The following is a 137108-nucleotide window of genomic DNA, read 5'->3' as shown; positions in this document are numbered from 1 at the left end:
GACCGATCGTTCATCAAGTTATTGCCGTCGACCTCAAATCCTCAAGCAAAATCCGGGTTATGTGATCCTCGGCGCTGACCTTAGCGCTAAAGTATAAGGATTTTTAGACTTTAGGGTTAACCCTAACCCTAAGTCGCTTCGACCGCGAATATCCTGCCAGGAAGATAGGTTTTTAAACTTAAACGAGGACCGAACGGCGAGATCCTCAAGTAGAAAGCTAGATGGGTTGTTAAAGGATACAAACAAGAAGAGGGCTCGGACTACACCGAGACCTTCGCATTCGTTGTCAAACCAATGAGCTACAAGGCTATTTTCGCCATCGCCGCCGCGCTAGACTACGAGATCGAGGCCGGCGACGAGGAACACCTGTACGCGGTGCCGGCTACGAACCTGCGATACTATCGCAGAGCCAAGTTTCCTCAGGAGGATTGGAGAGGCCGTTAATCCCTCTTCCCTTACAACAACAATAATACGACCTGGAGGTACGCCTCCTATCGAAATACAAGCTACAACAGAACAACGGCACGATTCGAACGAACAGCCCTCTACGCTACGAACGAGAAGAAGAAAGAAGCAGTCCACTCTGCCCTATACGCGCACCTCCTCGAAATCCGAATCGAAATCGTATGTCCCTTCTCTAGAGACTTCGTCGCCCTCGAAGGAAGTATACATACACTTCAAAGAGCTAGAACTCGGTGGAATCTACAACTCTACGATTAACCTGCGTAGCTATATGCGCTAGAAGGCGGCATATAGTTCTACAAAGGCATATTGAGGACAAGAGAAGGCAGCGAGTTGGACAGCTGCTTTTTGCGCCTTTGCGCTGTTGTGCCTTTGCGCTGTTGCGCCTTTGCGCTGTTGCGCCTTTGCGCTGTTGCGCCTTTGCGCTGTTGCGCCTTTGCGCTGTTGCGCCTTTGCGCTGTTGCGCCTTTGCGCTGCATCGCCTTTGCGCTGCATCGCCTTTGCGCTGCATCGCCTTGCGCTGCATCTCTTTCGAATTCGCAGCGTGTGTGCGAAGCGGAAGGATCCGCTGAAAATTCTGCAAAAAGCTTGGCGCGAAAATTCTGCAGCCCCGGCTACACGACACTCGTTGGATTTCCTTTGTTCTGCGCTGCTTTTAAAGTCCTTTGGCATTTTGCCTTAGGCACGGGGTTTCCCCTAAGGTCAAAGAATACCGAAAGAATTTGATTGTAAATAGATCTACTGCCTTGCTTACAAGGCCGTCCTACATAGTCTTGGACTCCGAAAGGACGTAAATGGAACAAACAAACAAACAAACAAACAAAACTACGAGATCGAACAAATGGACGTCAAAACTGCTTTCCTCTATAGGCTTATTAAGGACATTGTCTACGTCGAACAGCCGCATGAATTCGCTGAGGGAGACGACGTCTGCTTACTTAATCGCGCTCTCTACGGCCTTAAACAGTCCCCTCGAACCTGGTACGAGACATTAACCGCCTACTTCGAAAAGATCGGGTTCAAGCTACTTAACGCCGACATTAGCGTCTTTATCCGAGGCAATGTCTTCATCGTAGTATACGTTAATGATCTACTTATCGTTGGGCCTTTAAAGAAGGAGATTAGCAACATTAAAGCACAACTCTCGAAGAGATTCAAAATGTCGGACCTTGGCCCTTACGCCTACTACCTCGGAATAACTGTGCGAAGAGATCGCGTCAACCGAAAGATCTACCTCGGCCAATAGGCCTACATTGAGAAGTTCCTCCGCGACCACAACATGTGGGAACAGAAAGTAAAGACTACACCTATAGATTCGTCCGCAAAGATCGAACCAGCAGAAGAAGGCTATATAGCTTCAGACGAACTACGCAAGAAATACTAATCGGCAGTAGGATTACTAATGTACGCTATGCTCGGTACACGCCTAGATATCGCCTACTTAGTATCTGTTGTCAGCCGGTTCTACGCCAACCCTACGGAAGTACACTAGAAACTCGTTGAGCGGATTATGGCCTACCTTCGTCACACTATTTAATTTGAACTCGTGTTTTAGGGAGACCTACGACTACTAAGCGGGTACACAGATGCCGACTAGGCAGGAGACATCGAGACACGCCGCTCTACGTTAGGCTAGATATTCAGCCTTGGTAGCGGAGCTATCAGCTGGTCGTCCAAACGATAGGCGAGGGTAGCGCTATCGATAGTCGAAGCGGAATACATGGGACAGACGCAGGCTGCGAAGGAAGCTATCTGGCTAAAGTCGCTGCTTAATTAACTCCTTCCCAAAGGAAATTAAGGACCGTAAGCGACGATTATACACTACGACAACTAAGGCGCGATAGCACTCGCGAAGAATCCTGCCTTCCACTCTCGATCAAAACACTTTAGCGTAGACACTCACTTCATCCGCGAACGGGTATAAGAAGGAGATGTCGAGCTAGTGTGGGTCGAGACTAAGAAGATAATAGCGGACGGCCTTACTAAACCGCTCCTAAATCGACCATTCCACGCGTTTCGAAAGGCGGTTAGACTGTCACTCCCTACTACAGCAACGACACCAAAGTGGCTAGAAGACATAAAATAAGTTAACGAACCTAGGGGAGTTGCGCCAAGACGGCGACAGCGACGTCGGTATTGTCGCTATTAATTTTCGGCGACAGCGAGGTCCGAGATAACGACATCGAGAAGCAGCATGCTAAGTTTAAAGGCACTTTCACCGATTATTTATCGTCTTGTCGCCGCCGACGCCAAATCCCTATACAAGAATCCGAGTTATATAATCCTTAGCGCTGACCTTAGCGCTAAAGAATAAGGATTTTCAGACTTTAGAACTAAACCTACTTCCTTTCTCGAACATCTAATAACGTAACTATAGAAGACTTTCCTTTCTACCGAAACCACAACTATAGAACCGAATCTGGATTCGAGCTTGTAGAGAACGAGTCTAGCCGCCCTACCTTAACAAGAATCGACTTAGACTAGTCCCTTCCGCTGTCTAATACAGCCAACTTTCTAGGCACCGCTACCGGTCGAACCCTTCGACAAAGGCTTAAACAGAGACGTCCCCTGCTACCTAAGAACCTCTCTAGCATGGATTTTAGCGTTCTTACCCCCGAAACCTTCGAAAGCATCTACCGAGATCACTTCACGTCTACCGAACAATTGAAAGACTGCCGTGAAATAGCTAGGATGCTACAAGCCTTTAACCAAGGATCTGCGGAGAAATACGGTCGTAAGAGACCATATATTCACCCTAAGCCTCTTGCCTTCTTGACCGATCAAGAACGGGTGAACTAGTCTACTATATACGACGACGCTAAAGACTCTGATCTATAGACCGCCTTTTAAACCGCCTACAAGACGAGGTGCAAGGAACTTGACCTATACACCGCGAAAACCTAGATCGCCCTAGTCAAAAGCCTATAAGCTAACTAGGTAAAAGACTCTAACTGGAGTTAACGCCCGTAGCACGTGTGGGCCTTTGCGATCGTTAGTAGCCCTACTAAGCATAGAAAGAATCTGTTCATCTACGACTGCGACGGCGGAGACCTTATGCGCCGACATAAGGAAGTCAAGCTAAGCGAAGTTCACGGAGGTATTGTCCGGTTCTATAACAAAATCAGGTCCACCTGGCGCATTAATCGAGTGTTTATAGGCAACATCCATAACAATTTCATCACCGACACTATAGACTAGGCCTAATACAGCGATACTAGCATTCAGATCGACGAGAATCACTATATCGGCCATACGATGCGTTAGGTGCACAAGATAAGCTCGATAAAAGACAACTACTTCGATCCGGAAGATAGGAAGTGCAACCTAAGAGATCCGCAGTAGGAATCGTTCGTTAAGATAGAATACCTTACTAAACATTACACCGCTAAGTAAGTAAGTTAGCACTCTTCCCTCACAGAGGGTTTAATAAGGCCAGCATAGAACAGCCAACGAGGGGGAGTGTTAGGAATGTCGGTGGCTGGCAATGGCTGGCTGGTGCAATAGTATATAAGATAGGTTCTCACTCCCTTAGTTAGTTAGTTCTTCAATTAATTACTCTATCAAACATACAACTTTAAGCGAGGTAGAGCAAAACCGGTGGCTAGGATGGGGTAATCGACCCGCGCGATTCCAACGCCGTCGTCCGTTTGTCGATCCGGCCATTGCCCGTAGAGATATCGCCGCCAACACCCTCGGGCCAACACCTACCCGGTTTTCGAAGGCGTTAGTCAGGGTCGCCCCGGGGACGATATTTAAGACGGCGAGGTAGAGCAAAACCGGTAGCTAGGATGGGGTAATCGACCCGCGCGATTCCAACGCCGTCGTCCGTTTGTCGATCCGGCCATTGCCCGGGCCCTTACCTTTACCGGATACTAGATACGACTACTAGATACTAGATACGACTACTGGATACCTGTTTATCTATTGTACGATATAAAACTACGACACCGCGCTCGCGGTGTACTAGACTCGACCCTCTTCCTTCGACAAAAGATAACAATCTCGCAAAAGATTTAAGTCTTCCCCCTCTTAAACTTGTAGTAAACTATATCGACTATGCAACGAAGCACTTAGAAGTCTGCGACTTCCCGACCGGGTGAAACCCATAAGTTCAAGAGGAGCATTACAGAATAGAGGACCTACATGTCGCAATAGCGCATATAGTGACATATAGAGCACAACCCTGCTAGCACACAGGGTCAGCCGAACTGCTTCTATGCGCGCCCTAAATAGCCAGCCGTTAGGCTACTATGTCTGTTAGCCGCTTCGTTATCGGCCTGGACGTGTCGACTAGTAGGTTGCATAAGGCGTCTTAAGAACGTGTAAATCTAAGCACATACAGATTCCTAAAAAATATATACCTAACAATTTCCCGGAGGTCAAATAGCTAAGTAGAATGGACCCTTTACCTCCGGCTTTTTATAAGCTGCAGAGCATAAGATTAGCAGGTTAGGAGGTAACGGAGCTGGATTTCCAGGAATAGGGTGGAATTTTGAGGCGGATTTAATAGTTACACCGGTTTTGCGATTAGGGGTAGTAATTTCACTCGTCTGCCTCGTCAGAACTGCCTCCTTCGCTACCCTCAGTGCCCCGTGCTATTGCACGTGCTGCTTCGTTAACCGGACTACCGAGGTCTAGATTCGCCCTAGAGAAGTACTCTAGATGGGCCCTGTACTAACGTGCGATGTGCTAGCCGTCGTAACGTAGCTTATCTCGATTTAGGTCTTTTCGCCATATACAGAGGGCTTCCTATTTCGGGGTCTTCCCCTCTTCGTAGGCTTGTTCTAGGTTAGACGGAAAAGCTGCAATCCACCTGATTAATGTCTTGTATACGACCGGTCGATAGGTCCTTAGAGGCGGTGAATCGTTGTCTGAACTTAGGCGAGGTCGGGCTAGGGCTAGGGGTTAAGTAAACGCCGGTAGTTGGCAAGTCTGGTAGAGCTTGCTGCTCTCGTATAAGGGCAGGACCCGGAGGTATCTAGTAGCGTATAACGCAAAGTTCGTCCTCCACTTTTCCGCTATCCTCGGACTGACCGGTCTGCCTGTGTAGGGTGAATTGCTAGGGATAGTCTTTAGTGCATCGTAGCAGTAGCGAGTCTATACCCGCCATAGGCAGTTGTCCTACGTACGAGGGAATCCATCGTCCTAGTTAAAGAGGAGCTAAATGCGTGTTTCCCAGGTGTTTGGCTAGGCAGAGAAGCCGCCAGTACCGGTCGCCTACCTACTACCGTCTCTAATCGGGGAGACCTAGGGATCTCGACTGGTCGCCCGATCGATAAGGTCGTAGGAAAGGCCTTCGAGTCCTATACGTTCCTATAGAGATACTTCGTCGGGGTCGTTAATATACGGCAAACGGGGCATCTTCCCTAACCGTTTAACCGGTGTAGATAGCGTCGAAAGAAGACAGTTGCAGTAGCGGAATACACATAGCCGTGCGAGTTCCCTTAGGGTTCTGTTTAACGTAGCGCGGTAGAGTTCGGCGTCGCCGGCCTGTACATGTCCGGCTAACTAACTTATTAGCGTCTGTACCTGGGTCTTAAAGGCTATATAGAGACGGCCCTGACCGGTCGACCGGAGTTTCTGCTAGAGGAAGTCGTTTGCATATGCCGTCTGTAACAGAACGCCTAATTAGAACTGTAGCTAAATCTAGTCGAACATATCGTTTGGGAGCTAGCAGAGGTTAGTGCGACGAAGGGTCTGTAGGAGAGCTAGCCTACGGCGATCTTAGGGCGTACGCACTCTACGAGACTGCTTATACCGGTCTTTCTCTAGCTAATAGTAACGCTGTATGTTGCGGCTGTTCGTAGTAAACGTAAGGATGTCGAGAAGGGCAGTTAAGAAAGCCGAGGCTAGGCTCTGTTAAACATCGATAGTGTCGCTACCGGTAGAGTGACTGGTCCGCAGGAGTGTAGATAGGACTGCACAGATTGCATACAGCTAGCGGTTAATCTGGGTCCGGATATAGCAGAGCACATCGCGCCTCTCGAGCACAAAGAAGGGCTAGTGTATCTGTCTATTCGTATACTGTACAAGAGCCGGTTAATCGAGACCAGTAGGGACTTGTGCTTTCTAAAATAAGTCCTAGGATATCCGATATTCCTCTCGGACCCCGAAGCCGTATAGACTATCCTCGCACGACCGGAGCGAGCAGTAGACTAACCGGACTTTATGCTTGAACGCTGTAAAGATGCGACGGCGCTATAGAGCCTTAGCAGCCTGCCCTCGCCGGGAGACCGCCTAGGCTTTATTAGCTACACTCTGTAAGAAGGCGAGGCTGCTATACACCGGCTAGGAGAACAGAGGTTCGGTCGACTAGTCGACTAGTACAAAGAGATCCTTAATGTTGTTGTACCCTTGTATAAAGGCGACACCGCCTAAACGCTCAGGTGATTCGCGCTTTAATTCGCCGCGAACCGTAGTACTATTAAAGGTCCTACTCTACTAGTAGAGCTCTAGCTTTATATTAAGCTAGCTAGCTTAGTATTCGTTGTAGTTCGTACGGCGGAGTAGAACGAGGGGTTCTCGATAAACCCTCGACCGGTTTGTAGGTTAGTAGGCTAGGTCCTTAAACGCAAGATCTACGAAGGCAGTGTCGAAGTCGATGTACTCTTTGTCGAATTGTCGTTTAAGGGACTAGTCGACTACTTGCCGAAGGCTGGCGACAGACGTCTTACGGAGCTCGAGCTTGCAGCCGTAGCGCACTGTAATTAGTTCCGCTTCCTACTAGTCCTCTTCGTCGTCTACTAGGCGTTTACAAATACGGGTCTAGAGACGCGCGAGCGGTAGTACCCTAGGACGCTAGGCCTGATCGCTCGGCCATATATTTAGAAGGTCGTAGAATAGCTCGCTAAACGACCGGTTGGTCGACCGAATCGACTGCCGCTGGCGAGCGTGGGACCGGTTATACGCCTGTTCGAAAGTGCGAGGATAGTGCTAGAGAATGTCGTCCGGGTAGGTATCTTCGAGGGCAGGTATAAAGATTTCGTTAATAAAATGCGCTTACTAGATCCGGTTAAGGTAGTAGCGGCGCTATTTATCGACTGCTCGTTGCCGCTTTATAGATAGCAAAGGTAGGTTTAGGAAGAAGATGTAGGTATCGAAGCTAGTAGCACCAAAGCCACGGGCGAGCCGGAAGTGCTTATATGTCGTTAGGCGGATGCCTAACCGGCCGATAGGTATATGCTAGTTGCTAGAAAGAGTCTTTGTAAACCGTAGCTAGTAACAGAACTAGATGCTATGCCGATGGGCTGCAAGTAAGGTTAGTAGTAGGAATAGGGCATTAATGTCCTACCGGCGCGTTATCGTAAAGGGCTGCTACTAGTGTGTTAGACAGGACCGCTCGAGCAATAGGACCGGTCGGTTATCGTCCGGTGCACTAGTACTACTAGCGAAGAGTCTTTCCTATGCGATGTAGCGGATCTAGTCTTAACTATAGACTAGGAGAACTCTATGCTCTGCAATATGTCGCATTATATCAGGAATCGTATATCGTTCCTCTATGTTTGTGTCTCTGTCTAGGGACCGGTCTTAACTCTCCTCATCGCTTTCTCTAGTAACCTTAAGGCTCTAGTTACGGCAGAACTAGCGGAGCGTTTAACCGGTCCCCTGCCTCTCTAGACTAGCGCTATCTCCTATTGCCTAGGAACACTTGTAGCCGCTATAGCGAAAGGCTCTTTAGAGTGTCCGAATAGTATAGGGAGTTGTAGTGTTCCTTACCTCTTCGCTCTTATCCTAATCTGTCCCTCTGCTACCTCGTACGCTCGACCGGTCGCTGCTAGCATGCGACGACGAATCGTCCTCGACGTCTCCTTCTTCTTCTTCTCCTACGTCGCTATCGGTAAGCGACCAGTCGTTAGGATCCTAAGGAACAGGCTCCTATGTCTCGGGCTCGTCGATAACCGGTGTTATAGTGTGCCTTGTCCCTACCCTCTTGTCCTCGTCGGTAGCGCTACTACCTAAAGTGACTAACTAGTCGCTACATATATCCGAAAAGTCGTCCTCGACGTAATCCTCTTCTTACTCCTCTTCTTCCTCGTCTTCTTCTGCGCAAGCAGTAAGCAACCGGTCGTCGAGGTCGGAAGGGTTAAGGTCCTAATTTGTCTCGAATTCGTCGATAACCGGTAATAGAGGGCTAAGCTCCTAGTCTAACTCGAACTCGTTGATAACTAGTAACTCGAATTCGTTAATAACCGGTGGTAGAGGGTCGGGCTCCTAGGCTGTTTTAGATTCGTCGATAACTAGTAGTAGGGGCACGGCCTACTAGTTAGCGCGGATACCTATCGCTACGATGCCTCTAACAAGGGTGTTCTAGTTAGACTCGTCGACCGGTCTATGTAGTAGCGCTGCGTACGAAGGAGGTTTAGGAGCGATTTTCCGAGGGCTCCTCCTAAGGATAGCTGTCTCTAGGGCGTCTTCTACGAGCTCGGTCGGACGGTACTGCTGCTGCTACGCCGCGCTCGCTACGACGGATGGTCCTACGACGACAGATGGTCCGGCTGCGACTAGTGCCTGCGGTTATAGGGTGTCTGTAAGAGCATCCTGTCGTCGCCGTACGCGAAGCTCTCGCTAAGTCTGCGACCGACGTTCGCAGGTAGCAGCATCGAAGGCGGCTTGCGACCGCGGAGACTGGTGAACCGCTCGCCTAGGCATCGCTCCGAGCGACCTCTCGTAGGAGGGACCTCTCGTAGGAGGGAATTAAGTAAGAACCAAAGCTGCACCGGGAGTAGGGCGGTATGTAGGTGCGTCCTCGTCGTCTCGGTGTATTAGAAAAAGTGAGGGTGTAGACCCCGCGACCGGTAGACGAATCAGCGGTCGCGAAAGGCGGCTTTAGATCGCTGGACCAATTAGCGGTGCCGAAAGCCGGCTTCAGCTTGCGGAGACCGCCCAACCCTAACCCCAAACTACCTTATGGTAGCCTCGGTTTTCCTCTACGGTGGAGACTTCGAACTATCCGTAAGTACTCTCTGCCTAGGTTGCCCTCTCCTTCGAGTGCCTCCTACTACCGATCCCGACTCGTTACTTCGCCGACCTCTCCTTCGACGTTCCTCGTAGCTTCCTCCTCCCCTCTACCCTCGGCGTTGCCCTCTCTGCCCTCTAACCCTCGGATGTTATCTAAACCGTCGACGAGCGCGGTACGGCCCTAGGAAGGTCTGACAGCCTTTGCCGACGCCCTCTAGGAGCTCTATAAGGGCGTTATCCTATGCGGCGGCGAGATCGACTACTTTGGCGTCCTAAGGAACAAGACCGGATATCCTAATACGGAAGGACGATACTACTGTACCTTCGAGTATAAGAAGTGTCGTACGAACAAAAGGCGTACCGTTAAGGCGTGGATTAAGAGCGTTACCGCGGAAATCGGCCGGTCGAGACTTACGCTTGTGGCGCAAACGATCCTGGACTAGCTTCGTAACCGTAGTAAGGATATAGCCTAGCTCGTTGCCTGGATTAAAGATCGACTAGAGGAGCCGGTAACCGCGCCGGCGAAGTAAGCACTTAAGTCCGAGTCTTCGATCGAGACGGCGTCCGCGGATTGTCGGTTAAGGAAGACGATCCGGCATAAGGAGGACGTGTTCCTAGATATTGTCTCTACGGATCTTCCTTCTACGAGCATCCCTTTAACGAAGATTCCGTCGACGAATCTTCCTTCTACAGACATTCCTTCTACGGACATTCCTTCTACGGACATTCCTTCTACGAGGCTCCCTACCGACATCCCTTTAACTAGGCTGCCTTCGATCGACATCCCCTTAACGATCCCTACTGTCCTCGTCCCGGAGACCGACCCTGCCGCGATTCTAGTCGACCCTATACCGAAGCCTATTGTACAGATACCCTTCTTTTAGAAATACGCCGAGGCCTACCTGATCCGCGCGGCGAAGGAGACGAAGCGATCGGTTAACCGCCTCCTATACACCCTAGGCGAAGGTCCTCCTTATCGCTCGGACGAAGGTCCTCCTTATTGCTCGAGTAAAGATCCTCTAGACCCTCCTAGACCTAAAGACGGCGCGAGCGAGCACTAGAAGGAATTAAGACCCACTACGAACGGAGCCCTACCGCCTAGCCGGAATAACGCGCGAGCAGAGTCGATTAAGGAGAGACGGCGGAGGAAGAGTCTTCCGCACTATTCCGTCGAGGAGAAGCGTAGAGGGAAGAGTGTTCCTCCTAAGGTACGACCCTACAACCTCTTTCCTAGTAAGGACTATAACCTTCTCTCGCCCTTTTCTACGGCATCCGTCCCTCCTCCCCTCGTACCCTCTCTAGACACGCCCTCTCCCGTAAAGGCGAAGGAGCTTACTCCCTTTCCGTTCTCTTCGTCGGGACAGTAGAGGCTATAGATCGCGGACCTAGCCGCGTATGCCGAACTAGTAACGCCCTCCCCGAAAGCAAAGACCTTCCAGATTCTCTCTACGGAGCCGAAGCTACGAACGAAACTAACCTCTCCTTTAGCGGACTATAAGCGGAAACCACTCTAACCCCGCTTTGTAAACCTTCCCGGAAGATCGTCTACGGATTAGGTCTACAAGTTCGTCGATCGCTATCGAGAAGCCGATAACAAATTTAAAAGGCAAGTAGTGCGGTAGAAGGTAAAGAGTGCCGGCGTCTTCGACAAGTTCAAAGCCGAGCTAATACAGTAGGGGCTAGAAGAGGAGCCGGCAGGACGGGAGGATAGCCTAGGCTCGAAGAGAGAGACTCGAGGAGCATCCTCTAAGAGAGAGAGTTAAGAGGCATCCGGGGGAGGCGAGTCCTCTTACGGGTCGCGAGACTAGGAGGAATGCTAGGATTGGATATATTAACATCCGGGGCTTAGGGGATAATAGGTAGCCGATCCTAGCAGCGCTAATTAACGACGACGTCCTCGACTACCTCTTTATCGTCGAGACCTAGTTCGTCGAGTATAAGAAGCGCTGAGCAGATTACCGCGTAATTACAACCACGGTAAAGCCTGATACGGTACTAAGAAAGGGTTGCTTAGGCTGTAGGATTCTAGTGATAGGGACAGTACGCGCGCGAAGTTAGCTTACTAGCGAGGCGCAGATCATTAGGACGGACGCTATAACCCTGCCGACGGACTAGGGAACGATTAGCGGAGTCTACTTTCCCCCTAAGCGGAAGCCGGATAAGGTCTAGTCTACGCTCGAGGTGGTTGCCGGCTCCGATGTTGTTCTCGGAGATATTAACGTCCGCTTTAGTAAGATGTCTCTCTAGAGCGGGAAGGCGTCGCCGCTTCCGAGACGGAAGGTCGTCTTGCAATAGATCGAGGACTCCGCGATAACCTATCTAATGCCAATCTAGGAGCCGATTACGATTGCGGACGCTATGTACGAGAAACAACTAACGACTAACTACTACTTTGTCCGCCGGACGCTGCCGCATACGACGCTAGCTCTACCGCGACCGACGGAGAAGATAAATACTAACTATGTCTACTAGCTCTACCTCTAGCTAGACCCGACTGCGGGTACTCTAGGTGGATTAGCCGTACTATATTAACTTAGATTAGCTGTACCGTATTAACTTCGATACTATGCAATAAGCCGGCTAAACGACGACGATACGGCGTAGGCGCTCTACTATAGCTAGGAGAGAAGGGCGCGGTATCGACAGTATCTATACAATATAAGCGCTAATGTAGATAAGCAGAATACGGAAATCGTATCGCTCTACTAGTAGGTAAGCGAAGCCGTATTAGGACTCGCCTCTACGCGTTATCGAAATCGTCCTCCGGGTAGACGAAAGGTAGAGGATATAAGTAACGGAGGCGGAGAGAAGAAGAATAGAGGCGGAGAGAAGAAGGATTAAGATAGAGAGAAGAAGGATCGAGACAGAGAAAAGAAGAATAGAGGCGGAGAGAAGAAGGATCGAGAGGGAGAGAAGAAGAATTAAGAAGGAGAGAAGAAGGATCGAGAGGGAGAGAAGAAGGATCGAGAGGGAGAGAAGAAGAATAGAGGTAGAGAGAAGAACAACAGACCTCGAAAGGCGATAATAGACCCGAAGCGAAAGCGAGCCGAGGATAATAATAACGCCGCTCGTAAGCTAAAGCGGCTACGCCGCCGTAGTAAGAAGAAGAAGGACTAGCGTCTTAAGGCAATAGCGAAGCCGAACCTGGACGCTAATAGTAGGACGCTCGAGACGGTCCGTCTCTATAACAGAGTATAGCGCCGCGCGAACGAGAACATACCGCTAGTGCCGACCCTGGCAGCGAAGGTAAGAGGGATAATAGTAATCGACGAGGTAACAGAGGGATTTACTAGTCGATTCGTCTCGATAGCGACCCTCCCGGTACAGGAGATATTTCCTATCGACGATCGATCCGCCTTACTCTCCTTCTCGATCGACGAGATAATATAGGAGCTTACCTACTAGGATACTACGAAGGCCTACGGAAACGATAGGGTATACATCCGTCTAATAAAAACCCTCGCGACGACGAGCTTCCTCCGGATCCTAGCCGCCCTCTATAATTCCTATCTCCGGAATAGTAAGACGCCGTAGAGCTAGAACGAAACTATCGTCTATCTAGTCGTTAAGGATAAGACCCAACAGGAGGATAGTACAATGCCGGCGAAGGATGCTAACAACGTTCGTCCGATCTCGCTAGTAATAATGTTTCGAAAGGTCTTCGAGCGCCTACTCCTCCGGCGCTTTAATAGTAGGACATAGGCGAGGATATATCCTAACTAGGCGGGATTTCGAAGTTACTACTCTACTATAACAAACGCCGCGGTCGTCTACGCCCTCCTCGAATCAAGCCGGATTATATACGCCGTATTCCTCGATTTTTAAGCTACCTTTAACGTTGTAGATTATATACTACTCGCGGACGTTCTACGCCGGCAGAGATGTCCGGAGAATATACTAGCTCTAATTACGAGCCTCTACTTTTTCGACGTCTAGTCCTTTATTATTTCGGATTGTACGGCTTCTTAGTAGTTTCCGCGGACGAGGGGAGTTCTATAGGGCTTACCCCTCTCGCCCTATCTATTTAACATCTTTATCGATAGCTTGCTCGAGGACTTAAATCGACCTAGGACACTCGCCCTAGCCGGCTCTTCCGACGTAATGCCTACGGCGCCGCCGATTCCTCGCGCGCTATTCTTCGCCGATAATAGTATTCTCCTTACTACTAACTTAGACGAGGTACGTATACTAATCCAGATCCTCGAGCGCTAGTCCTCCGCTAACCGCATCGCCCTAAATATTAAAAAATACGCCTATCTAGCGCCGGCGTCTTTATAGGAGGCGATCTACCTCTTTAGTACGGAGGTACCAAGGAGAGAGGTATATACCTACCTCGGATTTCCCGTAACGGCGCGAGGGATTAACTTAAGGAGGTACCTTAAGAGCCGGCTCGAATAGGCCGGGAAACAAAGCGACTTCCTAACCCTCGACGCGGACGGTTAGGGCTTCGCGCATCGCCTACGAGTCTATTAGTAGTATCTCGTACCGATGTTCGAGTATAGCGCGCCTCTCCTCGCGGCGTTTACCGAGGACTCTCCTAAGTTCTAGGACGAGACGACTAAGGACGTTACAAAGCTAACGAAGTAGATCTCGGGTTATGCTTCTAACCCTTACTTTACTCGCAATCTCCTAGGAATCTCCGCCCTACCCTCGCGATTTAAGGTACTAAAAACTAGCTTTTAGGTCGTAAAGAAGCACGCTCCGGAAGAAAGTCCGCTACGGAAGTTAGGATTACTAATCTAGAAACCTAAAGCGTTCTTCCGGCGCTTAACGGAGGACAAGCTCTACGAGAAGTACCGTAAGACACCCGAGTCCTAGCCTCGCGACCGAAGCCTTAGCGAAGACTGCTGTTCGGTCTAGCGGTTCCTACGCTAGGAGAGAGAGGAAGATATAGCCGAAGAGGCTAAGAAGTGGAGCCTAACCTAGATTATACCGGAAGAAAGCTGCCTAAAGCGGGACTTACGAGGAGCCGATTACTTTTTAAAGGCGCTACAGTCCTTCTAGAAGCGCTTCCTCTAGTATCGGCGTAGAACCTTCTATACCTATAGTTTCTACGTCTATATAAGCAAATTTATCTAAGGACACGAGACTTGCTACTGGGAAAATAGGACGAGCTAGCTCTCGAGGAAGGAACAATAGGTAAAGTAGAAGATATATAAGAAAATAGGTACTACGAATACGAAGTTTACCGAGGTAGACTTCCTTCTAAATATAGGATACTAGAAGCGAGCTAACGAGATCCTTAAGCGAATCTCGACGAAGATTACGAAGGAGGAAGCTACGAAGGAGGAAGTAGAGGAAGCAGCGGTATAGACCTAGTATATACTATCCTAAGTAGGATATTAAAAGGCTCGGTCTAATAAGTAGGACGTTAAAAGGCTCGGTCCGATAAGTAGGACGTTAAAAGGCTCGGTCCGATAAGTAGGATGTAAAGTAGCTCCGTCCGATAGGTAGGACGTAAAGTAGCTTAGTCCGATAGGTAGGATATAAAAAGGCTCCGTCCGATAGGTAGGACGTAAAGTAGCTCCGTCGACCTAGGACGTAAAAGTAGAGATTATCCCTCGAGGATAAATTAGGCGTTTACCCTATCGAAAAGGAGTCTCTTCCCTTAAGATAAAAGTAGGCGTCCGATCGGTAGGATATTAAAAGGCTACGCTACGACGTAGGAGACGTAGGCGACTAGTAAGGCCTGGACTAGCTCCGTACTAGACGATTAACTCTATCCGGAAGGCCTAGCGGTAGATATAAGGCGTATACCCTAGATCTATAGCTACTTCCTCTTAAAGCTAGGGAGTAGGAGGAAGAAAACTAGTACCTCTATAGAGTAGTAGGAGGCTTAGAGGAATATAAAGGCGATAGCGTAGTAGGGGAGAGGAGTAGACGACGACGATTACTAGAGGAGGAATTCTAGCCGAAGGGAAGACGGTACTCCCTAAACCGTTCGGGAAGTACTTATAGACTAGTATATAAGCGGCTCGATTAGAATCGAATATCTCCGATAGTAGATACGCCGGACGGAGGGAGGATAGAGCTCTACCGGACAGTCTTAAAGCGGGATATTCCTCCTTAACGAGACGGGGTTATAGTTTCGGGCGGATAAGGAGACGTATACCTTATCTATTACCTAGGAGGTTTAGAAACCTAAGGTATAATAGATAGTAAGCAATTACCGGAGCGATATTTTACGTTAGGATACGGATTAGCCTATCGGTAGTCTCTCTTTTTAGTAGTTTAGTTAACTCGGGAGATAGTTAAAAGGATACTATAAAACGTAGTTAGGCTAGGAGTAGCTATAGTACCGTATATCGCGAGGCGCTTTACGTAGGAGCGAAGGTCTATTTCCTCCCCTCTAAAGACGGCTAAAAGAGTCGGTAGTAAGGGCTTAGATAGGGCTTTAGTTTAGATTAGGTGCAAAGGTAGACTAGCCTATATAAATAAGTATAATAAACCCCTAACCCTAACCCTAAAACCCTTCCGCTACAGCTCCTTGTTTTAATTAATGTACTTAATCTGCATCGACATGACTCTGAAGGCCATGGAATGGTCTTCAGCGTGCGTAGATGCACGTTCCCATCATGGTGACAAGACCTCGAATCCGGGCCGGAATATAGCTCGAGGTCCTCGTGTACAGCCAGCAGCAATGGACGATTCTGTCCGTGCCTGGCATGCTTACAAAGACATCAGCATACCTGGTACATGCACAACGACTTTCCGCGCAAGTTCCATGTCTACTCGTGAGGGCAGTGCTTCGTCCGGTGCTCTGTCGGAACGTTGAACCAGCACGATGCCTTCAACACCCGTGTGTTGCGGATGGTGTATTGCAGTGCTCTTCTCCATTGCAGCAGTGACAGCACCGCCAACATTGATGAAAAAAATTGCGCCACCATGGTTTCCTCGAGAGGCTACGCAATGGCGACGACTTGACTTGCAGTCGTATCCCAACCAGCCCATGCTCTCCCTCTTGCGAGGGATGATAGACTTGAAGCGATAAAATCAAATCTGATGGAAGCGCACAAATTCCACAACCACATACTCTTCTCTTTCGAGAAACGACGAAGTTGGAGAAGGGCTTACTTTCATGTTATTGCTGTCGCTGCTGCTGCGTGCCACGCCGTCCAGCTGAAGTCCTGATTTTCCGAAGAATTTCAATGACCTCGGCGGCTGACATGACACCCGCTGCTGCTGCTGCTACAGTTCTCGAATTGTGACGGATGCGCGGGGAGGTCGAAATGCAAAGCACGTTCAAAGCTGTTGCCAGCACAGAACTGCCTCACGATTCAACTTCCATACTCACATCCACGTCAGTACCCGTGTACCGAACCGGTGCTGGCGATGGCCACATGTTCCGAGCCTTCAACGCCAGAACAAGTTCTGACGTTCCCGGCATCGGGATTTCGCCTCTCGCCTGCTGATTCATTTTGGTGGTGAATCGGCTCCTCAATGCCTTTGCGGTCAAATCGACATCAGGAAACACCTCACCCCAAGTATCCGCACCGAGCAATGTCAAAGCAGAACCCCGCACCGTGTCAAGAGTGACTTTGGCAGGGTTCGCCGCGACGGCCTCGACACGTTCTGCAGCCTTCTCACCGGTCAACCTCTGCAACAACTCCCGGCCCTGAGGATCCTGGACCATGGCGATGACATTGTCGAGACCTCGGATCTCGGCAGCCGCTTCATCTCTTCTCGCCCTCACCTCTGCCATCCTCTCCATCAAACTCGCGCCGAACGTTTTCTCTCTCCTTCTTTTCGAGCGCCGGGTCGATCCTGTAGAGCGCGTGTGCCAGCGCGCAGGGGCGTTCGAAGTGGAAGCCCTTGCAATGGAAGCACTGGTTCGTGCTGTCCTGCCACCTGTGGGCTGTTGGCGAAGCCGGCGACTCCAAACAAGTCAAACATTGCACCTTCGTTGGTGCCATCTTGCTCGCGTGCGAGGATCTCGTTCGCGTGCGTGATGGTACGGTGGTAGTGTTCGATTCGTAGCGGAGGTATCGGTGTCGTGGTAGAGAGAAGAAGGAGTTGAAGATTTGAAGACAACCTGGAAGTCAAACGTTTCGAGCGACGCGAGGTCGACAGGGATACCCCTGTCACATTCACCCGGACAACGGCGTCAAGGTAGTACGTCACGGCGAGGCTGATCGGAATCCTCATGCCTTCTCGAGCTGATGCTTGCGATGATTGATACCTGATTGATTACATACGCCCAAGACGCATAAGAGCAGTCGTCAATTATTCATTGCAACAGCGCGTTCAATTCGGCAGTGCCAAGTAACTACACTCTTCTAGCAGGCCTAGAGCTAGCCCTGCCCGGAATGCCGCATGTCCTCTCCTTAGCTGATCTGTCGCTCAACTTACACTTCTTGTATCTACGTTCCGATCCTTGCGAGCACTCCTGCCATCTTCGCTCTCTCCTCCGCTAGGTACTCTGCCTCAATCTTAGCGCTACGGTCTGCGATCCACGCCGCTTTCTTTGCCTCCGCCTTAGCATACTCCTCCCGCCTCATCTGTGCCATTACCGTCTCGTGCTTACGCCTCAACTTGGCCCTCAGCTGAGCCTCTATCTCAGGTCGTTCGATTGCCTGCCTCGCCTCTTCGCCTTCGCGTGCGATCTGTCGACGTTGTTCTTCCAGACCATCCGGAGTTGTGGCCCTCGTTCCCTGCTGATCCAGAACGTTGCTGAGCTTGAGCTTTTTGCTCGCGGGTCCTAGAGCGGCCGCCAGTCCAGTGAGCTCCTCCATCAACCCGCCTTCAGTTCGCGGAGTAGTCTCGGGCTTATGCTCCTCATCGTCTTCGTCCACGCACGGACCGTATTGCCCGGGAGAAAGCTCCGAGTAAGAGGCACCAGAGGGAAGACCAGCGTCATCCGCCGTTCGTTTCACACCGCTCGAAGGAGTGGTCGTAGCTCCTTCATCGTTCACTGTGTCGTTCCCGGTCGATCTGTCATCTAAGCTATCGCCATCGTCGGCTCTATCGATGACGGAATCTTGGCCTTCCTGTTGCGTCGGAATGTCTTGCATCCACGGCGGTACCCACTTCCCAGCGTGCTTTCCTTCGTTGATCGGACAGTCGGCGAAGGTTGCCTCGCAGCCTTGGACCCAGAAGAGATGCCAGCCGTTCGAAAAGTTGGCCTTGCCTTGATCTTTGCGACTAATCCATCCCGGGAGAAAAGCGAGGGCACGACCAACACGATTCAGAGCCTCGTCTTCTGGTGCGACATCTTGGCGGTGCGTCCACTGCGGACGAGGGAACTTCGTGTGCTGCTCCATTTGCAGGTCTTCGAATGCGGGCAAAGCATAAGGGAAGTCGTGGACCGTAGTAAACCTCCTGTACTCTGCTTCCTGCTCTTGGGAGACTAGTCCGTCGAACCGCTCCGTCTCGCGCAAGAGCCACCATAGTAAGAATGCAAAGACTCGGTCCCGCGCCTCGTGTGAACCTAGTGGCTCCAGCTGTCCCGTGTCCATCATGTCGTATGTTAGTGTGGTGATAGCTGTCTTTTTGGTACTTCGTCCTTGGATGACTTCTTTGCGAGCTTGGGTTTGATAAAGGGTGACGGGGTTGTCGGCCAAGAACGCTGTCGGCGAAGGACAGAACTCGGCGAAGTCTCGATCCCACTTCTCCTGGTATTGTGGCAGTGAGACCTCTGCCGCAGCCTGGAGAACTTTCCTGGTCGTTGGTCCACCGATTGAGCGGTAAATGAACACAGCTTCGAGCACTGGCGGTGTCATCATCCACTGGCGTCCGTGACGTACGTTGTCGAATCCGAGATACGCCAAGAAAGCGAACTCATTTCTGTTGAATTCGTATGCCGTCAAGAATGTGGTTTCCTTGTCGCTGCGCATCGCTTTGCCCTTGTCGACGTACTTCGGAGGCACCCTGTCGGTCTGTTACAATTAGCATACACGACTCAATCTATCGGACGGCGAATCCGCTTACCACGGGCTTGCGCGGCATTTTGGGAGTCTCAGAAGAAGCAACGGCTGATGATCAGGTTCGGTAATTAGTCCTCGTCTAAAGGTGCTTGTTCGTGTGCTGGTGCAGGTTTGAAGACGGTCGATTTGCCGGCAGTCGGTTCGCAGGTGATCGGTTCGAAGGTGGTCGATTGGGAGGTGGTCGGTTTCAAGGTGGTCAATCTGAAGGTGGTCGCTTCGAAGGTGGTGGAGTACGCAGAGTGCAGGACTCAAGGAGGCCGGGTATGTGGTGTAGAAGTAGGGTCGAGGATGGTCGCGGATGGTCGCGGATGGTCGCGGATGTGAAGGTGGTTGTGGAGGTGGTTGTGCCGGACACGGATCAGTAATGTTGTATTCCACCCGAGTGACACTGGATATGATGCGCACATGACATCGGCCGTGTCGTCCGCACATGCGCCCGAATTCACCTCCTGCACGTGCAAGTCGACCTGGCCCCTCCGACGCTTAGTCGTGTCGTCGGCTCACGCACACCAAGTTTCCTCCTGCACGTGCAAGTCGACCTGGCACGTGCAAGTCGACCTGCTTCCAACTTGGTCACAAGCTCCATTCACTTCACCAGCCTTGGCATTTGCATAGCAGTGAACAATGGCTCCATGCTTCCGCTCAGACTGCGCCGTCCAAGCCACCGAGCGAAACCTGTACGGTGAAAGTTGCGCGGGAAGCGGTCGAGTTGCGCATTAGGTTCGTTGCTCTCAAGATTTTGTCGGCAACATGTCTTCTCCGCTGTTATGTGGAATGCAACGCACGAGGCGGTCCTGAATGGCTTGGAGTGTGGGAGTTTGAGCGGAAGAATGCAGGTACTCGAGTGCTCTTGCGCATCTCTTCCGCCAGCGTCACGAGTCGTCAATTTCCTCCACGTCTTCTCTCCTCCGCGACACTGCACGAAGAAAGCGAGATCGATGACAGGCTCCGAGACTTTCAAAGGCCTGGCAACACCAAGGCCACGACGACGGTGAAGAACCACGAGGCGTGTTACCATTACTTGTTCCGAGGAGATAGCCACGGCGAAGGCGAGCTCCCATCTCGCCGTTGCGGAAGCGCCTGCTCCCTCAGCCTCATCCTCCTCTCTCCCCACCCAACCCATGATCTGCCTCCATCCTCTCAGTTTGCTCCCCTCCTCGTCCGAAATCTACTCCGCCCTTACCCGCGCTCAGTCATGGCAGCCATCACTGGCCTCGAGCAGCAGGTCCGAGACAAACACAACCGACCACGATGGCGTATACCCACACTTCTAACGCAGTGCTGTACTTCCCCGACGATCTTCTTTTTTGGTTCCACTTCCACTTTTCGAAATATTTACAACGCATCATTCCATACAACTGTGAAAGAGATCAGCGCAGCCGATAAGTACGAACGAACCATACATATCGAGAGATTGAGAGCAGCATACCATACTGCAACGATAAGGAGCCGATTCGACGACGCTCAGGACGGTCTTTCGACCACCCAAACCACACATCGGCTCACCTCTTGCAATACGTCCCTGGGGCCGACTGAGTGCACTCCTGCATGTCCGATCCTCTCAACTCTTTCGAATACTCTGTGGGGGACCAGGACTTTGCTGAATTGGAAGACCAACCCGATGACCCTGTGGTGGAGGAGGATGACGGGTGGAATAACGATACCGCCACGTCCATCGGAGCAAACGATCAACTACATGATCAGACTCAGCAATATCATCCTGAAGCCACACTCGAACAACATCTTCCCGAAGCGAACCCTTCATCTCCATTCCCAAACTTGTGTGCCCTCGATGACGCCTACTCCCAGGCTTGGAATGATTTCATGCAGGATCCTCCGTTGGATGGAATCGATGCGGAGCATGACGAAGCTGAAGCGCCACAAGACCCAGCTACCGGTGAAGGCGGAGGTGGGGAGCAAGCAGATGAACTGGGCGCGGAGGATACGGTGAATCGAAGCAAACGTCCGATTGAGGATGCTGCTGAGCAATCAGCTGCGAAGCGTCAGCATTGGTCTGAAACGCCGGTAGCAGAAGGGGAGGTGCATGGGCAGCAAGATGTCTCAGCTGTCGACAGCGATCATTATCTCGACGTAACCGCCGGTCGGGTAGCTGCGGCAGGCTTTGCTGTGCCCACTACCGAAAGAGGGGTGGGCGATGAAGGCTACCCGCACGATAGGATGGTTTTGTTGCAAGGCGGAGACTTGGATCTGGGGCCGTATGGCTACTCATCTTCGTCGATCTTCTCCTTCGGCTCTCAGCAAGCGACGGCAGGGCAGCAGCAGCAGCACTACCTTGAGAACGATTCGCGGCCGCTGAACGATATTGTCTTCGAAGCACAGCAACCCGTCCATGCTTTCGACACAGAGCAGCCATTACATGCTTTCAACGAACAGCAGCCAGTCCATAATTTCGACGCACAGCAGCCCGTCTATGCTTTCGATGCACAACCGCAAAGATACAACTTCAATGCAGCTCTCGAACAGCCCAATCCACACCCGGGCTTCCCAGGAGACGTAGACCCCACGCGGCAAGGCTGGGATACCCACAGCGATCCGATGGTTCCCAACGGACCTTCGGAAGCGATCGATGAAGCGTGTGCGGGTGCGGGTGCAGAAGTAGCGAGCAGCGATACTCTAGAAGCACGTATGCGAGCGGCTCTCGAAGCGGAATTGGGCATCGGAGTGGAGGCTGGATCGATCGATCCGCAGCTGCTGCAGCAGGGCTATAATCAAAGTCAACCTCAACCCGAGAATCCAGCTTACCTTTCCAATTACCACCCGTATCATTCAAGCCAACACCTCCCGTCTTCATCTTCCTATCATTCCTCATCGGCATACCCCGCCCCACCAAACCAGCCATACCATCCTCCTTTCGCACCCCACCCTCCCTTCCCACCTCACCAACCGCAAGTTCCACAACAACATCCTCCCTTCCCCTTCTCCCCTCAACAGCTACAACCTCCACGCCGTGTGAACCGCCCCACCCACACCCGGCGGTCCACCACATCTCCCACACCCACCCAGCGCGGCAACAACGAAGGAATCTGCCTCGACTGCCACAAACCCTTCCGCCTCTCCACCTCCCCAGGCCGCTGTAAACGCTGCGGTCAAAAATTCGAACGTCGGACCGCTCTGCCACCCTTTTTCGTCCTCGATCCGGAAGTTCCGACGCTGGAAGCTGCGAGAAATGTTCTCTTCCCTGTAGTGGAGGGGAGGGAGGTGGGTGAGAGCTGGGACGGTGTGTTGCGGAGTTTTGTGGATGGGGTTGAGGGGGGGGAGGGGCGGTGGGGAAGGGAGGCGGAGGAGAGGGCGATGGAGTGGGGTGTGCAGGAGTGTTTGGCGGGGGTGAATGAGGTTTGTCGCCCGCCTCTCTCGTCTGAAGAAGCGGGTTATGGTGGTGGAGATGAAGTGCAGGATCCTTCGACGACGCCTTGGGCTCTCAACCAGCAGAAGACGCTGAATCAGAAAGCGAAAATGCTGGGAGAGTCGCTTTACTCGCCTTCGCACGTCACTGCGCGGTTGAGGGCGTTGACGGCGGAGGTTGTGAATTTCCACTCTTCCAGCAACGAGGGCCAAGGAGATCAGGAGGTACAGGAGAGGAGGGTCTTCTACCCACTCGGCGGCGACACGTTGGGCTACGGGGAGGATTTGTCGCTGGGATTCAGGGAGAGGGTTGGTGTGATGAGAGAGGTGTTGAGGAGGGATAAGAGGGTTGTGATGGATGTGTTGGAGGGGAGAGGAGTGAGAGGTTTCGTGGGAGCGCCGTGGTATGTCCTCTCCCTTTTTTTCTCTTTTGCGGATCACGGAGCCATGACTGATGAGATGTGTGAAATAGGTCGTACCACAAGCGGAAAGACTCGAACAATGGGTGTAATGAGAAGAAGAAGACGATGGCGCAGATTGCGAGGGACGAGGTTGAGAGGAGGGAGGGTGAGGCTGGGGTTGAGAGGCCGGCGAGGAAGACGAGGGCGAAGGGGAAGGGCAGAGACACTAATGGGAGGAAGGAGAGTATGCTGAGTGTTGTGAGGAATGTGGAGGATGAGGATGATGCTGATGCTGAACTGGCGAGAACGACAAGGCCGACGAGAGGTGGAACACGGCGGAGGAGGGGGTTGAGGTCGAGTTTGGGTGGACGTGGCGGGATGGAAAGTGGTGGCGGTGGAGAGGAGGATGGTGATGGCGACGATGAGCTTGGAGAATATCGGAGGTTCTTTTGATAGTTGGCGGGCGAATCTGAAGGGAGGCTGATATCTGAAGCGGAGAGTGGATGTACATAGCGTTGGCAGAATATCACATGCAAATAGCGCGTACAACCGACCTTCCCAATGGAGAAATCCTTTAGCGAAGTGAAGTGAATAAATGAACATGCCGTGCCGGGGCGAAAGCGGAGGAGGCGCGGTGGATCTCTCTCTCTTTCGCCTCAGGGTCGTTCTGGTTGTAAGGGTAATGGAAGATGCGGGTACCTCCTACTGGACTGGTCGCCGGCGCTTGGACTAGTACGATATGAGAGTGGAGTGGGGATACGCTGGCCAGCATTCGAGGGCGGAGGTGGCGGTCGAGGATGGCCATACGTGGACGTCGTGTGAGGAGGAGATGCTGGTTGTGCTGGAGATGTCGGCGACAACGAGACCTTTTCGCTCGTCGGCTGTCAATCTGTAGATGATTTGACATGTATCTCTTCATCAGTCCACCAAAGTCTACGCCGAGGCGCCAGTGGTAGAATTAGCCGCACCAATTTTTCTTCGTTGTTCTCCAGACGGGAGTGAATGTCCAAGTCGATGGCGTGATTTGGAAGAATGGTCCAATCATGAGACGCCAAAAACGCATTGCGGCTTACATCAGCAGGGAATTGATCCCGAGCGAGATCGGCCAAGATGTATCCGCCTTTGATGGAGACGAAAGACTGAGAGAGACGAGACCGAGACCGACCGGGATGTTGCCACTGCGGGAGAGTGGGAGGAAGACAAAATAGTTCTACTAGACGACGACCACTTCGCCTCTTGACTTCACAACCTCCAACATTCTTTATACCTTTTTTACCACCGGACAATGCGATAACAACCCTCGAGTCCTCCTCTTCTGATCTACACCCAGTCAAGAGGCGCACGACAGTGACATCCCCCTCTCTCTTCCCCTCCACCCCACCATCATGGCCATTAACACGGCCGGCGAGGCAGGTACGTTCACAAAGTCCCCCGCCCTGCACGCGACACCACCCCTGCAACGCGATAAGCTCTACGACGACTACCATTTCGACAAGCTCACTAACAGCATCCTCTCCTCACAGTCGCCCGCATCGCCTACCTCTCCTCCGACTCGGTCATCTCCGTCCAACCCTCCCTCGCCACCGAATCGCCATTCTCCTCCTTCCTCAAGCAGTACGCCACCAACAAGGCCTCTTCAGTCGTCTGCTCCTCCACTCCCGAAGTCCTCTCCGTCCGAACGAACAACGACCCTCTCCTCGACGTCTACCACCGCGTCCGCAATGGCAAAGTCACTTCCGTCACGACATCCTCCGATGTCCTCGTCAAGAGTATTCCACATTTATACCGCCTCGCACAGCACCCCGTGGTTCTTCACGTGGCATTGAGCCCGGCAGGATACCCAGACTATGGCCACATCACTAGCATCCGCAATACCGGCTTTGCTTTCTTGCAGTCCACCACATTGCAGGAGGCGCAGGATTTGGCTTTGACGGCACATGCTTTGGCTATTCGCAGCGGACGAGGTGTCGTCCACTTCTTTGACCCTGCGAACAGCAAGCAGGATCAGCCGATTGAGCAGGAGAAGAGGGAATATGTGGCAGAGTTGTTGAATGTGGACTTGACAAGACAGTTGCAGTCAAGCAAGAGCGAGGAGCAGGGTATTTATGTTGCAGAGGGCCTCGCACGTACACAGGGCAGTCTCGCTCCCAGCAGCAATGCTGAGAAGGGTGAGCTTTCCGCTGCAGATGCCAGCGGCGCACCGACTCGCGACCCTTCCACAGCATCAGACTCATCCTCCGACCGCAAGAACAGCAGCTCTGGCGCGTCCGAGGCCGAGTCCGCCACTACTGTCGACTCTCAGCGCAAGACTGTCTCTTCCGAAGATATCGACAACCTCTGCACTGCCATTTGGGCGCAGGTCAAGAACCACACCGGGAGACAATACACCGCGTTCAACTACACCGGCCCGAAGAATGCTGAGAATGCATTGTTCCTCTTCGGCAGCGACCCAGGTCTCTTCAGCACTGAATTTGATGCCGCCACTCCCGCAGACTTCTTCGCCAAGGTCGGTCTGATCACACCCATCCTCTACCGACCATGGTTGGGCGACCGTCTCACCGAGAGCATCCCCAAGTCCATCAAGAGGATCGCAGTCCTCGAGCAGATCAAGCGCAAGACGACCAAGTGGGGTCCTATCCTGCTTGATCTCCTCATGTCGGTCAAGGCCAGCGGCGCCAACACTCCTCTGATTGTCGGCTACCAACTCGGCTACATCGAATACACCACGATTACACAAGCCCTCAGCGGCATCTTCCAGAATCTCACCTCGCAGTCACCCATTCAGAACCTCGAAATTGGCGCCCACGATGGCCCCGCACAGAAAGAGACGTTGTCACAGCCTGCATTGGAGAATGCATACATGAAGATTTTGGATCAGTTGTTTGGGGAGAGGCTACACGTGGCGAATGCACTGAAGCAGAGCAATGCTGGTGTCAGTGATAGCGTCAAGGGCACACCCGAGTACGGCTTCGGCTCTCTCATCGCGAGAAAGGAGCACCGCAAGCGTTTCGTGCAGGAAGTGCAGGCCGCGTTGAAGACTGGTGGATTCACAACCGACGCACCTCAGAACTACCTCTCCCAATGGGCGCTCGTTGCTGAGGAGGCCGACAAGGCCAACAAGCTGGCTTCGGACGTGGTTTCTCGTCTGACCACCGATGGCTCATCCACAGCATCGAAGCTGCTGAGCTCCAAGGGCCTCTTCTTCAAGGAGTCTCAATGGTTAGTCGGCAGCGACGCGTGGAGCTACGATCTCGGCAACAGCGGTGTACACCACGTCCTGGCCAGCGGCGAGAACGTCAACATGCTCATCATCGATTCCACACCATACGGCGAGCGCGCAGCGGACGACGCAGCACGGAGGAAGAAGGACATTGGCTTGTACGCGATGAACTTTGGCAATGCATACGTCGCCAGCACCGCCGTCTACTCCAGCTACACTCAGGTTCTGCAGGCAATGATGGAGGCCGAGCAATTCGACGGTCCATCAGTCGTCCTCGCATACCTCCCATACAACTCCGAAAACGACAACCCGATCCAGGTCTTGCAAGAGACGAAGAAGGCGGTTGACCTTGGATACTGGCCTCTTTACCGATGGGATCCCAAGGGTGACGAGAAGAATGAGGAGTGCTTCAAGCTTGATTCCGAGCGCATCAAGGAGGAGTTGAAGGAGTTTCTTCGCCGGGACAACCACCTCTCCCAGCTTATGCGCAGACATCCTCAATTCCATGCCAACCTGTCAGAGTCGTACGGCTCGGAGGTGCGCAAGGTGCAGAAGCGCAAGGCCAAGGATGCGTACGAGGTCTTGCTTGAGGGACTGCAGGGCGCTCCTTTGACTGTTCTCTTCGCATCAGATGGTGGCAACGCAGAGAACTTGTCCAAGCGACTGGCCAAGCGTGGTAAAGCCCGCGGTCTCAAGACCATTGCCATGGCCATGGACGACTACCCCATTGAGGACCTTTCCACCGAGGAGAACGTCGTCTTCATCTCCGCCACCGCTGGTCAGGGTGAGTTCCCACAAAACGGCCGCAACTTCTGGGAGGCCATCAAGAACTCTGTCGACATTGACCTCGCTGGTGTCAACTTCTCCGTCTTCGCTCTTGGTGACTCTCACTACTGGCCGCGCAAGGCGGACAAGCACTACTACAACAAGCCTGGTAAGGATCTCTTCGCCCGATTGGAGACTCTCGGAGGTAAGATTCTCGTCGACTGCGGTCTTGGTGATGATCAAGATCCGGATGGCTACCAGACTGGTTATGCTGAGTGGGAGCCGAAGTTGTGGGATGTTCTCGGAGTCGGCAACATTGAGGGTCTTCCTGAGGAGCCACCGCCAATGACCAACGAGGACATCAAGATCCAGTCCAACTTCCTTCGTGGTACGATCGTCGAGGGATTGGAGGATCCATCCACTGGAGCCATCAGCGCTGCAGACCAGCAGCTGACCAAGTTCCACGGCACATACATGCAGGACGACCGCGATCTGCGTGACGAGCGCAAGGCTCAGGGTCTTGAGCCAGCATACTCCTTCATGATTCGTTGCCGTCTGCCAGGTGGTGTCGCCACTCCCGATCAATGGGTGCAGATGGATGACATCTCTGATCAACTAGGAAACGAGACGATGAAGCTCACTACCCGCCAGACCTTCCAATTCCACGGAGTGGTCAAGGGCAAGCTCAAGCCAGCCATGCAGGCCATCAACCGCTCGATGATGACTTCCATCGCGGCCTGTGGTGATGTCAACCGCAATGTGATGTGCTCCTCGTTGCCTGAGCTCAGCGCCCTCCACGCGCAAGCACAGGAGGCCGCCCAGCGCATCTCCGATCATCTCCTCCCCGCCGCCGCGTCCGTCGCATACCACGAGATTTGGCTCAAGGGAATGGATGGCGAGAAGGATATGAAGATTGCCGGCGACGCCCAGCAACCTTTCATCCAGGCCATGCACCCCAAGGATGCGGCCACTATTGAGGAACCAATGTACGGTCCGGTCTACCTTCCACGCAAGTTCAAGATCACCATCGCTGTTCCGCCTCACAATGATACGGATGTCTACGCCCACGACATTGGTCTCATCGCCATTCAAGACAAGGAGGGCCAACTTGCTGGCTTCAACCTGCTCGCAGGCGGTGGCATGGGCGCGACGCACAACAACAAGAAGACCTACCCTCAACTCGGCCGCATGTTCGGCTTCGTCTCAGTCGGTGAGGTCCACCGCGCCTGCGAACACATCATGACCGTTCAGCGCGACAACGGTGATCGCAAGAACCGCAAACACGCCCGTCTGAAGTACACCATCGACGACATGGGTGTTGAGGCCTTCAAAGCGGAAGTCGAGTCCCGCTGGGGTCAAACCTTCGGCTCTCCTCGTCCCTTCAAGTTCCATTCCAACATCGACACCTTCGGCTGGATCAAGGACGAGAGAGGTCTCAACCACTTCACCATGTTCATTGAGAACGGTCGCATCGAGGACACCGCCGAGTTCCCGATGAAGACTGGCCTCCGTGCGCTGGCGAAGCTCAACCATGGCGAATTCCGCTTGACGGGTAACCAACATCTCATCCTATCGAACATCCCCGATCAAGCGATGCCGGACGTCAAGAAGATGATGAAGCAGTACAAACTCGACAACACCGACTTTTCCGCTCTCCGTCTATCATCCTCCGCTTGCGTCGCGTTCCCCACTTGTGGTCTCGCCATGGCGGAATCAGAACGCTACCTCCCTGTCCTCGTCACCAAAGTCGAGGGACTCTTGGAGGAGCTCGGTATGCGACAGGATAGCATCGTCATGCGCATGACGGGATGTCCCAACGGATGTGCGAGACCGTGGTTGGCGGAAGTCGCTTTCGTCGGTAAAGCCTTTGGAGCGTACAACATGTATCTCGGAGGTGGATACCATGGCGAGAGGTTGAACAAGCTGTACCGCAGCTCGATTATGGAGGAGGAGATTTTGGAGATCATGCGCGGACTGTTGGGGCGGTACGCGAAGGAACGGTTGGATGATGGTGGGAGGAAAGAGGGCGAGAAGGAGAGATTCGGAGACTGGTGTATCCGGGCGGGTATCATTGTTGCTACGAAGGAAGGGAGGGATTTCCATGATGATACGGCGGAGGTGGAGGAGGAGTAGATTCTAGAGACCTTGCAGGTTTGATGAAAAGTACGGCTGCTGATGAGCGATGGCGTCGGCGCAGGAGTTGGGAATGGGTGCGCGCCGGGCGGAAGGAATTGTGTTGGGATGATTTCTGGTAGTTTTTGCGTTTTGTGATCTTTTTGTTCATATAGCGGGTTGAATTCGTTTTATTGAATTCGCACCACATTTGGCTCTGTGTGCTCTTGTTCCATCTGATACTGTCGGTATGCACGCCACGTCAGTCGATTCTTGTCGTTGAGGCATGCGCTTGCATTATTGGGCCACGTCATGACAGACGAGTAGTGCTATTCGAAATAGCAAGCAAGATTGTTCTGATCTCTCCCAAAATCGAAGACTCGTTCTCCGTAGCCTTGCGATACTTTCCTTTCCCACCCCTTCATCTACTCTCGATTAACAAATGCCATGTTTACATTCCGAGTCAACGCGGATGCCCAATGGCCGATCTGTGAGTGGTAAGAAGAGTATAGATGGATGGATGATATCGTTCATGGCATGATTGGGTTGTGGAAACCCTAACCCTAACCCTAAGGTAAGGTAATCTGGCTGTATATCTCGCATTACTTGGAAGCGAGCGAGAGGGTATAGACGGGGTGAGGATTGAGGATTGAAAGCGGTACAGTGCGGCGGACGAGATAAGACTTGCTTCGGCGAAAGATTAAGCCGTGTAGAGAAAGAATGTGGTCTTGTCAATGTGATGCGAAAGAGTTGTTAGTCGCTGGAGACGAAGATCTGGACTTCATTCAAGGACCGCTGTAGATGGTGATTGCAATTTGTCTATCTTGCGGAGGGAGGAGGGCTCCATCTATTTTGTCTCCTTCTGGTACGGATAAATATACACTCCGAGCGTGGAAGATCTATTTGAGCTGCTATACTGCACCCTAGAATGTCGTTCACGAGACTCTCTCCACGGCCGCCTTCTCGAAACGGTATCACCTCGTCACTCGACACATGTACAAGACATCACCATTCCCGGGCCATCTCGCTTCGATAGCTGACAGATCGATCAATGCTAATCCCAAATTCGCATCACACCACTCAGTCCAGCGACGGTGAGGATCACATCTCTGTGCCCATCTCTGTGTCCAATTCCATGTCCGCCTCTGTGCCACCTCCCACTGAACGATAGAGAACCTAATCTCGGATCCTCCCATCATCAGCCGCATACTCACATCAGCCGCTTCTACGGACTACGAAGTAGAGATAAGATGGACCGAATTTGAGGTTCTTTGTTCTCTCCCCATCGGTGGCGTCGACGATGAAGCGTGGATCTGAAAGCCGTTTCGTGGCTTGCTGGTTGTGACCGCATCTGGCTGTTGCCAAGGCGTGTGGGGCGCATGAGACGGAGGTGGGGATCGACCATCATGGGTGTGTTTGATTACGGGCGTGGGAGTGAAGGTGGGATTTGTAATGTCGGTTGGAGCGTTGGAAGTGATGGTGAAGGGAAAGGGAGATGAGGAGAATGGTGTATGAGGGGGACGCGTCGAACAGCTGATCCGATTGTTGAAGTCAGAAGGGAAGAGATGAGCTGGGACAGCTGTGATCGAAGGTATGAGGTCAGAAGTCAGAGAAGCAAGCAACAGACATCCCCGTGGAAAGCATGTGCGTTTCGAGCAATCCCGCGTGGACATGTTTCCATCTTACCCTTGTGTCAATTGAGTAGTGCAATGCAGGGGTGAACTTCAAGATTGAGAAAAACCATGTGTTTCTTGAGGTTATCGACCTAAAGACTATATAGACGCCGTGATTCCAAATACCTAAAAGGGGTTAGGGTCTTATCGCTAATATCCTATAATATTATATAGGACACTAACCACGTAATTAGGCTGTTAGAGTTAATATCCCTAGTCTTACCCTGTTTTATGAATTAACGCTAATAGATCGACACACCCCCGAGATCCGTTTATGTTATACTAAACGATCTCAACCCTCGCTCTCCTCGCTATTAGAGTCGTCGTCCGAATCTTCGATTTCGGGGTCCTTCTTTGGCAGTGGTGGAATGTTAATGAGCGCCAGGGCGGCGGCTTGACGACGGCGTTGAAGTTTGAGAGATTCTGGCTCGAACTCGCCGGATCCGCTGGCCATAGCGTTGAAGACGGCGGCTCCTCTGCGTTGGTTCCCTGCTATCGCGGTTATAGCGTCCTCCTCGGCGTAGGCGTCTCTTATTATCTAGTCGGGAGTAGTAACGTTACTTAATTAAGGTCCTTTAGGCAGAGGCAAGGGAGTGACCTTCCTAGCGTTGCGGTTAATCTTTTTAGTCTTCGATTGCTTAGACTTAGTGTTAACGCCTATTACGTTTTCGTCTTCGTCCTTATCTTAGCGTTTGCGTTTCGTGGGCTTCTCGGCCTTAACGGCAACGCCCTTAGTAGGTTGCTTCTTTGCTAGTGCCTTTCTCTTAGTCGGCTTAGGCACAGGTATAAGCTCCTTCTCCTCTTCGTCGGAAGAGTTGTCAACAGGCTAATTGCGTTGTAGGCGAGCTAGTAGTCCGGAGTAGCTACCGTACGGAGTAAGGAAGTTTTCTAGATCGTTATCTCCTTTAGACTCTTCGTCGAGGGCGTCTAGGGTAGCCTAAGCGACCTGTCTCCTCTTTTTACGTTCCTTAGAGGCCTTAGACTTGCGATCATGTTCTTTCACCATCTGGCGCATAGTCTTAATGTCTAGGATCCGGTTGTTTCTAGCATCGGCTTTAGGCTCATTTAGGGTTTAGTCGTCCCAGGTCGGCGTAGCGTAGGCGCGAGTGTAGTTTTTTAACATCGTGGACGCAGCGATAGGGTCGATGCTTTTAATAATTCGATCCTTTCCTTTGCCCTTAAAGGTGCAGAGGGCCTCTAGGTCCTTAAGAATCTAAAGAAGTCCAGGGTAGTAGACAGTAACTCCGCTCTTAATATCGTTATAGATGCGTTTAAGCCAAGTAAGAATGTCGATATACAGGACGTTAATAATAAAGGGAGCTAACGGGTGAAGCTTTGCTGAAATTAGCGCCTTGAACTCCTTTATGCAGTCGATAGAGTTAAGGAGGGTAAGCAGGATAGACTTTAACTGCCTCTTAGGCTTTAACTTGTTTTCCGCAGCGTCGCGTTAAAGTACTCCGTCTTCTCCTTTATTCTACCAGAACGCCTACTCCTTCGTTACGCTAAAGTTGGTAAACCGCCCAAATTCTCTAGAGAAGTCGTTAAATGCATTTTAGTAAGTCTTAACGACCTAATCGGTAATTTTAGGTTGTTTGTCTAGAAGAGTTGTAGGCCTCTTAGCACTCTACTGCCTACTAGTTGTGCGTAGGGTCTTAGGAGTGCGAGTTAATTTCTTCGTTAGGGTCTGCTAAGGTTGGTTCTAACAACGTAAAGTCTCTGTTACAAAGGTTCTACGTAAGGGGCCCTAGTTAAAGTCACCCTTTCTAGCCTTCTTCGCAGAGATAGGGTCGACTTCGGATCTATCCTGCAACTCCTTCTTAACGTTAGCGGCTTCGGACTCGGCCTCTTTAGCAGCTTTGCGTTGTTTCTCTACCTTCTTCTCTGCTTTTAGGATAGCCGCTTCTCTTGCCTTTGCGTCCTAGTATGCTATTAGGTCCTCTTCGGTTGTGTAACTATTCGTTCTTAACTTTATTTCGTATAACTAAATAGCTTTAAGGTCCCTGGCTTGCTAGGCCTAAAAGGCCTTATCCGATTGTCCAGTAACTAGATCAGCTTAATAAAGTATTACAGCGTAATTCTTAAACTCCTTTTTGTCGAGGATAACTGTTTCTTAAGGAGGAGCGTTGTCCTTATTTAGGACTTCAGCTCTAGCTGCTATAGTATCCTCCTGTGTGTTCCCGTCGTTTAGGACTTGTGCGCTTTAATCCGGTATCTGCGCATTGCTTACTACGCGCTAATTAAGGTAGCGGTGTCGGAACATGTCGTCCTTATCGCTTGGTTAATCTTCGGCCGCTAACAACTCGCGGTTAACTTCAGCTTCAGCTACTGCGTCGATTACGTCTTCTTCCCTTAGATAAGGCTGCGCACCCTACTAGTTGTCCTAAACTTTATCTTACGCACGAGCGGTTGCGGTCTTAGCGGTAACTTAACGTAGCTGTTCTAGAGTAATTAGATTGGTAGGAGTGTCGACGCGCGCGTTCGGGTCGTTAGCGTCGATGCTAGACTAGTTGTCGCCTATCGTAGAGGTAGTTTTCGAGTGTTTTCTCGACTTCTTGGTTAATTTGGGGACGTTTTCGAGTGCGTTAAAGTCCAGAAGTAGTGCCTCGTTCTCGGGGTTGAGGTTGCGCCTGTTTCTAGTGTTTACCATCGTAATAGTGCTAATGTTAACACCTCTACTAATGTAAAATAAGGTAGTTGAAGAAAAGAAGAGAAAGTGGAAGTACAAACAGAAAAGATATAAGCTCTGAGAATAAGCACAGACCAGTGCTAAGGAATGCATTACGGGTTCAGAAGTACGCGTAGTTCGGCATGTAATAGCTGTTTAGGTCTTTAGTAGCTGCCAATTTCAGTTTAGCGCAAAAAGTAAAGTGAATTTGGCTTCAAAAGGGTAATCCGGTCGATAGATCCCTAGATATATACGTCCTAGACCACTTGTTAAGGTGGTAAACGTAATAATTTAAGTCCGCATGTGATGTGCATATAAGGCTATATAATAGCTCCTAATCGTTGTGCAGACTTCTTTCTAATAGTAATGTTAGGCTAGGCATTTGCCTGGCCCTTACCCCCGAGATCCGGTAGTGAAGTTCTGTCAGCGCAGTCCTTACCCCCTAGATCCGGTGGTACTGTTATTCGGAGCTGGTCTAGAAAGGCGCGATGCCGTTGTGCTAACAGCAGTTTGGTCATCCCGTCCGCGGGCATTAAGGTGGTTTTAACCTATTCGACCTTAAGGTCTCTAGCTTAGTACCTTTTACGCAGCTAGCACTACTGTATATCTACATGCCTTATCTTAGTGTCCAGCTTTTGGCCTTATGCAGTAACGACTCGAATAGTTTGCTTGTTGTTATATAACAACCTGCCCTTGCTGTTAAGGCTTAGGTCTATGTTTTTGAACACTCGTTCCTACCAAATTATCTCTGTTCCAGCATGGCTAAGTGCATACAGCTCTAACTCCGTAGATAATTTAGTAACTATAGTCTGCTTCGTAGACTTCTAGTCGACAATCCCTCTAAACAAGAAGAAAACCATACCCTCTAAGCTTCTTCGCGTCTCTAGATCGTCTGCGAACGAAGCATCTAAGGCTCCGAAGAACTCCAGCGGCTGCGACAGGTAGGTAAGCCTACTGTCGTCTTTGCTATACTAAACGCTTAATTAAGAGCTTTGTAGCAGATATCTAATGCAATAATCTGCTGCTTTAAGATAATATTCGGCTAGATTCACTAGATAACGTGCTAGCAAAGAAACTACAAAAGCGATATCCGGTCTCGTGTAGGATGCTACGAAGTTAAGAGAACCAACTTTTAACTGCATCTCCTTAATTATGTAGGGTTTCGCTTTTTCTTTTGCCGGTTCTTAATCAAAGTTCATAGGTAGAGGTGTATCCGCCCTTTTTTTAGTTAATAAGACATTGTATCTTCTAGCGACCTTCTTAATATAGGTGTCTTAGTTGAGCTACATATCCCCAGTCTCTCTGTTCCGGATGATTTTAATTCCACAGAAGTAGTCGATTAGGCCTATAACCCTTATCTCGTATTTGGCCATCAGCCTTTTCTGTATATCTTCGGCGTGAACTTTGTGTTCATAATGAAATGCTAACACAATGTTATTAACGAAGAAGAAGATTATAACTTTTCTATCGGTGTATAGGCAATTAACGACTTGCCGTAGTCTAAGCTCTTCGACACCTTTACTTAGATCTCCCTACTACAGCGCTAGGGACTCCTTAAAGCCGTAAAGGGCGCGAACGCATTTCAACAGCATGTTCGGGTCTCGAAAACCGTCTAGGGGTTAAAGGTAGATTAGCGTCGGCAACTCAGAGTTTAGAAAGGCGTTTACAGCGTCCATCTAGATTGTTTCCAGGTTAAAGTGTGCTATAATCGCTATTAACAACCTAAACAGCCTCGCTGCGAGGGTAGCTGCGTACGTGTCAAGCTCGGTTAACTACAAGTCTCCTCTTGCACAAATTCGAGCCTTAAACTTCTCTAAGTGTCCTTTTAAGTCTTGCTTATATTTAAACACCTACGTTAACGGGACGGTTAGGTTGTTTCCTGCTTAACTTTTAGGGATCTAATAGAACGTTCTAGTGTCGAGAGCCTTTTAAAACTCTGCTCTAGCAGCCTTTTCGAATTCCTCTAAGTACTTATACATAATAAGGTCTTTCTAGCGTTTTGGTTCTGGCGGTAAATCTCCGATAAGGACAGGTGCGTCTTTTGCGGATGCTCCTTCCTCTATAACCGCCTTTATCGCAGTAATAGCGTAGACTTTAGCCATCGTCGTATAAGTCGCGAACATTCCCGTAGTGTCGAATAAGGTCATTTCGCCGAAGTCAAAGTCTATAACCTTAGTGTTAAAGCTTGGAGGTGGCTAGTAGTCGATTATTCTCTGCCGTTAAGCTGATAACGTTAGTTTATCGAGCTTATCGTCCGGATCTATCTGTTCCGGTCCCCGCTTCTAAGCTTAATAGAAGGGGAAGAGTTGATTGTCTGTGTATTCGATGCCTTGGACACTAACAAACGTTTCTACGATGTCCTCTCGCATCTCTTTAGGTCTGTTGTAGGGGATTGTGTATTCGACATTACTGTCGTCTTAAATTAGAGCACCTCTTCGGAAGGATTCCGGAATTTCGACCTTATTACCTTATCTAGCGATGTAGCTTATATACATAGCCTCTTGTAGGTTATAAAATTAATATGCTTCTGCAGCGTAGTCTAGTTCGACATTAATCGCAAGATTAAGTAGTACTACTATGTTCAGATTAAAGTCGTAGAGTCCTTCGTACTTCATCTTCTCGTTAAACACTATATCTCTTGTCCTAATCACCCTGTCTAGGCTTAGAATCTAGATTCGAAATATGTTGTGTCCCTCGAACCCGACTAGGTATCCGATTCTTGCTCGCTCTATTATCTTCTCCCTTTTAGGGACGTCTTTTGGATTAGTTTTGTGTGCATACGCTCTCGACCCGAACTCATAGATGTAGGCGATATCTAGCTTCTAGTTTGTCGCTATTTCCTATAGGGATTTGTAACCTAATACTTGCGTTAGGGCCCTGTTTATAATGTAGGCTGCTATTACGCAGGCTTTATTCTAGAGATCCTTTAGGAGCCTTAATTTAATAATTAGTGTCCTTGCCATCTCGACGATAACGCCGCCGGCTCGTTCTGCTAGGTCCTGTGCTTGCGTATACGGTGCTAAGGGCTTCTACATTACTAATCCCTTGCGGAGTGCGGACTAAAACATCAATCCGTACTTGGGGTCTACGTCCGATCTAAGGGCGAATATTTCACGACCTATACTCTTTATAAAGGTCTGAAGTTCCTCGAAGCATCGTACCAGGCTCGCTTAATTAGTGTTCGGCATCGTCCAAACGAAGTGTAGGTATGTCGTTAAATCTACGGCGTAAAACATGTATTTATCTCCGTTCTTTGCTATGTTGAATTCTACGATATCGGCCGCAACGTCGGAAAAAGGTGCTAGCATCCTGATCTTAACCGGTTTTCTTCGAGAAACGATTCTTTTCGACTTGCTCTAGGCGCATAAGTAGCATTTATACATTTTAGGGGCCGCATCTCTATCTTTTAGATACTCTACGCCTTTAGCGGCTCGATAGAGTTCTAATATACAATCACCCCCAATGTGGCCTATAACTTAGTGCTATTAGGCCTGAGAGAGGACTCTAGGTCGTCTCGCAGCCCTGCTGTTCGTCGCGAAGGCGACGAGCCGTGTTTGATCAGCTAGTCAATCCCTTTTTAACGCCATCTCGACGCTTAGGGGTTAACTGTTCTCGTTAAGTAGCTAGTTAATAATTTTAATCCTTACTTTCGGCGTAGTCGCCAGGTTTAGGTATAGTAAGCCGCTATATCGCTTGATTTTAGCAACAACTGCTCCGGATTCATCTATCTAGTTGTCGGTCCTCTCGTCTAAGAAGAGGCCGAAGTCTCTGCACAGCCCAGTCGACACGATGTTAACGTGAAATCCGGGTATATATAGGACGTCCCTTAGTAATAGCGTGATCGGCTTGCCTAAGGGTAATAGGAACTGCACTTTTGCCGTGCCTCTTGCAGCAGCCTTTATCTGTTAGTTCCCGGTGTAAATCGACACGTTGTATAGTATATTAACGACCTTAAATCCCGCCACAGTTGGATTGTTTACGATATGAATGTTCGAGCTACTATCTAGAAGCTATCGATTTTTCTCGTCGTAAGCTTTAGTCGACATTACTCTGAACTAAGTTACCGCTCTAATAGCGTAACTGCTATACTACGTCTTTAGTTCGTTAGAGACGATTGTCCCACTTGAACTAGGTGTTCCGGACCTAGTCCATTCCTTTAGTACCTTAGTAATCTTATAGTAATCCTTTAGTCCTATAGCAATAGGGTCTCTGAACTTCATCTGCTAGAGGCACTTGGCCTTGTCCTTCTTAAGGACGTTCTGGTAGTTGTCGAGGAATTTCTTATCCTCTTTTGTTATGTCGGCTTTATTAGGTCGAAGACGATAGTTGACGATAGGACAATCTCCTGGTTTTAGATACGCTTTGTCGGCGTCTTTACCCGTATACGGTCGACAGGTCCTGTCCTTGTTATTAGGCCTGTTCCCTCTGTTTTAATCCCCTGAATTAGTCGTTACGTTAAATGTTACCTAACCTGTTCCGGTAATTTAAGCCTCTTTAGACCCAAACGTAGCGTTTGCACGGAACTGCTTAGCCAAGTTGCTAGGATCTCTGTTAATAAACATAGTTACGTCGTAAACGTATTAACTAAGATTATTCTTGCTCGCTAACAGTCTTCCTGTAGTAACATTAATCTTGTCTTCTACTATCCGCACGAAGTCGTCTTTTAGGATGCTAGCGGCCGGATAGTGTCCTCTAACCATCTTCTTTTTAAGCTTAATCCACTTCTGCAGGTGCATAAGGATGTTAGACGACTTAGGTCTAGACAACAGGTCGTTATGTTATTTAAAAAGCATTCTACGCCTCGTTACGTCGTCCGGCGCGAATGTCTTAGTTACGAAGTCTATCCAGCTTGCTAGTATCCTAGACTGATCGTTAAGGTCGTCTAGGTACGTTAACGGAATAGTCCGGCTAAAGTATTTTTTGAAATCTTCTTTCTTCTTCCTAAACGTCTCGTAGATAATAGATTCTCTGGTATAGTTCTTTATTTTAGAGTCGAAAATAGCTTCATTTTGTTGCTACTTTATAAAGTTCTCGCCTTCCAGAAGTTAAGTGTCTATAAGGCCCAAATCCGTCTTGTTCGGTATGTTTAGGACCTTTAGTTCTAGAGTTCGGTCTACGGCTATACCGTCTTTAACTGTTAGGGTTGTCTCTCGTATATATTGCTACACATAGTTGTTAATTGCCGCCGACTTAGTATTTAGGTACCATTTATCGTACTTAGTTTAATCGGTGCAGACGACTTCTCGACGCTTTAGTCCTATTACGGTTAGAAAACCTAACGAGTCTAGCTTAAGACCTTCTATTATTGCTTGTTAATGCGAATTTGTCTTTAATCTTGTTGTTTAAGTCGAAACCGGGCTTATAACTGTTAATTAAGTAGTGCAATGTAGGGGTGAACTTCAAGATTAAGAAAAACTATATGTTTCTTAAGGTTATCGACCTAAAGACTATATAGACGCCGTGATTCCAAATACCCAAAAGGGGTTAGGGTCTTATCGCCAATATCCTATAATATCATATAGGACACTAACTACGTAATTAGGCTGTTGGAGTCAATATCCCTGGTCTTACCCTGTTTCATAAATCAACGCTAACAGATCGACACCTTGAAGATGCAGAAACGTCATGTTTCACTTCCGAACGGCCGCCGTCGCGTCGCACATAGGAGGCTCTCTTCATCGTGACTGCATTCGCTCGAGCAGACATGGTTGTACGAAACACTGCGTGCAGTCGTGTGCGACGGTCTCACCTTGATGACTCACCTATTCTCGGATGGATGAGAGACGAATCTGGGAATACGATGAACCACGCGATGAAGGAAGAGGAGAATGGAGTGATGCCATCTCGCTTCGACTTGTCCAAGATGGTGATACGAACGGTCTTGCTTGGCTAGGGCAGGGCTTGGTGTGCTGTTGCGATTGTGAAGAGTTTCGATGGAGCGGCAACCAGTCCGGATGAGTTGTGCGTTGAATGGAGAATGCGACTTGGCCGCGTGGACTTTGAGGGCTGTGGCTTTCTCAGCAGACTCGCAGTTCCAGTTCAGCTCGCGTAAGAAGGGTTTGTCGAAGAAGAATCAGTAAACATCTCCTTGATGTCCAAAGTCATCGCCTGATCTCCCACATCCGAGCAGTGAGGGCTCGTCCGGATAAGTCGGCAGTACAAACTCGCAAGATTTCCAAGCCACGACATGTGGAGGAGATTTGAAGTTGACGGGAAGGAAGAAGGATTAATATTGAGATGAAGAAAGGAACACGCAATTCGAGGCGCAGCCGTTCTGTTCTGTCGTAATCAATATATTGTTGTGGTCCGAACCCGAAGGAGTGGAGAAGGATCTTGTGTCTTGGAAGGCGTCATGTCGGTGAGCCGCACTTTGGTGACACGGCGGCGGAGAATTTATCTGTCGATGGTGGAGCTGTGGTGCTGCGGCGCTTCGCAAGGTTGAGGAGGCACGGAGAGTATTCCGCTCTTGAGGTGATGGTGAATGCAAATGCGCTGTGATGCTTCTCCCGGATGAGGCATTTGTTGGTCTAGCCGTGTTGTGCGAACAGAAATGAGATGGTGGAAAGTGATGGACACTCGGCACGACAGATGAAGATCATCGCCTGTCGCACGTCGTACTCTCCCCAAGCCCAAGCCTCTCTTTCATCTTTCTTTGCGAGATGCGAGAAGCAGTGGAAGTGGAGTGGGTACCTCAACGTCACTCGAACGAGCGAAACGCCCGATGTCCAGTGGGTCGTTTCATGACACGGTGCCGCGCGGCTTCGTCATTGGTCGGAGGGTCCCGTTTGGGATTTGGAGGGAAGACTCTGTGATGCAGGTACGGGAGACATTGGATGGGTGAGAGTGCTGAGTGCTAAAGATCGAGGAGAGTTAACGACTTCACTTTGCTGTGATTCTGTCAAGAAATGTCTGTGTGCAAGATCGTAATCGACGGAGAATTGTCACAACGGGAAAGAGAGATCCTCAACATCGAAATGAAGAAGTTCAAGGTGGATCTCAACTCAATGTTCGGCCGGCTGTCGGCTTGCCCTGCCCTGTAAAACCAAACCCCTGTCCGTTTTGGCGCCCGCTGGTGGAATTGACCAACGTCGATCCGCGACCGACTTCTCCTGAACTACCACTCCCAAGTGGATGCGATATTGACGTGGATTCAAGGGAACATGTCGTCCATTTGATTCACGATTCGAATCAATATCGGTGTGACACGCGTTGTGCATCGTCGTTGGAGAGGATCCACTTCATCATCCATCTTGACGACCAGTGGATGCCGCTGCTCCTCCTCCTCCTGCAAACGCCATTGTCCTGCTCTGCCGTTGGTGCCGGGAGCGATGGAACTGTCTCTGTCGGTGTTTCCGCTGCTGCTGCTCTCTCTCTCTCTCTCTCTCTTCTCGGCCTGTCTTTCCGCATACATCATCCCATCTTGACGCATCCACTTCCCTCGCATCTCCTTCCCGTCTTGATTTGTTTGCTCTCCCGTCTCTCCTTCCCTCCTTCCCGCTTTCTTGTCCCTTCTTCTCGGACATCTTCTCTTCACTCAGTGAAACCACCGCTCTTTCCCTTTGCGCGGTGTGCTTTCTTTGTCCAGTCTTTCCTTCAACAAACCAAACAACCACCAACAACCATCAGCGGGCATCGACCCTGCTAGCCATTCATTGAAACAGCTTCTTCCAACGCACTTACCTCACGAGTCACCGGGATTCATACGACTCGACTTCACCTCCTCCCCGACGAGCATCAGTGCGCGCGATCATCATCGAAACCTCACCTCTATTCGAATACTCCTCGATATCGCCAGCATGCTCTTCACCACCTCCTTCGCGGCCGGCGTCACTCTCTTCGCCGCCGCCGCCAGCGCCAGCGCTTCTTCCGACTTTTCTTCTCCTTCCCCACCACACGCTTTCGCCAAACGACAGGCTGGCTCTGTCGACATCACCACCGGCGCAACTGGCGGCGTCCAACCCCGTCTCGAGATTGGCAACCTGGCCACTCGTCCCGATGAGTGGTCTCTCTACATTCAGGCCATGAGCAAGTGGCAGCAGGCCGGCGCGGATGACATGGATGGATACTACGGCGTGTCCTCCATCCATGGTGTTCCTTACGAGGATGCCAACGGTGTCAGCAAGTGCGATACCTGCAGCAACGCCATGGGTTTCGGTACTCACGACATGATCATCTTTCCCACCTGGCACAGAGTCTACCTCGCCCATTTCGAGCAAAAGTTCCTCGCCATTGCGCAGACCGTCGCCCAATCATACCCGGCCGCATCTCGTGATCGCATGGTCGCTGCTGCCGGTGTCCTTCGTCTGCCATTCTGGGACTGGGCTTCCACATCAGAGTCCAACTCGACCACCCTTCCCACATACATCACCGAGTCGCAAATCACCATCGAGGGGCCCAACGGCCAGGAGACGATTGACAACCCGCTCTACAAGTTCAGCTTCACCTCGCAGGAGGTTTCGAGCAACTATTACGAGGTCTTCACCACGTGGCTTCAAACCTACCGCTACCCGAGCACCAACGGTAACTCTGCCGAATCCAACAACGACCAAGCGGCTGCCAACATGGCCGCTCAGAGTGCCTCCCTCCGCGACCAGGTCTACCAGTTGTTGACTGCTTGTGATGATTGGATGCACTTTTCCAACGACCAGGCTGGTGCCACTGCCAAGTGCGCCAACTCGATCGAGAGCATTCACAACAACGTCCACACTCTTGCCGGTGGTGCCGGCGCGAACGGCGTTTCTGGTGGTCACTTGACTTATCTCCCATTGTCCACCTACGATCCGATTTTCTGGCTCCATCACGCCAATGTCGACCGCATCATTGCACTCTGGCAGACCATTCACGCCGACAAGTGGGGCGCTTCGCAGAAGGCTCCTCACTCCACCTGGACCATCCCAACCGGTGCTCAGCTGAACATGGATTACCCGCTCAAACCCTTCAACAAGGACGCCAACAGCTACTGGACTTCCAACGACGCCAAGGACTGGACCAACTTGGGATACGATTATCCTGAATTCACCACCTCTGATGGCTCCAAGAACAGCATTACCAAATTTGTCAATGCTCTGTATGGACGCTCTCCGTCTTTGACCGCTGGCTCGATCTCGGCGCAGATTGCCTCTCCGGCTTCCAACGAAACCACCTCCGACAGCTCCAGCAATGCCGGTCGAGGCACCGCTAGCAAGAACAACGTCGGCGACAGCAGCAACGCCGGCAGCAGCGATGCAGGTAGCAGCGATGCAGGTAGCAGTGATGCTGGCAGCAGCACTGGCGGCCCACTCGGCGGCAGCAGCAACTCTGGTAGCAGCAGCAGCAACGGTGGCCCTCTGGGTGGACTCCTCGACCCCATCACCGGCTCTTTGAACAACCTCACCCGCCCGGGCAGCAACTCTCTCCTCCCAAGCGGCACCCAAGCAGCATCTGGCATCAAGCCACCCGGCTACCCAACTTCCTCCGGCTTCTTCCCGTTGATCTCCTCTCTCGTTGGCGGTGTCGACAATCTGATGGAATCTTTCTTGGACAGCAGCGGTGCGGCGTACGAGTATGCCTGCAACATCCAAACCCCTCGCTACGCTCTCAACGGTTCGTACTACGTCTTTGTCTTCAACGGCGCGCCATCTTCGGACAACCCTTCCACCTGGGTTACCGATGACAACCTCGCCGGTATGATGGGTGTGCTCGCCAACCCTGAAGGCATGGCTGGTAACGACCTCATCGTCACTGGATCCATCCCTCTCACTCGCACCCTTCGCTCCAAGGTCACCATCGGCAACCTCCTCAACATGGCTTTTGACATCATCCTCCCATACCTCACTAAGAACGTCGAGTGGCGCATTGTCAAGGACGGTCAGGAGGTCGACGTCGACTCTGTCGAGGGCTTCAAGGCTTCCGTCTACTCTTCCCTCACATCGCAGTCCAACGACATCGGAAGCCTCCCTACTTGGTCCGACTTTACTCCTCAGCTTGATGTCACCAAGGACAAGAAGGGTGGTGCCAACGAGGCCATCTTTGGAAGTGTCGAGCAGAACCAGGCTGGAAACTCAGTCTCTGTTCCTGGCTATGGTAGCTCTCCTTCCGGTGGTGATTCTTCGGACAGTGGATCGTCTTCGGGAGGTGGCTCGTCTGACAGTGGCTCCTCGTCCGGCGGCGTCTCTTCTGACAGCGGATCTTCCTCTTCTGCTCCCAGCTATGACAGTGGCAACTCTGGCAGCTCAACCGCCAACGCAAATGCTCCAGCTTACGCAACCAAGGCTCACGGCTCCGCGCCAGCCTACGGTACTGACATTGTGCCTGGCACTGCTACCCCGTCTCCCATGGGCGCTCCTTCTGGCCCAGCCACCGCTCCTGCTGAGGTCGCTCCCACCGGCTCTGCTCCCACTGAGCAGGCTTGCGTCGCCATCACGACCACTACCACTGTGCAGGAGACCGAGACCATCTACGTCACTGCCTCTTCTACCCCAGAAGCGGCCGTCGAGACTCACCCAGCGGTTGAGACGCAGCCAGCTGCATACTCCTCTGCTCCCGCTCCTGCTCAAGAGGCGCCACCAGCTGCATACCCTTCTGCTCCCGCTCCTGCTCAAGAGGCGCCACCAGCTGCATACCCTTCTGCTCCCGCTCCTGCTCAAGAGGCGCCACCAGCTGCATACCCTTCTGCTCCCGCTCCTGCTGTCGAGACACCCCCCGCAGCCGTCGAGAGCCACCCAATCGCCTCATCACCAGCGGGAACCCAACCCATTGCCGCACCATACCCCGTTCCCAGCGCTGCTTCATCCTCCGAAGCGGACGCGATCTACCCGACTCCTTCTGCAGGCAACGGAACCGCACCGATGTATCACACAACCGGAACTGGTGGACAAGTCAACCCGACCAAGCCAGTCTCATACACCGGCGCGGCGAGCAGTGTCAAGACTGCGGGTGTGGTGATTGCAGGCATGGGTGCTATGATTGCTTTCTGCTTGTAGAGACGACGTTTTCCTTGTGACTGTTGTTCTTTTGGCATTTGTATATTTTTCCTCTTTCCTTTTTTTTTGTGGATGGGCGAGAATGAATGGCTGCGAGACAGCGCAGTCGGAGAGTGATAGAGGAGGAGGCCTGCCCAAGGGTGGCAATGGATGTCAAGTCAACGGCAGAAGGCAGATGATGTGTCATGTGTAATTTTTTTGCATAGATGCATAGTTGCATAGGAATCCGACAGAGGGAGAGAATGGACAGAAGAGTGAATGAAAGATTTTTTTCAAAGGAATAACTGCTCGCGCTCGAGTTCGATGTACTCTTTTTCCTTCTGGTGCAACGATTCCTGCTCTTCTCTGGCTTCGAGTCCTTTTTTGGATTGTGCATGATTTTGATTCTCCCCCCGGGTTTTCTTTTCTTGTTGTTGGATGTAATTTGGGCCGGTGCGCGGTGTGTCGTCTGTGCTCTCCACTTACTGCTGTAGATAACAACCTGAAACCTGCGATCACGGTCTTCCTTCGTTGAGCAGCTGTGTGAAGATTTGAAGATGTGAAGATGTGAAGATGTGATGTCTTGGTGGCTGGTAGGCGGTTTGATCGGTCTGTTGAAGATGAGAGTCGATGATGGAGGTCATTGAGCTTGTCGATGGGAAGTGGGAAGAGAGAGCGACGAGACGATGGAGTGAGAAGCCGGGCTGGGATGAGCGATTGGAGATACCAGCAGGATGGAGGACAGGGAGAAGCTGGAGAGGATAATCCGCAAGGATGTATACGAGGCGGAGAGCAAGGACGGAGAGGGACAAGAGGGATGAGAAGAGAGGAGGAAAGGACGAGCACTAGTGGTGGTGGCGTTGTACGAGGATTGTGTGAATCTGCCTTGATGCGGACCTGTTCTTTCGAACTCACCTCACCTCTTCTACATCCACCTCGCTACTTTGCTGCTCGCTCTAGGGATTGCGAGGCAGAGCTCACACTCCGTCAGCCCACCTCGCCACAATGCCGTTCTATCGCTTGACGGAGAAACAGCTGACTAGCATCGTGAACAATCATCTGCACACCACGACTACTGCTAAATCCTACTGGCCATGGATGAACCTCGACGCCATCGATCTACACATGAAATGTACCACCGACCCGCCGGCAGGATCGCAGAACCCTCCAAGCCCGCTCGTTCTGAGAGTCCACGTCGCCGCCACGAACTCCCATCTCTCCCAAGTCCACGGCGCACTCCTATCCGAAGTCGCAGCAGCTCTGTTCCATCGTCTCACCTTGCAGACCCGCGTCCGCGATGAAAAGTCTACAAAAACACTTTCACCGGCCTCCAAGCTGTCGGCATTCTCTCCTCCATCCTCCGAACGTCGGATCGAAATCTCGCATGCTTCGTCGGTCGAGCGCTAGAGGTCGAGGGGATGTTCCGCCAGGTTGAAGGTAGATGTAAGCTGATAGACAATCGGTTTGAGTTGTATCAGTTTGTTCAGGGGCCGGTGGAGGTTCATGGTGTTTGTGAGATGCTGACGAAGTGCTATTCGTCGACGTGTAGGAAGGGAGGCAAGTGTTATTCGGTGAGTTGTCCGAGGAGACCGGATCCGGAGGAGGGTAAGAGGAGAGCGTGGAGGCAGGTTGCGAGAGAGGCGGTTGAGAGGTTCAAGGAGGAGGAGGGGCGGGAACTTGAGAGGGATGGGAGGGTGCAGCTGGGCTCGCGCAAGCGGTAGAGGGGCCGGCGTGTGACCTGGCTGGTCTGTCAGATGCTGCATGCAAAATCCGGACGGCCGAAATCACTGGACAGGTGCCAGAACCGTTCATCCTCAGTGGTCCAGAAAGGTTCTTCCAGAAGTGGGCGCTGGTCTGCCTGGAACCTTTTCAGTACGAGTGGAGGGTACAGGCCGATAGATCCATGACCACGTCGTCAGTGGTTCCGAAGTGGTCGACATGATCCTGCCCATCACCAGAGCTTGAACTCCTGCGCTGCTCATTGCACGATCGCTTCGTGCGCAGAGGTTCCTCCACGAGATGGACTGGACGCGCCGATTGAGGGATGGATAGGGATGCTGTTATCGGCTGGAGCAGACTGAGTCAGAGGTCGATGGGATTCTTTCACCCTGCTTGAGGAATGTTTTTGGCCCATTAGCAGGCGGAAATGACTCTGCTATTGGCTCTTTTCTTCACGACAAGGTGTCGGTCCTTACGCAAGCGATCGGTCCCGCAGACTCGCCTGGGGCGCGATACCGTGGTCGTGCTTGGAGAGGAGGATGATGTCCGATCTTTCGACAATGTTTGCCCTTGGCTGAGAGGTGTTCGTAGAAGCGTATCGCGATGGAGGAGGAGGCGGTAAAGGAGGAACAGGACTCGCTTCGACGCTGTCACTGGGGCAAATCAAGCGATCGACCTGTCCTTCCGTGCAACGCTTGAGGTCTTTTTTTCTTTTTTCTTCAAGGAAAAGTCTCGCACAATGCCTAGCCTGCTCATTCGTCGCTGCCCATCCATGTCGCTCAGACTTTTGATCCTTGCTGCAAATCTTGCGACGCTACGGTCTCTCATCGTCTACATTTCCTCCTTCTCTTCATCGATGGTGTGCTTCATCAGCCCTTGTTTGACGACATGTTGGGAACTGGTATACTACTCGAATCACACCAAGTAGCACAAAATCCGCAGGCCGGAACCTGATTAGCACGAGCGGAACGTGGCCAGTCCGACTCCGTCCGCTTCTCCATCTTGCCATCCTGGACCGTCGAGAACTTTCGAAGAATGAGACGCTCGACCTCACCGGCTCTACCGATTACACAGACGTTCAAGAATGATGCTGTATGTCGCCAAGATGAGCATCTCCTCTCTCCAGCCATCAAAATGCTGCCTCAATACCATCGAAGCTTGCCGTTGGCAAGCAGACTCCGACAAAGACACAAGCTGTGCAGTTGTGGTTCCGTTTCCGAGCGACGCGATGGAGCTGATGCGCGCGATTCCGTCTGCATGGAAGGACCGCATTTACCTTATTACCGAAGAGTCCCTTCTTCCGTGTTTCCGATCGGCGAGCTTCACCCTCGGAGCTCTCCCGCCCTTACGCAGTACCTGTAGATCTGCTCGAAATCTTCCATTTCACGGAGCTCCCACCGAGGATCGAGCACCTCACGCTGACCTGATCATACTGCGAAGGAAGAGATGCCTCATCTTCTCAGTAATCTGTTCATCGCAAGACCTCGAAAGGTTGGCATACCATCGGGTACCGGCTATACGCCTCTGAATCCACATCGCGCCGATTTCCCCAGATTCCCCATCATCAGACCCCGCGGGCCAGTGCGAGGACTATCGACCCACACGCGAGCTGAAGGTCCGCTCGGATGCATCAAATCATGCAGAGTTAAAGCCGACCAATAGCAATGTGCCATGGCAGACTTGACGAGCAAGTAGCCGGTATTGCATATCCCGATGCCATGTACCGCGAGGGACCAGTCCCTCAAGGTTCGACGCGATCGGCTATGAAGCCATGTTTTGCTTTGGCCATGGCAAGGTCAAGCGGAACCACACCGACGCCAGTTATGATCTGGACCAGCCTCGTAGGCGGAGGTGGCTTTGGAACGGTCACGTTGTCAAGTGGATCACCGACACTCTGAAAAGAGGAGTCGATACAAAGGTCGGACGGTCTGCTGCACGATCAGGCGATTTCCGCTCTCCCCTCTCTCCATTGACCATCCACTATCCCTCTCTTCCAGCATATCCCCACCAACGGGCATCCACCATGTCAACAGGCACGCACGACGCCGTCAAAGGCGACCTTGAGAACAACGGCCACTACCCTCGAGAGAACGAGTACAGACAAGAAGACTACGCCTTCAAGACAAATAGCAACGGAGGCAGCAATGGCTACGGTCTGACCCAGGCGCCGACCAATGTCACCATCTCAAATGAGCAATTCGAGCGTCTATACTTGTCTCCGCGTAACGCACGACAGGAGGGTCATCTGCGCAACACTTTCGCCAACCCAACGCCGGTGGCAGTCATGGGCTTCTCGGTGGCCCTCACACCAATCGCAGCGGCACTGATGGGATGGAGAGGTGAGCACTCCTTTCGAGCTGGCCAACACAACTCAGAGCAACACTGACACTTCATCAATCAGGTTCCGGAGGTGCCGGCGCGGCCAATGCCACCAACACAGCATCCATCTGGTTCGGAGGCATGCTTCTCATCATCGCTGGCCTGTTGGAATTCGTCCTGGGTAATACCTTTCCCTTCGTGGTCTTCATGGGCTACGGATCTCACTTCCTGGTGTTTGCCACGTCGTTCATCCCGTGGTAAAACTCCGTCTCGGCGTACACCACGGGCAACCCCTACGAGACTGGTTCGCAGGAGCAGACTCCGGCGTTCGCTGCCAGTTATGGTAAGGAACATTCCCATCTCGGATTTCACGCATTGCTGACAACGACCCAACAGGTTTCTACCCTCTCTCCCTCTGTATCCTCTCATTCATCTTCCTCATCTGCTCCTTCCGGACCAACGCGGTCTTCGTCCTCATCTTCATCGCTGCGACCATCGGCTTCGGCTGCGCTGCCGGCGCTTTCTTTCAACTCGCGCAGGGAAACACGGTGCTCGGCACGAACTTGCTTGTCGGAGCGGGAGGAGCTTTCTGGGGTGCTGCGATGTTTGGTTGGTATTTACTGGCGGCGCTCATGTTCCAGATCATGGAGCTGCCCATTCCGTTGCTGCCAGTGTTCGATTTGAGCGAGGTGATCAAGGCGAAGAAGCCAAAGTCGAAGGCGGCGTGAGGAGGAGGTTGAGGGTTCCAAAAGAGATGCGAGGGAAGATGTGGATGTACTATACACATACAACGAAGATGAGGTTTCTTGATGATTGATGCATCGATTGCTTTTCACACTCGCGGCGGTCAATGGGTTGCACCAGCTGTCTGCCACTTGGTCGAGAACACGCTCCGTCGCACATTGTAAGCCAGTATCGATGCTCTGCCTTGACCGCATCAGCCATGAACTCAGATATAACTGAAACGTCCAATGGTCCCTTTGACAGTGAACTTTCCAGTGGCCTCCCATGCAGTCACATACGCAATGATGACCCGCGAGATAAGCTATTGCTCCTCCTTGTACGTACCCCGCAGCATGAACGGAGCCTCATGCAGTAGTGGCTAGCAGTTGCTATACCTATTCGACCTCACCTCGACCGGACATTCCCAGATACATCAAACAGCATCGATTCAACAGCAATTGGACCGATAGAGCATTTCCCTCAGCATGGCAGCTTCAATCGTAGACATCTCCACTCTCTTCTCGCTCTCTGGCAAGACCGCCATTGTCACCGGCGGCACGGGCGGTCTCGGCCTAGCCATGACCATCGCCCTCGCCTCCGGCGGCGCCGACATCATCTCCATCGAGCTGCCCTCCGACCCCGGCAGCGAAGCCTTGAAGTCCGCCGTCGGTCAAACCAGTCGCAACTTCAAGTCCTACCACTGCGACGTGCGGGATCCCAAGTCTCTGCGTGGTATCTATCAGACCATCTGGAATGATGGAGTCAAAGCGGATATTCTCCTCAATTGTGCGGGTGTGCAGAGACGGGCAGAGGCGGAGGACTTTACCGATGAGGATATTGAGTTGGTGTTGGATGTGAATTTGAAGGCGATTTTGATTTCTTGTCAGGAGTTTGCGAAGCCCTTGTTGAAGGAGGGTGAGTTTTGGTGGCGATGAGGTTTTGTTCTGGGATGTTGCTGACATGTGTGTAGGACGTCCTGGGAAGATCATCAATATTGCCAGTATCATCTCGTTCATTGGTGGAAAGAACATTACGCCGTACGCCGCCAGCAAAGGAGGTGAGGGAAAGCACAATCGTCCCCCGCGAAATAGATACTAACCTCGAATGACAGGCGTGATGCAACTCACAAAAGCATTCAGCAACGAATGGGCCGGAAGAGGAATTCAAGTCAACTCCATCCACCCCGGCTACTTCCGCACGCCTCTCACCGAGCAATACTCCACTGATCCAAAGTACAAAGACTTCAACGACTACATCATGTCTCGCACGCCGGCGAAGCGATGGGGAGAGCCGAAGGATCTGGCGGGCGCTGTGATATTCCTGGCGAGTCCAGCGAGTGACTATGTCAGCGGGACTGGTACTGTGGTCGATGGTGGATTCATGGGGTTCTAGGTCTATGGGTGACATTCTGTTGGCTCTGTCGTATGTATGTGCATTCATTTCGTCGTTCAGTCGTTCAGTTGCTCTTTTTGTTGCCATTCGCATGCATGACGTCGCCTTTGGATGCAGCCAAGTCCTGGAGGACGAGCTTTGCAGGCCAGACGAAACCGGTGCCATAGTTGGAGGTGTCTTCCGGACTGACCAGGAACTCGATCAGGGCCATGAAGGTGTACGACGAGAGAGCTGTCAGGATATGCCAGTATCCGTGGAACTCCAGGAGGATCCCAAGCGGCATTCCCAGTCGGTGCTTCCAGCCGGTCAAGGTCGAGCAGAGGTGGACGTCGATGTTCCAGAGGAAGTAGGCGAACAGAGCGTTGAAGGTGGCAAACTTCAGGAGGCCGCGCATCTTGTCTCGATGACCCTTTTCGATAATCCGCTCGCGGATGAGCTTCCGGACCTTCCATGCTACGACCCAGCACATGCAGAAGAAGAGGATCACATGAGCGATGAATTCGTCTGTGGCGCAGTCTGGGAGGGGGTCAGAATTGGTCTTTGGAAAGGAGGACATCAGTGCTCACGGTAGATGACGAACGGAACAAGGATTCCAACAATGATCGCCGTGTTTCGCAGCTGTATCCGTGGCGGCTCCTTGAAGGTGAAGACTTGCTGCAGGACGGTGCCAATGGCCAAATGCATGCTCAGTTCGTCCGCTAGACAACCATCAGTGAACAGGACCATTAGGCCGGCAACGATTCCTCCCACCTACACATCTGAGTATGATACTTGAGCGTGGTGTGATACAAGCCCGAGCAGATTCCGACTCCGATCAAGGCCCAGTAGGAGACATTGACTCCGGCAAAGATGCCGATGTCTTGTCGCTTGTAGCGTTGGATGCCGATGATGCCATATGCGACTGCAGCGAGGATCAGTCTGTATCATGGAGCTTTGACGATAAAGCGGCTTACCGTATACCAGACTCGTGAGAGCATTGAAGAACTCGCCGACATACTTCGTGATGACATAGTCCTGAGTTGTTCCTGATCAGCCGAAGCAATGCTGAATGGGGTTGCCCACGAGACGAACCTCCTCACAAAAACTACAAGTCAGAAGATCTTCTGTCAGCGGGCATTATGATTGGAGACAGTTTCTCGCGTGCATCCTCGTGGGTTGCTTGAATCGTGCATCGACCTGACTCACTTGACAGCTGCAGTCGGAGCTCCCCAATATGGCGTTTCCGAAGGCGGACCATACGGAATTGACCAGGGAAGAGACATTTCGACTGCTCTTCTGCACGATGAGACAATTGTGTAACAGTTTGGACTGTCAGAGCGAGTAAATGCAACAGCAAGGCACCCGCGAGCAACTTTTTGCGGCAAGCGCTAAGGTATGATGTCGTAGGCCGGACTTGGCCGGAGATCAGGGACGGTGGACCGCCTTCTTCTTCAGCCTCAGGTCGACACTTGCCGTTACAGTACCATCGAGCACGCGCTCCCGATACATCCACTGCCGTCTGACGGCCGGCCAGGATTGCGTAAGCAGTCTTATAAGCATCAGCTTCCTTTCATCGTTTTTCTTCAAGCTGTCCCTCGGAACGTGGTATTCGCTAGTGCCATCCAGAGCAGGCCTCCCAGGAGACAGACTGTGACGTGACACCCACAGAACATCCTGTCGACCACGAAAGTCCGAGCAGCCCATGGGTGATTGAGTGGCACTGTTGCGACGCTCGTCGAGTTCGCGACGCCAATTCCAAAGCATCAAGGTTGTTGCTCTCGAAGCGGAACAATCGTCTGCTTGCCATGAGTCTGGACGCGAAGCCAGGCTTTACCTTACGATGTCAACAACAGCTGGCCGGTGTTCTTACCATTTGACGACACTCTGTCAAGTCGGTCGTGGACGACCAAAGACAGCTGGCCGTCTGCCCGCTCCGGACCCCGGACGTGGACCCCACTTATCACAACAGGGATCGGTATGAAGCAAGTGAGGCCGAAGATCACCCCAGCCTCGTGGCAAGTATGCTGCTCGATCGCTCGCCATCAAACTCCGCGGCCACCGGCGAGACGAAAGAAATCTGCTCCGACATGAACGGTGCAATCGCATCGAAAATCACTCCCAGAGGCCGCTTTGCAACCCTCGAGCTGTCAGGCAGCGCACCAGGAGACCAATACACGACCGGCGTATGGCTTTGACCACACCTCGCTCCGGTGGGGTCCGATGTTGCTATTGACCCACTCCGACCCGGAATACGAACCTGGTCGCTGGCTCGGCGTAGTCACTTAGAGCTCCGGTGCGATGTCTGGCTAAAAGACGGGAGTCAAGTTCCTAAGCGTGTCTCTCGGATCGGCCAACCAACGGATGTGCTCCCCCGGGAAAATCACTGACCTCTTTCGTTTTTACGGCCCCACACACAACTTGTGACGAATACCCCGGAGTCGCTATCTTGCCGAAGATAATCCAGCCATCAGCACGGTCTGTAGCTTTGGGATGGAGACGGCGATATGTCTGCGAGCTCGCACGTCTTGACGAAAGGCAGTGGAATTGTACCAGCAGTGGGAAGTCAAGACGGCACATCACATCGAATCCGCCGTTAACGGCGTCGAGCTGCCAGAAATGCGACTCCAGACAAGGTACGGTGCATATCCTGCAAACCCCAAGTGATGCAGCTCACTAGGTCCCTCGGTCATTCCTTCAACCCGAACATGATACCCCCCGCTCGCTGATTACCTACTGTCTATAGGCGTTCGACCTGGTTGTCGATTACCCCACCTACATCAACCGATGCTTGCTGGTCTTGTTCATTGAGCATGGCAAGAGTGTGGCATACAGGTTGGCCCCAAAATGAGCCGCGGAAGTCCCACTATGGCGGCGATATCAATGTTCGTACAAGCAGATCTCGCTCCCAGGTTGCGACATCTGGAAACAAGAACACAAGCTTTCCACGGCGTTCTCGCAGTGACGAACATTCCTTGTCTGGTTGTCTCGTCCCCAACATCCAGGGTCAGCCAATCTCATGTGCCGGAGTGATATCGGCAGTCTTTAGATCCAACCATAAACCCCAGCATGGACTGCACGCCGGGATGATATCTGTCTGAGTGCGAACCCTTTGCTCTTTCTTTAACTCCTCGTCGTGGGGTCCGGTATTGAGTATATCTCTTTTCTCTTTGCACACTGCTCCTCTGGAAGGCCTGACGGACGAGCCATGCCGGTCATCAGTAATGACAACATCGTGAGACAAGAGTTCGTGGTGAGCGGAGGTACGGACATACTCCAAAGATGTAAGGACCTCGTCACATGTGCTGATACATTGCTCCGCAGAGATCGTCTCCATGCTCGTCTCGCTCTTGTCGCTTCCCATCATCGCAGTCCTCTTCTGGCAGCGTTTCGAAGATGCAAGAAAGAAACGATGGAACGTTGCTGGTATATCTCTACTAGCTGTACGTGATCTCGACCACTGCGGAACCGCTTCGTCTCGCTGACGTCGTTGACGACAGAGCTACTTCTGGGCCTTCATGTTCGTTTTGATCACGACAGTGTTCATTCACATACACATCGGAGACAATCAGCCCTGGTGCGATGCTACCATTACGACATGTACGCTGGACAACCAATTCGAGACTGACAGCATCCGACTGACGGCGAACGGACAGGTCTATCACTTTACGTTTTATCGAAAGCATCGGGTTTCCTCTTCCTGATTGAGAGAGTCTACATCATTTCATGGCCCAACGAACCTCGACACAAGACGCTGGAATACGTCCTCAACTGCGTCTTCATCTTCGTACCGTACTTGGTCGTCACAATTCTTTGCTTCGTCTAGTGAGCATTCACTCATTGACCGACAAGATCTGGCCGTCTGCTGACATCATATTGACAGCCGTGTGGCATTCTGGACCGAAACAGGAGTCTGCATCATCGGCCTGCAGATGTTTGTGTTACTGCCATTGCTTTGCGTGGAGGTTCTCTCATACGTGAGTTGGCGTCCCATTGAGTTCAGAACTGCGAGGCTGACCATCTCCCTTCCAGCTCTACCTTGCGCTGCGCTTCCTCTATCCTTTAGTCATGGTCCATCGCGACGGCCAAGGATTGCTGCCACCGCTCAAAAGAGTCATGGTTCGGACTACCATTGGAACATGTTCGTACAAGTCGTCGAAGACCCTGCTGGAATAAGACTTCCTCAACTGACAACCTTCACAGTCGTCGCCATGATATCCACCTTCACGGTCAAGCTGTCCCTGACATTCTTCGATGGCGAACCAGCCTGGCTCTGCTGTATGAGCTGCAAAGTTGATGGTACGTCCAGTAATGTCCTGCCAGACCGGTTCACATCATCGCACGACCATACTAACGGAGATTCTTAGCTCTTATATCCGCCATCGTCCTCCATTGGGTCACAGCGCCGGACAAGACCGCACATCAAGAGCAGGATACACCACAGGCTTTGGGGCTCGCTTTATCAAGTGACAAGGGGGGGTCGACAATGCAGGACACGAATCAGGATTCGGAATCGAGTAAGACGGGGGTGGAGACGCCGAAGAGGTATGCTCTGAAGGATATGTTGTAGCTGTGGTCTGCGGGATGGTTTTGATGAATTATGACTTTTCTTGGCTTCAATTGCTTTTGGGTATTGAAGCAGGACATGCATCATGCTTGTTACCATGTTGCTCTTCCTCCATTGACCCTCGAGGCACTTATTGTTCGCGGGATGCTTGAGCCCTGCGATCAGTATGCACCCTTCCGCTGCTCCCACGCTGGCACAGGACTGAGCTCAACAGGCCCGAACCCAGACTGAATCACAGGCCCAGTGACAAGACTCAGATTCGCCACCTTTGCTCCTGACGCCTCTAGCGCCCACAGGCTCACCGCGACGTAGTTGCTACCGTGATAATTCCAAATCCCCTCCGGCACCGGGAAAACATCTTGAGGTCCGATATTGTGCACGTACTTCCCGAACTGATAACCATTGACGTAGATTTGACAGCGGTATTTGGAGATTTGCCCATCGGTGGGAACTGCGTCTTGCACGCCATCGGTGGCATTGCTGAAAGAGAAGGATAAAGGAATGTCGTAGCCGGACGGCATGTCGAGGTCGAATGTGGTGGTGTAGAATGCCACCCCGGCGTTCGCGATGCCTTCCATTGGACCGGCGCTGTCTCTCCAGGAAGACGTGGGAGCGTTGGGAAGGTGGTAGCCTTGTCGTTCGGCGTACAGTCCACCTTCATTCAAGGGACCGCGGGCGGCGTCGAGGTAGTCTTCGCCACCCAAGTTCCCGGTCAGCTTCCAGGTGATGTCGGACTTGCTGTGCCCGGAGAGATTGTAGTCGAGAATGCCGCGAGGGGCTTTCATTTGGTTTTCGCCGGTGTTGTAGTTCTCGTCTAGACCCATGTTGTCTACGAGGATCGTGAGGACGTAGGTTTTGCCTGAGGTGATGGGTGGGAGAGTGTAGGTCTCGTTCCAGGTCATGTACAAGTCGGCGCCGTAGAATGAGCCGACTAGGGTGTCGTCTAGCCAGATGGAGTGGCCGAAAGCAGACCCGCCTTGTGTCGCGAGGTACAAGGAAGACTCTTGTCCGTTTGCGGTGAAGTGGCCACGGTAGATGAGACTTCCTGTGTGATAGCCGTAGTCGCTTGAGTAGAGTGATGTAGGCGTCGTCAGATTGCGATAGTCATTCGGGGTTTGAGTGAGATCCGCCGCTGTCCACGCACTGTCGTCGTAGTCGGCTTTGACCTCGGGCAAGCTGTCCAGGACTTTCCACTGTACTTTCGCAAGATCCGGCACAACCAGAGCAGGTTCGTTGTAGACCACAGTGGCCGTTACAATTCCAGAATCGCCTTCTTCAAAGTCCAAGCTTTCCCCGTTGAATGTCAGCTGTTCAAGACAGTGAGGCGCACCGATGACCTCAAGAGAGCTGGTCGCGTTCAGATCACCGGTGAGGTGAAGATTGTTGCCATCCACTGTTACAGTTCGAACGAGGTAGCCGAACTGGATGATGGGTGCCGAGATTGCGTGTTTGTGGTTCGTGAAGTTGGCCGTCACATCGTCGTTGGGCAAGTCGACAACCCAGTAATTGTATGCCGACTGGCGGTCTAGCAGCAAAGTCAGCAAGGTACAGCCCACAAGCAGGTCTCACAGCTGACCAAGAAGGTAGACCCATAAGCCATTGTCAAACTCAACCACCTTGCGGGTGGAGCTGCTCGAGTACTGCACAACAATGGCCTCATTCTTGGCCTCGATCTTCACGTCCTCGCCTTCAGCAATCTTCGCCCCACCGCAGCCAGAGACTGCAAACTCATTCGTCTCGTCAGGACCTCCATAAAGGATGAGCACCTTTGTATCGCCGTATTGCTTCCAGGTGAAGATCTCAGCGGTGGTGTATAGCAGATTCGCCCCACCGACATCGTAGTCAGTGGCGTACACCTTGGAGTCGCGACCGTGCAGGGTGAGACTGCCGCCTAGTTGCGGAATGGTGATGTTCCCCTGACTCGTGGGCAGAGTGATGGTGTAGTCGGTGCTTTCGAGAGTGTTGAAGAACGCATGTCGCACGACGAAGAATTTGGTGACTTCGCCGAATAAAGCGGTGGTTGCAATGGCGCTGTTGCCGGTGTAGGAGCCGTTCGCATATGTGTTGTTTTGGTATGCCGCGGTCAGGTAGGCAGGGGAAGCTTGGAGGAAGTTGGCCAACAGTTTGGCCTGGCTGTATTTCTCTTGTCCGACGAGTCGCTCTTCGGAGATGACGGCACCGTAGTCGTAGCTCGTGTAACCGCCTGGATGTCCGAGGTTTCCTGCGGTGGTCAGCGCGTGTAGGTGAGGGAGAACGAGCCTTGCTTACCCCAGTTGGTCCCGCCATATGTCATGTAGATGCTGAAGAAGGTGACGCCGAAGCTGAAGTCGTTCTTGTAGAACACACGCTGGAATTCAGGTCCAAGCAATTGACCACACTTTGTGAAGCCCGGCCCGCCCCAGGGGTCGAAGGAGCCTCCTTGGAATTCGACAAGAGAGAAAGGTGTGGAGGAGCTTTGATTCAGGTGCTGTTCGCCAAAGTTGGTCGGTAGATGATTATCGGGCCACGTCTCGGGATTGGCACAGTCGAAGCCTGTTGGTAGTCAGCCTCGGCGCTTTCTTTTCGAGACGATATACCCACCGAGAGGGTATCCATCGTGTCCGTAGATGTCGACAGACACAGCAGGGTTCTGTGGTGGTGGACCTGGGGCAAAGTATCCATGGTTGTGGTTGCTAGAAGTGAAAGGCAGGATGGTCAGTAACTGCTCGGGCGCAGGATCTTCATAGTAAGACCTGCAGAGCGGCCCAGAGCACAATCTCGAACCGCTGCAGGCCTTGTGCTCCTCGAGATGCTTACTCGTTGCTGATGAACGGGACAACAATGCCACTGTCGCGAAGCTGTTCCTCAACTTTCGACCAGTAGACAGGATCGGGAAACTCAGGCACGTTCTTGGCGGCTCCGCTGTATTCATTCTCCGGCTGGACAAGAATGACGGGTCCGCCATTCGTGATTTGCGCTGCGGCGATGGACTTGCCGATGTTCGCAATATAGTTCTCGGTGGCATCGATGTAGCCTTTGTCAGTCGTGCGCAGTCGACCAGGAGTACGCTGCAGCCATCCTGGAAATCCTCCGCCAGACACTTCGGCGTTGATGTAGGGACCTGGTCGAGCGAGGATGTATATGCCGGCAGTCTTTGCGGCTTCAAAGAAGGGCTCCAGAGCGAAGATGCCCTCGGCGGTGTAGTTTCCTGGCTTTCCTTCCACGAGAGCCCAGTCGAAATAAACAGAAACTGTATTGTAGCCCATGCTCTTGATCTTTTGGAAGACGTCCAGCCAGAGAGACGGGACTGGGAGGCGGAATGGGTGGAACTCGGCCGAGTAGAGCATGACTCTATCGCCGTTGATGAAGATGGAGTGCTGGCGAAGGAGGTTCAGCGTGCTGCAATCGTTGTGGGCGGAATGGAAATACCTCATCCCAGGTGACAATATCCTGCAGCACCTCCCGCTTGTATGGTTTGATCATGAGGTTCGGCTTCCCACTGATGGCCAGACCTGCCACTTGAAGAGCTGTTAGGGACAGCAGAGCTGCCCGACAGAGAGTGCGGAACAACATGGTGAACGCTGTGCTGCGAATGCATGCAAGTGAAGAGGAGGGATCCAGTTTACCTTGAACACGGCGCAATAGCCTTTATGTGAGCTTCCTTACCTCGCTGCTTTTTGTTCCGAAACGGAACGCATCGTTGTGCGTCCGTGTTGTTCCCCTCATGTCATGCAAGGGTAGCAATAGTAGCGTCAGGCACATTGAGATGATGGTCGGTGTTGGTGATGTAACCACGAAGCTTTCGCCCTGCGGGGGCGCATTGAACATCCACCGCTACTTGGGTGATCCTGGCGCACTGCGGAGCTGGAGATGCCGTGATCAATTGTCACGGTATTGGTTGTGCCGGTTGGTGTGATGGAGGAGAACCTGGAAAGACGCATTTATCCGGACAGCATTCGCGGGATGTGGAGATGCGATGCGGTGTGCTCTCCGTCCTTTGCGTGGAGGTGAACATGCTTCCGATCATCGTCGACCGCCAATCGTTCGCCCTTATACTGAAGCTTGTGCTGTTGCGATTGTGCTGTAGCCCTTCTGTGGAGGCCGACATGCCATGACCCAATCCTTTGCTCTTTCATGCCTCCTCCTTTCGTTTCGTGTCGGAAGTCGCGCGGTGCGGCGGTGATGCGCAGAGGCGCGCCGATCAGCAACGCAGTCAAGATATGCGTGCCTCGAGAACAACATCACGTCGTCAGTCGGGAAGTCAACGTCGTTGAGAGCAGAGGACATCAACAACATGTTCCAGAGGCGAGAGAGAGGAGCCCGTTGTTGACAGCTTTGTGAAATTCGCTCAGGAGATTTATGCCTCAGGCACACATCAAAATTCCATCGCCTCGGCTGTCGGTGACATCGGCAACATGGCTGCGATCATCACGAATCGCATTGTTCGCGTTCAAGATGCACAAGTCAGCCTTTTCCACGACCACTCCCTCTATTGCGTCTCGCGATGCCTACTCCCGGTCGCGGCGGACGGTCGACTCGAATCACGCCACTTCCTGAGCACCCGGGAAATATATACCGGCCATTCGCGGAGCTCATCGACATTGAGAAGATCGACGACCGAACATATCGTAGCATCGCACCAGCATTCTCCCCAGGTGGACCTCTCGGCGCAGGACGATCCTACGGCGCTCATGTCTACAGTCAAGCGGCATGGGCGGCATCGCAAACAGTTGCTCCAGGCTTCCTACTACACAATGTTTCGGGCAACTTCCTCCTCGGCGGAGAGCTGAACGTCCCCTTCGTGTACAAAGTCCACATCATCCGCAATGGCCGGTCATACTGCACTCGCATCGTCAATGTCACTCAAAGCCAGGGCAAAGGAATCTGCTTCACTTGCATCTGCTCCTTCAAAACGCCGGAGCACGACCAGTTCGACGCCCAGGAAGATCTCAACTTGTATGAGAAGTACTCTTCCGCACTACAAGGGAAGAAACCAACCGACTTCCCAGAAGTCCCCGGCATGGACCTGCCTTTCTATCGGAAGCTTCGCGAGGAGACTGGCATCAACGACAAATTTCCTGGCCTGGAGTGTCGCAAGGTCGACATGTCAGCGTACAACGGAGATCGACATCCTCTCGACCGGAGACAGCTCATTTTCTTCCGCACCATCGGCGACCTACCGGATGAACACAACATGCATCTCTGCGCTCATCTGTACGCTTCCGATCGGAACAGTCTGTATATTGTTGCGAATCACTTTGAGTTGGCGGACCATTATACCGGTATGGGGAGTCTGGCGCATACTTTCATCTTCCACAGTCCGGCTAGAGCGATGATGTTTGGCTCGACGGGCGCAGACGATAGGTCAAAGTCGCCGATGCATGACCAAAGCGGCCGCTGGTTTTGTATGGAGATCTGGGGCAGCCGGTTGGGCGGTGGGCGAGGCGTGCACCATTGTAGGATATGGAACAGCGATGGACAGCATGTTGCGACCTCGATCCAGGATGGGATGATCCGATTGGCGGCGAACCCACAGAGACCGACTGACGACGAATTGAAGTTCGTGGACTCGACGACTCGGAAGTGGAGCTCTGTTCGGAGGGAGAAGCTGTGAGATATGGCGATCCATCTTACCGAGAAGTCGTTTGCTCTTCTGCTCTACCTCCTCCCTTCGCAGTCTACCACAACTCCGTCCCCACTGGCTGGCGACCTCTCGTTCCTCCCGCCCGACCTGATGAATAGTGCGATGCTCCTCTCACAAAGACGGATTCCTTCCGCGCCATCCCTCTCGCCAAGCCCGAGGTGCGCTCTTTCCGCGTGGAGGCTAATCGCCAGATTAATGCCAAGGGCCATACGACTTGTGGGTCCAGTCGTCAGGTCTTCGGCGCGAATTCTGAGCTGCCGTTGCTGACCATGACCTGCTCCAGAGGATGAGGACGTGAACCGGCAATGGAAGATGTAGAATCTTGGCGTTATTGAAGCGGTGCGCATTGGAAGGGAGGAACCAATTGCCGTTCGCGCAGCCGCCGACCCCAGCGTCTGTCAATTTCACTGCCGCATCGCCTCACACGCCGACCAAGGCTTGCACATTCATATTGTACTCATCACCAGAGGAGATGAAGCATCACATATGAGTACGGACGAGACTGGCCTGTATCAATTCCTGTTCAAGGCGATCGAGGCGCCCGTCAGAGCGAAGAAGCGTGGACGACGAGATTCCGGCCTGACATTCCAACAATCCTACTATACAACACCGTCGCGCCCTCCTACTTAGGCATGACTTGCCGTTCGAATGACATACGGCTTGAGAGGCCGTCCAGCCGCTACGACAGCGTCCACAAACGCGCTCGCAACAACTCTGGCGCCCTCAGGACTGGTATGCACATGATCTTTCGAATAGTACCCATCGACGACCTTCATACCCGCATTCTCGAACGCATCCGCCGTGTATCCGCCATGGTCGATGAACGTGGCGCCGGACACGTAGGCGTTGAATCGATGAGGGCTATAGATGAACTTGCCCGTGTCGAACGGATTCTCGGGCGTAGCGCTGCTGATGATGACCCTGGCGCCTTTGGAAGTGAAGAGTTTGGCTGCATTGATGAGGTCGGCTTCGCATGTGAGGACGGTTTCAGCCTTGCCTCTGAGTTGAGGTGGTTACTGGTCAGCGAGTGTGGTCATTGTCGAGGAGGGAAGGAATGTTTTGAAGCATGTGAGAGGCCTCCCATGTGCTTCGCCGCAAAGACGCCACTTCATTCACGCGCATCAGGACGTCCAGAATTCACGTTTCGCTTCCCCGAACTTCTTTCGGGAGCACGCCGTCCGTCACCTGAATTATGTCCCTTTTTCGCACATCCCCCACTGTTTTCACTTTATCAACTTTATCAACTTTCAACTTTCTACTCCATCCACTCCATCCACCCTTCATCCACCCTTCATCCACCCTTCATCCACCCTTCATCCACCCTTTTTCATCCACCCTTCATCCACCCTTCATCCACCCTTCATCCACCCTTCATCCATCACTACTCCGACATTGGACAACAACATCAACAACACCGCGCGCCAACAATTGCCGACTCGTCGCGCAGCCTCAAGACAGCACCGTGGCTGCATGGGTAAAACTCTCTTCGCGCAGATCTTTCACATTCTACAAAGAGACTGACCGCGCGTGCACAGCACACTCGCCTCACCCGTCCAATAGGGAGTACGAGTCTGGCCAGTTCGGCTCAGCCCAAGACATCCTCACAAAGTTCGCCAACATCCAGCGCAGACCCGCCTCGAAGCGCAGTACATCACAAACCATGGCAGCTCTCGAGGAGCAGTCATCGGAGACTGTCCATTGGACATCGACAGCCATCGCAAATGAGGAGACCGCAACTACCACGGTCACGCGCAACGAGGATACCGACACTGTGCCGTCGCCGGCACTCAATGCTCTGCGCTTTAGAGTGGCACATGAAAAATATCCGGAGTTGGAATTCGCCGCATTTTGTCTGATGAACGGGCATGACACTCTTCTGTTCACTCGCGAGACGCTACCGAAAGTTCTTGCCTGTCTTGTCCCGGAGATCTACACCACAGCCATATTCTTCAACACATACTCTGTGGATTCTCCCACAGATCTACCCCTTGGTATGCTCATCTCTGGGCAACAAGTCTTCAAATACCTGGCGACCAACGGAAAGGCGGGTAATGAGGACCACAAAGCGGTGTGTGGAGAGGATTCCACTTTCCATGGAGAGCACTCCAATACATGCCCGCATCGGAAGGCCTGGTTCGCCATCGAGGCGGCCTATTTCCGTACCTCATATGGCTGCTTCGAATGGCATTGCCTGTCGGACGCTTTCCGCTCCAAGTTCGAGACTGACTACAAATCGAGCACTGGTCTGGACTTCATTGCACCTGTCGCCTCTTCCACTACTCCAACGGACGCCACCCTCATCTTAGACGAGAATGGAGCCGGCCGGGAGAATCAGCCCGTTGGGGAGAAGGACATCCTCGCCGTTGGGGGAAAGGACATCCTCGCGTCCTATCATGATCTACTCGAGAAGCTCATCCCGATCTTGACTCAACTCATCGTCCAAAGCCTCGCTTATGGGCTCGACGCCATGCAGCTCTCCGAACTTGCTCATCTGTGCAAGCTCCTCATCACCAACCGGCCGGTCACGTACGGCAGGCACCATACCGTGTACGACACTTACACCCTGAGGCTCGTATGTCTGTGCCGTGGCTTGATGCCAATCCTTGGTCATAATAACGACGAGTCTTTCTGCCAGCTGTCTGCAGGCAATTACTCGTTCGCCTCGGAATGGACATTTGTGTGCGCAGGCATGCCTCAGGTAGGTCCCGAGCTCCCTTCCAAAACGTCAAGTCAGGGAGAGAACGCGGACAAGCTCGCGAAAATAGCTACCAGACTCATCAGGAAGTGGTTGGACACTGCTGTCGTTGCTGCCTGGTCTGTCCCATCCGACAACCATTCTGCCTATGCCATTGCAACGGAACAAGTACCATTGACAAGCAGGGCACTCATGCGCAACCCTCCTTTTAGTGGAATTCGTCGTCGATCAGCTTGTTTCCGTCGACCTCCCTCGAGACGTTTCGACCAAAGAAATCGCTGGCCACATCGCCGCCGTCTCTCCCAGTCTCATTGGAAATCGGCCGTCCTAGATGCTACTTTGTCCTCGCCTCGTCGTACTGCTCTTAATAGCAATCGACGGTATAATGTGGGACACCGGGAACTTGACGCTTTGTGAGGTCGCAGATGGCACTTGGGCCGGCTACCCTTGACGTGACGGACGAGGGACTCTACGTACTAGAGTCACTTGTTTTAGCAGTATTCGCTATGCCATCTGGCCAGGCGAGGTGATTGACCTGGTCTGTGAGGAGACAAAGGGCCAGAACATTCCGCGATCGGTACACACAAGGCGAACTAGCCCTCGAAGAGTTTAAGTTCGTCGCCAGCCTGGGTGCACAGAATTCCGACATCACCCAAGCGGAGGAATGTATCAAGATGCCGAAACGTTAAACGACTGGCTTCCTACCGTAGATCTCTTCTACTAGCCTCGAACAGCCAGACATTCGAGGACACTGCTAACGCCATTAAAGAAGCTCTTCTAGTGGCGTGCTGGCGGTTACGTTTAGCGATGTTGCCTTTCTGGATGGCCTTCGCCAGCGCCTGGACGACTTGAGCGACAATGAAGACCGTAGGCATCTAATTATGGAGCATAGCTGCTACACGATTGCTGCTATTGTACCGATTTTGCGGCCTGCTCCGTACACAGCTCATCATCGTAGGTCTGCGGCTCTACTCGACTACCCGGATCTGGTTTAGAAAGTTAAGGACACGTGGTCCAATCACAGAACGCTACATACTTGTGACCAAACTCGATAACGACAATGTCCTCTTTTGTGACCAGTGCGGCAATAGCGTCGAATCATCCCTCTCGCGTGAAGCTGCGGGCTGAACGGCCGCCTAGCGCATGGTTTACCACGGCAAGACTAATGTGCGTAGAAAGATGAGCGCCCCATTCTGCGGTGGCGCCGTCGCTGCAAAGTTGCAGAAAACTCGTCAGCCTGGTTCCGTCATCTTGGAGCAAATGTTCCTATATCTGACTTGTTTCCTTTCGCCGCTATAGTCGAATCGCCCGCGAGATAGACGGTCGGCGCTGCCGGTGGACGCTGCCACTAGGTATTAGAACAATCTTTTCAGTCGTATGCAGATCTCTTTCATTAAGGGCAAATGAAGGGCTTTTGCTAGCGAATGAAAGAGATCTTCATATATAGGTGGATATTTGTCTAGAAGGCGACGACGTAAGAAATGCTTTTCAGTCGTATGTAGATCTGTTTCATTAAGGGCAAATGAAAAGCTTTTACTAGCGAATGAAAGAGATTTTCGTCTCAAAGTGGATGTTTGTCTAGAGGGCAACAGCGATGGAAATGCAGTTCACTCGTGTTAATTTCTCGTTCATTCAGGGCAAATGAAGTGTTTCTGCTAGCGAATGAAAGAGATCTTCGTCTATAAGTGTGGCTCTCTACTCAACTTGTCTAGAGGGCGACAACGATGGAAATGCGTTTCATTCGTGTTAATATCTCGTTCATTCAGGGCAAATGAAGGGCTTTTGCTAGCGAATGAAAGACATCTTCGTCTACAAGTGTGGCTCTCTACTTAACCCGTCTAGAGGGCGACAACGATGGAAATGCGTTTCATTTGTATTAAGATCTCGTTCATTCAGGGCAAATGAAATACTTTAGCTACCGACTGAAAAGGATTTCCGTCTATAGCCGGCTTTTTTGTAAACATCCTACTTTAAGGGCGACAGCGATGGAAATGCATTTCATTCGTATTAAGATCTCGTTCATTTAGGGCAAATGAAATACTTTAGCTACCGACTGAAAAGGATTTCTGTCTATAGCCGGCTTTTTTGTAAACATCCTACCTTAAGGGCGACAACGATAGAAATGCATTTCATTCGTATTAAGATCTCGTTCATTTAGGGCAAATGAAATACTTTAGCTACCGACTGAAAAGGATTTCTGTCTATAGCCGGCTTTTTTGTAAACATCCTACCTTAAGGGCGACAACGATAGAAATGCATTTCATTCGTATTAAGATCTCGTTCATTTAGGGCAAATGAAAGACATTTTAAAGGTCTAAACCTTCGAGACCTTGCCGTCGCCAACTTGTACAATCTCGCAAGGAACGACAGTTACTAGTCGAAATGCATTTCAGTCTTACTGTATTCTAGTTCATTTGCCCTAAATGAAACAGATTCCTACACGACTGGAAGAGATTTGCTTACTGTCGCTGTCGATATTTGTCTTAGGATGTAAAAAGGGGCGGCAACAGAAGCAAGGTTTTGTATTTCATTCTATATATAAAGCTTTTCATTTAGGGCAAATGAAATACAATCTAAGAGATAGGGTAGTGTTAAACCTCGCTGTCGCCGCTTAGAGCATATATTAGCCCGACGGCAGCAAGGTCGGAAATCCGTTTCAGTCTTAATATATTGTCGTTCATTTAGATCAAATGAACGAGAATACATAGTAGGCAATGTCGTCGTAATTACCGTCGCCGTTTTTTAGGGTACTCCTCGGGGCAGCGACGGCGATGGACAAATCTCGTTCAACCGATTAATATTCTCTTTCATTTAGGGCAAATGAAGCACATTATAACAAAAAGAAGTGCAGATTACGCTGCTGTCGCCGTGTTGTAGTATCGCGAAAGAGCAGGCAAGGACGGTAGCGACGACATGGAAATGTGTTTCAGTCTGCCGGCATTCGATTTCATTTGCCTAGAATGAAAGAGAAAACGAAGAGTAAACGTACGTAGCGGTGTTGTCGCTGCTTCTAGAAGCGAATGTTGTATTGCAGTACAAATCCTTTTCATTCGTGCGATATGCTTTTCAGTCGGTGTATATACTCTTTCATTTGCCCCGAATGAAAGAGAAACCGAGGAGCAGACGTATATAGCAGTGTTGCCGCCGCTTGTAGAGATGAGTGTTAAATTGCAGTACAAATCCTTTTCATTCGCACGATATGCTTTTCAGTCGGTGTATATACTATTTCATTTGCCCCGAATGAAAGAGAAACCGAAGAGTATACGAGCGTAGCGGTGTTGTCGTCGCTTCCAGAGGTGTATGTTAAATTGCCGTGCAAATCCTTTTCAGTCGCGCGATATTGCGTTGCATTCTGCCCAGATGAAGTGCAAATTAGGTTTGGCGGGGTATAAAAGTCAAATTTCGCTATGCCAGCCCTAATCGATTTATGCCGGCAGTAGGCATGTCTAAATCTGTTTTAGTCTTTGGATATTCGTCTTCATTTGGTCTGAATGAAGTACATAAAACAGTCTCCGCGTCGTATAGTGTATTGCCTAGGTCTCGAGGGAAATTTCGAAGATATAACGACAGCGGTGTAACAATGTCTTTCAACTGCTTACTAATCTCTTTCATTCAGGGCAAATGAACTGCTTCTAGTCGACATTGAAATGGATATCCCTACCGTCGTCGCTACCTGCAATATAGACAAGTGACGACAAGGCCGCAGTAAATCCGTTTCATTCGCTTACTAATGTCTTTCATTTGCCCTAAATGAACGAGATTCTATAGGCAATGAAACGGATATGCTTACCGTCGCTTCCCTAGAAGTCCTATAGCTACAAACGAGTATCGACAGCGATATCTAGTTCATTCGGTTACTAATGTCTTTCATTTAGCCTAAATGAACGAGATTCGATAGGCAATGAAACGGATATGCCTGCCGTTGCTGCCCCGAACATATGTGCGGGTAGAAAGGGGGGAATCTACGAGCAAGGCGAAATCTCTTTTAGTCGCATTATATACTCTTTCATTTGGGTCGAATGAACTGCTTTCAAAGATCGAGAACAAGTCGCCGACAGAGTCTGCTTCGTTAAGTGAATATATATACGACAGCGACAGGGACGTGTAGATCCTTTTCATTCGCTTACTAATCTCATTCATTTAGACCAAATGAACGGCTTTTAAGGGTCGCTCCGTAGCGGAACGCTTCTATTGTCGCGTGATTAATTTTTAACGCTCGACAGCGAGGTGTTTAGATATCCTTTTCATTCGCTTGCTAATCTGGTTCATTTAGCCCAAATGAACGAGATTTAGAAGGATCGTCTACGTTTATCGCAAAACTCGCTGTTCTAAGTACCCGGGTCGATAGGACGGTAGGGTGCTTACAAATCCTTTTCAGTCGCTATATATTGTAGTTCATTTAGACCAAATGAACGACATTTGCTAACTCGAATAGCTAGCAGTCGCAAGGGAAAGATTCTAGTAACAGTATGACATCCGAGGGAAAATCCCTTCAAGTTACGACGAATACGAGTTCATTTAACCCGAATGAACTACATTATGTACAAAGAGAGGCCGCAACGACGTTGTACGTAAATTGGGAAGGCGTGGAGCAGGGAAGGAGCAACTGTCTAGGGCTTCTGAACACGGCTTAGCACGTCTAGACGCCGCCCCATTTGACAAGCTAGACAGCCGTACCTGCCAAGAACAGAGGTCCGCACCTTCCAAAACGACATACGACATTCCGATGCCTCTGTGCAGCGGAAACGGCTTCATTCAGGGCAAATAAAGTACAATCCGTCGAAAAATAAATCGATCTCGCGCGTCTAAAGGCCTAGTTAACCCCTATCTGTACATCGCCGTTTCGACTACAGACATCTTAGAATGCTGTTCATTAGCGTAGAATGAAAGACATTCACTAGAGAAACTCGTTACAAATTTTGCTATAAGCCGGGAAAACATGTTTTGAATTTGTTAGGCCAACGACAGGAAGATGCAATTTACTCTTGTACAGATCTCTTTCATTTGACCCAAATGAAGCAGATTATACACCGACTAAAAGACATTTCGAAGACCCTGTAGCATATAAATTTATTCTAGCAACAACATTTAAATGTCTTTCAGTCGGCATAAGAAGCAGTTCATTCGAGGCAAATGAAAGAGATTATGTAAGCGCCAGGGGTGAGACTTCCTCCCCTAGCAAGCTGAACATAAAATACCCCCACCAACGCGACGACGACTGTTTAGTAAAGGGATTATGCATATTCTTGTTCATTTGCCCTAAATGAAAGACAATATATACCGACTGAAAGACATTTCGAAGATCCTATAATCCACCAGGATGTCGAAATTTGGTAGCGACAGCATCGACAATCTCTTTTAGTCGGCATAAGAAGCAGTTCATTCGAGGCAGATGAAAGAGATTATGTAAGCGCCAGGGGTGGGACTTCCTCCCCTGGCAAGCTGAACATAAAATAACCCCTCCAACGCGACGACGACTGTTTAGTAAAGGAATTATGCATATTCTTGTTCATTTGCCCTAAATGAAAGACAATATATACCGACTGAAAGACATTTCGAAGATCCTATAATCCACCAGGATATCGAAATTTGGTAGCGGCGACACCATCGACAATCTCTTTCACTCGATTGCAAAACAAGTTCATTTGCCTCGGATGAAAGAGATTATGTAAGCGGCGGGGTCGCAGGTCGTCTCCTCGAGAAGATACGTATAGAATACTCCTACCGAGACAACGACGACCTCCTAGCAGAGAGACAAGGTAAATACCAATTCATTTGACCTAAATGAAGAGCTTCCAAGGTCGACTGAAATGCATTTCGAAAGTTTCGCTGTTTTGTGAAAGTTCGGCGGTAGGCGGGAATTGTCTTTCATTCGCCCGCAAATCTTGTTCATCTAAGGCAAATGAAAAGGATTATGTAAGCGGCGTGTGCGTTGCTACAGGACTCGGCTTATTAGGGTTGGAAAACTTCTCTAACTAGGACGGCGTGCTTTTCTACGCAAGAGTCGATCAAATGTGCTTCATCTGCCCTGAATGAACTAGATTATGTAACGACTGAAAAGGATCAACGCCTTACTCGAGACTTGTATGTTACTCCGGGCGACGACGACAATGTCTTTCATTCGCCCTCAAATCCCGTTCATCCGAGGCAAATGAAAAGGATTATGTAAGCGGCGTGCGCGTTGCAACAATATCTAGCTTGTCCTAGATAAAAACTTCTCCAACTACGACAGTAGGCTTTTTCACGGAAGAGTTATCTAAATGTGCTTCATTTACCCCAAATGAACTAGATTATATAACGACTGAAAAGGATTTACCCCATGCTCGAGACTTGTATATTAGTCCCGGCGACGACGACATTGTCTTTCATTCGCCCTTAAATCTCGTTCATCCGAGGCAGATGATCTGGATTATGTAAGCGGCGTACGCGTTGCTCTTATACTTAGCTTTTCCGGGACAGAGAACTTCTAAGTATACTTTTCTACGCAAGAGTCGTTTAGATGTGCTTCATTTACACTAAATGAACGAGATTATATAGCGACTGAAAAGGATTTACGCCATGCTCTAAGTCGACCTAGCCTATCGACTCGGAGGGTATAGACATCGAGTTATCGACTATGAAGCGGAACTTGTCGCCGACGTTCCGGGGACTTAGGCAACAGCGCGGCAATCGCTATCCTAGAGTCGGACTACGCTAGCTATAGAAGAACATTAATACGATATTTCGTCGCGCGAGAAAGGAGTTAGAAAGGGCATCTTACAGGCTTGTAAATGTAATGTGTAAAGCGAAAGGCGGGCTGTATAGATATAATTTTCTCTGTAGCTACGAGGACATCCGGCCACTTTTCTTATCTACGTTGCCGAACCTCCCTTAGCATTTTACGCTAGGTAGCTTGGTCTAGGATGTTTAGCTAGAAGAAGGAGGGTTGGCGCAAACTATGCCGTTCCGATCCGTGTCTTCTGTCCGACTTCTAGGGGTAACACCGGCGGGTCCGTGCTAAGTCGAGCCTCGAGGACATACCGACACCTGTTCAAGAAGGGCGAGTGTATAGCTACTTCTGCCCTAGCAGCACCCGCGTTTCCTCTCTAGACATTAGTAGACAGCGAAGTCCTCGTTCAGATGCCGTTAGCAATGCGAAGACTGCCCCCTCGTTATGCTTAGTAGCATAGCACTAGTAGATGGTCTGCAACCGACCAGACGTGCCTAATAGCCGTGCAGGTAACGATCCGGGCAAGTTAGTAGGACATACTATTAGCCGTGCAGGTAGCCGTACAGGTAGCCGTACAGGTAGCCGTGCAGGTAAGTTAGCATATATACTAAATAAGCATGCAGGTAGCCGTGTAGGTAAGTTAGCATACATGCCAAATAGTCGTACAAATAAGTTAGCAAGACTTCGTCTGCAATCAGACCGGGAGCCTTCTTGGTCGAGATGTCCTCGGGCTCGATATAGTAGATCTTGGCTTTTTGGACAGCCTGGTCAGCCTCGCGTCCGCGACGGGAAGTCTTCTTGGGAGGTAGCTCGGTCGAGAAGTCGACGGTGTGCTCTGATGCGCCCTTGGACTGCTTCTTCGACAAGCTTGCGGCAATCTGAGTGAGCAGCTTCTCGATCTTGGCGAGACGGTCCGCCAATCCGCGTAGCTCTGGTTCCTTGTCGTCATCCTCCTCGCGGTCGAATGGAGTGTCAAGACGACCATCCCGGAAGGTGGCATCTGTGACCTTGAACGGGCTGCTCATGGACGAACTCCTCGGGATCGTACTCAACAGCACGCTGCTTCCTGTGAGACGTGTGACAGCTGGCTGTGCTCCTCGGACGGCAAGGTTTACATACTTGGTTGACCTGTCACGGACGATCTCTCCAATCTCCTGTCCAGCGGGCTGAGGTGGTACATAAGACGAGCGCTTGCCCAAAGTATAGCTCGAGGGTACGTCTTCGCCTCCCTTGTCCAGTGCAGTAATGCTGCGAGCGTACGGCGATCGATCCTCCTCGAGAAAGGAGTCCTGGTCCGGCTTGCTCGTCTTGTACGCAGACGATGCTTAATCCTTGCCGAGTGAGGTATTGCGGCGGGACTTGTTGCTCTTCCTCGATGCGGACGCTGTTTCGACATCTTCAAGATCCTGAAGATAGCTGTCCATGACAGTCTCGCTTGTCGAAAAGAAGCTGCCGCGGTTCGGTTTGTCAGGCTTGTCCAGGGAGGTGTTGCTGGTCTTGCGAGCAGAGGTTGGTGCTCCGTCGAGGTGGAAGCTGCGGCGGTTAGAATTCTCCAGCTGATCCGACTTGTTAAAGGAAGTGCTGTATTGTGGTCTGCTGGTCTTGTGAGCGGATGTCGATCCGATGTCTCCGACGTCGAAGAAGCTGCCACGGTTTGATGTGTTCGGTGAGCGGATGTCGATCCGATGTCTCCGACGTCGAAGAAGCTGCCACGGTTTGATGTGTTCGTCTTGCTAGCAGAAGTCAGGAAGCTGCCGCAGTTGGGATCCTCCTTGTCTCGAGAGATGCGGTCTGGCTTGCTCGTCTTGCGATGTGAAGATGCCTCTAGGTCATCGACGACCGAGGCAGGCTGACCAAAGAATCTACCGCGATGTTGCTTCGTAGACTTGTTGCTGGCAATGTCGTCGAAGGAGATGTCCAATGAAGACTTGCGTGCTTCAGCTACTTCAGACAAAGTATTGCGGTACGGTCTGGTCGGCTTAAGGGCAGCAGGCGGTTCATCCTCGTCAAGGCATGTGTCGCGGCGCTCTCATCACGGCGCTTGCTCGCCGATGAATGGGAACGGTGTCCTTCATCCTTCTCACCACGCTGCTGCATCGTCAAGATACCACGCTGCTGCATCGTCAGATCGTGACAAGTTGTCCATGCTCCTCATCCACTTACCGGTTCACCTTGTCCCACGCGTCGCTTCTTGACAGAATCATCCTCTTCCACGGTGGTGCTGTGGCGCCGCTTGTTGGACGACCCTGGTCGAACCTCGTGCTCTTCAAATCCATCGCCGTAGACGTACTCTCGCGTAGGGTGAGATGGGTGACCGATCAACGAAGTGGCTTGTCCGGTTTTGTCAGTCATCTTTCTGGCCTCTTCAGCTTTCTCAGCCAGCCTACTTCTCTTCGGCTCTGGATACGACAGGATCAGCATCTGCACAACTTTGAACGAAAGAGGTCAAAACCCACAGCTTAGCGTCGACCCAACCTGCCGGGTACTTCCTTGGTCCTGGTGAAGCCCGCACGATGATGACGAATGTGGAGGTGGAGATTTCGGCGAACGTGGCGTGACCGGTGTGGCTGTGTGTCGGAAGGGTATGGATCGAGCAAGGCAGTGAGAGAGAAATGATTGGTGTGAGTGTGATTGAGTTCCGGTGGAGAAGTTGAGATGCTGGGTTGAAGAAGGTGGGATGGTGGGGGTAAGATATCGGCAAGTGGGCGGCAAGTGGGCATCTCCGGGGCTTGGCGTGCTTGCGACAACGCGGGCGCGATTTGGTCGCTGGCCGAGTGAGACAGCTTGACAGCTTGAAAGTGACCTCTTCCTCCATTCCTTTGAGAACTCGGCCGGTGGGGACTCGTTCATGCAAGAACTGGGATTAAACGGGCGCTATAAGCAGCACTACACCAAAATTAGTATGGTAGAGTTAGGGCTCTGCCCACTACTTCCCGCGTGTGTTGCCCTCACCTCTCCTGCTGTTGTATACACCTCTTTTGGTCCAAATCGTCGATTGCCGCCCTCAAACACCTTCTCTTATCTCTTATCAATTACCCCCAACAATTGCATGGTTACCTGACCTTCCAGCTCTTCTAATAGACGACATAGTGTATTATGACCCTAATGAGGGCAGCTCTAGCGACGAGGCTGAGTCGTCGGATGAGGAGGCATTCGAAGAGGCGTTTGAGGGTGTATTCGAGGACGAGTTTGATGAGGCTGGTGGTGGTGTGGAAGTTGAAGAACGGCCAGAGCGAGTGCCTCTTAAGGAGCCGGAAGGAGGTGGAAATATCGTTGTGGACGAGAAGGATCATGGCCTCTGCGAGCCGGTGGATACAGAGCCTCGTAGTAGTCGATTCGAGCCGCTGCTTGGTGAGGCACACGAGCGCGTTGTGAAGCCTGTAGCAGTAGTCGGTGGTGATGATGAGGACATTCCAAAGGCGTTCTTTAGTGCGTTCTTTGATTAGTCAGTTTACGAGCGAATGGCCACATGCACTAACCTTTATGCTGCTTCCAAGCCAAAGTGGAATGAGACTGGCCAGACTCGTGTTTATGGCAATGCCTTCAAGCCGGTCACAGCTGCTAAGATAAAGGTATAGTGTGGCCTAATCATATACATGTCAGCTATCCAAATGGCCGATAAGAAGGACTTCTGGAAGTTCGACACTTGGTGGCCAGAGCATGCTGTTGTTAGGGAGAGTAGTATGTCAAGTTATCGCTTCCAGCAGATCAAGGCGGCTCTGCATCTCGAGGATCCTTCGTCGACGCCGTCCGGTAAGGGCTTGCCGCCGTAGGCGTGGGTAAGGTGGCTGTCTGATTATCTGCGGAAGAAGTTTATGGAGTATGTTACACCTGGCACGGCAGTTAGTCTGGATGAGGTCTTGATTAGATTCACCGGACGCTCCTTCTACGTCGTGAACATGCGTAGCAAACCGACACCTATAGGATACTACATCCTAGCCCTCTGCGAGCGCGGCTACCTGCTCGGTTAGTCGTATTTCTCTCCGAACAAGAAGCTGGGGCATGAGGATCTCGGCGTAGAGATTGCTGGTGTGGTCCGGCCGCGTGAGGTGACCATTGCTAAGGCCCAGAAGGCAGCTAAGAAGGTGGTGGTTAAGAGGAAGAAGAAGGATAATTCGACGAGAAATGAGGTCGTCGCCGCACCGGCCGCTCCCGCAGCAGCGACCCTTCTACCCCCACCTCCGCTCCTTCCTAATCCGGACGATTCTGTGAATTTGACTTCCGAGCTAGCGGATCGCTCAAAAGCAGTGGTATGCCTCATTTTGCATACACTACGTGTGGCTCTCGCGCAAGGCAAGTTCTTCTATATATACATAGATAATCTGTTCAGCAATGTACCGCTCTACGCTGTATTACGTGCGTACGGTATCGCCGCGACAGGCACTATCAGAAACAACTCGAAGTTATGGCCTTGGCAAGGAGCTGAGTTTAAACGCACTAAGAAGGGGGTGACTAAGCTCGTAAAGCTCGCTCGCAAAACTACCAACTTTCCCTTCGATTTAATCCTTTACCGACCACTTTACAACGTCTCGGCGGTGCTCTGGCAAGACCGGCAGCTTGTGCAGTTTCTCACGACTGGATACACTATCGACGAGCGCGTTAATCGACTCAGAAGGAAGCCACGGCCGGTCAACGCCTTCATTCGAGAGCACGTGCGACCACATTGGCAAGAGGCTCGAGAGCACAAGCTAGTGCCTCTCGTGGCCGCTTACTACAACGACTACATAGGCGGTGTCGACATTCACGACCAGTTGAGAAGCTACTGCTCGACTTAGCACAAGGCTAACAAGCTATAGCATGCCCTCTTTTACTTCCTGCTTGATGCAGCGGTTATTAACGCCTTTATCCTTTGCAGAGACTTCTATAAGGCTACCGGCGTTACCGTGCTACTCCTTACTTAACAACGCGACTTCCGAATCTGCCTCGCATCGGAGCTCGTCCTGGACGGCAGACAAGAGGTTCTCTATAAACAGGCGCTATATACACCAGAAGCCGGAGAACACCGCAATGCAGAGACGGGCACATTTATGGTTGGTAACCGCTTTGGTCAGCTATTAAGGCATGGAAGGAGGCACCAATTTAAGAAGGGTGAGCATCTTCCGGTGACCTTTCGCCTTATTGCTGGCCTCACTTACAACATCCGCTCCTTACCAAACAACAAGAAGTGCTTCCTTTGCCGCTGGGCTTCCACAAGCATAAAGCTCAACCGCGCGGTGAAGAAGGCGTGGTGTTATTGCTTATGCTGTAGCATCAGGTATCCGCTTTGCAAGCCCTGTCGACTAATATGGCACTCAATCTCTTCAGAGGCTGATATCCTTACTGCGCTGACCAACACACCAGCTACACTACCTTCTCGCGCACCTCCAACAACACCAAATACACCATTCTCAGCTCCTCACGCAGGGCTCTTAACTCCGACTCTATTGCCACGATCCGAGCCTCCAAAACTCTACTACCCTTAGCCGCGCCGGCCTTATCAACTGCTCCTTCGACACCCCCTTTAAGAGCTTGCACAAGCTCCGGCGGCACCGGTGCCGGCGGTGTTAAATACAATAGTAGTAGACCAGACCCTAGCGGTAAGGAATCAGTCCAATAAGTGGCAGTGGCAATGTTGTCGACAATAGTAGAGCGGTCGGATGGATGAGGATCTTCCACGAATTAAGTGTCGATAACAGGTAGTAGATCGAGGTCACCGTCGTTAGTTAATGGGCCGAGGGTATCGTTGTCAGGCTCGCTGTCACCAATCTTTGTATACAGTCAGCTTAGAAGCGTGTACGACAGTCCCAGCCCTTGCTAACCTCTTCCTTTACAACCACTAGAGCTATGACCTTGGATTTGGAGCTGTATACACCATTTGGAGCGATTCTGAGGGTTTGAGAGGTAAGGAAATCTACCAAGATTAAGGTGGATGCACGTCCCACTTGGGCCCTTGTTCACCACCAAAAATAGGTAAGAGTTCTGCACTAACATGGGACAGCCGTCGCGCTAAGTTCCTCGGCTTTTCACCGGATTCACCGTTGCAGGAGCAAAGGGATGGGCTTCGCATGTATCAGCGTATGAATGCTCTCCAGCTATGTTGATGTCGCGGCGCAGTTTGTCGAGGAAGGGCTTGTTGGTGTACGATGTCGTGATGTCTCTCTGTCTCTCATACATTTTTCCATCCTGTCTTACTGACTGCACCTTCATATAGCGAGCGGGACAACCTCATCACCAAGCCAACGACCAAGAGCAAGGCCGCCGATGCGAAGCTGTCATTGGCATCGAGGCTGCCACCTCTGCTCACTTTTACGACGCAATGATGGCCATGTTATCCGGCAAAGACCTATATGGCAGTCATCTTCTTCGCTGCGGGAACGATAGACGATGAGGTGAGAGGGACGGATCAAGACAGGGATGGGGGGCATGTGCTAGTGCAAACTTGGCCTTTCTTCACTCTGCTTCTTTCGACGGGACTCTCTCAAGTGAATGGAAAGGAGATAATTGACGAGGGAGATACGTATTTTGGAATCCGAATAGGCTGCACGCAGTGCAAAGTTGTGGGTAGCGCGTTAACTACTCGGCTACTCCGGGCTAAAAGATTAAGGGTATATATACGGGCAAAATTTCTCGGCTTATTACTCGCTGGCTGACCCCTTCACCCCGCTTATAGCCTAGTCTCGATTAGGTTTAATATAAGAGGCTCTGTTTGGTATTCAGGGAACCGCTATGCGGAAGCAGGGTTGTGCAGCTTCTTTAAGTAAGAGGTGGTAATGCCCCGGCCGGTCGATCTTTGTTAGGCATTGCGTACTTTTAGGAAAGTGCCTAATAAATCGTCCGGTCGAGACATTTTTATTTTAGCGTTTTATACTACATCTTATTTTTTACTTTAGCTATACTAGTTCTATTAAATATTTTAATACGACTTATTTAGTAGTAAGGTAGTCCGTTAGTTTAGTTTATTAGTTTATTAGTCTATTAGTCTGTTAGTTTATTAGTTTATTAGTTTATTAGTCTATTAGTCTATTAGTCTATTAGTCTATTAGTCTATTAGTCTATTAGTCTATTAGCCCGTTAGTTTGTTAGTTTGTTAGTTTATTAATCTATTTATTTACTTGTTTATTAACTTTTATTATAAACTTAATGCTTTTATAGCGTATCTTTAGTCTCTTATAATATCGGCTACTAATCTAGATAGTATACTCTTACTTTAATATGTCTATGTCTAAGCGCTTTTATTACTTTAAACTATAGCTAAAGATTCTAAGTAGAACGTTAATATATCTAGAGGCTAGAATACGTCCGCTCTTATATACTAGACTATACACGACTATTATATATAGTCTATCTATCTAATTCGCCTGTTTCTTAGGGCTTTTAAGGGGTTTTAAGCTATATTAGCTACTATATAGGTAAATAGCTAGATTTTATAATATATTCCGACTTCTACTAACGTATAGTATACTCTATATTAATATCGTTGTTATCGGATAAGTAGTTACTAAGTTATCTAAGTAGAGAGAGGTAGCCGAAGCGACGAAGTCGACGTTCCGCGGGGAAAGCCGCCAAGGCGCTTGCAGAATTGAGCGACCAATCAGACGCGAGTAGCGGCCAAACCAGTTTTTTGCTGACCACCCACAACTTTATATTGCACTGCGTGCAACAATTGGAATTTTGAGGTATTCATACAGCACACGTCACTCTTGGAGGAGGGACATTGAAGTAACCCACAAACTAAAGCGTTCCACTCAGGGTTTCGAACTCCCCTGCATCCGCCCCAGATGTCATGTTTGGAGCACTGCTCCCCCAAGAGCTTTGCAACTATCCCGTGTGTGTGTGTGTGTGTGTGTGTGTGTGTCGTATGGTGCGGTGTGTAGCTGTGTCAAGAAGCTGCGGTTATGTCGAAGGACTGATCGTCGTTTATGCCTGGACTCCATCACCCTTTGTGCGTTGGCGTTCTAGAAGTTGCGGCGCGAGCGTTGAGACTCGGCTTGCTCCTCGAACAGCACCTGTGACTTAGCCCTTGCCTTGTTGAACTCCCGTGTCCATCCTGACTCCTCCTCCTCGCCTTCGTCGACCTTTGCGCCAGACTTGCATGTTTCGACTTCCAGTGCAGAGACGTCTTCTCCAGCACGCTTGAGCTGTGGCTTGAACGGATCCTTCGCGGTTGACCGCAACGATTCGGCGTCGTCGACCTCTCCACCAGAGTTGTATGCTTCTGCTTTGATGGAATTGTCGCCTTCAGCACGCTCGAGTCGAAGCTGTTTGCCGAGCTTTCCGACCCCAGTAGACGTAGTTCGGGTCTGTTGGAAGTCTGCTTGTGTGAGTGGTGGCCCTGAGTTTCCAGCCAGAAGAGTCGAAAGGCGACTCGGTTTGGCTCCTTCCTTGTCCTACCCCACCAGACTGCCTTCGAGTTTCTAATTGAGGTTGTCTAGGAGGTTACCGCCGCCGCTGCCACCTGACATCGATCGATCAGTGTCGGCGTCCGACGTCATGCTAGCGAGGAATGTCTCTGCCTCGTTACGGTTGGCAGGGGTCATTTTCTTGCTCCTGGCGATCAGCGCTCGGAGATCCGCCGGATCCACCTCCTCGTGGAACTTGTCCTTGACCTTGGCGTGCTTTGGCGTTGGGAACTGCAGCAGGACCTCATCAATCACGTCCGATTGATGCTTTTCGAAAGCAGGATCGTTGACTTTCGGAAGGTCTCCGTACTTCCATTTGCGTCCGTAGTAATCCTCGACTAGTTTTCGGTTTATTGCATCGTCCTTGTGACGCCTCAAGTTCGCAGGCTGTGGGATATTGCGAATGGTCCGATTGTTGTTGTGGAGGAGGTTGTGGACCTCGGTGGCGTGCTCTTCTCTTGCTTCCTTCAGCCGCTGGCGCTCCTCCGGGTCGACCTCCGGGGCTGTTGGAAGTTCCACTGGCGGAACGAAATCGGGGTGCAGGACCGCTTCCTCACCTGGACCGACAAAGTCACCACCCATGGCCACTCTGATCCCAGAGTCGGCATCCATATCAACACCACTCTCCATGTCGTTGAACTGAATCGTGTCGAGGGGGTCATTCTCGTCCGGAAACTGGACTGCGACGTTGAGCATGATGGTAGTTTCGGGATCCTGATCTTCAATGAACTGCAGCGCTTGAGCCCATGTCATGTCCGCATTTCCCGACCGATCGTATATGATCCGGCCCTTTTTGGACGGCTGATCCGCGATACTTAGGCTCAATCCACGCAAAATCGCACGCTTGGGTTCAAAGTCAAAGTACTGCCGTAACTGATCGCGGGTGAGTTCGGCCCAGGGATTGTTGCGAAGGTCGAGCTGCGGCGGCAGCGGTTGGTCACACAGCTCTGAGAAGCTCTCCTCGGCGAAGTCAACTTTGAAAGCATCAAGCTCTTCGCGGTCCAATTTCCACGTCTTGGAGCCGGTGGGACCATAGTCGTTGATATCAGAGTGATGCACGATGAGCTTACGAGGGCGAAGCTGGGAAATCAGTCGCGCCACGATGGGTTCTGGCACTGCGACGCTCGCATTCGAACTGTCTCTCGCATCCATACCGGTCTCCATATCTCTGGGTCGAAATCTTTGTCCGGGAATGTGATACGAGCTGCGTCTGCTGCGTTGTCGCTCTTCCATGTCTTGTTCCACCCAAGGGTGAAGTTAGAAGGCACGTCCGCCAAGCTGATATTTTTGGCCGGCCAGGCGATGGCCTTGGCGACACGATTGAGAGCTTCGGCTTTGGGCGCCGTGTCCTTCGGGTGCGTCCAGACTGGTATAGGGAACTTCTAGCCAGGCGGTATTCTCGTAGGTATCGTAAGGATGTGGGAAGCTGTTCGGGCAATGTGCCAATGCGAACACTCGAATTGGCACGTTATAGTTGCGCTGCGCGAGTTGCGCCGCCGTGGGGGTGTCGATGTTGTGAACAAGTCGCCAGACTTGTGAAGCCAAGGGTTGCCAATGAAGGCGATGAGTGGCCGCGTCGCAGAGGATAGGCGGTGTGAGCGAATGCGCAGGTCGTGGTTGATGGAGTTGGTGGTGCAGTCCAGTGTGGATGTTGGAGCTGGACGAAGAAAGGAAGAGGGGGGGGGGAAGGGTAGTGGTGGTAAGAGAGAAGGATTGGTTTGAGAGAAAGAAAAGGTTTTGTGTCCGCGCCGGCAGCTCAATCAACGAGCATGTGCTGATCATTGGGCTTGTTCGCACGTAGGTGTAGGTGAATCGAGTGAGGTTTGGGAAAGAATTGTGCAAATTTGCGGTGAAATGGGTGCATTCCGCCCGAACTCAACTTCGATCTTGATCTTGTGATCATCAAATGCGCCCATATGATGCGCGGAAGCACTCCTCAATCAGCTCCTCACTCGCGCGGTGGGAAGAGTCGGGATCAGCACCCGATTTCGGCCGGGAATTCCAAAAATCTACTCGATCGCGCCCTCATAGAGGAGCCGCGCGTGATCAATGGATGAGGAACGGACGTGAGAGTGATGCGCGATCTGTGATTCTTATCCCATTGCGAGCTCCAGCTGCTCGTAGCGATTCACGCGCTCGTTGGGGTTGATGCACTCACATGCGATTGCAATACAGTATCTCGGGACCGCGCGGCTTATGATACAAAAGCCAGGTGATTGATATTGTCGAGGGAAGAGGAGGTGAAGTTCACGACGATACCTTAGCAATCGGGCAAAACCCGGTCGCGCTAATAAGTCGCGCTAAGCCCCGCATTTCTTTGCGGCGTGGGCTTTCAAAGTCAATACCGCGTCGGAGCAGGCCGCCAGCGGCAAGTCCAAAGCTGCAACTGAGGGCAACGGATCTGCTAAGAAGAAGCGCAAGACCACCACGAAGTCTGCGGGAGGAAACGACACTGGCGGCATCGGTGGAGATGGAGGCGCATTTGTCCTCCAAGCCAACGGACTCCTTGTCCAGGATGGCGACAGCCCGTGACCAAAGAAACTCAATCGGACCTCACCGATAGACCACCTGCCCAAGCCGCGACAAGGCCAAGCAGATACCGAAGATTTGACAATGGTGCCCGGAGAGCTATGAAGAAGAACAGCGCCACGCTGCAGGTAAGCTATGCAGGAACTGGGCATTTGTTTTCGGCAGTCCGCAATGGAACAGAAGCAAGCGGCACGAATCGGTATGGCCAGGACTGAAGGCGATCCTTCTACCTGGACATCCATTGACATTTAAGAACAGATTATGAAGCTGCCGTGACTAGACCGATGCTGCCCACCGGCGCCGCACGCCTAACACGTCATCCACGATCGAACGCCGGCCATCTCCCGAAGCTGGAACCGATACAATGTCGATCGGAACACGACCACAACGGTACACAACACAATTTGGAGTACAAGGGCAACCGACATCAAAGCATGGAATGAACCGCCAGAGGAAAGGCAGAAGAAGGCTCGTCAGGAAATGAGGAAATGATGGACAAGCGAGATGGATATGCCAGGAGAAGGCTTCGTGCTTTTAGTGTTGGCAGGCGCTCCGTCTCGTCTCTCCAGACTGGCGAAGGTTGCAATCAATCCGGGTTTCTGAGAGGCAGGTCTCGGTAACGCCAGTCTTGACTGAGAGGCAGTGGATGGGGTCTTGACATCTGACCGATAACATTAATACACGTCGCCATTACCTGCACGGCAATCAAGGAGTCCCGCCAAGTTGGCTGTACCGGCAAACAGGCGTGTAGGCGAGTTATCTGTACTGCTGTATAGGCCGCTGTGGCGTTTTACATGTCTTCATTAGGACCGTGGCCGATCGACTTACCCGCACGCCTTAGAAACCGCACAAAGATGGTTTTCAAGGCGTGCAGGTTATTAATTCACACGGCGAGAGAGTCCGGCGTAGCACCGTACCTACACGACTATCCGGGTGCGAAGATAAGGTAATGTGAACGAGTACATAAGCCGGCATGCTACAGTACATGTACGCATCCGCGGCTGCCTATCAAGACGTGTAGGTATTTAGCCCGACATGCTAGCGTGCTTGTACGGCTCCGTGCAGGTATCGTACTAATATAGCTGTTCGACCCGGCTTACCCACAACGTACATATACGGCCAAGTAGGCATGCAAACACCTTAGTTGTACAGCGATCGAAGCCGGCAATGCCAGAATCAATGTATGGCTAACAGCAGGTCCATGATACCTACCACCGTACCCTGTCGGATGTGTAACATCGGCCCCCCGCTCGGACGGCGAGAACACGTATGCAACGAAAGTCGAGGACAATGGGCCGTCTCGTTGACCTCTGGTCAATGGAACGTCCAGGTACGAGTGTCGGGGACAGCAGACCGAGCGCTGAAGCAGTGAAGACAGAAGTTGAAGAAGAGAAATTGTCAGGCGTTATGTACGCTCTCCGAAACGCGGGGGCGGGATCAGCCGTCCTCCGCCGATGACTTTTGGCATACCACGACCGCCTGCCCTACTAAGCCTACTTGAGATATCCACCAACCTTGGAGCTGTACTCTTCGTTCGACAGGCTCAGATGGGCATGAAACGGCAGTCACTATCTTTGAGACAATATGTAGCTACTTTTGTAGAACATTGCAAACTGTCAGAGCGAGTGAATGCGATTCAAAGTCGAAAGACGACTTTTGGCAAATTGCTGACATGAACAAACTCTCGAACCCCTACCTCTTGGAGGCATCATACCGCCGGGGTAACACGAACTGACCCCTGCCGACATGATCTTACTACTGTGCAAGGCCACACTCTCCGTCATCTTTCTGCTTATCCTTGTACTGTACGGCTCGATACACTTTTACCGCGATCCGGGAAGCATCTTCTTCGATAGGACCAGAGCTTTTGAGCAGCGATACAGCCTCTTGCGCAAGGCAGAAACTCAGCAATTCATCGCCGATTTCCAAGCTGGACGAACGGCCGAGGCCGCGAAGAATCGAAGCCTCTGCATTTCGCTTAGCTCGGTGGGCAGGAAGGAGACGAGTTACTTAGAAGTGCGAGGTCGTCTGTAGGTCTCCACTACATAGACTGACGATATACAGACCACCATAGCCAGCATCCTTCAAGGCCTGACAACACCGGAGAGAAGCGAACTGTACATCAACATCCTCAACGCCGAACCAGATCCCAGTCATCACCCTAGCTGGAACAGATCCTGGCTTCATGATGCCGTCGATCGCTTTGACGGTTATTCATTCAAAGATCCAGAAGAAGAGACTTACATCACAGGCCTCGCGGAGAAGGAAGAGTTTGCCGAAAAGGGCGTCTACGACTACAGAACAGCTCTGCAAAGATGCCTCGACACCGACGCCCGCTATGTTGCGGTCTTCGAAGATGACGTGCTACTCGCCAATGGCTGGTTGATGCAGGCACTTTCCGGTCTCGACAAAATCGCAGCAACGACCGTTGATCAATACCTGTTCATGCGACTTTTCAATCAAGAGCGATCGATCGGCTGGGCCGGGAAGAACATTGGAGAGAATCACGAGTACCCGATCATCTTTGGCATCACGCTATTCGTATCACTTTCCAGCATGGCAATCCGACGGAGATGGCAGTGGACGCGGCGATATCTAGATGTTGGAACGCTCTTGGCCATTACCGGAATCCTCATTCCCGGCCTGGTGATCCTGTTCTATCAATGTGGAAAAGCTTCCCTGCTGCCGCCCTCTCCCGGAGTAGTCGAAGAGTCCTTTGGCTGTTGCTCGCAAGCTTTGATCTTCCCAAGGGAAAGCATTCCCCCAATGATGGACTATCTACAAGAGCGGAAGAGCGGGCAGGTTGATCTCATGCTTGACCAGCTCGCAGTAGAGCGTGGCTATGCTAGATATGCCTTGTACCCTGTGCAAGCTCAGCATATTGGTGAGTTCTGTGTGAAGGCAAAACAAAGTCCCGTGGCAAGCTGACAGTCTGCAGGCCTGGAGTCTGCACGGAAGACGCAGCGAGATGAAGCTCAGGCAGTCTGGAGCATGGCTTTTGAGGATCTGGAGCCGAAAAAGCTCGAGGCTGAGCATTTTCGCCTCGCCAGATTGAGATATGGATCAGAAGTGAGAGCTTGAAGAGGGACGTGCTTTCCTCGTTGATCGAGGAGATTGTGCAATGCACTAAGTGCCGGAGCTCTAACAAGCTTCGGTGACCTCGGCTACGTGGTCAATATCGCATATCACATCAAGAACTTGTCACAGCGCATCTGCAGAGAAGGTACGTGGAGACAAACATGATCGGCCTACCTCAGACCTTCCCCACCACAACGAAGATCGAACTATAATCCACAAACATCCAACCTCACCCCGCAGACCATGTACCTCACACATCCACACAATGTCAACCGCAAAGCTAGGAATCCTGATCGCAAAGATACTCATCGATGATGAAACTCGCCCACACTTTGGTCCTAGAGACGCCATCACCGGTAAGATCACTCTTACATATTCGCCACAGACCAGCCTCTTCCGATCGCCCGCGCCGGCCGCGACTCTTTTTGCGCCGATCAAGATTGAAGTCACATTGCGTTCAAAGATCAAGATCATCGTAAAGCAGGAACGAGATATGCCGGTTGAGCATGGATGCCTCTTATTTCTCGTCGCCTTCCCAGTCTTCGAAGGCACATTCAAAGCCGAAGCCGGCGACTGTCGGGAGTTCCCTTTTCGCATCACGTTTCCTTCCTCCGTCTCAGGCGAGGCTATACCGCCGACGTTCAGCTATTACTTCTCCGAATTTCCAGACAGCGTCAGCTTGGATGCGGTGTACCGAGTGGGGGTGAAGCTGGAGGTGCCTGGCATTGACATCAAAACGGTCATTCCCGAACACAACAGCCAGCCTGAGATTGAGTATAATCTCCCGCGACCAGAAGGCAGCGTCGATGCCGAGGGTACCATGATCACACAGAAAGTCTCGATCGATAGCCGAGCCTTGCTCCCGCAGAGCAAGCGCTCTTCAAAACCGCAGGAGAAGCTCAGAGCTGTTTTTACATCTTCACAAACGACAGCCCTTCAGATGCACTGCAGCAACATGGAGCGTGTCTTCCCCGGCTACAGACCGCGCTTCTCAATCAGCATCCACGGTGATAGTCTTCCCGAAGTATCTCTGACATCCTTCCGCGCCGATCTCGTCGCCTACACCTGGTGTAAGACGGACAAGCGGATCAAAGGTCCGTACGAGCGGAGTGATCGTCGGAGTCTCCAAAGGCTGGTCAGCAAGACATTGCTGCCGCTGCAGCTCTCGAAAGCGAATGAGCACAGCGTGAACCTCGAGGTGGATGCGATCTATGGCTGGCCTAGCTCTTTCAAGCACAGCATGCTCTCACGAAGATACTGCTTGCGAATCAAGATGAAGATGAAAATCGGCCATGAGAGCATCAACTTTGACCAAGAATATTCAACGACGCTGGGCCCGCGTCCAGGAGGGCCTGAGCTTGAATCTGTGGACGAAAATCTGCCATCCTACCAGGATGCCCGTGTCAACCCGAGCTCATTGCCGCCAAACTATGGCTAAGAGTCTGTAAATTGGCATCTTGAATCGATTTTGCGACACGATCCCGACCTGTCGATGTTTGTCTCTCTCTGTTGCCTCGCACCGCTGGTCCGCATCTTCGGTGTGGCGTCATTGACCCTGTTTGAGCCGGGCAGTGTCACACGGTAGAGGGTAAAGGGACTGATTTGATGAATAGACTTGTAGTTGTACGAATCTATGAATGTCTGTGAACGTGAAAGCTAGAAGGGTAGCTTCAGCTTATCGATAGGTGACTCAGCAGAGGCCTGAGGCACCGGTGAAACCACATCACTTCGTAACAGGCAGTGAAAAATTGTTGACCAGGTGATGCTTTTTGTTTGTATTCATCGATGAAAATAGCTTCGCCGCTAGGATGTGTCCAGCGCATTTCAGTCCAAATAGCTCTTCGCACTCACCGCCTTACCGCTTGACCCAGCCATGCCTCGATCTGCGCGAGAGCCATCCGCGGAAGGTCCTTGTATCTTTCATCATCATAGGTCTCGTTGATCAACTTCGCCAAACGCTCCACCTTCAATACTGTCGTCCGTCTCGCACTGCTTGGATGCTCCTTCGCCACCACCGCAAGAGCCTGCTGTTCCAAGTTCCTCCTCTTCTTTCTCACCTCGGTAGCATCACCACCGTCCGCTTTACACAGTTCGCAGCGGCAGCGGAAACCCCAAGTCTTCATCAACGCCTCCTGTCGTGCGTCGTAATCCGACGAGGAGTCGTAACTGTGTGTGATCTCGCTTCCGGCCGTAATGTTCCTCGTTGCTCTGACCACCATCAAATCGCCGAGGAAGCTCTTCTCCGCATTCGGCAAACACGAGTGGTTAATATATGCAGCCATCAGCCAGAGTCCCGTGCTAGCCTTCCTAATGTTCTCGGCCTCGCCAGCGATGACCGCACCAGGGCCGAATGCGTTCCTGCAAACCACGTCGTGAACTTGAAAGGCTTCCTGTCTCCGAGGTCAGCAAAGCATCACGGCAAGCAGGCAGGCAGCCCATCAGAACTCACCACTACCGGACCATCCTCCCCAATCAGCACCTCCTTTCCGATGCTCCTCCAGTCACCGAACAGATCCATGACCTTCTCAATCTGCGACGGGTTGTTCAGAAGCTTCTGTACGATTACCTTGGTCAGCCCGGCAGGATACGCTCTGATCCTGTCGTCTCTCGCATCGTAAGTCATAGCGGTCCATGACTCCTCCTCGTGGCCCCATGCGACGCAGAACGCCTTCTCGCAAAGTATGAGCTCCCCGGCCCTGATCTCCTTCGTAGCAAACACTCCACGACCACCAAGAGGACTGTCTTGGACATCAACATTCCCAACGAAGGTGGCCGCATCGACCCGAGGCCGGGCTTTCGAAAGCTTCAGCCTGATTTTGGTAAAGTTGTAGTCTCCCGAAACTTGCTCGCGGAGCCTGGCCTCGATATTACGCAAGAACGTGTTCGTATCCTTGTCTTCCGGCGCCAGTTCCTTCGCAGCCTTGAACGATCGCTGCGCATCCTCGAATTGCCCCAGACTGTAGGCAGCACATCCAGCTCGATATTGGGCTTTGCTGTCGAGAAGTCGACTCTTCTCATCTCCACCACCAGTCACCGATGCCAGTCCGTCCGCTTTAGCCTCGTCGAAACGATTCAGCAAGAGGTTGACATGCGCTCGATTTCGGTAGATGTCATGTCGAATGTCCTCCCCACCGTCCTTCCCGCACAGCTCCAGTCCTTGCGTGTATCGTCGGATGGAATCGAAGTACTCCTTCCGCTTGAGCGCGGCATTGCCCAGATCTTTGCACTTCTGAGCAGTCTTCGGCACAGGTTCCGTATCAAGACGAACGAGATCTGACGGATGATGTATTCGAATTGTGGGTTCTCCTTGCTCGTTGATGGTGAAATAAGGCTCCTTGATTCGAAAGTTCGGCCCGCAGTCCAGGGCTTCTTCGCCTCGCTTGAATTTATGCAGGTAGACTTCCATCCGCTCGACATCACCTGCCTTGTCTTCCACAATGGTCCACGAGTAAGCTACGAGCTCGACGACAGCAGCACACCGCTTGACATCCAGCACTCGACCTTGATGATGCGTGTCGATCTGCAGCTCCGAGATTAACATCGGCTTCAGATCATCCAGCTTGGTCGTGCTGGGCGGGAAAGGATTGCCAACGGCCAAGGCAACCATAGCGTCAGGTCGGGAGCTCACGGACATGCCAGGTTCAATCTGGCCTGCCATATCTGCCATGAGAGAAGACTGTGTCGCAAAACTGATGGCATCTTTCCGGTCCCTCTTCTCCCGTGCTTGGCCCTTCAGTTCTTGACATTTTCGCAGTCTGTTCTGCACAGTCTCTCTCATGCGATCGCTTTCCTTCAAAACATCAGCAGTGATGAATAGATACATGCGTTATCGACGTCCATCGCACCTCTTGGGTCATGTGAATGACATTTCTATTCTCGGCGGACGCCATTTCGAGGTGCCAGAGCGAGACTCCGCCGCTGGGCGATTATCTCGACCTGCTGAAGGCGGTGGAATTATTCTTGGGAACATCGTAGTGCAGTGCTGTTGCACATTTTTAGGTGTCGGCTCGGTCCTCGCGGGCGACTAAACCATAAAGACGTTCCGAAGCTGGCCGCCACTCGAATCTTCAAGGCGAGGCGGGCAAGCACGACAGATTCTGGACTTGCGTTCTCTGCATGTTGTTTCCGTTCGACACCGACAAGTGTCGCCGCGACGAAGGTACTGGAGGAAAGTCTCATGCAGTCAGCTTACATCAATCTTGTGAGTCACCAGGAAGGAAGACGCAGCCAGATCGTCAGCTTTGAACCTTTGTAGACTGCTGAAGACCCCTTCCGACCTCATAGAAATAGCAATATCTGCTTTGATACTCATACATTCAAACATCCCAGACCATGTGATCGCTGCACTTCCGACTTGCATGCTCGCTCGCGATCTCTCATCGCTGAATCGTCACTCCTCCGCAAGACCGCCACTGATCAACGTTCGGATATGTTCCACTCCATGTGTCCAACAGGCTTCTATCGAGCAGTCATGTTGAGCGGCAACCCACCGACATACGGCCGGCTCTGCTGGGCAAATTGCTGTGGAGGTCGACCGACTTTGATGTTCGAGGTCAAGCCCTGGCCTCCAGCTGGACTGCGCTCATTCCGGTATCTACCATGGTCGGCGTTTCGGAAACTCGCACGATTCGAATTCGTCTGAAATGGCTGACCGCCCAGGTTGCTCAACACATTCGAAACATAGCTACCGTAGCCAGCGTTGGACAAAGGTGTGCGATTGGCGCCACCCGGAATCTGACCCGGGAAGCTGTCTGGGTGGAATGTCAACTTGGATCAACATCAACACAACATTGAAAACTTACGAGATGAACCTTGCCCAGCGCGACTGCCTTGAGTACTGCGATGGTTTTGAGCAGGATTTCCGAGAGTCAAACGTGGTCGACGATCCTCCGCACCAGCACTTCCATCGCTATTCTGACGGCCGGATCGATGACCGGCCGGACGTTGACCTGGATCGCGATATCGGGAGTCGGCGGCAGCGGCTGCTTGCAAAACGTGCTCAGCGTCATGCTCGGCGGCAGCTTCAAGCCCAGCCACATTGTTCTTTTGGACGAAGTTCCTATTCACAGCGCGACATTGTTTGAGCTGTTCCGCTGTCTTTTGAAGTTCTCCGTGCAGTCGCTGATGCTTGCGTTCGACGTCGTGGAGATTCAGTGTGAGGCCTTTGTCACGTCAGCGGTATTCGTACTGCGATATCGCAAAGGCTTCACGGACCTTCGATCTTCTCGTTGAGTCGCTGGATGTCCTCATTCGCCTGACGTGCGTTGCTATCGAGTTGCTCGCTGATGGATCGGTAGCTCTGCGTCAGCTTCTTTCCGAGGAATTGCTGATAATTGCTGGTGAAGGTCAGTCAGCATGCATCCACACCCAGCAGCGCTGCGACCCGCACATCTCCTGCGACATCTGGTAGCTCCAGAATCCGAGTCCTCGACTGACGCAGTCCATGATGATAGTGGGTGAAAGTCCACTGAGGATGCTGGTCTTGTAGTCTTCGGACGGATTCAGTGAAGTGCAGACGGCGTCATCCTGTGTCGGTCGGTGTCAGTGATGGACGACACGCCACGGCATTCGTCACCCTCACGAGGAGTTCGAGCTGTGCGGAGCATGCCGGGCATATGCGATGGCCGTCTTTGGGATTGGTGAGTCCAAGGTCGTCGGCGCATCGGAGGCAGAAGATGTGGCTGCAGGTGGTGACCACCGCCTGATCCAAGCACTCTGCGCGGCATTTGATGGCGTTGCAGTGAAGTGTGGCGTCCATGGCGGGCGGCGGTGATGTCGGAGTGCGTGGGAGAGAGTTGAACAATGTAAAGTCGAGATGGAAGGCGCAGAAACCAGACGCGAGATTCGAATATGCTGAAGTGAAAATAAGGTTTTGTAGGCAGTCGAGTAGAACTATGTGAAGGAAAGAAGCGTGAGAAGGTACGACTGTGCGACTCACAAATTTGACGGACACCACTTTCGACACGAGGTGCAATCTTCTCATTCCAGCTACATACAAAATAAATGAGTGCTCCTTCGTAGATCGCCCGAAGATGAGGGCACATCCAGACAACTTTTGCCTGCCCGACCCAAATTCAAAGACTCCGCGCAAGGATGGGTATTAGATAGGCCGTGAGAAAAGGTTGACAGCATGACAGTGGTGCCATGCTGCGCAGTGAAGCTCGCAGACAGATGATGGCGGAGCAGGTATCGCCCTTCGCCACCTCAAGCCCCCTTCGATCAATCAACAATTGTAAGGACAGGGAATCTGCCTCGTGATATACGCTTGCTGAGGGGGCGTGGTAGTCATTGACCATGCTCGGCAACAGCTTGTTGACGTTCCAGGCCACGTGCGTTGAATTTGGTGACAGGCTGCTCCTCCTCCAGCGCCTCGAGCAGCTCACCATCGACGATCTGAGCGGGCACCTCAGGAATGCCCTCCTCATGAGTGCGGTACTGGCTTTGAAGGCTGTACCGCTGGGGTGTGGCCGTGGTACTCTCACTAGCGACACTCATGCTGGTAGAGCTACGATCATGAACCAGCTCAGGCGTGGGCGGCACATTGGACGAGCCTCGCTTCGGATGAAGATAGCTGGATCTGGCCTCGGATCTGTTGTCGCCAGAGTCGAAATCTGACCCGTTGTCGTTGTCGCCATGGCCGGACATGGAGTCAGCAGACATGCGCTTCTTCGAACGCTTGCCACGCTGCTTTCCGGATTCCGATCGTGAGTCGTCATCGCCGCCTTCACTGCTGACGGTCTCGGCGCGGCGGGCCAGGTCCAAACCTTCCACAGCGGCGGCGCACTGCTCGGAAATGTTGCGGATGATGTAGGCGATGGCGTCCGTCTTGTCTCGGAGGTGACGGTCTGCAACGTCAGCCATGTTGGACCCAGATCCACGTTTGCGTGCCGCGGTAGTCATGGACATCCGCGACTCCAATGGGGAGGAGGCTTCCTCACCATCTGTGCGGTATTGCGACATGCGCGTGCTTGCTCGAGAGGAAGCTCTTGACCAGGCGGCACTCTGTGGACGGACCGGGCTGATCTCGGCTTGGTCCTTCTCTGCGCCTTCCACTCCCGTAGCATTCGTCAGTTCAGCCGCCTCAGGCACATCGCCAATCGATTTGACAATGTGTTCCATGTGGTGAGCCTGCCCGTCGATCAACGCACGTAGATGGAGAACGACTCGTTGAGCTTCATCCCGCTGGCGGAGAAGCGTGACGTTGGTGTGCTGCAGGGCAGACAGATCCTTCTTGTTTCTCTTCCGTTCTCGCTCGAGCTCTTCTGCAATCTCCTGCTGCAAGACCAATGCCTGCAAAGCATCGTCTCTCTGCTTCTCCGTGCCCGAAAGACGGACCGTCAACCTTTGAGAATCGTCCTTGTGTTGATCGATCATGGAATTCAGGCGACGGTTCTCCCGCTTGTGGCCTTCAATCTTGATCTTGAGCTCATTCGTCTCCTTAGTGAGCTGCTCAGCAAATGTCTGGAACTTGAGGAACTGCTGCTTCCAGCTCTCCAGCTCTTCGACAAGGTAGTTGTTGCGCTTCGAAACCTTGGAGAGCTCCATATCCATGCGTCCTTTGAGGTTGATGAAATCTTGCCAGGCTTCCATGGCATCGCGAGAGTACTGATTTCGCTCGCGGACAATCTCGTTCAAGTGTCGCATGGAGACCTTGGTCGTCAATGGCTTCTTTTGCGCTCCACCAAAGACGGCTCTAACGCCGGTGTTTTTGCCCTGAATCAACAATGTCAGCAATCGATTGTGACTATTCACATCAAGGAATACTCACCAATTTCTCACACGCGTGGTCCATGACCTTCATGACCTCGTCCTGGTTCCACCATTCTGGATCGTGAACACTCTCGACTTCGCCACGCATGACGATGATCTGACCAGCCGGAATGAGCTTGCCGCCGCCGTATGCTGACCGGAGGTGAGAAGGCACGCCCGAAGGAGCAACATCGCCATCGAGAGCTTGAGTCATCCGGTTGATGAGCTTGGAGCGTTGGCGGGCGGTCCATGCTGTGGGCGGACTTGAGGTGAGCACGAAGTTGCGGTCGAGATCCACAACCAGAGCATCTGATGGTGCTGTGAAGAGAGTCCGGCATTCCGCAGTCAGCCCAAGGATATATGGACCAGGTTCTTGCACAAGTTCGCGGGCATGGCGAGCGTGCACCACGGGAACATAAAGACCGCTCCACTCGTATACACGGACCATGTAACGAACAGTCTCCGTGGCCACGGTGAGCATCGCAGGGTAGTGAGAGATGAAAATGATGCGGCGTGTAGGTGATACCGCAGCCTCGAGGATCCCAACAATGTTGGGAATCGACAGGCAGGAGAATAGAGGCCACATGGCAAAGTTCTGGAAGCCCGTTGGTGCGGAAGGGAATTGATAGCAGAGCGCATAGTCCTTCATGTCGATGCGCACCAGGTCATTCAGGCGAGGGGCTGGAAAGCTGAGAATGCGGGACACCTCCTCAGCGTGGAAGAGATTTGTAGCCTTGTTCCAATGGATCCACATGCCACGAAGGTAGTCGCCGAGGAGGTTGTAAAGTGGATATCGTGACAAGAAGGAGAGACAGTATGGGATCCAGTACGTCTCGCCAGGAGAATCGTAATAATCGGCCTCGGTGCGCTTTCGCAGATCTCGAATCGTTTCGGCGCGCTTCTCGTCAGCACGAGACCACACTCGCAGTGCAATGCCGTACAATGTGTGGGAGGAGTCCTGCTGGAGTACGAAGGAATGGTGCACGCAATGTGGCTGAGTGCTGCCGGTACAAATTTCGACATCGTGAGGGAAACATGCCTGGGAGAATTGTCAGCATACAGTATGATGGATGTGTCCGTGCGGTTTCGACGTACCCTCATTGCTGCATGGAGAGAGCGGGCGATGTCGTTATCCTGTTCCAACCTCGGACTGCTTCCCAGTATTTCAGGCAGCCAGAACTGCCCAACAGCACCTTTGAGATGGCCAATCTTGCCTTGGACTGGTGCCGGAGCCTTGACCCATTGTGATGGTTCCCTGCCCACACCGCACACCATGTAGGCATGAGTGAGGGTCTTTGGCGCTCGACTGCTGGACTTGTGCTGCATCGTGGCGCCTGGCAGTGGTTGTGTGATGCGCGAGTGGAGTGATGAGGTCCGGTTCGGGATCACGACACTGTCGTCGTCGCGGCTGACAGGTCGACCAGACTCGATGGATCGAGGACGTGAGGTGAATGAAGGAGCCATGAGGGCCGTTTTGCCAGACGGCCGATGCGGAGTTTATTGCAACGCTACGATGCAAGTCGGCCGAAGTGGTGATGGTAGAAAGGGGCTCTTGGTTTGCGCCAGGTCGTTGGCGCCGCTGCACGTCGCAGGCACGGTCAGACTCAGGACGGGCCGGATGGTCTGCGGTCGTACGGGCGTTGCAGTGATATACAGCAGCAGAAGGGCAATGAACAGAATGATAGATGGACGATTAGATGATGGTCAGCTCAGCTGCCGGGAAATTGGAGGGGAAAGAGAAACGACGGTGCGGAAGAGGCTGAGGTGAGTTGGACCAAACCTGCACATGCCGCGACGGAAGATGAGTGATATGGCTGGCATGCATGTTTGACCAGGGTGCAACCTGATCCCTGCATGCCCCGAGCGAGCTCCTGGCTCATGCAGCGGCACTGCTCGGACCGTGGAGTGGCGGGTGGAGGCCATGAGCGAGTGTAGTCTGTGTGTAGTCTGTGTGTAGTCTGTGTGTAGTCTGTGTGTAGTCTGTGTGTAGTGGGTGTGATGTGCCGGGTACAAGTCCGTCTCAATGGTCAGTCGTCGAGATGGCCACTCACTAGCGTCCAAGCCGACTCTCGCCTTGGTTCTTGCGCCGATCAGGGCGGCCAAACTCAATTGGATGATTCGTCCCGTCCGCCTCTCGCGTCGCACTGATCATCATTCCACGTGCGTTGCCATCGTCGAGGGAGGGATGTCCTGATGAGTGTATGCCATTGCCGGCTGCTTCTGTTTGTATTTTGCCTCCACCGTCAACCAGCAACATGTACCAACAACACAAACCCACACACCTGCAACTCGAAAGTAAATTGCACGACATTGGTCATTTCGGGCGACGACCGCATGGGTGCGATGCGACTGCAGTAGTGTGTCAAGCTTGGAGACCGGGGTTCACCTGCAAACGCCTCGCTTCCCCGATCGTAGCTTGTCCGACTCATGCACCCGAAGGGCCAAGGCCTCTCCAATTCGGTCTAGAAGAGCAAGGAGCTGATGTTGTACATATTGTCTTCAAGTTAGGATGTCGCTGGGAAGTTCGAATCTGCGATGTGGGCTACTATCTGCTGTGCATGGTAGAGGTGACAGGCACTCTTTCCAACTGTCCTGTCTGTCCATCTGCTTCAGAATGAGCGATTTCGGTCCTGGCATGCTGATATGTCACCGCTGCGATGCTCGGTCTCGCAGATCATGCTACGGCGTGACAAGGCATTGTGGCCTGCATGACGAATACCGACGGCCCCAACACCAGTCTGACTCGCATTGCACATCGCCCGCACGAGGACCAAGGGCTCGGACATGGCGTGAGCAACATAAGGTCGACGCTTGTTCTGCTGATCATCACAGTAGGGAGACATGAAACAAGCGTGTACCTTTTGGGCAGGCGCTTGTCAAAAGATGTTCTGCGTTGAGGCTTTGTGATCATCGACTGTGAGAGTCAGGCAATGTGTAGATCCAGGCCCATCATCCCGTCCGTCACTCCGTCCAAGCCCAGCCGCGTTGGCCATCCTCCGTCGAGTTGTCCATGCGAGCCTCGGAATACCAGTAGTCTTCTCCGCTTCTCCACGACAGCAGATCGTTTTTGGGCAGCGAGATCTCTCTCTGTATCTTTGACATTATTTGTAGCAGTTCAGTCTCGCTGAACTGAAGATCGAAAGCGGACGCTCCCGCTCCGACAGCCGCGAGTCAACGGCCACTATTTTACGCCTCCAACGCGCCTACAGAAATCTGAAACATCCACCTGCATCCACACACACTCGGGCAAGAACTTTCATCGACATCACTACGCCTACGCCTTCACTTGCTTTGTATCCAGGACGGCCATCACGCTTTGCATAGATTCATCTATTGATGAACGCCAATCCCATCACAACTCTCCACCAAAATCCTTCCACTTCGCAATATCACCAACAGCGGCGAGGTAGGATCGCCTTCTCCGGCTGTGCCCGTCCTGTCGCAAGCAACGTAGTCACAAGAGCACAGCGCAACGATCTGTCCGTCATGTCCGACGAGGCTCTCTTGTCCGAGTTGTGCACTATTTGGTAGGTCGACGCCTTTCATCGTCATTCTATCAGCTCTTTTCCCCATCATCATCACGTGCGATTTCATTCATCTCGACCCCACTTGTGCTGACTCGAGTAGCTTCACGGAAAAGCCCAAGTATCGATGCCCAAGATGCAAGACCCGCACATGTTCGTTGCCTTGCTACAAGCGCCACCAGCAGAGAGCTTCGTGCAATGGCAAGCGGGATGAAGCTGTCTATGTCAAGAAGAGTGAGCTCGCCACGCCCGCCGGTATCGACCGCGACTACAATTACCTCAAAAGTGTTGAGCGTACCATCGATCATGCCAGTCGCGAGGCCCAGGATCGTGGCGTCAATGGCAAAGATGCGAGCAAGGTCTTCGAAAGGGGTCTGCACCCCGAAAGTCTCCTGCAACGCTACCTGACCATGAATCGCATCGCCGTCAACCGAGCTCCTCGAGGAATGAGTCGTCAGAAGACCAATCAGACCCGCTCAACAAAGTACGCGCTGGCCAGTGATCATCGGATTGACAGGTACTGACAGTTCCGTAGACGCCAGCATGTCATGTGGACGGTCGAGTGGGTTGATGCGCACGGCGACCGGGACATTCAGCATAATTGTCTGGAGTCAAGCACCGTGGCCGACGCTCATCAGCTCATGCGGCTGGAGAAAGATACAGCCGAGCGCAAGTCTGCAGCTGGGTCATCCTCGGGTCGCAAAATCAAACGGCGGAAATTAGATGCACTTCCCATTGAGACACCATCTGCTGAGGGAACTGTCCAAGATATATCCAAGGTCGAGGATGTGGGAGTCAGCCATTCCACTGAATCTATTACCGACAATCCTCTGACCCAGGCTAACGGTCTGGACGCGACAACTACCGCTGATGCTGAACCCTGCACCAAGAGCGACCCAGCCGCAGAAGCACATCCCGATTCGAAACGCTACTTCTATTTGCTCAAGACTGGCACAACCTCGGCATCGAAAGTTCTCATTCCTTTGCATGCGGGAGACAGCATGACAGAATGTCTAAAGAATCGCACTGTCCTGGAGTACCCCACCATCTTCGTGCTACCAGATTGTCCGGACTCGCTGCCGGACGGCTTCCTGCTCGACAAAGAGTACGACAAGATCCGCAAGGGTGAAGAAATCGAACTTCAAGATGCTCTGCGGTCCGCCGGATCGCTTCCAGAGAAGGAGATCGTGCGATCTGAGTCCAATACGCCTAGTCAGGTCGACGCTCAACGAATCCTCGACATGTTGAAACGTGATGTGACAAGATAGGCTTGTCCGAACGACGCTGAGCAGGAAATCACCAATCCACCAGGACACTCCCTGATTTTTCGAAACTGGACGGCTGGCTTCGCGTATCGCACAACTTCTGTGGAGACTTCTATCCTGACACGATGTCTGAGGTATTCGGCATGTGTCTCGGGCACAACCTTGCATTGATCCCTGCAAGCCATCTTCATGTTTTACACTGTTACCTTGAAGGCATCGACAGTCGAGCTTAACAGACTCACAGACCGAGATTTAGAGCGCAATCCCGCTTGCGTTCACGCAAAGGCGCCCAGCACGGCAAGAACACGGGCGAAATACCGTTGCGAGAAGAAGCAGACTCGATGCCGAATCATCAAACATCACTTCGTGTCAGCGCTGTCATCTTGGCCAGGGAATCCATGCTTCTCCACACAACGCTACTGAAAGATGACACCCATCAAGCACCCGGTACCCGGTGAAAATGTTCCAGATCTCGGTACTCCTCCACATAACGCGTTGAAACGCAAGGACTCCCGTCCGATCCCAACCGGCATTGAGGTGTGGCGTGCAGGATCAGGCATTGTCGTGCCCAAACTTTTCTTTCGACCAAGTTTTCAACAATCTTCATCCGCCTCCTCGTTTCGAACCTGTACAGCATGAGAGAACGAAACCGCGATCCGCACCTTTTATTCGATATCCTGCGCAACACATGTAGCATGGCTATGCTGTCTATCGTGTGAGTCTATGCCCATTGTTCTCGTAAGAGTCGAGTGTGCTGCGATGGTGTCGAGACTCTTTCACTCCTTGCAATATGGGATGTTTGCAATGTTCTGGAGCTCAGCTCCGCTTTCCACCTACAGTTCTTCATCCTGGTGGGTATCCGCTTTTTGGACATCGTTGCGGCAGTACGGCGGATCACAAGGTCGGCTCTGCCGAGATCTGGATAAGCATTTCCCTCGCATGATTGGAGCAGTATTCCCTGAACAGGAAACCCGTTGACAGAGCATGCTTCTATTTTCCAGAGCTCGGAGCGGAATCCATCGCTACGTTGCACCATTTGGGAGACTACCAGCCTGGACATACAACATACAAGCATCAAATTCCAAATGTGTTCATCTCGAGAGACGTTCATCAGAACTGGGCTGGGTAGCTCCACTCACCAGCATACGGCAGAGCCGCTTCGCTATTGTTGCCATATGCGGCATGTCTGTTCTAGACTTGTGCCGTTGCCTGCGTCCGATGCGCAGAACACAGATCTGAGGCGCCACTTGCCCAGATCTCGAGCTGCTTGCCACTCGAGATTTGAATTACGAGTGCCTAGACTTGCCAAATTGACTGCAGCGGAGATCCGCATGCACCGCACCCTCAGTCCTGGATGCCAGAGCTGCACGGCAGAACAGCTGTTTCACGGCTACAAGACTCGAAAGATGGACTTTCACACCAGCAAAGATTCATTGATCCGGCCAGCAATCATGTTCCTCCCACTCCGCTCAACCGAGTCGTTGACATCCCAGATGTGGAATAGGACTGGACATCTCCATGAGCCACTTTCAATAGTAACACGACAGTCGTTGGCGCTTCCGTTTCGCCGGGACGAGCTGATCACTCGCCTGCGCGCTAGTTCCGCGAAGCTGGTGAGCACCCCGCATCTGCTTCCGCGCGACCCTTCGCAGCCAATCTGCTGGCGCAACGAGCAGGAGCTTGGTACGAGAGCCCCACGGGGTTGACGCAGATCGGGAAGGTCTGACGACGTCCGGCTCCCTACGCCGCCTGGCCGCGAACCCCTCCCCCGCCTTTCTATGTTGGCAGACGGTTCAGTCGACCCAATATGGAAACTTCGGACCCGCCGTGGAGTATATGTTGAGGCCATGTCCTCGGACAGGGAGGGGTAAGAGAGATTGCTTTTCTTGAGATCGTTATACACCTTCCGTTCCTCACAAGACTTCACGATTGAACGCAAAGTTCCCCAATCGCAGAGCCTCGCCTATCGAATCAAGTCTTCGCCATACAAGATGGGTTCCGTTGGAGAGCCAGACGTTCCTTATACGTGAGTGGAACAGCGTTGTAACACAGCAGACGGCAAACTGACCATATCATTCAGGGACGTGCTCCTCGTCGGAGCAGGATTCGCTACATACACTCTTCTCAACAGACTCCGCAAGTTGGGACTTTCGGTCTCCATCTATGAGAAGGGTGCTGCTGCTGGCGGTATCTGGTACTGGTGAGTAGCAATCAGGGAGAACAGCTTGACCACTGTTCCTTTCGTCGAGGCTAACTTGACTGTAGGAACTGCTACCCAGGTGCTCGCGTCGACTCGGATACCCCGATCTATCAGCTCTTCGACAAAGAGCTTTGGGAGGACTTCACCTACAAAGAACGTTATCCTGGCGGCCCGGAGCTCAGGAGATACTTTGAGCATGTCGACAAGAAGTGGGGCGTGAGCAAGCACACGTGAGTTGTACTCGAATCTCCGAGTCCATCGTCGATTGACTAGTTACAGTACATACAACAAGTGTGTGGAGCACGCCAACTTCGACGAGAAGACGAATACCTGGTTGATCGAGTGCACCGACGAGACGACCATCCGCTGCCGCTGGTTCATGCCCAATATCGGATTCGCTTCCAAGCATTACTCCCCTCCCTTCCCTGGCTTGAGCAACTTCAAGGGTGACGTATTCCACACGGCGAAATGGCCACAGCACAATGTCAGCCTCAAGGGCAAGCGTGTTGCGGTCGTTGGTACAGGAGCTTCCGGCATCCAGACTATCCAAGAGATCGGGCCCAAGGTGAAGCACCTCACCGTCTACCAGCGAACTCCCAACATGTGCCTACCAATGAACCAGCACCCATTGGATCAAGAAGAGGAAGAGAGGAAGAAGAAGGATGGAACATACGAGAAGCTCATCAACGACACCCGCAGCACGTTTGCTGGCTTCACCTACGACTTTGCCGAGAAGAACACATTCGACGATACCCCAGAGCAGAGAGAGCAGTTCTATGAAAAGGCACGTACCTGGGCGCTCTCCTGAGGTGAGCCTTGCTAACTTAAGACACAGCTATGGCAAGAGGGCGGCTTCCGATACTGGCTCAGCACCTACAAGGACATGCTCTTCGACAATGAAGCCAACATGGAGGCATACAAGTTCTGGAGGAAGAAGGTCCTCGCTCGCGTCAAGGATGAGGAGAAGCAGAAGATCCTTGCACCAGAGGTCCCACCTCACCCATGGGGAACAAAGCGCCCCAGTCTCGAGCAGCGCTTCTACGAGGTTGTCGACGCCGACAACGTGACCATCATCGACGTCAACGAGAATCCCATCGAAGATGTCAAGGCCGAGGGTCTTGTCACACCGAAGGGCCTGCAGGAGATTGATATCTTGATCCTTGCTACAGGCTTCGATTCGGTCACTGGCTCGCTTGGCCAGCTCAACATTCAAGACAACAAGGGTCAGACCATTGCCAACCACTGGAAGGACGGATGCAAGACATCCATGGGGTGAGTTGTGAACAAGAAATCTCCGTGGAGGTTCTCTCATCACCGCATACATGCTGACTTGTGTACAGAATTGCCATTCCTGGCTTCCCCAACATGTTCTTCTGCTACGGTCCACAGGCACCTACTGCCTTCTCCAATGGACCTAGCTGCACCCAGTTCCAGGCCGAGTGGATCGAGGAGTTGATGAAGCGAGTTCAGAAGGATGGTATCACCCGTGTTGAGGCTACCGACGAAGCTGAGGCCGACTGGTGCAAGAGGGTGAGCAACATCGAACATCAACATCCAAGTGGAACATCTCGCTGACACCACCCACAGATGAACGAGAAGTGGGACGCCTCTCTCTTCCCACAGGCCAAGTCCTGGTACCAGGGCGCCAACATTCCCGGCCGCAAGGTCGAGCCTCTCAACTGGTCCGGCGGCATGGTCGAGTACGTCGACTCCCTACACAAGAGCTTGGAGAACGACTACCAAGGCTGGAAGATTCAGAAGGAGACCAAGGCTTAGGTGGAGAGTCTGATGATGAGAATGTTCACGATTTGAAATGTTGTATATGTTGTTTCGATTCTCTTTCCGGATGTTGGCTTAGAATGCTAATTTAGATCCACAACAACGAGTGCTGTATAGTCCGTTTGATGTGCCGTTGAACAGTGACTGTGTCTCATCACCAGAAGGGCGTCCTCTGCGTGGACGAGGGCGTGTAGGTTGACTGGTATATGCCATGGAGTCTTCGAAGTACGATAGTAGGACATGATAAATGGGCTTACCGATAAGGTAGCAGATGTGCTATACAGTCGTACAGGCAAGTTGGCAAGACTCGCCGATCAATCGTACAGCCCAGATATCAAAACAGGAGAAGTAAGGTATTGTCGGAGTTGTTGCACTCCTCAAGTCTTGGCGTTGGGGGCATCGTCACTCGGTGCCTGCCTGCAGCAGCTTCACGCGTGCTCCGGCTTGTGAAGCTCCGATCGGCGACAACTCACTTCCATCAACCAAACATCCACCACCATCAACCACGACCATCATCCCACCCACAATACATCAACGCCATCAAACCGACGAATCTCACTACGACACACACATACCACACGAACGTCTGCCAACCACAGTAATCACTCCGCGCTCCTCACCATCATGGTCCGTCCCTCTGCCTCACCTGCACCTCATCACACGACTAACACCCACCTCACAGTCTCTCCGCATCGTTCCATCAACCGCACACTCCACCCTTACATCACCCTCTCTCGGCGCACCCTCTGCTCCCGGCGTCCACGATACCCTCCGCTCCAACCTCGCCCTCAGCACGCCCGCGCCCAAATCCACCACCTTCTCCTCCGCCGACATCTCCTCCGCACACCCTCTCGAATCCCGCCTGGCCAACTGGCGTGCCCAGCAAGAAGGCCTCAAGATGTCGCTCTTGCGTCGTCAGTTCGGCATCGCGGAGCCCGTGAAGCGTCAGATGGAGTTGAGCATTGTGCGCGCTGGCGAGTGGCGGCCAGCCATGCTCCAGGGAGGTGGTACTGCTGGTCTGCACGCGGATATCTTGTCTGGTAGAGATACGGAGATGGGCTGGGAGGATGTGTTCACTGGTGAAGAGATGAGGGAGATGCCCGATTTCCACACGGAGATGGAGGGACGTTTCAGGATGAACTGGTAGATGGGATCGCTGGTCGGAGGACGAAGAAGTGTCACGATACGGATGGAACGTTGAGGAGTCCTGCTCATCGAGGAAGGTTGCGGAGGATGGCCTTTGCTGTACAACAACACGGCCGATAGACGACGGACTGCGAAGGTGATCCGTCTCTTGCTTTCGGCTGCATTCACCATGTGCATTAGTACGAATAGAGTCCGATTCAGTGTCGCACATCTTGCACGTCTTGCACTCCCTTTGTCTGGCATCACAACGTCAGTCTCCACATCGAAGTGCAAGAGGATTGAGAGCGATAAAGTCGTGGATGGATCATTTCATCATGGAACACGAGACTCCGATATCTATGCCCAGTCGCTGTACTAACGCCGCCCAAACCCATGCCCAACTGAAATGACTGCTTCGCAAACACGCGGGTTAAAGAAACGCAGCGCCGCTGTTAGGCGCTTTCGTCGTCTTGCTCTTCTGCTCAGTGCGTCCGCACCTCAGCACTTCCATGCCGTCTGTGAGACCAGCTGGATTCTTACACGTACCTCACTCTTACCAGCGACGAATTGCTCCGACTGCCCATAATCTCAGTCTGACAGACTCCGCCTACTCAAATCATTGCCCACGCTCATTGAACAACACAACGGCACCCAGCTCCGCTATCCTCCCCATCTTGTGCTCGCAAAACACCACCCTTACCGGTGCTCTTCGCCGCAGCGTCGTCGTCGTCAATCAAGTCAGCCGGCTTCACAGTCATATGAACCACATTCGTAGTATCCATCTTGAACGGAAAGTCTGCAGCAAGGAGACACACCTCAGTCAGCACATTGTCACTCCCACGCCACGTCTCCCCCTCCATGCCTACTCACCTTTTAGCACACCCTTATCCTCAATCATCCTCCCCATCAAAATCAACCGTATACTGCTCGGACTCGCCGGTCGTGGGTCCCACTCATTCCTCCAATCCGTCCAGATGAGCTCTTTGAGCTGATAGCCACTCAATTCCCTCGGGTCAAAGTCACCGCCCGTTGTCCGTGCCTCGACTTTGCGGTTGCGCAGATATCTTTCGTCGACTTTGTATGGATGCCGTGCGCCAGTCGTGAGCATGAGGGAGATGTTGAGGGTTGGGCCGGTTGGCGCTGAGGTTGGATGTGCGATCGGTGCATCGGTGGCTGGTCCCAGAGCTTCGGTCTGTGTTCGAGTGAGCTGCGGAGAGCTTGAGGGGACATCGAGGGCTGTTGATGTGGGTGCGGGCGTCCTGTCTGGTAGTGGTATGGCTGGGTCGTTCATATCGACGGCGGCGGTGGCTCCTGCGGTGGTATGAGGCTGTTCTTTTCGAGGTGTTTCGACACCCACGTTCGTCGACGAAGCGGCGCCAGCGACTGTGTCCGCCTCTGGCTGCGAGGCCATGTTGAAACTGCGCTTGTCCTTATTCACCAACTAACGCCTCTTTCCTGGTCTGAAACGTCCTCGAGCTTCACAATGCCTCGACTCGAGAGCGTTGGAGCCCTGACGCTCGCGCTTGTCTGGTTTCCGAGTAATGCTTCAGCCAGAGGGTTGGATATGAGAGCCGCTGCGTCTGATGTTGTAGCTTCCGTGGCCGCTGCTGCTGATTGCCAGTAGGTCAGTACTGGTATCGCGAGCGGATTGTTGGAAGTGAAGCGAGTGGTGAGCAGTTCGGCGCGTTGCAAGGTTAAGAAGAATAATAGCGATCTTCAGCAAAATGCAGAGAAACCACAAACCACCGGCGCAGACAAGAATGTGGACGAGTGATGATGTTCGAATGAGGGCGCGAGTGGTGGATCCTCGAGGTTGGACGCCGTGCCAAAATGACGCTGCAGTTATCGGCGATAAGTCCGGACGATCCGATATGAATGAAGGAGACTCTCGTTTTTATTACACCACCACTACGATTTGAACGGGCACTAGAAACAGCAAGCACACGCGAACGCGTTGATCGACTCGTATCTCCTAGTCGCCATGTTTGAGACCGTCGTGTCGCCACTTCACCATAAGGGCCAAGTCGACGACGAATGGCCAAGAGTACCAAGTGCAGCCCTCAACATGTGCCTTCGATTGAGAGAGGCTGGGAGTAATGCCGTCGCATGAAGAGTTGACATAACGAAGAGTCGAGGACTCGCAACGCTTATCGTTCGTCCTCGACCTACGGATCCTTCAGACTGTGCCCGCACCTGTAACTTGACAGATTCTCTCGATATTCGAGACGACATCCATATCGCGCCGAGCCGTAGTGTCTTGGACAGAGGGCTTTCCCAGCAATTTGCCTCAAGGCGCGTGGTCTTTGCGCCTCTGCGCGCCTGTCTGCGTAATTCCTTGCTCGCCTTCTCCTTTTCCTTATTCATCATCACTATCCTCCTCCATGCCCATATCCTCCATCTCATCAATCAGCTGGTCCATCGGAATCTCCAAACCATCATCCTCTCCATCGTCCGTCTCCATCTCACTGATAGCATCAAGCTCCCGTTGTTGCTTGTACATGTTCATGCCAGCTCTCAACTCAGGATCAGCCTCGAGATCCTGCAAGAACTGCTCGTAGTCAATCTCATCACGGTCCTGATCTTGCTTCCTCGGCTTCATATCACCCTCCTCACGCGCCATGCGCTTCAGCTTCCAGTTGCGTGTATTGGCGCTCTTCTTCTTGCGGCGCTCGTAGTGCTTCTTCACCAGTATCACATCTGGGATTGTGCCGGAATACTGCTTTGACTCCTCAAGCGCCTCGTAGTTGGGGTTATTGAATTGTGTTCCAGAAAGGAGGTATCCCATGGCGGTATCTCCAGCGTGAAGAATTCCTCCCAAATGTGTGCGAATGAGGTATGTTGTGTCGTTTACACCAAGATCTGACGACCTGCAGACAGTGGCTTCCGCCAGGAGGAAGCGACCTTTTGCAGGGCCGATGGGCTCGATATCCATGACAACGAATTCGATGAGCTGCTGGACGTCTGCGAGGGGTGCAAAGGGTGTTCTCCAGTAGATCGGCGTGCTGAGGTCGGCAGTCTGGAGGGTATTCGGATCGATGACATTCACCGCCGTTCCGATGCGATGACAAAGAACGAGCGGAGAGATGTTTCCAATCGCCTTCGCCAGCTTCGGCGGCAGCGCAACCAGATCGTCCTTGCAGATCGGCACGAGCTCACATGAGAATGTGAACTTATACGACCTGACAGAGGTGTGGGTGTCCATGGAAATCAGCTCCTGCGCCTTCTTCGTCCGCACTGGTGTGACGGAGTTGAGGAAATCGCAAAACTTCTCCGCCTGGTTTTTCGCCGCAAAGTAGAAATCAATACCATTGTGCACCTCTTTGATGTTGATCGTGTCCTTGTGAGCACCTTGTTTGAGGATGAGCTGTTCGAGGTAGAGGAAAGTCCTCTTGTGAGGGACCTTTTGTCGCACTTGCACGACCGAGCTCCATGTGTTATGTGTGAATGACTTCTGGCAGTCGGGGCACTGCTTGTATTGCTGGACAAACTCGACGTCGAAAGTTTGCTGTAATATCGCACCTTGCATCGCCTCTTGTTGTACTGTGATCTTGACTTTGATTCGTCTCGAATGCGGCTCGGTCCAGATGAACGAGGCGTCTATTATCCGTGTCTTGTGAAGTCCTCTGAGTTTTCGTAGACAAAGCGCGAGGAGTTCTCTCGATTCGGGAGCGGCGACAACCCAGGACGTTGGCGGCGAGAGCCATCTGTCGCAATCTCTGCACATGAGTAGGATGCCGTCTCGTTCGATTCCTTGCGTAACATCCATGGTCAGTTTGAGACAGTCGGTACAGATGGCACCCGCGGCCTGTGTGCCATCGATCGCAGCACCGCAGTTGTAACATAGTACCTGTGAGGAGCAGTCAGTATGTTGTGGTCAGTTCTTGCGGGCGAGAGAGTCCGTACTGTCGGAGAAGTCATTTCGCGCTGTGCGGGCAGCGGCACCGAGCCGTCGATGTCCATAGACATGGCCATGGTGAGCAGGTCAGCGAGGTGTTGCTTGTATCTGTGGTCCTTGGGCTGTTACGGTAGCCCTTCGGTTCAAATTGGAAGACGGGCGTATTTTTCAAAGTTGTGACTGACGCCACAGATTGATTTGGAAGAGAACGAACTTGAGACCAGGGCAAAGACTTATCGATACCGCTTCGGCCCGCACTCCGAGCCCCAGTACGACAGGAGGCCGGAGCAGAGCTGTTCAGTCACTCCTGTGTTCACACATGTCAAGGGATCAGAGAAGGCACTGTGCACAAGAAGGGACATCTCCATTCAATGGAGCGTTGTTACTTTTGTGGAAACTGTCAAGGTAAAGGACTGCCCAAGCTGTGGCCTACGCTCTGTCTGTTTCCCTCCTCATCTGCCTCCAGTGGTCATGTCGAAATCAGCTCAGATGCTGCCGCATGTGCTATCACTGCCAATCAGATGCCAATTTCGATGCTCGCGAAACTCTTCGCGAATGAACTCATATCTCTTTTTCCGCACCAGCTCCCGGCCTTACACGCACCCCTTCAGCGTTTTGCGCCCGACCAGGCCAATGCCCCGAACTTTCCCTTTGGCTTGTGGTCGAGATGGTGCAGCCCACCATTTGAGGCCAACTTCAGTTTCCCGATCGGAGGCGCCAGGACCTTCTTGCCGACGTGTGTCCAGCCGGGATCGACCTCTTCCTTGGCCGGCGTCGACGGAGTTCCCAAAGTCAGCGTCTTTGGCTTCTTTGGCGCGGCCGCCTTGCTGGATGGTACCGTCAGGCCAGTTCCAGCCGAGTCGGCCTCGCTTGAGTTGATACTGCCGCTGCGTGGTACGTCTCCCTCATCCTCGGTGTCGGCCTCCGCTGTCACTGCACTGTCCCGACGCTCATCCTCAACTGAAGCCTCCCCTTTCTTGGCGGGCTCCTTGGAGTCCCACTCCTGTCCGTTCTCCACCAGATCACGATACGCCGACTTGTTAGCCCAACGCCAGAAGCTAGCTTTATTCCGGGCGGTGTTCTGGAGCTCGTCGTGATGATGGGTAAGATCCTTCCTGATGGCCTCGATCAGTTCGCTGACGAGCTCACCTTCTTTTCCCATAGCCTTCCCGTTCACCTGAAAGACGTCCAACAATCGCTCCGTCTCGCTGGCTGTCGTTTCCGGATCGATGCTCATCTCCTCTTTCTTGAAGTCTCTGCGCGCTGACTTGGTGTTGCAGGTACTCTTATTGAACTTCAAGTTCTTCCTGATCTCCAGATCTTCGGTCAGCTCGTCGAAAGTCTGCTCCCCCAGCTCGTTCTTAACAGTCTGCGCTTGCGGATGCAAAGCTTCAGCCACGCGCAGGATGTCCGCTGAGGTGACCACCTTGTCTCGAGTGAGTGCTTTTGTCGCCTTCTTCGCCTTTTTCCTTTCCCTCTTGGTCGTCCTAGGGGTATCGAGGCCGGGAGTAGGTTCGTCGACACCTTCGACGATATTCAATGCCGTGGCAGTGAGCGGTGTTCTCGGTGATTTGGTCGCCGTTGGTGAGCCAAGGAGCATCATGGCTATGGCCTCTTCATCCGCCTTGAGCTTTTCAATCCGCGCCAGAATCTCGGCGATGTCACGGTGACGCTTCTCATGCTGCTCGTCTGTCTTTTTGCAGGCACTGCATCGAGAGCTCCAGTTCTTTCGGAACAGGGTGTGGTAGCGATGGCACCATTCGACGTGATTGCCCAAGCACACGGTGCGGCATTTGTCGTGAGAGAGCGGAGTTTGGCAGATTGGGCAGTGGTGCTCTGGAGGTATGGTCAGCCAGCAAGTCGATACAAACAGGATGTCTGCGCACTACGCACTCAATCCGCCGCTCTCTTCCCACTTGAACAGGTCAGCAGGCATATCCGCGGTGCAGTCGGTGTTTGTGGGTTTGTGATGGTGGCGATCCTCCTTTTGCCAAGATGACGGCCGCCGCTTCTGCCTGGACTTTTTTTGGTGAAGTGGGCTGTGGTGGTGACTCTCGAAGTGCTGATATTGTCTGGACGATGAAAGAGGGCAGTCGTTGGCATAGTCGAAGGGACGAAGAGCGAAGGACGGAGAGGCGCTGCTTTCCGCTGCTGCATGTAGCGAGAGACGAGAGAGTTGCGCACTCGGGTGGACGTGGGATGGAGATGCCGACGGACGACTGCAGAGAACCTTGGCCGAGTTGCGTTTCGAGTTGCAGTTGTTGGAATGGTTGGAGGTTGCAGGTTGACGGCGAGATTGCAGTAGGCAGCATCCGGCGAGGACTGACAGGGGTGACGGGTTTGGTGGGGAATCACGTCGAGGGGTTCTGATTTCGGGACGTGTTCGAGAGCGCGCGTTGTCGTTTGAGGTATGTGGATGTTGATGTTCGGTGTTTGGGGAGCAACGGGAAACATTTTCTCTGGTGGGGCGTGAATAAGGTATCTTGGTGAAGTGCCTCAGGGATCAAGATTTGAGGCGTCCGACGTTTGTTCGGGCAAGGACGACTGTCGAGTGGTCTGCGAATTCGGGTGACTGCCTCGCAAAGTGTTCCAGTTTGATTCCTTGTTCGAGATGCCAACGTCGGATGATATGCGGTCAATTCTGTCACGTTACACCGATCCGGCCAGGCGGGTCCTTCTTGCATGTGATAGATGCATCGTCGCGCGGGATACGCGCGGGCCACGGCGGCTTTGCTGTGCTGTGATCCTTTAGCTACCGTACTTTCTGATACGGCAGTTATGTTTCCCCTCACCATAAGATAGCAGTCGAGTCGACTTGTTGTCGTAGCTGGACATTCGATCGAAATGCCGCGCCAAAGTATTTGTCGTCGTCGCCAGCAAGAAGTCCTGCGCATGATCTGTACGCTGTCAGCATGTATTGATCTTCCAGAGATGTCCTGCTACGTTATCCGCCAGTTCAATGCCTATCCGAGCGCATGTCCTGTTGCCTGTATGACTAGCGGTCCCTGGAGGTGGCCCGGCAGCTGTCCGATGACGGCGACCCGTTTTGCAAGCCAGCCAGACACATCGAAGTCCGCTCGTCCTGCGAAAGTACCTACATGGTCACTGTTGTTGAAGCATCACACAGCATGAGTACGATCCGAGTGAACAGTCATTCGATAGCCATCATGCGCGAAACATGCAAGAGAAATCAATACACAACCTTTCCAAAAGCTCCTCTCGTCCGTCGTCGAAGCCCACTCCACATCGACTTGCTTCAATCAATTGTCTTTGACCAGACGCACGCCTGCGAAGGCATATGGGTACCGACGCTGGTAAAAGTTGATGCTACACCTCCTGTCAGCGCTTATCTCGTGTCTCGAGACGGACGGCAAAGTAACTTACACAGTCTTTCGACCTGCATATCGAGGCATCGTGGCCCACGAGCCACCAACAATGATGTTGTGCTTCTCGTCGTAGAAGTCGGCTAGAAGACGTCAGCCATCGTACATTCCATTCTGCGGCACGACGTGCAACTCACCGCTGTACGCTGGGTACAATTTCATCGGCTCAAAGCCCTCTCTTTTGTCCAGCACTGAGCTGGTCCACTCCCACAGACCACCCATTTCACCCTGTCCAGCAAGCTTGTTGCCATTTGGAGTGACAGGCATGGGGTGCCAATATTTGAAGCCTACGTTCGCCGTGGAGAGATCGGCGTAGAGCTCCTCGGAGGATGGACCAGCTGCAGCGCCGGAACCGTTGATAGAAGGCTTGTGTGGTGGCGACTCCTCCACACCGTCGTTCACGAGATGTCTGCGGATGTTGTTAGAAGAGGTCAATGGATCACCACCGCTCGTACATACCCGTTGACTGCAGGGATTGTTTTTCCAAGCGCGTTCAAAGCGTCAGTCTTCTTCATCGTTGCGGCATAAGTGTATATGCTGCGTGCCTCTTCGACGGTTGGGATGCGTCCTCCCATGTACTTGGCGCAGCCATGAAGTTCGTCGTATGAGGCCGACACGGGCCAGTCGAGTGCCAGGCGAAGCGGCACCGGGCCGTACACCGTACGTACAGCCTTGTCGTGGACGAATGCGTGAAACGCAGCATGGCCGTTGGAGAGTCCATTTGCTTCATTTGATTCCGAAACTTTGTGGTCCATCCATGAAGCAGGGATGTCATCTTTGTTGTTGTCGATGAGGTACTTGGCGAACTCTCCATTCGTGATGGGTCGTGCTTGAGCTTTGAACGCAGGAACCTTTACGGTATACCGAGGCTTCTCAACATCCCATCCAAAATGTCTTACTGGCCCGTCGGGTGTATCTGGATCGTTCAGTCCCAGGGTAAGAGTTTGTTCGGGAATATCGAACCACTGGTTGGGAACCGACTCTCTTTCGGCCTGGATTGACATCTGCTCAAAGTCTGGCTTGATCACACCCTCAGGCGGCAGAGTCTTGTCACTCTGGACCATCATATAAAGCAGAGTCTCAAGGTGCTGCACCTCATGCTCAAACCCAAGCCATAGCGCTCGTCCAGTCCAGGATTCTTCGGTGGCATGACCAGACTCGTACAGATCAACGACTCTCTGTCGGATCTTCTTCTGATACTCGACAATCACGTCCAGCTCCGGCCAGCTGTCGGGAACCTCGCTATGGGCGTGGCAATGCTCCGGATTGTCGACGTCCGGATCGATGCCTCGTTCGAAGATCTTACGGAAATACTCCGGCTCCGTGGGCTTCATTCCTGTAGCCTCGCAGATCTTGATGTCGAAGAACGTCGGAATATGGCCCAGATAGAAAATGCATGCATTTCGAAGCTTAATCGGTTTGTGCAAAAGCTCCTCATTGGGAATCATTTGGCGCGTAACTTTGTCCCAAAGCAACCAGAGATCCTGCCATTCTCTGAGACTTGGCACTGGTTGGAACATTTCTGGCTTGACTGGGAACATGGCTGTGATGGGCTTGGCAAGCATGTGCAAAGCTGTGATGAATGAGTTGTTAGTTTGAATGATTTCTGATCAAAGGTGCTCTGCTCTCGGCGGAAGCGGCGGAATCCTCTGGGCATTACAAATGTTGTCGTAAGGGAAAAAGTGGGGTAGATTTGGCAGACTGACCATAACTTCCGGCAGAGTTGGTGAACCTCGCTCCTTCAACCAGTCCGGCATTGGTGAACAAGGTCAGAGCTTGGTCGTGGTTGTACTTGTACGATTCCTCAATGCGAATCTTCTCGCCAGCCTTGAGAGATACGCCCTCAATCTGCATGTCCTTTTGGGGGATGACGAACGCACGATGTCGCTCGCCTACCGTGTCGTACTCGCCCATAGCTTGCCAGTCGTCCGGGGCGAAAGCCTCGTAGCCGAGCAAGTCGTTGGCATGCGACAGTCCATTCATGATGAATTGGTGTGTGACACCGTCTCTGTCATTGTACGCATGATACACTGTAATGTTGTCAGTAAGTCGTTGCACGGCTGATGCGCCTGATGCGACCAGAAATGCCAGCTCCAAATCGGCATAGCAGACGGAATTCATCATCGCATACCTGTGTCAGGCTCTTGACAGGCGTCGATGCCAATGATCAGCGTGTCGTTCGGCTGGAGGATGCCAGCAAACTGGGCGAGAAATCCAACGGCTTCTTCACGGTTGAAGTTGCCAATGCTTGAGCCCATCGACAAGATTGCTTTCGGCTTTTCGGCATTCTCTGGCTTCTTCAGCCATTCAAGACCATCATCGTATGTCCCATGCAGACCAAAGCATTGTACATGCTTGAAGGCGCCCTTTGGCACCGCGGCGAGAGTGCGGACAAGCTCGGAATGCATCAAGTCCAATGCATAGTACGAGACCCGCTTCTCAGCCCGTTCCAGCGCATCGAGAAGGATCTTCACCTTCCGGAGATTGCTGCGTTGTATGTCAGTTTGACGACCTCACCCAGGGTCGTCCGGCAGTCCGTACCCGCTACCCAATTCAAGCAGTATGGCATCCTGCGGGATTCTCTCGGCCATGCTGACCGCATGCCTCTCCAACACGGCAATCTCCTGCCCGGTCAAGTAGTATTCCTCCAGATATGTGATGTCTTCGAAGAGCTTCAGGCCCTTGTTGTCGTACAGGAGCAATGTCGGGAGAGTCCGTTCACTGCCATCCTGGGTATTCAGTCCGTCTTTGATGAGTTTCTTCAACTCAAAGCCGGCAGTGTCAGAACGAATGTCGATGATGTTGGGCACAGTTTCCTGACCCGGTGGATCGACTTCTTGAGTAGAGCCCATATTGGCGTTTGGGCGTGGCAGATGTGGTTGTGGAAGTCTAACAAATAAAGCTCCCTCGAACTAGAAATAAAGTAATGATGGTACAATGGATCCGGACCGAGTCAGCATCGCAAGTACCTTGTGTGTAGGGTTCAGGGCGCTCGGCGGAAACTGGGCAGGCACAACGTATAGTGGCAAGGGCCACGGATGGTAGTGGTCGATCAGCATCCAATGAAGCCTCAGTCGGACCCACGACGGAGTTGTCTTTCCCTCACCTCTTACGCGAGCGTGCATGGCCAAGGCCGAGCACGATCGCACGCCATTATTATCCGCAGCGTGGCTTGCGACTGTCCGATCTCATGCAGCTGCAGAACGGCCGGAAGACGAATACCTATTCTCTCCGCCGGCAATGTGGTGCAGCAAGCAGACCAGTGCAGCTTCGAGTGAGCATCGCAGAGAACCCTCGATCTGGTATGACACGAGCGCCGCAATCAAGATCGTGATGGGCTGGGAATAACTACCGAGATGTCAATGTTCGCATGGTGAAATCGATGTACGTGTCCAACTCGTGCCCATCCTGATGCATCTGATTGAGCCGCCGCCTTGCGGGGAAGGTTTGGTGAGGATCTGCCACGGCCAGGTACAGAGACCTCCAATGGCTGCAAGCTGTGAGACAAATCGGAGCAGAATCGCATGCACTCGTCGTCATTCAGCGGCTCCCATGCGAAGCTTAGCAAGCAACTTGAACGGAACCTGACGTGGAGAGGTGGATCGATGACACCCCCGACCCATGTCTCCGATGCGGATGAGGCATGGAGTTGAGCCCGGCAGATCTCTATTTGTGGGCAGTGCTGCGTGGGCGATAGAATGTCTACACAACCAAAACCCAGCCCAGATGATCTTACTTGCTACATTCTAGCGACACGTTTCCGAAGAACTGGTCCTCTACCCAGAAGTATCATAGCCCGAGCAAGGCTTTTGCGAACTTCGCCACGGCTGTCTAAGTTGCAGGCGAAGCAAGCGTTGGAAGCAAGACGAAATGCACAACAGAACAACCAATTTCATGATGGGTGTGATTGAACACGATAGCTATACCGTATGGTGCGCCAAGATCATAAACTCATGCAGATTTGTCGATCAGATTGACACTCGAACAAGGAAGGACTGCCCTCTCCACCCAGGAAGCAGAATGGCCACAAGCTCGCATCGCCGACGGCGTATCCCTTTTGACCACAGCCATCATCGCTGGAGTAGCTGACCTCGCCGCGGCACCCTGCGAAGCCCTTTCTTGTCGGCACAGGCTTCAAGAACACAGGCACGCTCCGACTCCTTGATTCATGAAGCTTAGCAGCAAAGGCAGTGTTAGCCACCCATGCTTTCAGCCAAGGTAGGACAAAGTGCAGGATTATTGATTGATTGGTTAGGGTATACCCTGTGGCTAGACACGGAGAGTAGCACGAGCCTTCGAAACGAATGTTGCAGGTTACCTATAGTAGACCCTTACATTAGCAGTCAGAAGGGCAAACCGCAAATCAAAAGACGCTTACCTCCGGTCTTAGCTGGACGGCGGAGGTAGGCACGACAAGGCCGACCAAGATGGCGGTACGTGTCCAGCCCCGCGTCTTATACAGTGCCGTCCAGACCAACCCTGAACATCGCTTGGGTATCTTGATGAAGAGACAGAACGGTGTCATGTATCAGCGGAGAGATAAGGAGGAGCATGCCGTACAATTTGAGGCTATCGAGCAACACCAAGGCCAACATCCAGTGTCTGATGCAGGCCTCGAATCCTCTCTCTCAAGGAGAGGAGCCTCTCATTCAACGTCCCTGGCTCCTTTGCCTGAACCACAACTCCATTATCTTGTTTTGGACCATCATCAGCGGAAGTGGACGGCATCACTTCGACGACACGTCCAACGAGATCGGCTGCCTCTGTCTCGGATTCCGACGGGGACGTAGGCTGACCGAAGTCTGCAGAAGGCTCGCAGCCTGAATCCTGTCGTAGTTCACGCGCAGTCCTCGAGACTGACGGCCGGTGGTGGATGTCATCTGCCAATTCCATCGATTCCCGCTCGATTTCGTTCAGAGTTGATAGGAAGTCATGTCGACGGCTATATGTCATGCCAGCAATTGTCCTCGCCGTCTCCGCAGTGGTGAATAGTCGCTGGATAAGCGTAGCGAGTTTATCCTCGCCTTCATCGGTGAAAAAGAACGCTTCAGCATCCATTTCCTTCTGCAATGAGTGTGTCATCCGCACGAGGCAAGACGCCGCTCTCTGAACCTCGCGGAATTTGATCGCCGCCTCAAAATCATCTACCTCGACCGAATCAACTACGTCGACATCATCAAGGAGGTCGCTCGCAAGTCCACCAAGTGCCCAGAGGATGACAACCAAGCCGTTGAAAGTGATATTTGATATATCATCCCCCTTGGTGACAGAGAAGCTTAGCCCGCTGCTAGGCATTGTCCGCGGTTTCGTGACGTCCACGCAGGTTTCGGACGTTGAATTCGTCGAGTAATCCTGCATTGACATGTGTTTCTGGAGATCGGAGAACTCGGACTCGACCAGCTTGGGCAAGCACATCGCGCTAGCATGTTGATCGTTCTTCATTGTAAGACATGCTGACATATTACACAGCTGAATGCGACCAATGTCGATCGCTCTGCGGAATTCTTTTGTTCCTGATCCTCGCGACCAACGCGGTCTGAAAGACAGTAACATACAACGCACTTCGTCGACTTCGAATGCTGGCACTCGGCCTATTTCCCTGCCCATTCCGTTCGTGATTAATGTCGGCACGACAACGGACTGAGGAAGCGGCGAAGTGCCCGTAGTGGCGTGTGACTGGCTGGTGGGCAGTCGAGCGGATCGATTGTGCAGCGCTCTGTGAAGTGGAAGTAGAGGTAGAGCAGTTCGCAACCTCGCTAGACGCGGCGGCTTTCCAAAGCAACGGAGAGCGACCATGCTCGGAGGTGGTGGCCAATTCACTGAAGGAGTCGGAGTTTCAATGCGTAATAACAGCAGATTTCCAGCGGCTTCAATGCTGCTCGATGTATCGTCATGGTCGAAGACTTCCCCAGAAAGGTGTTGCTCACTCTCTTCATCAGAACCTGCGCATACGCTTGATGGTAATGCGGGACAAGACAGCGAGTCATCGGTCGTATCACTCCAGATGGAATCCGAGTAGACGCCCGGAGATGCATACTGCCGCGGGTCGTGACCAAAAGGATAGACACGGCCATGCTCGAAGGGAAGCTTGGAGAATTGCATGGGCACGAGCAGAGGGCTCGACGAATGCCCAATGTAGACTTCTTGAACGAGACGAGCCATAGGCGGTGGTTCCTCGAAGAGAGCCCGGGGTTGTGGAGGGAAGACACATGGCACTCGAGGCAGTGCACGACCATCATCCGATTTCTCACCTTGCGATTCGATCGTGGGCACTGTGCAGCCGAGATCTTGCGGCATCAATGGAGGAGAGTCCGTCGACTCGCTTTGCCAGCCTTCATCTTCCTGCGCCAAGAAGCTTCCGGGGCTCAGCAATGCAGAGCTTGACTGGTCGAACGGATTGCCGAAACAGGCGCCATCTGGAGCGGGAGACCGGACGACTGGGTGGAGTTGCTGCTCCACATCCTGGGTTGGAACCAATGACTTCCCGGAGTGGCTATCAAATTCTCTGAACCAGTCGGCAAGCTTCAAATCATGTACCATTGCCGCGATCTTAGTGAGCGAAAATACACCGCCCACGTCGCCATTTCGCAGAACAAGAGCGATCTCTGCCTCGTCGGCGTCTAGGAAGATGGTCTTGAGGAACTGTGTCGCCAGGCTGCATTCGTCTTGCAAGTGGGTCGGAGCTTTGATTGTGTTGATAGAGTCGTGGCGTTCGGCGTCAGCAATTTCACGCGGAGATGATGCTGAGCACGCCGCATGATCCAGTGCGTCGTCGAAGTCGGACTGCATGGCATCTGACCAGGCGGTATAATGATCGTCCGAGATGTAATGCTCCTTGTGATGCAAGAGAACCAGTTGTGTTGTCCTGCGGATCCAGCGAATGAGGCTCAATGAATGCGGTCGGAATTAATGCTTGAGGATAGCAGTCCGAGTTCGGTGGCCTTGGTGTGTGCAGGTCACATAGCCTATGTGTCGGACGATCTTGTGAATTCGCAGGCACAGCGCGTCCTTTCCTCCTTTCAGACCATGACCCGCCTCAATCCACTCGTGCCTCCCAGCACTCTCCTTCCGGTCACAGCGTCCCTTCCGACGCCGCTCTCCCACTTGTTCACACGGCTACCGCCACCCTCTTCGGCCCAGCCTCTGGTATCGGCTTCGTCTCCAGATCCTTCCATGAATGCTTCTTGCCGCGGATGTGTGCCGTCCACCCACTTGTAAATACAGCTGTAGCAATAGACGTAGCCGGTCTGGCAAGCTGTCGGCGTTTGGATCTCGGACGTGCATATCGGACAGACTGATGTTGTGTTCGCAGTATCATCGGTCGAATATGCAGGAGCAGGCACAGTCAATATGGGCAGGTGGGTCAGGGATGAGATGGGAGGGCCGTCGATCCCAGAGTCTCGCCGGCTTGGTGCCTCTTTCTCGCTCGAAGATTTGATCTTCTTCTCATTCTTAGCCGGCGAAGCAGGAGCTCCTGATATAATCGGAGGCGGTAGCTCAAGACCTTCGTTGGACTTCTTACTCAACTGTCTGGCAAAGTCGGAGTTGTGCCACCACTCCAGAAACTTGAGTGCGAATATCGAAGTGGGCAGAAGGAGTTGCAAAGCCGTCAGCATATGCGGATAGAGAGCTCTCGACATCGTCCTTGGGTTGAAGATCGAGTTGCTTTGTCCAGGCCTCGCTGGCGGCGTGGGCGGAGCTTGCGTCGCGAGCGCAATGGCCTTTCCATCGGCCTGATTCAGACGACGTATACGAGTTCCGATCACCCACATGAATGGCGAGTGATACTTGGTACCGTCAAACAGGTACGCCAGATTGAACGTCAGCATGGCAAAGTAGTACGCTGCGTTCACTGTCGGGTAGACGCTGCGCAGGAACCACCTGTACACCCAGAGCAGTTTTTGCCGCCATGTGCCATCCTTGGGATACCTCTCACGATCGCGATATGCAGGGCCGAGCATGTTGACGCCCGCGGCGTGGATATCATATGCTTCGTCCAGCTTCCTCCGTATGTATGGTATGCCCACCAACACCGCCAGATTCTTCCACACATCGCTTGTCCTGAGCTTCAACGTCTCCCGCACCTCCTTGCTCGCTCCGAGTCGTGCTCTTGTTGTCTCTCCTCCCCTGATGCGCAACACGCGCTCTCGTTTGAGACCATAGAAGTTCTCCGTGAAACTGCCTCCATAGATCTTGAGGTAATACCTCTCCACAATGAGGGAGAGGATGGCATAGAGTTCGTCGAAATTGTTCAGTATCCGGAGCAGGTAGCGTGGATTTCGATGCGTCGCGACGGCGAGTATGTAACGAAGTGATGGCGGGATGAGCGAGGAGAGCTCGTGTTCAGACAAGATCTCGAAGAGTGAGGGCTTCTGGTCGTCGTAGCCGCCTTGCAGCGCCGTCATGAACTCCATGTTTCCTGACAGTGCTATAATGCAGCAGGCGATCGTTCACAGACGATGCTCGAGGTCGGTATGGAGGTGGTCATGCCCGTGAAAGAGAGTCGCAGCTCGTTGATCATTCAGACGAGGCTCGCGTCAAACGCCTCGGCTTTCTTCCTCCGTCAACAACATCCGCGTTTCCTCACACGCGTCCTATCCCGAGCATCGCCTCAGTCACCACAGCGAACATGGCCACGAATGGCTCCTCTACAGGCGAGAAGACATACTTTGAACAGCAAAGACAACTCTTGATCGGAGATGTGGCTGCGGTATGCGACACTACTGGGAAGTCCTGAAAGAGTCAGGTCTAACGATTCACAGAGTCTCGAAAATGTCCTTCAGAACATCAACAAGCTCAATCGGAGTCTAGAAGGCGTCATCGCTGTATGTCGGCAATGAGAACGATCCTGGTCGCGCATTTGATTGACAACAGACACCCATCAGGTCGGGAACGAGTTCAGCCAAGTCGAAGGCCTGTGGTCACAGTTCGAAAACGTGATGGCCAAGGAGCCCGCCAAAGAAGAGTCGGCCGAGACGAAACAGGGTGCTACGGATGGCTCATGAGGCCGAAGCGGACGTCGTCGGACAACAATTTGCAAGAGGTGGACGACTACCGAACTTTTTGATTTACTGCGATGATACCCATATGAAGCGAACAGAAGGACCAGACGGACCGTGACTTGGCAAGCAGGTCAGCAGCCTCTTCTCGATCGCTCCGTGGTCCTGATTATGACACATTCAAGACGAACCCAATGTACTCCGCAGTCAGGCGGCGGCTTCCTGCGCATCTTTCCACCCTGTGCGCCTCAAACTCCTGTTCCGAATGCAAAAGCGCTAACAAATAGAGAACTGCTGTGTTGTATGCACGCCATCATCGATCCAACCATATTCTTTAACCGGCCGTCGCTTCGTCACATCCACATCATCCATCATCGCCAGAGAAATCTCCTCCACTCGCGCCAAAAGAACCGAATCGAGCCAACGTGTTGGTACAGTGTAGGGATCGCGGCTGGGAATTGAACTGCTACAGCTTGTTGTCGAGCTTCGCCTGCTGTGTCGCTGTCAATTGAAAGGTTCCATTCAAATGACTGCAACTCACACGTGCGCGTGTGCGTTCAGAGAATCTTGCAGTTACTGCGCTTCTTTCGCTTCACGGGCGCTCCATTCAGCATTGTCATGCCTCCTGTACCCGCCCGACTTCCAGGTCCTGTGCCATTGCCCGTTTGCATGTCCTGCGTGCCGCGCACCGCAGTGTCGATTGCAACGTCGAAGATCTCGTGCACGCCGGTCATCTCCTTTGACGAGCACTCCATGTACATTGCGCCCATCTTTTGTGCGACGGCGCTGCCCTGGCTCTTGGTGACCGGCGTCAGACCTTGGGTCTTGAGTAACTCGATACATGTGCGCTTGTTACGGAGGTCGGACTTCAAACCGCAAAGGATGATGGGCGTTGTCGGGCAGAAATGAAGCACTTCCGGATACCACTGCATTGTGTCAGTATACAAGATTTGGAATGCGATGCGCTGGATCCCTCATACCTTGTCGAGGACATTCTCCAGTGAATTGGGGCAGTCGATCGCAAAGCAGACGAAGAGGAGGTCCGTTTCGGGGTATGAAAGTGGTCGCAGTCGGTCGTATTCTTCCTGTCCTGCAGTATCCCACAATGCCAGCTCCACGCCTTTGCCGCTCGGCTTGTGCTCAACTGTGGTGATGTAGTTCTCAAACACGGTCGGTACGTATTTCTTAAGAGACCGTTAGCATCTTCTGCTTCATTGGCATCCTCCTCGCTGCGCTCACCTCTGGGAAGTATCCTTGCGAGTAGCTGATCAACAGACATGTCTTCCCGCATCCTCCATCGCCGACCACCACAAACTTTTTGCTGTACGCCGGCGGCGCCGTGATGTTGGTCCTGGCGGAGGACGTCGTGTTGACAGTGCCGTCGCTACCTCGCGTTGAGCGCCGGTAGCTGTCGTTGCGTGTGACGAAGGACTTGCTGCTGTTTTTGCGCCGGATGTGGTCGTAGCTGGGCACAGGTTGGATAGACATGGCGGGTGGAGCAGTAAATTTGGTATGAATTCTGGGAGAGCGCAGTGGAATGTATGCGCTCGAGTTTGCTTGCTGGTGAGTCGGCCGTTCGAGAATGGACCAAGTCGGTCGAGTGTCATCGATCCTTCCCCGTGTTGCTGCATCCTTCCCCGTGTTGCTGCGGTCCGTTGACGAGGTGACCATCGGAGCGGAGTCCGGCATGGCTGTCTCGAAATAAACCGATTCTGCGGTTCGATGGTCACTCATCACCTCGCACATCGCATTGAACCCCTTAAATAAAAAAGACGTATCTCGCCAGTCAATAGCCATCACTTTCAGCATGTCATGACATTCCTCCATCTCTCGTCCCGTTGACGGTTGCAAAGCACTTGGACGTTGTTGATACGCCTGCATGTGACAAGCCAAGGGCAATCCGTCGCGGCCGTAGTGGGGTTTCTTACGACACTCGCAATCTTTGAGCCTCATATGTTGCAAGTCATTCACATCTACCCCGCTCCGGAAAATAACTGATCAGTGAGAGGGAGGCCTATGGACGGCTGCTGAATAAAAGTCGACCACGATTGAGACCACCCGCAGCTGATCTGCTTGGGTTTGCGGCCTTGAAAACGCCCACTACACCGCGCCATAATCTCAAATGTCCGGCCAGAAGCACGCTCTATGTCCAACTCCCGACTGCCCTCGCGGTACCAGGCCCATCTGAGGACGCCTTCTCCCGATCCTGATGCTGGTCTCCGTGACTTGGACCACTACGAGAGGCGTCTTCCACGTTGGCGACATCTCCTGCGACAATGGCTGATCCCGATCGTGAGACGGGAAACACCCTATCTTGCTTCACTGCAGGATGCCTTACGATCACGATGGCTGGATTCGTACTTTGCCATGACGGCTAATCTGGGCACGCATACCTTCTTCATGACGGCCCTTCCGATCTGCTTCTGGTGTGGCTATGCCGAGCTCGGAATCGCATTGGTGCATATGCTGGCTGCCGGTGTGTACTTGAGCGGATACGTGAAGGATCTCGTCTGTTTACCTCGCCCGCTTTCGCCGCCTCTTCAGCGGATCACGATGTCCGGCTCTGCGGCGCTGGAGTATGGGTTCCCTTCCACACACACAACAAACGCCGTGTCGGTCGCCTTTTACTGCCTCCACAACTTGTGGTCTACGCAGGATGAATACTCTACCTGGCAATACCGATTGCTGGTCTCGGCTTGTGTTTGTTATGCAACTTCGATCAGTGTCGGACGGATGTACTGTGGCATGCATGGCTTCTTCGATGTACTGGTGGGAGCACTTCTAGGACTCCTGATTACGAGTCTGAGGGTCACATTCGGCCCAGCGCTTGATATCTGGTTAATCTCTGGCAGTTGGATTCGCCCTGCTATTGCGGTCTTCATCCTCGGACTTGCAGTTCGCTTCCATCCGGAGCCGGCGGACAATTGTCCGTGCTTCGATGATAGCGTCGCCTTCCTCGGTGTCGTGATGGGCATCAGCATCGGCACATGGAACTACGCACATTTGCTGTACGGGCCTTCTGATCGCGACGCTCACATCTCGCACATGTACCGCACTTCAAATGCCGACGTCACCAAGGTAGCGGCACGACTGATCAGCGGCATCATCATGATCTTCATCTGGCGCGCCGTAATGAAGCCTCTGCTTCTGCGTGTACTGCCTCCGGTATTTCGATTCGTCGGATACTACGGGGTCCGTATCCCTCGCAGATACTTCTTGCAGTCCAGGGACTACAACACTGTGCCCACTCTCCGCAAAGACGACAAGGTCTTGCCGCCAGCGAGAGAGATCCCAGGCATGCTCTCGACGATTGGGAGGCGAAAGAGAACGATCTCTATTGGACCCCAATCCGAAGCCGACGCCAGAGAGTTCATCGCGAATCGTGATCAGGTTCGGCGGGGAGAGAAGTTGGCCAGCGAGATCAAGGCCAGATCATCGGCGTCTTCTCAATCTGCCACGGACAGCATGAATGCGGCTATATTGACTCCAGATGAGCCTCGTGGGAACTCGTCCTATCTCACCGTGAAGGGTACTGCGTCGGTTCCATCGCTGCAGGTCAGTGGAGTGGATGGCGTGCTGACACCACCGCAGAGTGACCACGGCACTTCAAGCGACAGTGGCAAGGAGGAACAGACGAACGATCGTCGGCTGTTTTCGATGCTGGAGAAGCCGCGAGTTCGTTACGATGTGGAAGTCATCACGAAGCTCATTGTGTACACGGGTATTGCGTGGCTGGCCGCCGAAGGCAACCTGTTGCTGTTTGGGCGATTTGGTGTGCTATGAGGATATACATACATTGTAACTACGATATGAGAATGGTGTACTGAGTTACTCATACGACCACTGAGTCTCGACCACGACTGTCAATCGATTGTGCATAATATTCCAAGGCCATGGTAGGACGCCATTGCAAGCATCGCAAATCAAGCCGTCAGCAACATTTGAAATGTCCTCTCGACTATATTCAAATTCGACAAGTCCCGCCGGCACGAGCACTTCTATCAACATGTCTCACAAGCTACTCTAGGATCTGCATGTGCCGCCGAGATATGGCTTCGTAAGATACCCATTTCGATCGTGGCACGAAACGTGGAAGCCACTGTACCCAAACCCTAACCCTAGGCAGGTGTCTGGACGATGATGTGCTGGACAATGATGTGTCTCTGCAATGGCGATAGCGATGCTGTTGCCCCTTGCAAGACCGATGATTCAAAACTCAGAGTCGTAAAGGTCTCAATGTACCTGTTTGAAGATGACGATGTCTTTCTGTTCTTGAGTGCTAAGAATCACGGCGAAAGTGAGAAAGAGAGCAGCGCTTCTCACATGTGAAGATGCCCTGATGATGCCCATCACGTGCTTAGAGATGATCGGCTGCTCGAGCCGGACCAGATTATCGCAGAAGCCGGCGCCGGCGCGACTTTGGAACGCGTAGCTCAATTTGAAGGAGAGCGCCAGGGTCAATACCACCAACTTTATCACATCAACACTGACCGGTTCACACCACCACTACACCTCCACCCATCTCACACCGGGACGACACTACCGCATCATCTCTCACAGCGATCAACCGCTCTTTACCATCGCCGCCCTCACGCAACATCGCCCGCAACACACCCGAATCGCACGTCACCCTGAGATTGGACCACCTCGATTACCGAAACAACCCACGAAGTGAGACAGAGATGTCAATTGCCGCACCGACTGCGCGGCAGTAATCGTCCACCATGGAGGACCCTTTGGTCCAAGGAGCGAATGGCGTGGCCAACGGCACAGTGTCTCCGCCCGCCTCCTCACTCGTTGTCGACCCGCAGACAATCGTCAAATACCTCACAAGTGTCCTTGAAGTGACACTAGCGGCAACAGATGAAGAGCTGAGAGGCCCAGGAAGTCTTCTACATGATACCGTCCTGGACGATACATTAGCGAGATGTGTGCGATTCGCGTTGGAGTCGCAGCTGGCGCTTTACGTCTTGAAGGAATCACCCGCATCGATGTCGCTCTCGAATGGACACATAAATGGGAAGGAACGTCACGAGCCACATGATACATACATCCTTACATCCGAGTTGAAGTATTCGGCGCGGACACTCGGCTGCGTGGCTTTTCTCAAGAGACCGGCGCCAATCGTGCCAGGCGTTCCTGTTAGCAAGCAAGTCTCTGTGGTGAACTTCTTGCTGCCTGGAGCTCCCGGCTCCGCTGAATCGACCGTATCGCCATACGAGAGCTTGCATGGTTTCGTGCGCGGCGCTCTTGGCCCCTTCTTCGAGGCCACAGCCGGTGGGTCATCATCAGCGGGTGACAATCAGCGATCGGAAGGGGAGGTTCGCCCAGGAGTACCGAGCACGAGGAAAAAGCTGGCAGATCTCGAGGTGTCCCTTCAGAGCCTCCAACAAAACATCGAAGTCGAAGGGCCTCGGTTCCAGATTCACCAAGCTGTCATGGCACAGTTAGCTGAAGCGAACGGAGACTGGAACGCGGCGGCTAATCAGATTCCCGAGAACATTGTCACCGACAGCTCACTGCTGAATCGACTTCAAAACATGGCCAACGAGTGGATCAAGCAGATCCGTGAGTTCACCAGAATCAAGGACGATCGAAAAGTTGGCACGACGTCTCAAGAGAAGAACTTTTGGCTCGCAATGGAGAACGCAATAGAAGGAATCGAGGCACAACTTGAAAGCGGCGGCGTGATGCTGACCATGAAGATATTGGAGAAGGCCAAGCGACACGGCATCACCGCGAGTTTCTCGTCAGACACAAAGCTCCAAGATACCAAGCTAGACGTGCAAAAGTACATGCAGCTGTTCAATGGCTTCCCTATCGAAGAGCTCCTCTCGGCGGTGTCCGTAGAGAAGGTGCGAGAGGCTCTGGATGCCATTTTTATTCATCTCAACAAGAAAATGCGCATCTGTCTATACCCAACTGCCAGAGCCCTGCCCCTTGTTCAGGCGATTTCCGCCGATGTCGACGCACGCCTGCACCACCTTCTGCACGGACGGACTCTGATGCACCTCAGCTTCGAAGAGTTCAGAAAGACGATTGGTAATGTCAATCGAGTGTGGTTCTCCTGGGACGAACACGTGAAGGACTTCACCAATGTCGCCCGCGAGGTTACGCGGAGGAGAAACGACAAATTCATTCCCATCAAGATCATCAAGCAGCACGAGAAGACCCAGAATCGCATCAACTACATCTACAAGTTCCGCGAAGATCACAATCAGCTGCAGAAGACTATTGCGAATGTTCTTGGGCCCGATGATGAGTCTCTAGATTTGTCCGAGGGGGTATCAGCACCTGTCATTGTGGAGGAGATGGGCGACGTCGATGCTGCCGAGGAGATTGAGCAGGCGTACACAGCTGTCAAGGACGTCGATGCTCTTGACATCTCGGAGGAAGGCGAGCGGCTGTGGACGCAGGCTGAGGCGGCGTACAACGAGCGCACAGCACGAGTAGAGAACTCGATCATCGCTCGGCTTCGTGATCGCCTGGCTGTCGCGAAGTCCGCAAACGAGATGTTCCGCGTCTTCTCCAAGTTCAATGCACTGTTCGTGCGACCAAAGATCAAGGGTGCCATCGCAGAGTACCAGGTTCAGCTGATGAACAACGTCCGCGATGACATCGACAGTCTGCAACAGCGCTTCACTCACCAGTATGGACAATCGGAAGCTCATGGCATGGCTCAGCTCCATGATCTTCCTCCAATATCGGGAGCCATCATACGCGCGCGGCAGATTGAGCGCCAGCTCAACAACTATCTCAGCAAGATCGAGAACATCCTCGGGCACAAATGGAAGGAGCACACCGATGGCCAGCGCCTCTACAGTCTCGGTGAAGGATTTCGGAGAAAGCTGGACACCAAGCCAATATTTGACGACTGGCTTCGAGACATCGACCGCCGGCATCTTTCCATCGCTGGCCGACTTTTCGCGGTGACACATAACAGGGCACGAGGCAACGTTTTGGAGATCTCTGTGAACTTTGACTCTCAAGTCATCATTCTATTCAAGGAGGTGCGGAACCTGCTTTGGCTGAACTTCAACGTGCCTCATGCCATCACCAATGTCTCAAAGGAGGCCCGGCGAGTGTATCCCTTCGCCGTCAGTCTCATGGAAAGCTTGAACACCTACGCGCAGACCGGCCTGGTCATTGAGGGCATGACGGATGTCACCGCACTGCTCAGCGGATACAGAAATGCGGTTCAGAGTTTCATCGCCAAGGGCACTGCAATTAGATGGGAGACATTCGTTCTCGCCTATGACGTTCACGCCCGTCAAGTTGGCGAAGGCGGCTCGGGCGATGACAAACTTCATGTGCAGTTCGTGCGCAATCTGGGCAACGCGATCGCAACTCTCCAGAGCAAGACATCTGCCCTGTCCGCAGTCCAAGTCACCGTCGATACCGCTCTCCGAGAGCTGCGGAGCTGCCCATTCTCGCCTGAAGCATTCACGTCCCATCTCGAGACCTTACAGCGAGCGATTGATCAGCTCAATCTTGAAGGTTTTGCCAACATCCCTTATTGGGTCGCTCAAACTAACAATAGAGTTGTGGAGATTCTTCATGCACGACTCCAGCAAGCATTAAAAGACTGGACAGAGGACTTCGAGCACGGCTTCGGTGCCGAGCAGAACTCTCAATCGGAAGTCGGATCTCCCAACATAGATGTATTCGCACACGATATTGTCATGCAGAGTCAGATCATCCAGCTGGAGCCACCGTTGGAGGATGCCAAAGCTGGCTGGCTCGGCAACCTCCACGCCTGGCTTGGGACCGTCTGCAGTCTCCCGAAGCTCCAGGCATCGCGCTTTGAGAATGCATTGACGGTGGGCACATCGGCGCCTACGATAACATACTCGGAACTTGCGATCATGTCCATGGGTGCCCTTGCGAGCTTATATGAGTGCATTGAGAAGAAGCTCAGTGTAGCGCAGCGCTACGTCGACGAATGGCTGCAATTCCAGTCATTGTGGGACCTCCAAATGCAACAGATCCAGGACGACCTGGGCGAGGAGCTCGATTTGTGGTTGCAACTGATCTTGGAAATTCGACAAAAGCGTGACACCTTTGACACATCCGGCATGCGCCGTTCTTTTGGCCACCTGGTCATCAACTATGAACAGGTTCAATCCAAGGTCAACGCCAAATACGATCAGTGGCAGCACGACCTGCTGACCCACTTCTCTACCATGTTTGCCACCCGTCTCGTGGATGTATACACCGAGCTCCAGCGCGCAAGAAAAGCCCTTGAAGGTCAATCTATGCAGGCGACATCGACTTCACACGCAGTGTCCTTTATCACAGTCGTGCAGACCTGTAAGCGTCAGACCAAGATATGGGAACCTGAGATGGAGACGTTTCGCCAGGGACAACAGACCTTGTCTCGCTTACGATTTCAATACCCCAAAGACTGGCTATACGTCGAACAGGTCGACCATGAGTGGGCAGCTTTGATGGAAGTCTTGGACAAGAAGAGCAAGCAGATTGCCGACCACACAGAGGGCCTGCGCGCCAAGATCATCGCTGAAGACGGCGTCATTTCGCGCAAGATTGCAGAAATGACCGAGCGATGGAGAGAGCAGCGTCCCGAATCAGGATCGATACCGCCAGCAGAAGCCGTGTCCACCCTGGAGAGTTTTGACACAGACTTGACACAGCTGCAAGAACAATCGGAGATGGTGTCTAAAGCAAAGGAAGCGCTTGAGCTTCCCGCGAGTCCGGACAACATGCTGGCTGATCTGTTGACTGAGGTCCAAGATTACAAATCTGTTTGGGCAAACCTGACGGGTGTATGGGAGCAGTTGAGCGACATTCGAGAACAGCCGTGGAATAGCGTCCAACCTCGCAAGCTACGCCAGGCGATTGACAATCTCATCAAGACGACCAAGGAAATGCCCAGTCGCATGCGCTCATATGCTGCGTTCGAGCACCTGCAGTCTGTGCTTCGCCAGCTTCTGAAAGTCAACCCTCTTCTGACGGAGATGCGCTCGGATGCTGTGCGCGAGCGACACTGGGTTCGCATCTTCAAAAACCTACAGCCATCAAAGCGGTACTCTGCGCTCTCTATGACCTTGGGAGATGTCTGGGATCTGCAGCTCGGCCCGAGCGAATCAGTGATCCGGGATGTCATCGCCCAAGCACAAGGTGAGATGGCCCTCGAAGAGTTTGTTCGATCTGTGCGAGAACACTGGCAGAACTACTCTCTTGACCTCGTCAACTACCAGCAGAAGTGTCGCCTGATCCGGGGCTGGGACGACCTTTTCGCCAAATGCAGCGACCATCTCAATTCTCTCCAAGCCATGAGGCACTCGCCCTACTACAAGGAGTTTGAAGAGGAGGCATCGTCGTGGGAGGACAAGTTGAATCGTATTCACGTACTGTTCGATGTTTGGATTGATGTGCAGCGCCAATGGGTGTACCTCGAGGGCGTCTTCACTGGCAATGCCGACATCAAGCATCTGCTTCCCGTCGAATCCTCTCGATTCGCAAACATCAACAGCGAGTTCATGAACGTTCTCAAGAAAGTTTACCGCTCGCCGCAAGTGCTCGAGGTCCTCAACATTCCCGATGTGCAACGTTCGCTCGAGCGCTTGGCCGATCTATTGAACAAGATCCAAAAAGCTCTCGGAGAGTATCTCGAAAAGGAGCGTGTTGCGTTCCCGCGTTTCTACTTTGTTGGAGACGAGGACCTGCTTGAGATCATAGGCAACAGCAACGACACCTTGCGCATTGCAAAGCATCTGCGGAAGATGTTTGCCGGCCTCTCCGGCCTCGTGCTTGACGAAGAGTCGAACATTCTCGGCCTGACATCAAGAGAAGGCGAGGAGGTCATGCTTCGCACGCCGATCAACCTGGTTGCGACTCCGAAAATCAACGACTGGCTGCGGGCTTTGGAGAATGGGATGAGAGAAACCCTCTCTGAGTTGCTGGTCGAGGCTGTCGACGAGTATGGCAACCTCGAGGAAGACAGCGACAGCGCGTTTGAAGGTTACATCGACAAGTACCCTGCGCAAATTGCCATTCTTGCTACACAAGCTCTCTGGACTTCTCGTGTGGGCGCAGCTCTACAGCAAGGCGGTGCTGCTCTTCAGAATCTCTTCGAAACCCAGGTCAGCAAGCTCAAGTTCCTTGCGTCATCTGTCCTGCGAGAGCTCGAGCCCGTCTACCGCAAGAAATGCGAGCATCTCATCACCGAGTTCGTGCACCAGCGCGATACAATCGAGAAGCTCATTCAAGGTGGCGCCGACTCGCCAACCCACTACCTGTGGCTCCTGCAAATGCGTTACGACTTTGATCCCGCCGCTGCTCCACTGGATCGGCTGCAAGTCAACGTTGCCAACGCTACTCTGGCGTATGGATTTGAGTATCTCGGAGTGCCCGAAAGACTTGTACGCACGCCCCTCACCGATCGCTGTTTCCTCACGCTCAGTCAGGCGTTGTGTCAGCGACTCGGTGGCTCGCCATACGGTCCTGCAGGTACCGGCAAGACCGAATCGGTCAAAGCTCTGGGCGTTCAGCTTGGACGGTTCACTCTGGTCTTCAACTGCGACGACACTTTCGACTTTCAAGCCATGGGTCGCATTTTTCTCGGTATCTCTCAAGTCGGTGCGTGGGGTTGTTTCGATGAGTTCAACAGACTGGAAGAGCGCATTCTGTCCGCCGTCTCCCAGCAAATCCAGAACATTCAGGTTGGACTTCGGAAGCGCGCACTTGATCCTAACGCGCAGATCGATCTTGTTGGCCGTCAACTCAAGGTGCACCCGTTGACTGGCATGTTCATCACCATGAATCCGGGATACGCTGGACGCTCAAATCTCCCCGACAACCTGAAGAAGCTTTTCCGCAGTGTAGCCATGTCGAAGCCCGACAAAGAGATCATCGCGGAGGTCATGCTGTTCTCACAAGGATTCTCAGAAGCCAAGACGCTTTCTAGACAGACTGTTCCATTCTTCGATCAATGTGCGGCGACTTTGTCGAAGCAGCCGCACTACGACTTTGGCTTGCGTGCGCTGAAGAGTGTACTGGTCAGCTCTGGAGGTCTGAAGAGGACGAGAATCGCTGTCGTCGGGGCAGAAGGTGCAGACACTGTTGTGGAACCTCAGATCATCGTTCAGAGCATCCGAGAGACGATTGCGCCAAAATTGGTCAGAGACGATGCGCTGCTGATGGCGCAGGTCGAAGCCGAAGCGTTCCCAGGAGTCCAATACATGCCAGCTTCATTGGAGGAACTGCGATCCGCATTGGAAGAAGTCGTCAAGGAGCGCAAGCTCGTCGCTACGGACGCCTGGCTGACCAAGGTCCTACAACTGTACCAAATTCAGAGCCTCCATCACGGTGTCATGATGGTTGGAAGCTCTGGTACAGGGAAATCGACCGCTTGGCAGGCTCTGCTTGCCGCGCTTCAGAAAGTTGATGGCATCGAAGGCGTGTGTCATGTCATCGACCCGAAGGTCATGTCCAAGGAGAGCCTCTACGGTACGTTGGACAGCACGACTCGCGAATGGACCGATGGTCTCTTCACCAGCATTCTGCGGAAGGTCGTGGACAACCTGCGAGGTGAAGACGGAAAGCGTCACTGGATCGTCTTCGATGGCGACGTCGATCCCGAATGGGTCGAAAACTTGAACAGCGTGCTCGATGACAACAAGCTGCTCACGCTTCCCAACGGTGAGCGGCTTGGCCTGCCGAGCAATGTCCGGGTCATGTTCGAAGTTGAGACGTTGCGGTACGCCACTCTGGCCACTGTCAGTCGTTGCGGTATGGTATGGTTCAGCGATGACACAGTCGACATCGATGTCATGCTGTCCAGATACCTGGCTCAGCTTCAGACGGCCACATTCGAGGATCTGGAGGAAGATACCGGCACGTCCACCTCGACTGAATCGAGACTCGCCGTCCAGGGCCTCATGGCAGAGATCCTCAGCCGATGCCTGACTCAGAGCAACTTTGTACTGAAAGCTATTGAGCAGTGCATGAACAAGCGGCATATCATGGAGTTTACGTCAATTCGAGCGATTGGCACGCTGTTCTCCCTGCTCCGCAAAGCATGCCGATCTGTGCTGGAATACAACATACAACACACGGACTTCCCACTGGCCGACGAGCAAATTGATGCCTACTTGTCGAAGCAAGTCCTCCTTGCCGCTGTGTGGTCTTTCACCGGAGACTGCCCTCTGCTTGATCGCAAGGCATTTGGTGATTACCTGGCGGGCGAGGCGACTCTGGACATGCCCACCCTGACCGACCAAGCCTCTCTCATAGACTACAAGGTCACCCTCCCCAACGCCGCCTGGGCTTCGTGGCAGGACGATGTTCCAACGATCGACATCAACACCCACTCCGTTACGCAGACCGATCTTGTCATTCCCACTCTAGACACTGCCAGACATGAGGACGTTCTTTACTCATTCCTTGCGGAGCACAAACCCCTTCTGCTCTGTGGTCCACCTGGTTCTGGTAAGACGATGACGCTGTTCAGCGCGTTGCGCAAATTGCCCAACATGGAAGTCGTGGGTCTCAACTTTTCCAGTGCAACCACTCCCGATCTTCTGGTCAAGACACTAGAGCAGTACTGTGACTACAAGAAGTCGCTCAGTGGCGTCACCATGGCTCCTCGGCAGATCGGACGCTGGCTCGTCGTATTCTGCGACGAGATCAACTTGCCAGCTCCGGATAAGTACGGCACACAGCGCGTTATATCCTTCTTGAGGCAGCTGGTCGAGCATGGCGGTTTCTGGCGGACAACCACCAGAAGCTGGGTGAATCTGGAACGCATTCAATTTGTGGGTGCTTGCAATCCTCCGACTGATGCTGGACGTACTCCGCTCGGTTTGCGATTCCTACGACACGCCCCACTCGTCATGGTGGATTACCCTGGCGAGCTGTCGCTGAAGCAAATCTACGGCACATTCAACAATGCCATTCTCAAGATCGTGCCCACGCTTCGTGGGTACGCAGATGCCTTGACGCAAGCAATGATCACGGTCTATCTCGACTCGCAAAAACGCTTCACTGCAGAGATCCAGCCGCATTACATCTACTCGCCGCGTGAGCTGACCCGATGGGTGCGCGCAATCTACGAGGCCATCAAGCCTCTCGAGACTTTGTCGTTGGAAGGCCTTGTGCGTATCTGGGCACATGAAGCATTGAGACTGTTCTCCGATCGTCTTATCGACGATTCTGAACGTCAATGGACCGAGGAGACCGTCAATCGCGTCGCCAACGAGTATTTTCCCAATCTCGACCAAGCAGTGGCACTTCAGCGCCCCATTCTCTTTTCGAACTGGCTTTCAAAGAACTATGTGCCTGTGGCGCGCGAACAGCTTCGAGACTTTGTCAAGGCACGCCTGCGGACCTTCTGCGAAGAAGAGCTCGATGTTCCACTGATCCTCTTCAACGACGTCCTGGACCATGTTCTTCGAATCGACCGCGTCTTCCGACAACCTCAAGGTCATCTCATCCTCATCGGTGTAAGCGGCAGCGGAAAGACTACGCTCTCACGCTTTGTCGCCTGGATGAACGGTCTCGCCGTATTCCAGATCAAAGTGCACGGCAAGTACTCCGCCGAGGACTTCGACGAAGATCTCCGGACTGTCCTTCGCCGATGTGGCTGTAAGGGAGAGAAGATTTGCTTCATCATGGATGAATCGAACGTGCTAGACTCTGGATTCCTGGAACGCATGAACACGCTTCTCGCCAACGGCGAAGTCCCTGGTCTCTTCGAAGGTGATGAGTACGCAACCCTTATGACGGCTTGCAAAGAAGGCGCACAACGCCAGGGCCTGCTCCTCGACTCGCAGGAGGAACTGTACAAATGGTTCACCCAGCAGATTGTTCGCAATCTGCATGTCGTCTTCACCATGAACCCGCCAACTGAAGGCCTTTCCTCCAAAGCAGCTACGAGTCCGGCCCTGTTCAATCGTTGCGTCCTTAATTGGTTCGGCGACTGGTCTGATCAGGCCTTATACCAGGTTGCTTACGAACGCACTCTCGCGGTTGACATTGATCGAAGCAACTTCAATGCGCCAGACAGCCTTCCGATTGCCTTCGACCAGCTGGAAATGCCACTCAACCATCGAGACGCGGTTGTCAACGCCATGGTGCATGTGCATCATTCGATTCGCTCATTCAACGATCGCCTGAAGCGTCAACAGAACAAGACGACATTTTTGACGCCTCGACAATTCCTGGACTTTGTTGAGCAATTCGTCAAGCTTTTCAACGAGAAGCGCGATGATCTTGAAGAGCAGCAACGCCATCTCAATGTCGGTCTTGACAAACTTCGCGAGACTGTTGACAAAGTGTCGGAGCTGAAGAAGAGCCTGGCTACCAAGAAGATTGACCTCGAAAAGAAGGATGCCGAAGCGAGTGAGAAGCTTCAGAGAATGGTGGCTGATCAACGTGAGGCCGAGCAACGCCGCGCATCATCACTCGAGATCCAAGCTGCACTTGAAGTCCAGGAGCAGGAAGTCGCCAAGCGTCGAGAGGTCGTTATGAGAGATCTCGCCAAGGCAGAGCCTGCTGTAGAGGAAGCTCAGCGCAGCGTCAGCAACATCAAGCGCCAACATCTGACCGAGGTGCGGTCCATGCAGAATCCTCCCGCTGGTGTCAAGCTGGCATTGGAGTCCGTCTGCACACTTCTAGGTCACAAGGCCAACGACTGGAAGACAATCGTCAGCATCGTGCGTCGCGATGATTTCATCGCAAGCATCGTCGGCTACGACAACGAGAGACAGATGACACCTCAACTCAGGAACAAGATGACTGCCGAGTACATTTCCAAGGAAGAGTTCACTTTCGAGCGTGTGCAGCGTGCCAGCAAAGCCTGTGGACCGCTCGTACAATGGGTCGAAGCACAGGTCAACTACTCCGAGATCCTCGATCGTGTCGGCCCACTTCGCGAGGAGGTCGATACCTTGCAGGACGAAGCCCTTCAAACCAAGGCGGAAGCGAAGGCGATCATGAACACTCTCACCGAGCTGGAGCAAAGCATTGCAACCTACAAGGCGGAGTACGCTTCGCTGATTAGCCAGACCGAAGCCATCAAAGCAGAGATGACTCGAGTGCAGTCAAAGGTCGATCGCAGCATGCGATTGCTCAACAGCCTTTCTTCGGAGCGTGGTCGCTGGGAAGACACGAGCAAGACCTTTCAAGTTCAAATGGAGACCATCATTGGAGACGTATTCCTTGCGGCTGGATTCTTGGCATATGCCGGTTTGTACGACCAGCAATATCGCCGAGCAATGGTGGAGGACTGGTCGCTTCAACTGTCTTCCTCCGGCATCGCGTTCAAGTCGCAAAATGCTCTGTCGGAGTATCTCTCCACTGCGGACGAGAGGCAGCAGTGGCATGAGAATGCCCTGCCAGTCGATGAGTTGTGCACTGAGAATGCCATCATGCTGAAGCGATACAACCGCTACCCACTCATCATCGACCCATCCGGCCGCGTCACCGACTTCCTCCAGAATGAAAGCAAGGAGCGCCGTCTCACCGTCACCAGTTTCTTGGACAGCTCGTTCGTCAAGCAATTGGAGAGCGCACTGCGATTCGGCAATCCGATCCTCATCCAAGACGCGGAGCACATCGATCCCATTCTGAACCATGTACTCAACAAAGAGACGCAGAGAACGGGAGGACGAGTCTTGATTCAGCTTGGACGGCAGGAGATCGATTTCTCGCCCGCATTCAAGCTTTATTTGTCTACCAAAGACCCATCGGCGGCATTCGCGCCCGACATCTGCAGCAGGACCACCTTTGTCAACTTCACGGTGACGCAGAGCAGTCTGAAGACGCAGACTTTGAACGATGTCCTCAAGTCCGAGCGTCCTGATGTCGATGAGCGCCGATCCAATCTGGTAAAGATGCAAGGCGAATTTACGCAACGCCTGCGAGGTTTGGAGCGCAAGCTTCTTCAGGCCCTCAATGAGTCTCGCGGCAACATTTTGGACGACGAGAACGTCATCGAGACTTTGGAAACACTCAAGAATGAGGCCACGGAGATCACAGCCAAAGCATCGGAGACAGAAGGAGTCATGAACGAGGTCAACACCATCATGAACACCTACGAGATTATTGCCCGCTCCTGCTCTGCAATTTTTGCGGTCCTGGAACAGCTCTACCATGTGCACAGCTTTTACCAATTCTCGCTGCAGTACTTTGTCAACATCTTCGAATTCGTTCTACGGACAGCCCGCGAATCCAGCGAGAGGGACTCCAAGAAGAGGAGTGATTCGATCGTGCGCTCTCTGTTCGGCAAGACGTACCGCGAAACATCAGCGTCACTGCTACAGAAGGATCGCCTTACCTTTGCGGTGCTTCTGGCTCAAGCAGCGCCTTTCCCAATGGACAAGACGTTCCTGGACACCTTGCTCGACGAGAAGATTGCTGGCGGTGATGTGTCTTCTGTTCCTGAGCAAAAGGAACAAGGCGTCGCTTTTGCCTCGCGTATTAATGGCCTGAAGAATCTTGCATCAGATACCGACTCTCCCGAGTGGGCCAAGTTCTTCGCCGTCGAAGAAGCCGAGATGCACGTTCCTGGCGCAGCGCAGTTCAGTGGCAATGACAACGACAAAGCCCTGAAAGAGCTTCTCCTCGTGAAGCTCTTCCGCATAGACCGACTTGTGCCGGCGACAGAGCGTTTCATCACCGCGGTCTTTGGCCAATCCTTCCTGGACGTTGCCGAAGACCTTGGCCGCGTGGCTCGAGAGACTGTTGCCAGCTCTCCAATCGCACTCTGCTCAAGCCCTGGATTCGACGCCAGCTACAAAGTCGATCAACTCGTCGAGCGCACGCAGGCCAGCTGCACAAGCGTAGCCATGGGCTCCAACGAGAGCTTGGCAAGCGCCGACGCCGCTCTTGCTGGTGCAGCAGCCAATGGATCCTGGGTGCTGATCAAGAACGTTCACCTCGCAACGGAATGGCTGCAGAACCTCGTCAAGCGCATCGACGCACTCAAGCCGCACAAAGACTTCCGCCTCTTCTTGTCGATGGAGACCAGCCCAAAGATCCCATCCAGCCTGCTCCGCGCCTCCCGCGTCCTGATGTACGAGCAGCCCGCCGGTATTCGCGCCAACATGCGCGACTCTCTCACTTCTCTCCCCGAGAAAGCCGTCCAGCAACCCGTGGAAAAAGCGCGAGTCCACTTCTTACTCTCTTTCCTCCACGCCGTCGTGCAAGAGCGTCTCCGCTACGCACCCCGCCTCGGGTGGAAGGGGTTCTGGGAATTCAACGACGCCGACTTTGAGTGTTCTGCATTCATCATCCAGTGGTGGATCGACAACCTCGCTCGTGGTCGGTCGAACGTGGCGCCGAAGTCCATTCCTTGGGACATGCTCCGCGCGTTGATCTCGGAGATGTACGCCGGCAAAGTGGATGATGCTGGGGACATGCGGGAGTTGAAGACACTGGTCGAGAAGACGTTGACGGCGGACGCATTCGAGGAGGGATTCAATCTGATTGGAGAAGTGGCCGAGGACAAATCGGTGGGTGCGGTGTTGCCGAGTGGTACGGGCAAGGAGGTGTTTTTGCAGTGGGTGAAGGAGTTGCCGGAGCGAGAACCGCCGACGTATTTGGGACTGCCGGCGAACGCGGAGAAGTTGTTGCTGGTCGGGCATGCGGAGGAGATGCTGAAAAACCTGAAGACGGTGATGGGGGTTTTGGATGAAGGGGAGCACGTCATGGCGGAGGCGGTGGAGGTGGAGGAGTAGTGGAGCGAGGTGGACATGGGATTGACGGAGAGAAGTCTCTTTTGTGGCGGTTCAGAATGGCGATGGTTGCATTGCATTGCGATGGCGTTGCGGATGGATGTGCATGGGGATTTTTGAGATGGACTGCGTATACCCATTCCCTTTATGGTCTCAAATTGTTGTTGTATCAAGGACGTGGTTTACAGAGCATTCATTCGACGTGTATCAACATTCCCGAGATTTTTTGTTTATGTCGTCTGCCACGATGAAGAACAACATTAACCAGCTTCGGCATACCACCGCACAACATACGAAAACGATGCGGCCGTACGATAGGACAGCTCTCACTCGAGACCAAGTCATGTCAATATCCGAGGCATCTCGTGTTCAACGATTGAGGACTTATTCGGCATGGCTTGTGGTGATTGAACATCCTCGGATTTGTGTCAAAGTCGAATAGCCGTGAGATGCCTAGGCAGGTTTGAAGACCCAAGGTCGGGAGAACGATCACTATGCCGAGTAAGGAGGACCGAGACACGTGCGATGTGGTTTGCGGATCTCTCTCCTCTGAGTCGAGCGGCTGCGGGTCAACCATTGTGGCGTTCTTCTTCGGTACTTTGAGATGTTGCAGGGATACCCTTGACTTGAGGGCGAGGCTGAAAAAATTGTTTGTTCGGTGGAAAATTCACTGTGAGCTGGGATTCCGGTAGTTCTGATGGCCGGGTGAGGAGATGGTTAATGCGGGAGGATGAGTTGCTGGATGGGTTTTGGTGGAGAGGAATGTTGTTTCGTTGCGTGCTTATGAATACTAGGCATTGTATGGACCCGTCGGATTGTCGACGACGACGACACCGTGAGCTTGGGATGGATACTGATGCTGTGTGACCAGGGCGTCAAGTCAAGGCGTGCATCGGTAGAAGGCGGAATGGAAGCCAATAGAACATATTTATCGCTCCAATTCCAACACCATGTTCATGGCTCGTGCGTTCTCAAAGGTGGAGTTTATGCTTAAGGGGGTGCCGGCTCACTATTAGTCTTCAACCTTGTTTATTACCTCGGTTGTCGTTTACGCTTGCTCGATATAGTAATGCCGGTAGTAGCGTGTATTCGTCGCGTCGTCCTTATATTGTCGCTCGCGTTGTCGCTCGTAGAGTCGTAAATTTACCGGATCTATAGATAATCGACGTCGGCTAGCTATTGCGGTAGTAGTGTTATAGATGCAGATGCATAGGGCTCGCGTAAGGGCTCGTAGAAGGAGGCTGTTACAGACTATGCTAGCTATAATAAGAGCGGCTAAGAATAAGGCATTAGCACTCGTAAG

The 137108-nt window shown here is 52.5% G+C and overlaps 31 protein-coding genes across 31 annotated transcripts; 16 read left to right on the top strand and 15 right to left on the bottom strand.

The window, feature by feature from the left end:
- Positions 1 to 15967: 15967 nt before the first annotated feature.
- MYCGRDRAFT_95994 (uncharacterized protein) lies at positions 15968 to 19365 on the bottom strand (the record flags this gene model as incomplete). The annotated part of the gene is made up of 5 exons (XM_003849504.1): positions 15968 to 16080; positions 16711 to 17184; positions 17319 to 17452; positions 17785 to 19295; positions 19348 to 19365. 5 exons carry the CDS (start codon positions 19363 to 19365, stop codon positions 15968 to 15970), a joined length of 2250 nt encoding a protein of 749 aa, XP_003849552.1.
- Positions 19366 to 20891: 1526 nt separating this feature from the next.
- On the top strand, positions 20892 to 23560 carry MYCGRDRAFT_95993 (uncharacterized protein; the record flags this gene model as incomplete). The annotated part of the gene is made up of 2 exons (XM_003849505.1): positions 20892 to 23110; positions 23179 to 23560. The coding sequence occupies 2 exons, from the start codon at positions 20892 to 20894 to the stop codon at positions 23558 to 23560; spliced, it is 2601 nt and encodes an 866-aa protein (XP_003849553.1).
- Positions 23561 to 24492: 932 nt separating this feature from the next.
- On the top strand, positions 24493 to 29411 carry MGSUL8 (MGSUL8 sulphite reductase; the record flags this gene model as incomplete). The annotated part of the gene is made up of 2 exons (XM_003849506.1): positions 24493 to 24520; positions 24631 to 29411. The coding sequence occupies 2 exons, from the start codon at positions 24493 to 24495 to the stop codon at positions 29223 to 29225; spliced, it is 4623 nt and encodes a 1540-aa protein (XP_003849554.1).
- Positions 29412 to 41229: 11818 nt separating this feature from the next.
- On the top strand, positions 41230 to 44000 carry MYCGRDRAFT_75965 (tyrosinase; the record flags this gene model as incomplete). The annotated part of the gene is made up of 2 exons (XM_003849507.1): positions 41230 to 42624; positions 42946 to 44000. Coding segments are annotated over 2 exons (2340 nt in total), but the record flags the coding sequence as incomplete, so codon positions are not given.
- Positions 44001 to 45716: 1716 nt separating this feature from the next.
- Positions 45717 to 46382, bottom strand: MYCGRDRAFT_105817 (uncharacterized protein; the record flags this gene model as incomplete). Its single annotated transcript, XM_003849503.1, has 1 exon — positions 45717 to 46382. One exon carries the CDS (start codon positions 46243 to 46245, stop codon positions 45886 to 45888), a length of 360 nt encoding a protein of 119 aa, XP_003849551.1.
- Positions 46383 to 48013: 1631 nt separating this feature from the next.
- MYCGRDRAFT_101326 (uncharacterized protein) lies at positions 48014 to 48828 on the top strand (the record flags this gene model as incomplete). Its single annotated transcript, XM_003849508.1, has 2 exons — positions 48014 to 48540; positions 48603 to 48828. 2 exons carry the CDS (start codon positions 48225 to 48227, stop codon positions 48779 to 48781), a joined length of 495 nt encoding a protein of 164 aa, XP_003849556.1.
- Positions 48829 to 49673: 845 nt separating this feature from the next.
- MYCGRDRAFT_101325 (uncharacterized protein) lies at positions 49674 to 50635 on the top strand (the record flags this gene model as incomplete). Its single annotated transcript, XM_003849509.1, has 3 exons — positions 49674 to 50158; positions 50214 to 50300; positions 50355 to 50635. The coding sequence occupies 3 exons, from the start codon at positions 49729 to 49731 to the stop codon at positions 50633 to 50635; spliced, it is 798 nt and encodes a 265-aa protein (XP_003849557.1).
- Positions 50636 to 50699: 64 nt separating this feature from the next.
- On the bottom strand, positions 50700 to 51897 carry MYCGRDRAFT_95988 (uncharacterized protein; the record flags this gene model as incomplete). The annotated part of the gene is made up of 6 exons (XM_003849502.1): positions 50700 to 51151; positions 51202 to 51333; positions 51390 to 51536; positions 51589 to 51631; positions 51707 to 51719; positions 51821 to 51897. 6 exons carry the CDS (start codon positions 51895 to 51897, stop codon positions 50700 to 50702), a joined length of 864 nt encoding a protein of 287 aa, XP_003849550.1.
- A 2429-nt stretch (positions 51898 to 54326) lies between these two features.
- On the top strand, positions 54327 to 55181 carry MYCGRDRAFT_47991 (uncharacterized protein; the record flags this gene model as incomplete). The annotated part of the gene is made up of 5 exons (XM_003849510.1): positions 54327 to 54436; positions 54495 to 54588; positions 54644 to 54752; positions 54815 to 54910; positions 54979 to 55181. Coding segments are annotated over 5 exons (612 nt in total), but the record flags the coding sequence as incomplete, so codon positions are not given.
- Positions 55182 to 55339: 158 nt separating this feature from the next.
- MgLAC1 (putative beta-galactosidase) lies at positions 55340 to 58640 on the bottom strand (the record flags this gene model as incomplete). Its single annotated transcript, XM_003849501.1, has 6 exons — positions 55340 to 56703; positions 56755 to 57399; positions 57447 to 57710; positions 57759 to 57850; positions 57975 to 58534; positions 58587 to 58640. The coding sequence occupies 6 exons, from the start codon at positions 58638 to 58640 to the stop codon at positions 55340 to 55342; spliced, it is 2979 nt and encodes a 992-aa protein (XP_003849549.1).
- A 1021-nt stretch (positions 58641 to 59661) lies between these two features.
- MYCGRDRAFT_48130 (uncharacterized protein) lies at positions 59662 to 60771 on the top strand (the record flags this gene model as incomplete). Its single annotated transcript, XM_003849511.1, has 1 exon — positions 59662 to 60771. One exon carries the CDS (start codon positions 59662 to 59664, stop codon positions 60769 to 60771), a length of 1110 nt encoding a protein of 369 aa, XP_003849559.1.
- An 11140-nt stretch (positions 60772 to 71911) lies between these two features.
- Positions 71912 to 72582, bottom strand: MYCGRDRAFT_105813 (uncharacterized protein; the record flags this gene model as incomplete). Its single annotated transcript, XM_003849500.1, has 2 exons — positions 71912 to 72317; positions 72369 to 72582. The coding sequence occupies 2 exons, from the start codon at positions 72555 to 72557 to the stop codon at positions 72147 to 72149; spliced, it is 360 nt and encodes a 119-aa protein (XP_003849548.1).
- Positions 72583 to 73107: 525 nt separating this feature from the next.
- Positions 73108 to 74980, top strand: MYCGRDRAFT_95983 (uncharacterized protein; the record flags this gene model as incomplete). The annotated part of the gene is made up of 5 exons (XM_003849512.1): positions 73108 to 73142; positions 73321 to 73634; positions 73809 to 73958; positions 74049 to 74171; positions 74226 to 74980. The coding sequence occupies 5 exons, from the start codon at positions 73108 to 73110 to the stop codon at positions 74978 to 74980; spliced, it is 1377 nt and encodes a 458-aa protein (XP_003849560.1).
- A 3159-nt stretch (positions 74981 to 78139) lies between these two features.
- On the bottom strand, positions 78140 to 79816 carry MYCGRDRAFT_95982 (uncharacterized protein; the record flags this gene model as incomplete). The annotated part of the gene is made up of 2 exons (XM_003849499.1): positions 78140 to 78516; positions 78625 to 79816. 2 exons carry the CDS (start codon positions 79814 to 79816, stop codon positions 78140 to 78142), a joined length of 1569 nt encoding a protein of 522 aa, XP_003849547.1.
- A 3042-nt stretch (positions 79817 to 82858) lies between these two features.
- MYCGRDRAFT_48212 (uncharacterized protein) lies at positions 82859 to 84193 on the top strand (the record flags this gene model as incomplete). The annotated part of the gene is made up of 3 exons (XM_003849513.1): positions 82859 to 83128; positions 83177 to 83996; positions 84051 to 84193. The coding sequence occupies 3 exons, from the start codon at positions 82859 to 82861 to the stop codon at positions 84191 to 84193; spliced, it is 1233 nt and encodes a 410-aa protein (XP_003849561.1).
- A 1844-nt stretch (positions 84194 to 86037) lies between these two features.
- MYCGRDRAFT_48051 (uncharacterized protein) lies at positions 86038 to 88013 on the bottom strand (the record flags this gene model as incomplete). Its single annotated transcript, XM_003849498.1, has 2 exons — positions 86038 to 86576; positions 86651 to 88013. 2 exons carry the CDS (start codon positions 88011 to 88013, stop codon positions 86038 to 86040), a joined length of 1902 nt encoding a protein of 633 aa, XP_003849546.1.
- Positions 88014 to 89175: 1162 nt separating this feature from the next.
- Positions 89176 to 89948, bottom strand: MYCGRDRAFT_62778 (uncharacterized protein; the record flags this gene model as incomplete). Its single annotated transcript, XM_003849497.1, has 4 exons — positions 89176 to 89352; positions 89405 to 89526; positions 89580 to 89716; positions 89772 to 89948. Coding segments are annotated over 4 exons (612 nt in total), but the record flags the coding sequence as incomplete, so codon positions are not given.
- Positions 89949 to 90152: 204 nt separating this feature from the next.
- Positions 90153 to 93403, bottom strand: MYCGRDRAFT_75953 (uncharacterized protein; the record flags this gene model as incomplete). Its single annotated transcript, XM_003849496.1, has 3 exons — positions 90153 to 91903; positions 91959 to 92978; positions 93035 to 93403. The coding sequence occupies 3 exons, from the start codon at positions 93401 to 93403 to the stop codon at positions 90476 to 90478; spliced, it is 2817 nt and encodes a 938-aa protein (XP_003849544.1).
- A 2022-nt stretch (positions 93404 to 95425) lies between these two features.
- Positions 95426 to 96731, top strand: MYCGRDRAFT_47206 (uncharacterized protein; the record flags this gene model as incomplete). Its single annotated transcript, XM_003849514.1, has 4 exons — positions 95426 to 95466; positions 95567 to 95947; positions 95999 to 96159; positions 96232 to 96731. 4 exons carry the CDS (start codon positions 95426 to 95428, stop codon positions 96729 to 96731), a joined length of 1083 nt encoding a protein of 360 aa, XP_003849562.1.
- A 25-nt stretch (positions 96732 to 96756) lies between these two features.
- MYCGRDRAFT_105810 (uncharacterized protein) lies at positions 96757 to 97328 on the top strand (the record flags this gene model as incomplete). The annotated part of the gene is made up of 1 exon (XM_003849515.1): positions 96757 to 97328. One exon carries the CDS (start codon positions 96918 to 96920, stop codon positions 97149 to 97151), a length of 234 nt encoding a protein of 77 aa, XP_003849563.1.
- A 1229-nt stretch (positions 97329 to 98557) lies between these two features.
- MYCGRDRAFT_75949 (uncharacterized protein) lies at positions 98558 to 100704 on the top strand (the record flags this gene model as incomplete). Its single annotated transcript, XM_003849516.1, has 7 exons — positions 98558 to 98754; positions 98809 to 98928; positions 98994 to 99158; positions 99208 to 99712; positions 99764 to 100200; positions 100269 to 100458; positions 100516 to 100704. The coding sequence occupies 7 exons, from the start codon at positions 98720 to 98722 to the stop codon at positions 100702 to 100704; spliced, it is 1641 nt and encodes a 546-aa protein (XP_003849564.1).
- Positions 100705 to 101331: 627 nt separating this feature from the next.
- On the top strand, positions 101332 to 101854 carry MYCGRDRAFT_95977 (uncharacterized protein; the record flags this gene model as incomplete). Its single annotated transcript, XM_003849517.1, has 2 exons — positions 101332 to 101334; positions 101390 to 101854. The coding sequence occupies 2 exons, from the start codon at positions 101332 to 101334 to the stop codon at positions 101852 to 101854; spliced, it is 468 nt and encodes a 155-aa protein (XP_003849565.1).
- Positions 101855 to 102461: 607 nt separating this feature from the next.
- MYCGRDRAFT_75944 (uncharacterized protein) lies at positions 102462 to 103558 on the bottom strand (the record flags this gene model as incomplete). Its single annotated transcript, XM_003849495.1, has 2 exons — positions 102462 to 102628; positions 102703 to 103558. 2 exons carry the CDS (start codon positions 103241 to 103243, stop codon positions 102462 to 102464), a joined length of 708 nt encoding a protein of 235 aa, XP_003849543.1.
- A 630-nt stretch (positions 103559 to 104188) lies between these two features.
- On the bottom strand, positions 104189 to 105904 carry MYCGRDRAFT_75941 (uncharacterized protein; the record flags this gene model as incomplete). The annotated part of the gene is made up of 2 exons (XM_003849494.1): positions 104189 to 105679; positions 105736 to 105904. 2 exons carry the CDS (start codon positions 105802 to 105804, stop codon positions 104189 to 104191), a joined length of 1560 nt encoding a protein of 519 aa, XP_003849542.1.
- A 2156-nt stretch (positions 105905 to 108060) lies between these two features.
- On the bottom strand, positions 108061 to 108877 carry MYCGRDRAFT_105805 (uncharacterized protein; the record flags this gene model as incomplete). Its single annotated transcript, XM_003849493.1, has 3 exons — positions 108061 to 108465; positions 108520 to 108624; positions 108826 to 108877. The coding sequence occupies 2 exons, from the start codon at positions 108619 to 108621 to the stop codon at positions 108079 to 108081; spliced, it is 489 nt and encodes a 162-aa protein (XP_003849541.1).
- A 110-nt stretch (positions 108878 to 108987) lies between these two features.
- MYCGRDRAFT_75935 (uncharacterized protein) lies at positions 108988 to 111962 on the bottom strand (the record flags this gene model as incomplete). Its single annotated transcript, XM_003849492.1, has 7 exons — positions 108988 to 109054; positions 109112 to 109193; positions 109248 to 109519; positions 109570 to 110683; positions 110817 to 111140; positions 111242 to 111597; positions 111652 to 111962. The coding sequence occupies 7 exons, from the start codon at positions 111960 to 111962 to the stop codon at positions 108988 to 108990; spliced, it is 2526 nt and encodes an 841-aa protein (XP_003849540.1).
- A 4167-nt stretch (positions 111963 to 116129) lies between these two features.
- On the bottom strand, positions 116130 to 117524 carry MYCGRDRAFT_48243 (uncharacterized protein; the record flags this gene model as incomplete). Its single annotated transcript, XM_003849491.1, has 1 exon — positions 116130 to 117524. One exon carries the CDS (start codon positions 117522 to 117524, stop codon positions 116130 to 116132), a length of 1395 nt encoding a protein of 464 aa, XP_003849539.1.
- Positions 117525 to 117760: 236 nt separating this feature from the next.
- MYCGRDRAFT_29184 (uncharacterized protein) lies at positions 117761 to 118094 on the top strand (the record flags this gene model as incomplete). Its single annotated transcript, XM_003849518.1, has 3 exons — positions 117761 to 117820; positions 117873 to 117935; positions 117996 to 118094. Coding segments are annotated over 3 exons (222 nt in total), but the record flags the coding sequence as incomplete, so codon positions are not given.
- Positions 118095 to 118280: 186 nt separating this feature from the next.
- Positions 118281 to 119597, bottom strand: Rho4 (ras GTPase; the record flags this gene model as incomplete). The annotated part of the gene is made up of 3 exons (XM_003849490.1): positions 118281 to 119035; positions 119090 to 119293; positions 119349 to 119597. 3 exons carry the CDS (start codon positions 119595 to 119597, stop codon positions 118667 to 118669), a joined length of 822 nt encoding a protein of 273 aa, XP_003849538.1.
- Positions 119598 to 120096: 499 nt separating this feature from the next.
- MYCGRDRAFT_62752 (uncharacterized protein) lies at positions 120097 to 121886 on the top strand (the record flags this gene model as incomplete). The annotated part of the gene is made up of 1 exon (XM_003849519.1): positions 120097 to 121886. A coding segment is annotated over one exon (1632 nt), but the record flags the coding sequence as incomplete, so codon positions are not given.
- A 116-nt stretch (positions 121887 to 122002) lies between these two features.
- Positions 122003 to 135808, top strand: MYCGRDRAFT_87640 (uncharacterized protein; the record flags this gene model as incomplete). Its single annotated transcript, XM_003849520.1, has 2 exons — positions 122003 to 122005; positions 122921 to 135808. The coding sequence occupies 2 exons, from the start codon at positions 122003 to 122005 to the stop codon at positions 135806 to 135808; spliced, it is 12891 nt and encodes a 4296-aa protein (XP_003849568.1).
- Positions 135809 to 137108: the final 1300 nt, after the last annotated feature.

The sequence above is a fragment of the Zymoseptoria tritici genome, chromosome 9 (assembly GCF_000219625.1).
Source record: "Zymoseptoria tritici IPO323 chromosome 9, whole genome shotgun sequence".
Classification (NCBI taxonomy): Eukaryota; Fungi; Ascomycota; class Dothideomycetes; order Mycosphaerellales; family Mycosphaerellaceae; genus Zymoseptoria; species Zymoseptoria tritici.
This window is presented reverse-complemented; position numbering and strand designations above follow the sequence as displayed.